General features: G+C 38.4%; 2 protein-coding genes and 1 long non-coding RNA gene across 8 annotated transcripts in view; 1 reads left to right on the top strand and 2 right to left on the bottom strand.

Annotated features, from left to right (window-relative positions):
• Window positions 1–7,448: 7,448 nt before the first annotated feature.
• On the top strand, window positions 7,449–81,822 carry JMY (junction mediating and regulatory protein, p53 cofactor). 2 transcript variants are annotated; one of them, XM_027100752.1, is made up of 11 exons: window positions 7,449–9,022; window positions 38,558–38,731; window positions 48,867–49,017; window positions 52,801–52,970; window positions 55,798–55,963; window positions 56,449–56,636; window positions 58,956–59,042; window positions 69,601–69,696; window positions 70,878–71,469; window positions 72,517–72,824; window positions 76,532–81,822. In XM_027100752.1, the coding sequence occupies exons 1-10, from the start codon at window positions 7,982–7,984 to the stop codon at window positions 72,819–72,821; spliced, it is 2,970 nt and encodes a 989-aa protein (XP_026956553.1). In that variant the 5' UTR covers window positions 7,449–7,981; the 3' UTR covers window positions 72,822–72,824; window positions 76,532–81,822. The 2 variants fall into 2 exon arrangements, with proteins under 2 accessions (XP_026956553.1, XP_026956552.1); XM_027100751.1 differs by having other exon boundaries at window positions 69,601–69,705.
• Window positions 72,824–92,327, bottom strand: LOC113617393 (uncharacterized). 3 transcript variants are annotated; one of them, XR_003431632.1, is made up of 8 exons: window positions 91,099–92,327; window positions 89,410–89,836; window positions 88,652–88,847; window positions 87,644–87,719; window positions 87,339–87,424; window positions 82,363–82,494; window positions 76,811–76,984; window positions 72,824–72,980 (listed from the first exon to the last, which is right to left on the bottom strand). It is a non-coding gene; the product is annotated as an uncharacterized LOC113617393 (long non-coding RNA). The 3 variants fall into 3 exon arrangements; XR_003431633.1 differs by having other exon boundaries at window positions 89,673–89,836; XR_003431634.1 differs by lacking the exon at window positions 72,824–72,980 and adding an exon at window positions 76,131–76,168.
• A 13,361-nt stretch (window positions 92,328–105,688) lies between these two features.
• HOMER1 (homer scaffold protein 1) overlaps window positions 105,689–127,885 on the bottom strand; it is a 125,730-nt gene continuing 103,533 nt past the window's right edge. For all 3 annotated transcript variants that reach the window (XM_027100749.1, XM_027100748.1, XM_027100750.1), the window contains 3 exons: window positions 127,781–127,885; window positions 127,083–127,163; window positions 105,689–108,768 (listed from right to left, as the gene is read on the bottom strand). The exon at window positions 127,781–127,885 is cut by the window's right edge and continues 6 nt beyond it. In XM_027100749.1, the coding sequence (XP_026956550.1) occupies window positions 108,580–108,768; window positions 127,083–127,163; window positions 127,781–127,885 (375 nt within the window). In that variant the 3' untranslated portion in view covers window positions 105,689–108,579. The remainder of the gene's footprint in view (window positions 108,769–127,082; window positions 127,164–127,780) is intronic.

Below are 127,885 nucleotides of genomic sequence, written 5' to 3'. Positions count from 1 at the left end.
TTTTTTTTTTTTTGCGGTACGCGGGCCTCTCACTGTTGTGGCCTCTCCCGTTGCGGAACACAGGCTCCAGACGCACAGGCTCAGCGGCCATGGCTCACGGGCCCAGCCCCTCCGCGGCATGTGGGATCTTCCCTGACTGGGGCACGAACCCGTGTCCCCTGCATCGGCAGGCGGACTCTCAATCACTGCGCCACCAGGGAAGCCCTACATATCTTTATTGATTATTGTATAATGAAGATTTAGGTTGTTTCCAGGGTTTTTTTTGTTTTGTTTTCTGGTTTTTTACTTTTATAAATACTACTAGGAACCTTGTGGAAGAGACATGGAGAGGCACAGCCCAGATCCTCTTCCAAGGAATGGCTCGTTGCCTCACCTGCTGAGAGAGTTGCCAGTGTACAGTCTTCATTCAGTCTTCACCTTTAGGGAATCACTTCAGCTTCATCCAGGGTTATATACCCTTCCAGGGACAACCCACACCCAACAACTGGGTGAACGCATAAACACCTGGCCCACTGTGGGGGCACCTCAGCTACAATGATCTCCATGGACTCAGGGGCATCAGGCCCCCACCACAGCTTGAGACCTCCTTCTCCTTACTCCTGCTTCCTCCTCTTTCCTTCGGCAGGTCTTGATCCCAAGGGCGTGTCCTAGTAAACAACCTGCATGTTAAACACTGCCAACGTTAACAGATTAAAGAAGAAAAATACGATTACCTCAATGCACGCCACAAGCTACTCTGTGGGAGAGAGTCCCCATGGAGGAGAACAGAAGCCCAGACACGTGAGGGAAGCAGCCATATTGGACAGCCAGCCTGCTTGAGCCTCAAGAGAGAACCATCCAGCTAAGACCAATCAACCTGCAGTAACATGAGCGATAATAATAAATTGTTTTAAATCGTTAAGTTTGGGTGTGGTTTATTACAGAGTAATATATAAGGAGATCATAGCAATAGAAGACAACTTCCAAAAGCTAGGAAAAATATCCTAAGAATGATAAATCTTTAGTTTCATTCCCATGAACATCCAAAAGATTAATAAACACCGGAACTGTTTCCAACAGATATTGTTTCAGAGGCCTTAGCTATAAGACATACGGTGGGCAGAATAATGCCCCGCCCCCCAAAGATAGCCACATGATAATCTTCAAAACTGTGACTATGTGAGTTTATCTGGCCAAGGGGAATTAAGGCTGCAGATGGAATTAAGGTTGCTAATCAGCAGACATAAAAATTATCCTGGATTATCCTTGTGGTCTGATATAATCACAAGGGTCCTTAAAAATGAAAGAGGGAGGTAGAAGTCAAGAGTCAAAGGAGATGTGACAAGAGAAGCAGGATCTGTCTCTGAGAAGAAATGTCATGTGCTGTGGGAAGAATGTGGCCCACTATTGCTGGCTTACAAGATGGAGGGAGAGGCTAGACACCTGTGAAGGTGGGCAGCCCCTAGAAGCTGGAAAGGGCTAGGAAATGGACTCTGCCCTGCCGCCTCTAGAAGAAACGCAGCCCCGCAGACAACTTGACTTTAGCCCAGTGAGACTCACTGCAGACTTCTGACCTCTAGAACCTTAAGATAATAAACTTGAGTTGTTTTAAGTCATTAAGTTGGTGGTAATGTGTTGAAGCAGCCATAGAAAACTAATACAAACCATATATATATAAAAGAAGGGATATAAGGATAGGAAAGTAAGTATGTATTTGGGATAGGTATGTTGTTCTCTCTCTCAAACATTTTTTGGAAATAGCAGTTATTGTTTCAGGTTCTAGACTTTAATTTATTATGTAAAACTCACCCAGGTTATCTGCATCAAGTGATATGAATACAGTACTGGGTCTACGCAACGAGGAAGAACTCAAACCCCATTTAGTATTTAGCTTTGAATTTACCTTAGATCTTGAAAAATCATTTCAAACAAGATAATGAAGCCATACCTTGAAGATCTTCCTCAAGAGAATCTGGAAATCTATTTCTGTTTCTAATTTCTAAAAAATTATTTGTGATGATCCACTCAAACTGAAGCCAATTACTAGAATGTGAGCACCACATTGTACTCTATTTGTGCACTCGATGTGTCATGAATCAATGAATGAATAGTACCAAGTTTTTGTAAAGTACAGATGGTGTTTGTGGCAGCCATGAGAACGTTCATCTCAGATCTCCAAGCGTAATCCTGACAGCCCGGGTTGCTGCATTATGAATCCACCACATTTCCTCCAGGCTGCTCCCAGCCACTGACTGAGGAGATGGGGAGAATGGCAGGCCTGTTGCTGTGAGACACGAAACTCCTCTGACAGGTAACTTTGGCTTGAGGATTCCCCATTGACTTACAGAAAACACTCTAAACTGCACTGCACTCCAAGATGCTTTCTATTGAAACTTCCTTTCTTCCCCATTCCTTCACCACCACCAGTTCTCCCCTTTGCTCTGGCTCCCTCCCCATTTTTCCCTTAGAGGTGTTTCCCTCCAAATTCTCTTAAACATCTAATCCCATCATTCTGTCTGCTTATTGGAGGATCTTAATACTGTGGTTAAGGGTATGGGTTTGAAAGGATTCCCTAGATGGGACATTGAGAACAAAAGAGAAACAATTCAGTAGGTCCTCAAAGATTTAGGATATAAAGATATAAGATTAGGATTTAGCTCAAGGATGTGAGTGATGACAACTTAAATCTGGTTCTGAAGGGATTGATAACATACATTATTATGTAAATATACACAATGGAATTCTTTTTTTTTCTGGTTTTCACTTTTTATTGTACTTACATTTAAATTACCATTAAATACTAAGCATAAGTATATGCTCATCTTATGTCCAGATTTTTGAAATTACAGATAAATGGATGGATGTCTTAAAGGATATTAGACATTGTAGAGTATGTTAAACAATTGCAGAATAAGGGTGTCTCTCTCCTCTGACACATTTGGTGGTGCAACTCCATAGGGGCAGGAAGATGAATATGAGACTTCAGGCTGCAATTGGAGGAAAAATCTGTTCAGGACTGAGTGAGGAGCTTCTTGCACAATGGAATTCTTTTAAAAACAGTATCAAAGATGTATACTTATTAAAAATTTCAGGAGACATTATTACATGAAAAAGATAGTTTACAAAGTAGTATTTGTAGTGGGATCTTGCTTTTGTAAATAAGTATAGAAAAAAAGTATAAAAATATCCATACCAAGGTTTTAAAAGTGGTATCTCAGGTAGTATTTAAAGTTTCTTGTTCTGGTCTACCTGCAGTTTTAAATTTGACTACAATGAACATGGGTTGCTTTTGTAATAATACCTAAGAAAGTTTTTTAAGCTCAGAAGAAATTTTGAAGTCCTTAATGAAGCATGCTACTCTTAGGTACTGTCAAACATTGAAAGCAGATTTGTATCAGATGTAAATTTTGTTCACCTTCTCAGCTCCCCTCAGTTGCTTTTCTTTCTTTTTGCCACTGAGAAACCCTGGCAAAAGGTGAGAGTCCTCTTTCTAAAATTTTCACTGGGGGTGAGTTGGGACAACATACCAGTGGACATGTACCAGTGGCTGGTGCGAAGATTTAGGCGTTTGAAATGTAAGGGTAACAATAATATATAAGGATAATGGAAGTGGAGGGTTGTTATGAGATTGGGCTCTCATCCTAAGACTGATAATGCAAAAGCTGTGGGTAACTACCATTGTTTATAGACTTGAAGGTCACTCTCTCAGGACAAGAGAATTTAACATCCAAGCTAAGACCCTAGTGGATGTTGAAAACTTGCCATGAGGGTGACTCCTAGAAACCTGGAAAAAGCAATGAGCCTCCCAGAGCCTGAATTGAAATGCTTGAATTGCCATGGTATACAAAAGAGGAAGGGGATAAAAGACTCAGGGAAGTGGGAATGCTGGAATGGGTATGTTACGTGAGGCCAGAACAAATATGTTTCCCAGGAAGGTCCGAAGAATATGCCATTCACCAAGGGTGTTTGATAGAAATGTGTTGGTGAGAGGGGCCCCAGCGTCCCCATGAAGTTCATTGTGGCTCTCCTTTGTAGGCCAGGGTTAAAGGCAGGAGAAGTGGTCACAGAATTTGGCTCATTGATAGCAATGGGGATGAGAAGGCCCTGGAGCACTAGAGGCCATCGATAGCATTTCACCAGCAGAAGTCAGAGGGTCACAATGTCCACAGTTATGGGGTGGTTAATAAACCACAGCGTCCCGAGGGGCAAAATAGCCGAGCAGCAAGAGACACTGCTTAATATACGTAGTCAAAATAGAGCCAGAATGGACGAGCGGGAGGTTGAGGGAAGTACTCAAAGTAGTCTCTTGCCCAGTTTTCAGTTTTCAGACCTGGTACCATTGACTGAAGAGATGACTGAGTTCCACTGTAAAGAACTCTGCAATACATGATGATTTCCCCAGTGCTTCCCCAAAGGGATCTAGGCTGTGTACTTGAGTGACTGTTCACTGGCGAAAGGGAAATTCTCAGACATTTCAAGGACTACTGAGGACAGGGTCTAAGTTGACAACCAGAGACTTCATCATGGGCTCTGTGGACCAGGTAATAAGTGGAGTCTTGACCAAAGTCTGGGTCCACCAGGTCTGTGAAGTCACCTGGTACTCATTTCCCTGGTCCCCAAATATATATTGGGATTGACATATGTGGCAGTTGGAGGAACCCATACATTAAGTCTGTTGATGAGAGCTATCATAGCAGGGAAGTTCAAGTGGAAGCATCTGAAACTGCCTACCTTCCGCCAAGAGAGTGAATCAAAAGCACTATAACCCTGGAGAGGGATAGCAGAGATTAATGCCACTCTTAAAGATGTAGGCATGGTTGTCCCTAGAATAGCTCTGTTTAATATGCTGGTCTGGTCTTTGCAGAATCCAGATGGATTCTAAAGACTTGCCCAACCAAGAAATAGTCCTGATCACAGCTGCCCAGCCAGATGTAGTTTCTTTGCTACAGCAGATAATATGGTCTCTGGTACTCAATATGCAGCCATTGATTTGGCAAATGTGTACTTTTCTATCCCAATCAGGAAAGAAGATCAGAAACACTTTGCTCCAGGGCCATGTTAACTCTCCCACCATCTGCCATAATTTAGCCTGAAGACATCCGGACCACCTGGACATATCACAGAATATCATATTGATACATTACACTGATGACATCATGTTGATCTGGCAGGATGAGTAAGAGGGTGCTGGCATGCTGGAGACATATGCACTCCAGAGGGAGGGAGACAAACTCTACAAAAATTCAGGCACTTGCCAACTCTGTAAAGTTTCTGCACATCCTACGGTCAGGTGTGCGTCAGGACATTCCCTTCAAAGTAAAGGACAGATTGGTGCATGATGCAGCCACTACCAGAATGAAGGAAGCACAATGACTGTTAAGCCTCCTTGGGCTTTGGATGCAACACATTCCACACCTAGGAAAACTGCTCCAGCTCATATATCAGGCAATGTGGAAGGTGCCAGCTTTGAGTATGGCTCTAAGGAGAGAATGGCTCTGCAGTAGGTCCTCACTGCAGAACAAGCAACCCTGCCGCTTAGAACAAAAATCCCAGCACACCCTATGGTATTCGAGATGGCAGTAGTAGTAAAAGATATGGTGTGAAGTTTTTAGCAAGTCCCAGTGGGAGAATCACAACCCAGGCTCCTGGGGTTATGGAACAAGGTCAAAATGTAGATTTCTGTAGCTTTACTTATTCCCAGGGAGTATTTATACACTCAGAGATCTTGCTTGACAATCAGATATAGCCCTAAATAAAGAATTGTAAAGTACTACAGTCACCTGCCATGGGAATTTCAGTTTTGTTTTTTTTTTTATTTCTAGGATAACAGTTACTAAGATAGAGGAGAATAGAGGAGACCAGAAACATTGAAACAACTTTTTTGACAAAACACAGTTGCCAGAGTACTGGGCGAAAATACTTAACACCTGTGTGACCACGAACAATTTTTCTCTAGCACTATTGTGATAAGACATAATGTTGTGGATAAATATTGCAATTTTAATATACATGTAAATAAAAATACTTCCCATAAACATATTCTTTTGGCATTCATTCTTAGCATTTATACTTATCTATAATGTATTATAAGAAGAGAGCTATAATTATCTCATTACTTTTTAACAGAAAAACTGTTAGTAGTAACTTTTCCACAGAAAAGAGGAAATTTTTCTATGATGTGCTATTGTTTGCTTAGCTGGTGATAAAGATTTGCAATGGCTTTTCTCTCTTTCCTCCTGCCTTTCAAAAGGTGTTATTTCTGATTTGCATTTGAGAGTTGCCACAAGTTCAGTTACAAGCTTTGAAAATTTATAGTTCACATAAAGAACTGTAAAAAGGTTTAAAAACCAGTCCTTTTCCCTTTTTGCTCATCCTGCCCTACCCAAAGTGCCCCCATTTTGTTGTTTTTTTTTTTTGGTCAGAGCAGATCTACAGGTCTAAAATGTCCAGCTGAGTGACAGAAATAAAGCTTTTGGCTGTTTATTCAGATGTCAGGACAATACTGAAGTAAGTATGGCTAACAATGCCAGGTTAATCCAAATGGTCTTGCATATATTTTAGAAATATGGATAAAAGTAGCAATTCCCATTGTACTTTACTGTGAATGCAGAATACCTGCAATATGAATTGGGTACTAGCAGGAAAAAAAGAATGCCAATAATATAAACTAGATTATAAGATCCACTAGGCAATTTTAAGAATGTGTTTCATCATAGTTCAGTATGAACAGAATTCTTCAGATCTACATGATTTTTTTTTTTTGGTATGTGCTTTCTGGTAACTTATAATTGAATACTATTTCAAAAGGCTCAAGTCAGTGATCTCACAACGAGGTTCACAGAACAGCACACAATGATGAATCCTGAAGCAATAAAACACTGATGAACTGAGATGTAAACATTCATACTATTGGGACATGACTGAATTTTCATTTAATTTAATTTTATTTTGGAGTTCTACTGGGTTGTCTTCAGACACCTTCCTTTCATATCTTAAACTGTATCGCAAGGGTGCTAGGAGAGAACCCAATAGTCTAGGGGATCCCAATAAAGTTTAGCACATAGTTCACATAACGTTACGGACTACTTTCTGAATATAGGAGTTACCCCTCTGGGTGAATGGAGGAAAATTTACACCTGAGAGTCCCTTTGAATGACTGGAGTTCAAAAATTCTCAGCTCCTCCACATTCGTTCCTCTTTTCCTGGGTTCGGAGGCCACCTGTCCCGCATGGTACACCTGCCTCTCTCTCTGCATGCGGATCACCAGCTCCAGAGCGCCGGAGTAGGAGGCTCAGTCGGAGGAAGAGAAGACTCAGGCGCGCGGCCGCGAGCGGGCGGGGGCGGGAGACGCAGAGAGGCGGGGCCGACGCGCGCGAGCGGGGTGTGCGCGCCTCCGCCGCCGCGTCACCAGCGTGCGGCACGTGCCCGTGTTTACGTCCCTCGTGGAGCCGCGACGTCAGCAGCCGAATGGCAACATTGTGGCGATACTGAGGCGCAGAGTTTAGGAGACGCGTCCCTCCGTCACGCCGGCTCCAGTGGGTCGGGAAGAAGAGGAGGGGCGGGGAGATCGGCCCGGGCGAGCGGCGGAGGCTCACAAGCCGCCGGTCCCGACCACCTACCCGCCTGCGCGGCGCTAGGCAACCCGCGCCTCACCTCCGGAGCGCCGCAGACGCAGCACCGCGGCCTCGCTCGGGGGGGCGGCCCGGGCGGGCGCGAGGCGCTGCCGCAGCGCAGGGCTTGTAAACAGATCCGGCCGCACGTGACCATGTGAACTACCTGCTCCTGCGACGCGTATTGTCTTTCCCGCGAGCCGCACCACAAAGGAGCACGGTGGGTGCGAGTGCGAAGAGACTGGCGAGCGAGCGGGGAGAGCCGGCCGGCGCGCTAAGATGGCTGAAGGCTCCCGGCGAGGGTGAGCTGGGGGCGCGGTGCAGTCAGCCGGTGAGTCCTCGGGCGGGCAGGGCCGGCGGCGCCTTCCCCGCGGCCTGGCGCCGGAGCCACCATGTCGTTTGCGCTCGAGGAGACGCTCGAGTCGGACTGGGTGGCCGTGCGGCCCCATGTGTTCGACGAGCGCGAGAAGCACAAGTTCGTCTTCATCGTAGCCTGGAACGAGATTGAGGGCAAGTTTGCCATAACCTGCCACAACCGGACGGCCCAGAGGCAGAGAAGCGGCACCCGGGAGCAGGCAGGGGCGCGAGGGGGCGCTGAGCCTGGTGCACCCGCGTCCGACGGGACCCGGGGGCCGGGCAGCCCGGCGGGCAAGGGTCGCCCCGAGGCCACTGCCTCCGCGACTCTGGGCAGGAGCCCCGGGTCCCGGAGGCGCCCGGCCTGGGCGGAGGGAGGCTCTCCGCGGAGCGCGTGCAGCCTTCGGGGGGACCCACTACTGCGGAGTTCGGCCGGCAAAGGGGCGGAGAGCCCTCTCCGGAGCCTAGTGCGGGCCAACTCCAGCCCGGTCCAGAGGACATCTGGAGGCAGGGATGTGGCGGGGGCTGCGGCAGCGGCAGCCCCGCCGGCGCCCAAGGAGGCGCCGGTGTCGTCGGTGCGGGTAGTGAGCGCCTGCGGGACGGTCACCGAGGAGATCGAGGTGCTGGAAATGGTGAGGGAGGACGAGGCGGACCCGGCGGCGCTGGCGCTCTCGGACGCTGAGCAGCCGCAGCCCGCCGCCGAGCTGGAGTCCCCGGCCGAGGAGTGCAGCTGGGCCGGACTCTTCTCCTTCCAGGATCTGCGCGCGGTGCACCAGCAGCTGTGCTCCGTGAACTCGCAGCTGGAGCCGTGCCTGCCTGTGTTCCCCGAGGAGCCCTCGGGCATGTGGACGGTGCTGTTCGGGGGCGCCCCGGAGATGACCGAGCAGGAGATAGACACGCTGTGTTACCAGCTACAGGTTTACCTGGGTCACGGCCTGGACACCTGTGGCTGGAAGATCCTCTCCCAGGTACTCTTCACCGAGACCGATGACCCGGAGGAGTATTACGAAAGCCTTAGCGAGCTGCGGCAGAAGGGCTACGAAGAAGTGCTTCAGCGGGCCAGGAAGCGCATCCAGGAGGTAAGAACGTAGTCTGGGCTCCACTCATTGCTTTTGGTTCCTCCTCACTGCCGGAGGCTGGAGCCTCGGTCTAGGTTGCGCGCATTTGGGGCGCTTGTGTTTCTAGCTAGACAACGGAAAAGGAATGGCTCCTGACCTATCTCCCCCTTTATTCCTTTCAATAGTGGGGAAAACCGTGGCTTTCCTTAGTTTGCTCTGTGAAGGAACTTTGATAAGTCTTTAGAGTTCTGCCTCCCACTTATCACATAGCTTCTATAAAGTGCTCTGTTTGCTACTAAGTACTGGTAATAAGATTAAAGCCATTTAGCAGAAAGCTGTCCCATAAGTATAAGCTAAATGAGTGTTTCTTTGTCCCTGAAGTTGTTTCCAGCAATAATTGCCCAGATTATTAACCTTACTTTCCTGGCGTCATGTTCATTTATTCAAAATGGTTTGTCTTATGGAGCAAAAACGGTCAGTTTTTTGTCTCCATGTGTGATTTGGCAACTTAGGCAAATTTACAAATCATTTTCCTCCAGATGAGTGGCCTGTCCAAATGAAAAAGCCCCTACTGACAATTGGATGCAAATGGACTTTGAAAGGTTTTATACACACTCTAGGAATATAGCAAGTCTTTAAAGAGAGCTCATGTTTCACTCTTGTTTTAGGGAGAAAAAAGGCCTTGGGCAGGAATGTTTATTATGCTTTTGGACTTGAGAAGTAAAAGTAGTGCAAACACTTTTTCAAACGAATCTTTAAAATAACAGGAAACAATGGGAAAAGGTCTGAATGGTTATACACAGGGAGCTCTACGATGAGGAAAAGATACGTATAATTTGAGGTCATGTGTACTTATCAGCTTCTGCTGAAAAAACTACTAAAGAAGTACTTTCGTTCTCAAAGCAATTTATTATTTTTAGTATTAGTATCAATTGAGGTTGGAGTTGGGGTGGGGAAATGCCCCCTTTTATCGTGTTTATATTGCTGACATTGTGTTGTCATCTGTCAGCCTTGCCTATGTTTCTGTACTACTTGAATCCTATTAGTGCTAGGAAGCTGGAGCCTTCTGGTTTCTTCATAGAATATTATGAAGTCTTTGCTAGACTTAAGGATTTAGGAAATAATACTTTATTGCTTATCCCACGGTGCTCTCTTAAAACTTAGAGTGAATCCAGGTTTTGACTTCTGTTAGTTTACTTTATGCTAAACATCACCCGTCATAGTATGATCCTGTAGTTCCAGGAATCTGTTTTTATTTCCCTTTTTATCATCTCATTTCTGGAGTCTGTGTTCTACCTTAAATCCTTTCTGGAAGGAAGTGACAAATCTTAAAATGGTCACATTGTCTTTAGAGTTTTCATAGTGACCGGTATTTCTTTTAAACTGCAAGAACAAAGTTAGTGCTTCTTTCGCTTATTCATTTTACAGGTATATATTATCCTTTTTTTAAAAAACTTTCTATGTTTTAAACCCTGAATGATGTAGGTATGTCTGCTTTTAACTTTACTGATACTCAGAAAAAATAATTATTTCTGGTTATTTCATTCAAACTGGGTCAAAAATGAAGGCTGCTGAAAAATATAGTTTATTACAGTTTTCTAGAACTCATGTACTTTTTTGAAAAAGAGTATTTTTCCTAATTAAGGTTATATTGACCATAATGTTTTATTCTCTTCAACAGAGAAAATTTAAACTTTTAAAGAGTATTTTGTTTTGGGAAAAACTCTAAATGAAGTCTGTTCATTGAACATGAAATGCATAAATTTTTGATTCTTCGCTTAGTTGAACAGTATTTAAAAAATAGCTATCAAGGACAACAAATAGGTTCAGTTATAATGCCCACCCTGATTTCTACTGGAAGGTTATTTTGGAAGAAATTAAGCTCAGTAGGGGGAAAGGATTGCATGATTAATTAGTGATGTCTGCCATGGGTGTGACAGTGGGAGTGTATGGCATAACTGCCATATATTGTTTTCTTCCCCATCTGCTTAAATTTTTTGCTGTCTTAATAGTTCGCAGTACCATTTTTTTTGGTAAAATCGTTGTATAAGTTGTGTCATTTTATCATTCTATTGTGTTAGTAATTATGTCTAAATCTTTTTTTTTTTTTTAATTCCCAGTTCCACAATTCTTGTGGAATTGGTTATAGGTTTTTAAAAACTAGGTATATGTGGTAAATCAAACATATTCTTAGGTATGTGTTGCTGGAAAATTTGATCCTTTGGTCATGTTTTTCCTTTAATTTCTCTGAATCTGTTTTCCGGTTCTTTTTTCTACAGTCTTCCTTTTCCTATCCATTTAAAGGTTTCAGTTTAGAGACCACACCTATTTGTGCAAAATAGTCAGTAAATTGTGGAAGGAGGGTTTTTTTTTTTAATAGAACAGACTGTACAACGAGACTGTAAACTTCTCAAGGTCACCAGCCTTGACAGTATCATGGAATTCTCTTCTTTGCCACCCCTAGTTCAGGGCCACACATCTTGTGAGCACTCTTAATAATAGTGGACAAAGGACACCAGTTTTTGTTGTTGTTGTTTTTTAGTGTTGCAGGAATTTAAAAGATTTAGAAGTGTCATTTTAATGTAAAGTTGTGAGTAAATAAAAATTTTGAGCTGATAAATGTAAATTCCTCAAGGACCATACTGTTTAAAAACAAGGAGAAAAATCTCTTAAAACTGTAAATACTGTACATAACTTCCTAAATAAGGAGTTGTTATCTGGGGTTGGTGAATTTCCTATAAATTGAGGGGAGCTATAGATGGACTTTAATGGAGTACCTTAAGTAGAATGCATAGGTGTCTGTATATGCATAGGCATAGTCACAGTTTTGGAGGGAAAGGCTTAAAGGTGTTCTTCAAAAAGAGCCTTAAAACCACAATTATAAATTATCTGCTTTGTAAGCTTAGGACATAACCTCTATTGGAATTTAATTTTTGGAATATATTTATGATTTAATATGGGGTTATAAGAAGTAGTCCTATATCTGTCTTGTGGAGTATTGAAGAATTAAACCTTAAGTTTTCTGCCAGAAGTTTTTATTAATGGTTTACAAATTTGGTCAGTTGACTAGTTTGTGAGGTGGTACAATTTATACAATATTAATGAAATTATTTTTATATGACATAAGAATTGTAGATTGTGTACTGCTTAGGGCTTTAATCTTGAGTGCAAATGAAATGTGAAATTTATTACATGGTAGGCTTGTCTTGGACTTTTACAAGGATTTACTGTAAGTAGTGCTATTTATATAGCAAGCACTAAATCCCTGAATGAATCGAGTGCCACCAAGGCCTCTTGGAATGGTTTCAGCAGTAGCCTTGGTTGTTGGTTAAAGCTGAGTATCATATCACAAGCCATACCATGGTTTGCCTTTGATGACGTGGATTTTGTAAATAATGGTTTCAGTATAAGGACCACTATTGAAATGATTGTGGTCCTTTAGATAGTAAACCTTAACCATGACGGTAGGCTTGATTAAAATCTAAAAATCATTGTTCACTTTGGAATTTATGATGTTTACAAAACTGCTCAATTCTAACTTTTCCAGTTGAAACCACTGAGAGAAGCATGTGTTTTCAAAAGCAGCCATGTAAGGCACACAGTAGACAGAGCGTACTCTGTTTGGAGTCAGGAAAACCTGGGCTTGAATTAGTACTCATCACTTCTGTGACCTGTTTAGTTATTTAACCTCTTTAAAACAGAGAAATGGGGAAAATGCTTAAAGCATTTCCGAAGACTTAAGACATGAAAAAGTACCTAAAATGTGTTTGGCACTTATAAAGGAGGCTTCCAGAAAGTGTTGCTTCAAGGCAGTGTAAATATTGGCACTACTTAGGTATTGGGGCGCTTCACATTACCTATCCCCTTTCATCCTCCACTCTATCTTCTGAGACAAGTGGCGTTTTATACATATTTTACTGAAGCAGAAGTTGAGATTTGGCCAATTTTAAACTGCTGAGCAGTGACTAAACTCAGAGATTCAAACTTGATTTGTCCTAATCCAGACATAGGCCTTTTCTACACATGCCTTGTTTCCCTGATGACATTAGAAAGGATGTCAGTCTCCGCACCTGAGAATGGGACGGTGGCATCAGTAATTTAAAATCTAGTCAGGGAAATAATGAACTTTTAAATTAAGGTAACTTGTTCGTTTTACTTCCAATTAATCATGATAGGCATAGTGTAGGGCATAGTCCACACGTTGTGTTTTAGAAGTAGGTTGCCTAGGGTGCAAGGATGGGTTTATGTTAGACAAGAGTGCCCGATCACTGTTTTCCTTTGTATTTTAAAATGACTATAAACAACTCCTGACTTGAGTTGTTTAAGAGAAGGAGCAAGGAGCTCTATGAAGATTGTTTACTTATCACCCCTCTTCCCAATTATGACTTTACTAATTTTCCTGGAAAACTAAGATTAGCTATAAAACTCCAGAGCACTGCTGAAGCCCCATCTACAGACAGTCCCCGACTTAAGGTGGTTCAGTTTTAAGATGATATGAAAGTGATACGCATTCAGTAGGAACCGTATTTCAAATTTTGATCTTTTCCTGGGTACCTTAACTCTTGTAACACTGGGCAGCACGCTGCAGCTCCCAGTCAGCCACAGGGTCAGTAGGGTAATGAACCGTTCTGTGCCCATACACCTTTCTGTTTTCACTTTCAGTACAGTATTCAATCAATTACATGAGATATTTAACACTTTATTATAAAATAAGCTTTTGTTAGATGATTTTTACCCAAGTGTAGGCTAATGTGAGTGTTCTGAGCATATTTAAGGAAGGCTAGCCTCAGCTATAATGTTCAGTGGGTTAGGTGTATTAAATGCAGTTCTGATTTACAATACTTTAAACTTATGATGGGTTTATCGGGCAGTAACCCCAGTGTAAGTCAAGGAAGATCTGTGTATACATTAGAGAAATGACAGTCGTTTAGGAGTCCTAGGATGCTGGTCTTTGGGCCAGTGAGCCACAACCCATGATTAGGTATAAATAGTAGAAGCAGTCTCAGGAAGGACATAATGTACTTAGTTGCAGAGGACAGAGCTGTTCTGCCTGGATATTTCCATAATCATGGTGCAAACTGCTCTTTTACTGTAAAACAGTTAAGGAATAATGAAGCTAAATGAATTTTGTGGGATTCTTGAAAGTTGTGATGAAAGACAACAGTTGTGATGAAAGACAACAACGTTGTTTTAACAGCTGGAAACTGTTAAAATAATGACTTAGATATTTATCTCTTTCTTCAATCCTATGTCCCAATAAACTTTTGGCCATTTGTCATATTACTGAAAAAAAAAAAAGGTAGGTGTAGAAAAAAAGTTGAATATATGTTTCTCAGTTAGTGTTTCTGTAAAACAGAAACATGGAGGCTGGTGGCAGGATGGCAGCTTTCCTGATAAATAATTTATGTGGTGGTTTCTCTGCTTGCCATTTAACATCACATGATTCCTGGCCCACCAGATATTTCACAGACATGTTTCCTCCTTGCTAAAACAAGACCAACTTGGACAAATACTTTCGTAATGTGAGTACTATCTTGTGTGTGTGTGTGTGTGTGTGTGTGTGTGTGTGTGTGTGTGTGTGTTGAAGGGAGAAGGTGAGTGGGAGGTTTGGTTTGTCAGACATAACAGTTGTTGTGGTTGAATTAGCAATCTTCATTCCCAAAATCTTAACATGTAACTTTAGTCTCACTGTTCTCCATTGCTGCTTTATTTGGCCTTTTATTGATTGTAGAATATTGTTGGAAGTGGTACTTGAAAGCACAGGGTGGCTTTCCATTGATGGTTAGATGTATGTGTGCTTATATTTTTGTAATGGGAAATTTCCCTGTGGCTCTTTTTACTACTCATTAATAGGCCAGGATCTGCTCCCTCTGAATCTACCCAGTTTACTTAGTTGTCATAGGAGAAAAATTAAGTTGTATGAGTAAGAGACATAGGCAGTGAAGACTGAACAATAGTTCTTGGTGCTGTTTGTTTTTTGATAGAGGTGGTGAAGTTCATTTGGCTTTTCAAGCTTCTTGTAGGAGACTGTTAATACCAAGTAGCCTTAACACAGAGTTAAGTTACTAAAACTGCATAGGAGCAGAGAAGGATTCATTCAGCAAAAAGCTAGAAATTTTTGAGTTGTTTTCTTAAGTGTGGGGAATTGCCCTTATGCTGGTCCTTGAATTTTAAACTTTATCTAGTTATAATTGCATATAATAGACTTTTCAGATTATAGTGAAGGTTTTGTATAATAGGCTATGAAATAAAAATAGGCCTTGTGAGCTAGACATTTTATAGAGAGTGGTCTTAAGGATAAATGAAGTTCATTTAATGATTTGGGGCTTTATTGTAACTTCTAAGGTTACAGTGAGGGTGATGGCTTGGGGCTTAGTTTATTCAACAAATGTTATTAGTGCAATGAAGTAATATAGGCACAGGGAGAATACAGTGATAAACAAGAATGATCATTTTCTTCAGGAAAAAAATTTTAATTAAAATTGGTTACCAAGTCATCCTGCTGCTAACAATTAGTTGAGGTAGGGTACTTTTTAAGAAATGTCTCACTACACTATCTTAATTAATGCTTAGTGGAAAGAAAATTTATTGAACATGGCTCAGGAAAATCTGTGTTTTTGTCCTAGTTGTGATACTAGTTGCTTGACCTTATGCTGTCACTTACCCTCTGTGGGCGTTAATTTCATGTTTGCAGAATGAAATTACAGTCTTCTTTTCCATAAGGATCCAGGGCAGTTTACAAACACAGTGTGGCAACTGTTGGGACCTGAGCCACTTGTTCTATGTGCTTGTATCCAGGTTTGGGTCCCTCTGCAGTAAGGTGACTGTCTAAGACATAGCACTTCTAATGTTGCTAGAGTTTCTTCAGGCTTTGAAAAAGCTCTGATTCATTTTTGAGTACACGAGGGCACTGAAGCAGGCAGGAGTGGTGTTTCTGCCTGTTTTTTTTACTCGTTTTCTAGTCCTCACTTTGTTCATTATCATTACTTGAGGGTTTTTTGTGTGTGTGTGCTTTTCCCTATGGACTTTATTGTTAAAACTGCTTTCCCATTATTTTTTTGATAACTTGCTAAAGTTACACTTACAAAACCGTTTAATTACTAAAATTATTTCTGAAAGCCATTCTTCCTCTTCACCTTGCTATCTGAGTCTGTCCCGTCTTTACTGACTCTTAACAGGGTAATAACTGGGGCAACCAATATGTAGAGACGTATGTGAGGCTCTGGTTTTTTTTTTTTTTTTTTTTTTTTTTGCGGTACGCAGCCTCTCACTGTTGTGGCCTCTCCCGTTGCGGAGCACAGGCTCCGGATGCGCAGGCTCAGCGGCCATGGCTCACAGGCCCAGCTGCTCTGGGGCATGTGGGATCTTCCTGGACCGGGGCACGAACCTGTGTCCCCTGCATTGGCAGGCGGACTCTCAACCACTGCGCCACCAGGGAAGCCCTGTTGTTGTTTTTTTTTTAAATTGATTCATTAGTTAATGTATTTGTTTGGCTGCGTTGGGTTTTCGTTGCTGTGCATGGGCTTTCTCTTGTTGCGGCGAGCAGGGGCTACTCTTCGTTGCCCTCTATGGGCTTCTCATTCTGGTGGCTTCTCGTTGTGGAGCACGGGCTCTAGGCGGATGGGCTTCAGTAGTTGCAGCACATGTGCTCAGTAGTTGAGCACGCAGGGTCAGTAGTTGTGGCACACGGTCTTGGTTGCTCTGCGGCATGTGGGATCTTCCCGGACCAGGGCTCGAACCTGTGTCCCCTGCGTTGGCAGGCAGATTCTCAACTACTGTGTGACCAGGAAAGTCCTGAGGCTCTAGTTTTTAATGATCACAATAACTAATTTTTATTGAATGCTTCCTGTGGGTCAAGCACTGTGCAGACGTATTTAAATATTGATACATTAAGTTAGCATGTTGATAGGAGTTAAGAGGTAGGGTTCAAGTGAGTTTGAGCCCTGCTCCTCCACTTAATAGCTTTATGTATTTGGGCCCACCTAATTCTCTCAGTGCCTTAGCTTCCTCATCTGTAAAGTGAGGAGAATAATACTGCTGCCTCATAGAGTGATTTAAAAGTAGCTTTTATGTAAGGTACTTAGAACAGTGCCATTTACTCAATAAACACTTGATAAATGTTAACTCTTATTAATATTAATCTTCATATCAACCTAACAGGTAGGGATTTTACAATAGAGGAAACAGGTTCAAAGAGATTAGATAAACTTGCCTAAGATAACAGATCTGTGTAAGAGAACCAGATTCAAATCCATGCCTGATTCCAGCTGGTTTTCTTAACCACTAGACTATCTTCACCCCTGTAGAAAGGGAATAAGGCTAACCGATAAACTTAGCCTTTGTCAAATTGAAATACATGGTTAATGTCTCATCATTGGACAGAAACATTAACAGTGTCTGGCTGATGACTTTTTTTGGGCCTTTGTCAAATTGAAGTACATGGTTAATGTCTCATCATTGGACAGAAACATTAACAGTGTTTGGCTGATGACTGTTTTTGGAAAACCTTGATTATGTACATATACTGTAACCAACCATGTTGTCTGTCATTGGAGAACATTGTAATCCCAGAGGAGGTGAATTTAAATTTGTGCATGTATGATACATAAAACTCTAATGTGAGACAGAATGCATATGTCTTTCTTATACAGACTCATAAAAATAATTTTCCTGTAACCACAGGAAGAATAAATGTTACACTGATGTTTAAATATCTGTTGTAATTTCTGTTCTATATTAAGCTAGCTAAGGGTGAGTTGGTTTAGATGGTGTGATAGTAGCTTACTTTCAAGAAAATTTATTTTCTCCTCTAAACATTTCCTGATACTTTTTCCCCCCACAGCAGAAATAGGGAATTTGGTGTATTTTAAGGTAAGACCTGAAATCTACCTCGTTTCTCATGCTATTTATTCCCATTTCAAACAATTGGTACATAACTTTAAATAGTTAATATTATACTCCCCTTCCCCTCATAACTATACTAAATAATTATCTTACTTTTCTGGCTAGGCAGAGGAGGAAGGCAGTTAAGGATGTTAACTCTCTTGATATATTTTCAGTTGGAAATCCTGCCTCCTTTTTTTTCCCTTTTATGTTAGGTGATGTGAGTTTGGGTATTGGGGTTGCCAAACGAAAATGAAAGGTTATGCCAAGTAGGGTTAGAGAAAGGGAGTTTGGGATTGACATGTATACACTGCTGTATTTAATATAGATAACCAACAAAGATCTACTGTATAGCACGGGGAACTCTGCTCAATACTCTGTAATAACCTAAATGGAAAAAGAATTTGAAGAATAGATACATGTACTATATGTATAACTGAATCACTTTGCTGTACACCCGAAACTAACACAACATTGTTAATCAACCATACTCCAATATAAAATTAAAAAAAAAAAAGAAATGGAGGATTAAGAGAGAAAGGGACAAGAATTAACTTTAGCAATAGCTGAACATGCATTATTTTGGTAAAAGGAAATTATGTGCCAGCTCACAGTGAAGCCTGTCGAGGTGCTTGATTTTTGTAAACAGTGTGTTAAAAGGTCTCTGGCTCCCTGGAGGGCCTTGGAGTTGGCTCTTGAGCAGGTTTTACTCTATATGTGAAGTGCTATGAGACCTAAAACTTGAAAGAAAAAAAACTTATTTATTTTTATTGAGTTATAATTGATTTTCAATATTATATTAGTTTCAGGTGTACAACATAGTGATTCAAAATTTTTGTAGATTTTACTCCATCTAAAGTTGCTGTAGGACTTTCCTGGTGGCACAGTGGTTAAGAGTCTGCCTGCCAGTGCAGGGGACATAGGTTCGATCCCTGGTCTGAGAAGATCCCACAGACCATGGAGCAACTAAGCCCGTGTGCCACAACTACTGAGCCTGTGCTCTAGAGCCTGCAAGCCACAACTACTGAGCCCGTGTGCCACAACTGTTGAAGCCCGCACTCCTAGAGCCTGTGCTCTGCAACGAGAGAAGCCCCCGCTCACTACAACTAGAGAAAGCCCGCGCACAGCAACGAAGACCCAATGCAGCCAAAAATAAATAAATAAATTTATATATAAAACAAAAATTTACTGTAAAATATTAGCTATATTCCCTTTGCTGTACAGCATGTCCTTGTAGCTTATTTACTTTATACATAATACTTTGTCCCTTTTAATCCCCTTACCTCTATTTCCCATCCCCCTTGCCCTCTCCCCACTGGTAACCACTAGTTTGTTCTCTATATCTCTGAGTCTGTTTCTTTTTTTTTGTTATGTTCATTCCTTTGTTTTATTTTTTAGACTCCATATATATGTGATATCATACCGTATTTGTCTTTTCTGAGTTGTTTTACTAAGCATAATACCCTCCAGGTCCATCCATGTTGTTCAGATGGCAAAATTTCATTTTTTTAAAATGGCTGAGTATTATTCCATTGTATATATATTTCATCGTATTTTCAGTCTTCCTAGACCCAGAAGATTGGTATCATTCACGTAAGGGAAAGATGATAGACCGGTTATGAGTGGGGACAAATAAGGTAGTGGTTAAGAGCTTGAGTTAAGCTGTGGAGGATTCACTTCTGTCTTTCACCAGCTACCTAACTTTAGGCAAGTTCTGGTTCTTTGCCTCTGGTTCTTTGTAAAATGGCATAATAGTTATACCTACATCACTGTGTTATATGTACATACTGATTAGTAAATGCATACTGATTCAGAAATGTTAAATATGAATTTTAGAACTGAAGAACTATGGAGTCATTCATGCATTGGTTACTGCTTTCTCATGTTGCTCCTACACCCACTTTAGTTTAATCTCACTGTTTCATCCTTGGACTATTTCAAGGATGAAAATATTGAAACTATTCAATAGTTTGAATAGTTTGGATGTATGGACTATTTCATCTCACTATTTCATCCTTAGCTCCCCTTCAGTGTCTTCCTTGCATTGTAGCCTTTGTATACCTTGCTCCCAAACTATTTTATGATGTGGACCATTTTTAAAGTCTTTATTGAATTTGTTACAATGTTGCTTCTGTTTTATGTTTTGGTTTTTTGGCCCTGCGGCATGTGGGATCCTAGCTCCCCGACCAGGGATCGAACCTGCACCCCCTGCATTGGATGGCAAAGTCTTAACCACTGGACCACCACGGAAGTCCCCCAAACTATTTTTTTTTTTTTTTAAATATTTATTTATTTATTTATCCATTTATTTTTGGCTGTGTTGGGTCTTCGTTTCTGTGCGAGGGCTTTCTCCAGTTGCGGCGAGCGGGGGTCACTCTTCATCGCGGTGCGCGGGCCTCTCACTGTTGTGGCCTCTCTTGCTGCGGAGCACAGGCTCCCGACGCGCAGGCTCAGCAGTTGTGGCTCACGGGCCTAGCTGCTCGGCGGCATGTGGGATCCTCCCAGACCAGGGCTCGAACCCGCGTCCCCTGAATTGGCAGGCAGACTCTCAACCGCTGCGCCACCAGGGAAGCCCCCCCAAACTATTTTAAAGCATTACTTTGCACATCTTCATACCCAACTCTTTAGCTGTAACATACACACACCAAACCAAACTCCTCCATTGCTTACCATTGTCCTGTGAACAGATTCCAAATTCCTGACATTCAGAGTCATGCATATTTTGGTTAGCTTGCCAGTCTCTTATCTCTTTCTCTGCTCTACGTGAACCTTTCATTATTCTAGTCAAGCTCTTTTACCCATTATTCACTGAGCTCACTGTACACCATGCTCCATTGTATAGGACACCCACCCCACCCATGTTGTCATTCTTTTGTCTAAGTTCCACCCTTCTTTCCAGGGCCAGGTCAGGTGCCCTTCCTGAAGAAAGTCATTTCTGACCACTGTCAGAAACCAGAGGACTTGCTGTCAGAAATTCGGAGATCAGAGAGGCCTTATGTTACATACGGTTCATATCATGCATAACTGCTGCCCTGGTTTTTCTCCTTATGGACCCCTTCTACCCTTTAAAATGCATTTAACCAGGAGACAGAGATGGGTTTTGTTGTTATTTTTTTCTAATGCCTGAATTCCCCAGTGTTTCTGTACACAGCAGGTGCTCGGTAGATGTTTTTTGGTATGTTATAAAGGTGGTTTCTGTGTATGACATGTATACATGTACCTAACATTTTTTTTTTTTTTTGCGGTAAGCGGGCCTCTCACTGTTGTGGCCTCTCCTGTTGTGGAGCACAGGCTCCGGACGCGCAGGCTCAGCGGCCATGGCTCACGGGCCCAGCCACTCCGCGGCATGTGGGATCTTCCCGGACCAGGGCACGAACCCGTGTCCCCTGCATCGGCAGGCGGACTCTCAACCACTGTGCCACCAGGGAAGCCCTGAAAACCAATTTTTAAAGTATCAGAATGGGTCATTACTGTCAGTAGCCCTTACACTTTGTAAAATTGGATTTCAGCATTAACAGTTGTTGACAATCAGTGATTAACATAGAAATAACAAAAATGATTCAAACAAGAACAGAGTTGAGCAGTGCTTTGTGAATGTGGAAAATGTGTGTGGCATTGGTCCTTACTTGACAGTTGGGGAAACAAGTCACCTAGACCTAAGGGCAGTTCCTAGGGCCACAGATCCAATTTCATTGCTGGTATAGGCCTCTCCCATCTGAGCACCTCATTGCCAATCTTGAGTCACCCTTTTCCACAAACAGATGATTGTTTGCATGTCTTAATAATTAATGATGATATTATTTGTAGATTTTTATGTTGCTTCTTAAACATTTTTTTTTTGGCTGTGTTGGGTCTTTGTTGCTGGGCGCGGGCTTTCTCTAGTTACTGCGAGCAGGGGCTACTCTTCGTTGTGGTGCGCGGGCTTCTCATTGCGTTGGCTTCTCTTGCTGCGGAGCACGGGTTCTAGGTGCGAGGCCTTCAGTAGTTGTGGCTCGCAGGCCCCTAGAGCTCATGGGTGGTGTCAGTAGTTGCAGAGCGTGGGCTCAGTAGTTGTGGTGCACAGGCTTACTTGCTCCGTGGCATGTGGGATCTTCCTGGACCAGGGATCAAACCCATGTCTGCTGCATTGGCAGGCGAATTCTTAACCACTGCACCACCAGGGAAGTCCTAAACATCTTTTTTTTTTTTTTCTTTTTTCCTGGCTGTACCTCGAGGCATGTGGGATCTTAGTTCCCAGACCAGGGATCGAACCCGCACCCTGTGCAGTGGAAGCACAGTCTTTAATCACTGGACCACCAGGGAAGTCCCTAAACATCTTATTAATTAAGGGGAAAAAAATGAGGCACTCTTTGGGGTTTGACACATTAAAGTAGGAAGAAAGTTGTGAAACTCTGCTCAGGAGAGAGTTTAGCTTCTAAATTTTATACCTAGGACTTCAGAAATTATTCTAGGATCTTCAAGGATAGTGGCAGTCCTATAATCCTGAAGTCAGAAAGAGGACTCTAGAACTAACTCTGATTGGCACGGTACAGGATGGGGACTCCACAGTTAAGCACAGGAGGTGCTCTTTTTCTCTCCTGTATTTGTAACTTTTCACTGGGTTAGAAGCCAAGTTGAATAGGATTAGGGAAGGGAGTAAATGGCACAAGGTAGTTTTGTTCTTTCTCTGTTGCAGTGGTTAGGGTTAGGGGAGTCTTGAAAGAAATTATTTAAAAGCTGTTGTCACTATCTCCTTTAACAACCTGATGAAAGTTGTGGGTCCTTGCCCTAGAGAAATTTTGCAATAAGCAGAGCTTTGTTTCAAAAATCAGTGTAGGTTAAAAGCTTAGTTTTTATCAGGTTAGATCAGGGGAGGTAAAAAAGTTGTCCATTAGGAAAGCTGGAAAGAAGGGTAAGGGAGAAGTGTTCTACTTATTAGGCTAATATATTTAATTAACGCTTTATATAATTCTGCTTCATTTCTTTTAAGTGAATCGGTAGAGCAAAATAACTTTCTAAAATTGCATTAGAGATGTGTCAGATTTGGAAACAAATAATTCAGCTCTTTACTTTCAGCCCCTGTTCTCGCCTGTCCTCCTTTCCTCTGCATCTTGTAGTGAGCATATCTATATTGTATTGGGTGCAGTTGAGCCCTTCTGAAATCATCCTTTGCAGGCATGTTGTATTCTCAGATACATCTGCGTTCTGACTCCGTTTGTGTCCATCAATGAATCTTCTCAAATTAGCAAACAGCATTTTCTCCATTTTAAATTCAGGCCTTCACTGTACATCCCAAACATCCTTAATCCTAAGCAAGCTGACTCTCTTTCCAATTTCTTTGTACGCTTTTTTGTGTGTATTATTTATAGCACCTTTTACATTTCACAGTTCATAACCTGCAAATAGCCACAGTTCAGTTTATTTAGTCCCTGGATTTAGTCAGCTTTGGTTAGCAAAATAGAAAATTAAATACATTACTATAACAGGTTGTGATTATATTTTACAGTTGAATTCTTTTATCTGAGTTTATAGGAAATGGTTTAGACTAAACAGTCTAATGCTTAGTAAATTGCATCTTTTGACATATTAAAATACATTTCCTTTAAGATTATTTTCGGATCCTTAGATTAAAATAGATTGCGAGTTGAAGCTATAATTGGTTTTTAGGTAATCGAATGTTAGAAAAACATGAAACTTTATAGCAAAGAAGACAAATTAATAAATTAGCAGTGTTAGGTGAGATGCCTTGAGCTTCTCTGCAGGAGTATTAAGTTTAGTTGGTTCATAATAGCTTTGCAGAAGTACTGCTCTGTTGATCAAAGGCATTTGGGAAATAAATAAATGTTGATATTTGAATAGAATAACTGATTTTCTTTCTTGTGGTTGCATGTCTGTGTAGAGTCCTATTATGATTTAATTAACAAGCATATAGTGACTTGATGTTTTTGTGTTGGTACAAAATAGTATCTAAACTGTTTGGTGCGTTATATTTACTTTAGTGTCTCTGTAAGAAGAGCTCAAAGAAGCTTAGTATTTGAGGATTGTCTTACTGATGAATCCTGTCATTTGAGTGCTTGTAAATGGCTCGGGGAAATTTATTATTGAGGGACGTTGCTACCATGTTGGGTTTTTTCTTATTCTTTTAACAGTTTTGCTATTCCTAGGACTCGGTAGAAAATCAACGTAAATGTTCCATTTTCAAGTGGAATAAAAAATAAAGGACTTCTGTGAATGCACATTTTCTTGCAAGGAGAGAATTATTGCCTTTATTAAAACTACAAAAAGATAGTTTAGGGAATTCCCTGGAGGTCCAGTGGCTAGGACTCCATGCTTTCACTGCTGAGGGTTCGGGTTCGATCTCTGGGGGACTAAGATCCCACAAGCTGCAAGGCGTGGCCAAAAAAAAAAAAATTCATGATTCATTGTAAAGATTACCATTGTTTTGGTGCTATTATACACTCACCTCACCCCCACCCCCCCCCATTTTCTTGTCCTGTTCTTCCTTAATCTGGTTATTTTATTTCTGACGTGCTGCAGCCTTGGTGTTAAGCCATGGTGGAGGTGAGCACCTTTGCCACGAGTTAGAACTGATTTCTGGGACTTGAGAAGAGTGTCGTGATTAGAAATTGATTATTCACACAGCTGCTATTACTTTCATAATCCTCCTTTTCAATTGTAGCTTAAAATAGATGACTTAACACATGACTTAGCTACTTATGAATAACTAGGTGAGCAAAGGAAGAGAAGTGTGTATCATTTTCATATTTCTCATACTTTAGTAAAAGTTATATGTGTAGTTTTGGATATTGTGGCAAAGGGGATAATTTAATTTTCCTTTTTTGATGTGTAAGCCAGGATACTTTTGGGGTGGGAAAGTGAAGAAGAAATAGAGTATAAGACTTTCCTTTTAAAAAAAGAGTGTATTTACTTGATAGATCATGATTGAAAAGTGGAATGTAAACCCAGCTCCTTCCCCCGTCTCCTCATCTCTTCAGAGGCACCTCAGAGGCAGTCACCCATAAGTTTCTTGTGTGTCTTGCAGATTCAGTTACATGTACAAAGACATAGAGTATATATATGTCCTATTTTCCGCCTTTAAGCAACTCAAATGGTAGCATGTTATATATATCTTGGTTTTTTTTTCCTCAATAAACAGTATTTCTTCCAGTTGCTAGATAATGCTCCATTGAATCGATTTGGTTTGGTATGTAGGTTTTTCCTGATCTTTTGCTGTTGAAATAGCATATCTTTTCCCACATGTGCATGTATATCTACAGGATAAAATTCTGTAAGAGGAATTGCTGGGTCAAAGAGAAATATGCATTTTGTTGAAATTGCTTTCTGTAGAGGATGTATCAATTTACACTTTTTCAAACAAAAGGAGGAGGTTGCTATTTGTTTCTGTATCCTTTTAAACACAAGACTGTATTTTGAAAACCTTTTGATCTTATCCATGAAAAGTTTCAGTTTGTGATTTATTTTGAGGTATGAATGAGTCTTCATTTGTTCAGGAGTAATTTCTGTGAACTCATTCATTCCATTTTTTACCTATTTGTTGTTTGGTTTGTTTTGATCTTGGAAATTGTCTATATTGCAAATATTTTTCCCATTGTTATTTGTTTCTTGATTTCGTTTTTTTGTCTGTAGCCAGATGATTTTGTTCTTTGCATTTAAATTGTTGACACTGCTGTAATTTATTTTGGTGTAAGGAATAAGGTGGGAATCCAACTTTTTTTTATTCCTGACTAAATGACAGTTATCACAAACATTTCTTGAATGATTCATGCTTATTGTGCAGTAAACTTTCATATATCTGAACTCTTTACTACTTCATTGTACTTGGTGCTTATATTAAATATTTATGCTACCTGGTAGGCCATTGCCTTTCTCCACAATTACTCTTTATAAAAAAATTGCGGGGCGGGGGGAACTTCCCTGGTGGTACAGTGGTTAAGACTCCATGCTTCCAGTGCAGGGGGCACAGGTTCGATCCCTGGTTGGAGAACTGAGATCCTACGTGCCTAACAGCACAGCCAAAAAAAAAAATGATTTTTTTGCTATTTTATTCTCTTATTTTTCCATGTAAACTTTATTTATTTTTTTAACATCTTTATTGGAGAATAATTGCTTTACAATGGTGTGTTAGTTTCTGCTATTCACTGCTATAACAAAGTGAATCAGCTATACATATACGTACATCCCCATGTATCCTCCCTCTTACATCTCGCTCCCACCCTCCCTATCCCACACCTCCAGGTGGACACAAAGCACCGAGCTGATCGCCCTGTAGTATGCGGCTGCTTCCCACTAGCTGTCTGTTTTACATTTGGCAGTGTATATATGTCCATGCCACCCTCTCACTTTGTCCCGGCTTACCCTCTCCCCACCCGTGTCCTCATGTCCATTCTCTATGTCTGTGTCTTTATTCCTGTCCTGCCCCTAGGTTCTTCAGAACCTTTATTTTTTTTAGATTCCATATATATGTGTTAGCATATGGTATTTGTTTTTCTCTTTCTGACTTACTTCACTCTGTATGACAGTCTCCAGGCTCATCCACCTTGCTACAAATGACCCAATTTCGTTTGTTTTTATGGCTGAGTAATATTCCATTGTATATATGTGCCACATCTTCTTTATCCATTCATCCAATGATGGACACTTAGGTTGCTTCCATGTCCTGGCTATTGTAAATAGAGCTGCAATGAACACTTTGGTACATGACTCTTTTTGAATTATGGTTTTCTCAGGGTATATGCCCAGTAGGGGGATTGCTAGGTTGTATGGTAGTTCTACTTATAGTTTTTTGAGGAACCTCCATGCTGTTCTTCATAGTGGCTGTATCAATTTACATTCCCAGCAACAGTGCAAGAGGGTTCCCTTTTCTCCACACCCTCTCCAGCATTTCTTGTTTGTAGATTTTTTGATGATGACCATTCTGACTTGGTGTGAGGTGATACCTCATTGTAGTTTTGATTTGCATTTCTCTAATGATTAATGATGTTGAGCATCCTTTCATGTGTTTGTTAGCAATCTGTATATCTTCTTTGGAGAAATGTCTATTTAGGTCTTCTGCCCATTTGGATTGGGTTGTTTGTCTTTTTGATATTGAGCTGCATGAGTTGCTTGTATATTTTGGAGATTAATCCTTTGTCAGTTGCTTCATTTGCAAATATTTTCTCCCATTCTGAGGGTTGTCTTTTCGTCTTGTTTATGGTTAACTGTGCAAAAGCTTTGAAGTTTCATTAGGTCCCATTTGTTTATTTTTGTTTTTATTTCCATTTCTCTAGGAGGTGGGTCAAAAAGGGTCTTGCTGTGATTTATGTCATAGAGTGTTCTGCTTATGTTTTCCTCTAAGAGTTTTATAGTATCTGGCCTTACATTTAGGTCTTTAATCAATTTTGAGTTTATTTTTGTGTATGGTGTTAGAAAGTGTTCTAATTTCATTCTTTTACATGTAACTGTCCAGTTTTCCCACACCACCTATTGGAAGACGCTGTCTTTTCTCCATTGTATATTCTTGCCTCCTTTATCAAAGATAAGGTGACCATATGTGTGTGAGTTTATCTCTGGGCTTTCTGTCCTGTTCCACTGATCTATATTTCTGGTTTTGTTCCGGTACCATACTGTCATGATTACTGTCACTTTGTAGTATAGTCTGAAGTCAGGGAGCCTGATTCCTCCAGCTCCATTTTTCTTACCCAAGATTGCTTTGGCTATTCGGGGTCTATTGTGTTTCCATACAAATTGTGAATTTTTTTGTTCTAGTTCTGTGAAAAATGCCATTGGTCATTTGATAGGCACTGCATTGAATCTGTAGATTGCTTTGGGTAATACAGTCATTTTCACAATGTTGATTTTTCCAACCCAGGAACACGGTATATCTCTCCATCTGTTTGTATCATCTTTAATTTCTTTCATCAGTGTCTTATAGTTTTCTGCATACAGGTCATTTGTCTCCTTAGGTAGGTTTATTCCTAGATTTTTACAATTCTTTTTGTTGCAATGGTAAATGGGAGTGTTTCCTTAATTTCTCTTTCAGATTTTTCATCATTAGTGTATAAGAATGCAAGAGATTTCTGTGCATTAATTTTGTATCCTGCTACTTTACCAAATGCATTAGCTCTAGTAGTTTTCTGGTAGCATCTTTAGGATTCTCTACGTATGGTATCATGTCATCCGCGAACAGTGACAGTTTTACTTCTTTCTGATTTGGATTCCTTTTATTTCTTTTTCTTCTCTGATTGCTGTGGCTAAAATTTCCAGAACTATGTTGAATAATAGTGGTGAGAATGGGCAACCTTGTCTTGTTCCTGATGGTTTCAGTTTTTCACCACTGAGAACGATGTTGGCTCTAGGCTTGTCATATATGGCCTTTTTTATGTTGAGGTAAGCTCCCTCTATGTCTACTTTCTGGAGGGTTTTTATCATAAATGGGTGTTGAATTTCGTCGAAAGCATTTTCTGCATCTATTGAGATGATCGTATGGTTTTTCTCCTTCAATTTGTTAATGTGGTGTATCACATTGATTGATTTGCATATATTGAAGAATCATTGCATTCCTGGAATAAACCCCACTTGATCATGATGTATGATCCTTTTAATGTGATGTTGGATTCTGTTTGCTAGTATTTTGTTGAGGATTTTTGCATCTATGTTCATCAATGATATTGGCCTGTAGTTTTCTTTCTTTGTGACATCTTTGTCTGGTTTTGGTATCAGGGTGATGGTGGCCTTGTAGAATGAGTTTGGGAGTGTTCTTCCCTCTGCTATACTTTGGAAGAGTTTTGAGAAGGATAGCTGTTAGCTCTTCTCTAAATGCTGGAATTCACCTGTGAAGCCATCTGGTCCTGGGCTTTTGTTTGTTGGAAGATTTTTAATGACAGTTTCAATTTCAGTGCTTGTGATTGGTCTGTTTATATTTTCTATTTCTTCCTGGTTCAGTCTCGGAAGGTTGTGCATTTCTAAGAATTTGTCCATTTCTTCCAGGTTGTCCTTTTTATTGGCATAGAGTTACTTGTAGTAATCTCTGATGATCCTTTGTATTTCTGCAGTGTCAGTTGTTATTTCTCCTTTTTCATTTCTATTGATTTGAGTCTTCTCCCTTTTTGTCTTGATGAGTCTGGCTAATGGTTTATCAATTTTGTTTATCTTCTCAAAGAACCAGCTTTTAGTTTTATTGATCTTTGCTATCGTTTCCTTCATTTCTTTTTCATTTATTTCTTATCTGATCTTTATGATTTCTTTCCTTCTACTAACTTTGGGTTTTTTTTTTTTTTGGTTCTTCTTTCTCTAATTGCTTTAGGTGTAAGGTTAGGTTGTTTATTTGAGATGTTTCTTGTTTGTTGAGGTAGGATTGTATTGCTATAAACTTCCCTCTTAGAACTGCTTTTGCTGCGTCCCATAGGTTTTGGGTCCTCGTGTTTTCATTGTCATTTCTTTCTAGGAATATTTTGATTTTCTCAGTGATCTCTTGGTTATTAAGTAGTGTATTGTTTAGCCTCCATGTGTTTGTATTTTTTACAGATTTTTTTCCTGTAATTGATACCTAGTCTCATAGCATTTTGGTCAGAAAAGATACTTGACACGATTTCACGTTTCTTAAATTTACCAAGGCTTGATTTGTGACCCAAGATATGATCTATCCTTGAGAATGTTCCATGAGCAGTTGAGAGGAAAGTGTAATATGCTGTTTTTGAACAGAATGACCTATAAATATCAATTAAGTCCATCTTGTTTAATGTATCATTTAAAGCTTTTGTTGCCTTATTTATTTTCATTTTGGATGATCTGTCCATTGGTGAAAGTGGGGTGTTGAAGTCCCCTACTATTATTGTGTTACTGTCGATTTCCCCTTCTATGGCTGTTAGCGTTTGTCTTATGTATCGAGGTGCTCGTATGTTGGGTGCATAAATATTTACAATTCTTATTTCTTGGATCGATCCTTTGATCATTATGTAGTGTCCTCCTTTGTCTCTTGTAATAGTCTTTAAAGTCTATTTTGTCTGATAAGAGAATTGCTACTCCAGCTTTCTTTTGATTTTCATTTGCATGGAATATCTTTTTCCGTCCCCTCACTTTCAGTCTGTATGGGTCCTTAGGTCTGAAGTGGGTCTGTTGTAGACAGCATACGTATGGGTCTTGTTTTTGTTTCCAGTCAGCCAGTCTGTGTCTTTTGGTTGGGGCATTTAAACCATTTACATTTAATTATAGGTATGCATGTTTCTATTACCATTTTCTTAATTGTTTTGGGGTTGTTATTGTAAGTCTTTTCCTTCTCTTGTGTTTCCTGCCTAGAGAAGTTCCTTTAGCATTTGTTGTGGAGCTGGGTTGGTGGTGCTGAATTCTCTTAGCTTTTGCTTATCTGTAAAGGTTTTAATTTCTCCATCGAATCTCAATGAGATCCTTGCTGGGTAGAGTAATCTTGGTTGTAGGTTTTTCCTTTCATCACTTTAAACATGTCCTGCCACTCCCTTCTGGCTTGCAGAGTTTCTGCTGAAAGATCAGCTGTTAACCTTTTGGGGATTCCCTTGTGTGTTAATTATTGCTTTTCCCTTGCTGCTTTTAATATTTTTCTTTGTATTTAATTTTTGATAGTTTGATTAATATATGTCTTGGCGTGTTTCTCCTTGGGTTTATCCTGTATGGGACTCTCTGCGCTTCTTGGACTTGATTATTTCCTTACCCATATTAGGGAAGTTTTTAACTGTAATCTCTTCAGATATTTTCTCAGTCCCTTTCTTCTTCTCTTCTTCTTTTTGGGACCCCAATAACTCGAATGTTGGTGCATTTAATGTTTTCCCAGAAGTCTCTGAGATTGGCCTCAATTCTTTTCATTCTTTTCTCTTTATTTTGTTCTGCGGTAGTTATTTTCACTATTTTATCTTACAGATCACTTATCGGTTCTCCTGCCTCAGTTTTTCTGCTATTGATTCCTTTTAGAGAAAATTCTTAATTTCATTTATTGTGTTGTTCATCATTGTTTGCTCTTTAGTTCTTCTAGGCCCTTGTTAAACATTTCTTCTGTTTTCTCCATTCTGTTTCCAAGATTTTGGGTCATTACTGTCATTACTCTGAATTGTTTTTCAGGTAGACTGTCTATTTCCTCTTCATTTGTTTGGTCTGGTGGGTTTTTACCTTGCTCCTTCATCTGCTGCGTATTTTTCTGTGTTCTCATTTTGCTTAACTTACTCTGCTAGGGTCTGCATTTCCCAGGTTGCAGGTTTGTAGTTCCTGTTGATTTTGGTGTCTGCTCCCAGAGGGTAAAAGGTTGGTTCAGTGGGTTCTGTAGACTTCTGGTGTAGGGGACTGGTGCCTGTGTTCTGGTAGATGAGTCTGGATGTTGTCTTTTTGGTGGGCAAGAGCATGTCCGGTCGTGTGTTTTGGGGTATCTGTGAACTTGTTATGATTTTAGGCAGCCTCTGTGCTAATGGGTGGGGTTGTGTTCCTGTCTTGCTAGTTGTTTGGCATAGGGTGTCCAGCACTGTAGCTTGCTGGTCGTTGAGTGGAGCTGGGTCTTAGCGTTGAGATGGAGATCTCTGGGAGAGCTTTCGCTGTTTGATACTATGTGCGGCCGGGAGGTCTCTGGTGGACCATAGTCTTAAACTTGGCTCTCCCACCTCAGAGGCTCAGGCCTGCTACCCGGCCAGAGCACCAAGACCCTGTCAGCCACACGGCTCAGAAGAAAAGGGAGACAAAAAAAGAAAGAATGAAATTTAAATAATTAATTAAATAAAGTCATTAAAATAGAAAAAATTATTTTAAAAAAAGTAATAGAAAGAAGAAAAGAAAGGAAGAGAGCAGCTAAACCAAAAAACAATCCGATGATAACAAGCCCTAAAAACTATACTAAAAAGAAACAATGGACAGTCAGAACCCTAGGACAAATGGCAAAAGCAAAGCTATACAGAGAAAATCACACGAAGAAGCATACACATACACACTCACAAAAAGAAAAAAGAGGGGCTTCCCTGGTGGCGCAGTGGTTGGGGGTCCGCCTGCCGATGCAGGGGACGCGGGTTCGTTCCCCGGTCCGGGAGGATCCCGCGTGCCGCGGAGCGGCTGGGCCCGTGGGCCATGGCCGCTGGGCCTGCGCGTCCGGAGCCTGTGCTCCGCAACGGGAGAGGCCACAGCAGTGAGAGGCCCGCGTACCACAAAAAAAAAAAAAAAAAAGAAAGAAAAAAGAAAGTTTTATATATATATATATATATAAATATATATATATAAATTAAAAAAGGAAGAGAGCAACCAAATCAGTAAACAAATCTACCAATGATAATAAGCTGTAACTACTAAACTAAGATAAACATATAACTGGAAACAAATTAGATGCAGAAAGCAAACCCCAAGTCTACAGTTGCTCCCAAAGTCCACCACCTAAATTTTGGGATGATTTGTTGTCTATTCAGGTATTCCACAGGTGCAGGGTACATCAAGGTGATTGTGGAGATTTAATCCGCTGCTCCTGAGGCTGCTGGGAGAAATTTGCCTTTCTCTTCTTTGTTCACTTAGCTCCTGCGGTTCAGCTTTGGATTTGGTCCCGCCTCTGTGGGTAGGTCACCTGAGGGTGTCTTTTGGGAAGTCTGAGGTCTTCTGGCAGCATTCAGTCGGTGTTCTGTAGGAGTTGTTCCACATGTAGATGTAGTTTTGATGTGTTTGTGGGGAGGATGGTGATCTCCACGTCTTACTCCTCTGCCATCTTGAAGGCACCCCCTCCATGTGAACTTTAAAATTGGCCTTTTCTTATGCCATGAAAGTGTGAAGAGGTTGTTTTATTACCATGTGAAATTTATAGATTAGTGAGAATTGATATTTTTATTTTTACTCTTCCATTTATTTACTTTTTTTGTACCTTAACATTTTATTTACATGGCTCTTAAAAGATTTAAGTTTATTCCTAGGTATTTTTCTGTTTTGTTGCAGATGGAATCCTGGCTGGTTGTTTTGTATTTAATATGAAAGGGGCTGTTGGTTTGTGCATGTAAATTATAACACCTTACTGAATTCTATTTCTCTTGCGATTTTTCAGTTTATTCTAAATTGGGATTCTCAATTGCTAGTTTTTAAATTAATGGATAGAATTCTATCAAAAGAACTGGAATATCTTCATGATCATTTCACTGTTTCTTTGTAGTAGTAAAAGGCTAAATTATAATTTTAAAAAAAACAAGTAAACACATCAGAATGAAGGGAGTTATTTAATTTGATGATTTTAATGGCCATTGCTTTTATTTTTTAATTTTTTTTTATTCTTTTTTTTTTTTTTTTTTGCGGTACGCGGGCCTCTCACTGTTGTGGCCTCTCCCGTTGCGGAGTACAGGCTCCAGACGCGCAGGCTCAGCGGCCATGGCTCACGGGCCCAGCCGCTCCGTGGCATGTCGGATCTTCCCGGACTAGGGTACGAACCCGCATCCCCTGCATCGGCAGGCGGACTCTCAGCCACTGCGCCACCAGGGAAGCCCTGTTTATTCTTATTTATTTATTTATTTAATGTATTTGCCAGGGGTGGGGGGTGAATTATTGCTTTTAAACATCCAGTTTCATTGAATGGCCCATGTATTAGAGGTAAGATCCTGGCCAGGCCTGGAGGTAAGGCCAGGCTGACTTTGTCTCTTTGTACCTGTCTTTTTTTTTTAAACAGGATTTTCTTTTTGTTTTTTTGTTTTTTGTTTTTTTTGGCCACTTTGGGTCTTTGTTGCTGCACGCGGGCTTTCTCTCTAGTTGCGGTGAGCAGAGGCTACTCTTGGTTGCAGTGCACGGGCTTCTCATTGTGGTGGCTTGTTGCGGAGCATGGGCTCTAGGTGCTCAGGCTTCAGTAGTTGCAGCACACGGGCTTCAGTAGTTGCAGCACGCAGGCTTCAGTAGTTGTGGCTCACGGGCTCTAGAGCGTAGGCTCAGTAGTTGTAGCGTACGGGCTTAGTTGCTGTGCGGCATGTGGGATCTTCCTGGACCGGGGATTGAACCCGTGTCCCCTGCATTGGCAGGCGGAATCTTAACCACTGCACCACCAGGGCAAGTCCCTGTACCTGTCTTCTAAAGATGAAGATCGTTCTGGGGTTGGCTTCAGTAGTAACTTTTTTTTGTTCTGGGGTTGGCTTCAGTAGTAACTTTTTTTTTAGATTAGCTAAAAATGCTTTAATAGGGAACTGAACCATGAGAAATGGGAGTTTTGGCTTAATTTTAGTCTGAATGGTGGTAATTGAGCTAAAATAAAATAATACTTAAATAGTAAGAGAAAGAGTGAGAGGGGAAAATGATTTTAGATCCAGGAAAAAAAATGTTACATAACGTAATTCTACAGTTTTCAGTTTGAAAATGGACTATATAATTTGTATAATTTACAGAGACTTTTGCCTCATGTTGTAGTTAATGTGGCCATATAAGGTGTTTACTGAAGCAGTGCTTCTGAAACTTTGCTGTGCATACTCATCACTCATTCTGATTCTGGGGTCTGGAGTGGGCTCTGAGGTTCTATACTAACAACTAATCAGATGTTGCTGATCCCAGACCATGCTTCAAGTAACCAGGTACTAAATGACCATGACTTTAATATGGTTATTTAGATAAGTTTAACTTTGTGAACTAAAAATCAAACAGGTCCCATTGATCAGATGCATCATTCTTTTTTTCTACTTCATCATTGGTTTCACTGCTTATTAGAATGTGCTGCTTTTACAGTCTGTGTGATGTCCTGTTCACTAGTGTGTACCCTCTACCCCAGGGAGCACGGCACTCTGCCACCCCGTCCTCCCATCCAGGATTCAATTGTGTGACGCTTTTTATTCATGTGATTTCTCGAGACTGGGTTGCTCTTCTTCACCTGTCTAGCACTTCCCATCCTTCGAGACCCAGTTCAAATCCTAGCTTTAGAACATCTTTTTCAGCCGCTTTAGCCCACTATGAACTGTGATTGTCTTCTACAGTCAGTATTTTACTTACATGTCTGTCTGTTTGTTTCCCTAGTTAGATTGTAGACTTTTTAAAGATAAGGTTTATCTTGGACATTTTGCATTCCCTTCATGACCTCTCCTCATGGATATCTAAAAAACACTTTGGACACAGTGTCTCTGAATCCATAATTTTTGCCTCTAAAAACCTGTTTCTATTCCTGTGTTCTCTGTATCAATGAATACCAAAGACCTTAGGGTAAAGAGAAAGTCCAGTCTTTCATCAAGTCCTGTTAATTTTATCTCCAAAGCATTTCTTAAATCTTTGCTTTTCTCTTCCTCCAATCTAGGCTTACATGGACTGACCCAGGAGATTATGAACTGATCTATCTGCATCCACTCCGGTGCCCCTTCTCACCACTGTAGTATAACTCAGGTCTATCATGTATGTTAGTGCCTCCAGAATTGTCTTTCATTATGTTCCCTTTCTCTGTTTACTCCGTTTTGTAAACCTTATTTTATGGTATCCAGGGATATGCCCTTCTGTCTTTCTAACCCAGTCTTCCCTTTACACTTTTATCCCTTTTTATCCTTCAGAATAAAAGTCAAGATTCCCTTACTTGGGAAAGTATTTATTCCCTAATGCTTCCCTGGAACCAGAGAGGTTTTTGAAGGAAAAACAAAACAACAGTCCTTTTATGGCATCTCTTTGCTTTCGGCATAAAGCAAGATCCCACTTGGTCTGGCCTCTGTCTGCATCTGTAAATTATTTATGTGTTATCTGTTGTTAAAATCCCTGATGTTTGAATTGATTTCTGTCTTCTAGTGGACCTCTATTAAAATCAAACAACAAATAAAACCAACCTACCGAAAACTACTTGTTAACAAAGCAGAAAGATATTGTTTGATTAGTCTGATCACCTTAAAACAGTAGGGCTTAACAGGGATGAAAATCAGTGTTAATTGGATATTACAGATTTGTTTTTAATGATTCTCGGTTTTATTTAAAAAATAAAAAGCATGCACACAGTGAAATATAAAACTATGTCTTTAAATAGGTTTGCTATCATTTAAAAGTTAATAGACTAAAAAAAAGTTAATAGACTGTTTTATCACTTTCAGGTTTATAGAAAAATTGAGTAGAAAAGCATTGTGCTTTTGTGTTATATCTAAAAAGTCATCAAACCCAAGCTTACCTAGATTTTCCCGTGTTATTTTCTAAGAGTTTTATAACTTTGCATCTTACATTTAGGTTTGTAATCCATTTTGAGTTAATTTTTGAGTTAAGGTCTGTAGATTTCTTTTTTCTTTCGTACGCGGATGTCCATTTGTTGAAAAGGCTGATCTCTTCATTGAATTCCCTTTGCTCTTTTGTCAAAAGATTACTTGACTGTGTGTGGGGGGGGTTTACTTTTGGAATCTCTTCCATTGATCTATTCTTTTACCAATACCACACTGTCTTGATTACTGTAGATTTATAGTAACTAGTGAAGTTGAATGGAGAGCGTCAGTCTTTTAACTTTGTTCGTCAATATTGTGTTGGTTATTCTGGATCTTTTGCCTTTCCATATGAACTTGAGAATTCATTTGTTGATATCCACAAAATAACTTGCTGAGACTTTAAATGGCATTGCATTGATCCTATAGATCAAGTTTGGAAGAACTGACACCTTGACAGTACTGAGTTTTCCAATCCATATGTGGAATACTTCCATTTAATTTGGGTCTTTGAGTTCTTTCATCAGAGTTGTGTAATTTTCCTCATAGATTCTGTACATAATTAGATTTATACCTCTGTATTTCATTTTTTGAATACTTGTATGCAGAACTGTGGATTGGGAGGGAGGGTTGTCTGTAAAGTTATATGCTGATTTTTAACTAGGCAGGGGTTGGCGCCCCAACCCCATATTACAGTTGTTCAAGGGTCAACTGTAATATGTACAACACAGTATGATAACCAAAGCAAGAAGCTGGGAAAGAGGATAGTAGTGGAAACTTTAGGTATGAGAAAGAATAGCAGAATTTTGTGCTTTTGAGGAGATGAGACTGTCACCAAGTAAATGGACACCAAGAATAAGTATATAAAATAGTGTCCTGGGAGTCCCTGGCGGTCCAGTGGTAAGGACTCAGTGCTTTCACTGCTGTGGGCCTGGGTTCAATCCCTGGGGACTAAGATCCCACAAGCCATGCAGCATGGCCAAAAATGAATAAATAAAAATAAAATAGTGTCTTGCCACATGGTTCATTCAAAGGTTCTTTAAATTTCAGCTTAAGCTTCCGTGGATAGCCTTTTCTCTCTAACCTGCTCTGAACTAGGTCATAGTTTTTCACCATCTCCCCACCTCTTATTCTTTCTCTTGGCACCCATTGTTTAATTGTGTTACTTTTTTTTTTTTTTTTTTGCGGTACGCGGGCCTCTCAGTGCTGTGGCCTCTCCCGCTGCGGAGCACAGGCTCCGGACGCGCAGGCTCAGCGGCCATGGCTCACGGGCCCAGCCGCTCCGCGGCATGCGGGATCCTCCCGGACCGGGGCACGAACGCACGCTCCCTGCATCGGCAGGCAGAATCTCAACCACTGCACCACCAGGGAAGCCCCCATTGTGTTACTTTTATTCTTTACTTTTTATTTAAATTTTTTTTTTTTTTTTTTGTGGTACGCGGGCCTCTCACTGCCGTGGCGTCTCCCGTTGTAGACCACAGGCTCCAGACGCGCAGGCTCAGCGGCCATGGCTCACGGGCCCAGCCGCTCCGCGGCATGTGGGATCCTCCCGGACCGGGGCACGAACCCGTGTCCCCTGCATCGGCAGACGGACTCTCAACCACTGCGCCACCAGGGAAGCCCTGTTCTTTACTTTTTAAAAAGTAATAATTTTCATAGCATTTATCACAGTTTGTAATTTTTTAAAACTTTATTTAGTTTGCTTATTTACTACACAGTAAACATCATGAAGAAAGGAACCATGTTTTTTTAAAAAATTTAATTTATTTTTTATACAACAGGTTCTTATTAGTTACCTATTTTATACATACTAGCATATATATGTCAGTCCCAGTCTCCCAGTTCATCCCACCCCCCACCCCCACTTTCCTCCCTTGGTGTCCATACGTTTGTTCTCTGCATCTGTCTCTCTATTTCTGCTTTGCAAACCGAAGAAAGGAACCATGTTTTTGTATGCCCAGTGCCTAACATGTATTAAGATGCTCAGTCCTTACTTGTTGAGAAATGAATGAATATCTTTATAAACATACATATACACATGAGTATCAAAGAATGCAAAGTAAGAAAGTTATAAAAATCTATTATAGTCAGTTTTAAACTCTTCAGTAGAGTTGAGGGGTGTTTTCACCTAGAGTTTGAAGGAAGTGATAGGCATGAGTTGAAGTTTTTGAAGGAATGTTCCAAATTTGGAGGAGGAAAAGAGTGGCAAGATTATTTGGGGAAATTAGTAAAATAATGTTGGCAAGAGTTGATAACTACTTTGTAGATTAGCAATGATTATATAAGTATGGAGAAAGCTACTAGATGCTGGGAAGAAAATTTTAAGAGTTAAGGGTAGGCAGATAGTATGGAATTCCAGAAAATGCAGAGAACAGGAATAATATGGTAACAGTAGTTAGAAAAGGATGTTTAGGCAGTGGTCTTGTAGTAAGACACCTAAGGCATGGAGATAAGTGATGAAAGCAATTAGTGCTCCTCGTTCTCTTTAGTTCTGCATTTCAGAGTTCCAAGGTCCTGAGATGATAGGGGATTTGCAAGTTTTATAGGTTATTACAGTTGGATTTCTTTGTAGTGAAATTTTCTTGTTCCACAGCTCTTGGATAAGCACAAGAATACAGAGAGCATGGTAGAGCTTCTGGACTTGTATCAGATGGAGGATGAAGCCTACAGCAGCCTTGCAGAAGCCACAACTGAACTCTATCAGTATTTACTACAGCCATTCCGAGACATGCGAGAACTTGCCATGCTACGAAGACAGCAGATCAAGGTATTTTTTTTTAAATCTAAATGGTAACCTGCCTGTTTCATAGTTCTCAGCGTGGCTGGCTATACATTTTAATTATTAGAGGAGCTTTTATAAATGTAGATATCTGATCCATTGTCCCCAGAGATTCTAGTTTGGTAGTTTTGTGATACATAGAGCCTGAACACCTCATTTTAAAAGCATCTGAAAAGGCGACTTTGCTGAGTAGCCAGGGCTGAGAAAAGCCTAGAAAATTTGTAAATACATTGAGATTCTCATCTTTCCCCCTTTCCTGTGCTTTTTTTCCCCTCTCCATCTACTCCTGTCTCCCTTTTAATGTTTTGGGTATTATCTAGTCTTAGACTTATTTAGTAGGAGTTTTGAGAACATTTGTTTTGGGAAGACCTTGTTTTGAAAGTTACAAGGCATTAATGGTACAGCTTTAAAATTCATGACATTTACTTTTGTGTGTAAAATATATATTACTTTTTTTGAGGCAAGTGTTAAGTGTTTGGTTTTATAGCTGACCTCAAATCAATGTTGCTGTGTTTAATTCACATGGAAATATTGCTGAACTAGGATATTAAAAAACTTTTTGTGTATTAATGCGTGAATTTGGAACATTATTTACGAAATTTATATCTGGGAAATTGCCACTTATTCTGAAAACTTTGTGCTTGGGGGCAAGAATGAGTAGTATAATATTTGAAAAATTATTACAAGGTAAAGCATGTCTGTCTTTTTCCCTTTACTAATGAGTCAAGATATGGAGCAATACAGACTGTCACATAATTGACACACTCTCCTTTATTAATACTTTCGAAAAATATTGGGTTGTTAAGTCAGTTTTATCATAAACTTGGCATTTTGCGTAAAATGGTAACTAGTAACTAAGAATTTTTAGACACTACAGTTTCCTCCAATTTAAAATAATGAACTATAGATATTTGTCCATTGAAAACTTGACTGGAAGGCTAGGGATGAACTGGATGATATACATGGAGGCCCCATCTACTTCTACACTAAGTTGCAGTGTTTAGCTGAGATAATCTATATACAGCTTAACATTGATTATCAGAATCTATGTGAATTTTTGCTTTCATATTATATCATGGTTTGTATTGAGTATTAATATTAGCAAATGGATTGAACCTTCTTGTCAGGCTGTATTGTCCACTAGCGTCAGTTACTACTCCATTTTTTTCCCCTGGGAAGCAGAGTATAGGTGAGGAGGAACAGACAACATATTTCTTAAACTGTTAACATTTTCAAAGGTAAAAATCGTATTTTACTGCATTGCCCCTCAAATGCCCCATCAACTATGATGATGAGCTAGTAAGAGAACGTGAACAAATTTGTGCCAAAAAATTCTACAACTTAGATGAAATGGATACACTTCTTAGAGAAATACAGATTGTCAAAATAGAGTCAAGAAAAAATAGCAAAAATTTGGTAGCTCTGTATTAACAAAGTTGAATTCATAATTTAAAACCTTCTCACAAAGAAAACTCCAGGGCCAGGTAAAGGATCATTGGAGGATTTAAAAGAGGGAACACTTCCCAACTCATTTTTGAGGGCAGCATTATCCAAATCAAACGACATTATAGAAAAAAAGAAAACTACAGATAAACGTCCCTCATGAATGTAGATGCAGTAATTCTTAACATAATATTGAAAAATAGGATTCAATAATATACTGTGATTAGGGTTTATCTTAGAAAGGCAAGATTGGTTTAACATTACAAAAACTAATCAATGTAACTCACCATATTATTAATAAAGGAAAAAAATCAACATGTCTGGGTGCAGAAATGCACTTGATAAAAAGCTCATTGCCCATCCGTGGTAAAATCTCAGCAACCTAGGAAGAGAAGGGAACTTCTTTGAGCTGATAAAGGGTATGTGTGGAAAGCCTGTCTAACATCATACATGATGGTGAATGACTGAATTCTTCCCCCACTAAGATTAGTAACTAGGTAAGATTGTCTGCTCCCACAACTTTTATTCAGTATTTCTCTGGAGTTTGTCGCCAGTTCAATAAAGCAAAAAAAAATAAAAGGCATATATAAATTAGAAAAAAAGTAGATTATTTGTTTGTAGATCATGTGATCACACATGTAAAAAAAATTAAGAATCTAAAAAAGCTACTGGAAATAATCTGTAAGTTTAGTTACAAGGTCAGTATTAAAGATTCAATTGCATTTTCTATCTTCCAGAAATGAAGTTGAAATCAAAAATTTTTAAATGCCTTTTACATTAGCATCTCTGAACATGAAATGTTTAGGGATAAATTTTATAAAATATATGAAAGGACTATATACTGAAAAATTATAAGATTTTGATGAGAAAAATTAAAGCATACCTAAATAAATGGGAGATAGACCATGTTAATAGATTGGAAGATAATCTATTAACAATAATCAATAATGTTTAGATGTCAGTTCTCAACTGATCTGTAGATTCAAATTAATATTCCAGTAGGGTGTTTTTTTTTTTAAACTAACCAGCCAATTATAAAATAGCTAGAGAAATCCAGACATTGTGGTGATAGTATAGGATAGATGTGTAAATGAATGGAACTAAACAGAATCCAGAAATAAACCTGTGGTTATATAGTCAGTTAGTTTTCTACAAAGGTGACAAGGCAATTCAGTGGGGAGAAAGAATAGTCTTATCGACAGATGGTGCTAGAAGTGGATACCCATATAGAAATAATGAGGTCCAGGCTTCCTTATCTTATACCATACACAAAAATTAATTTGAAATACATGTTAGACCCAAACATAAAGCTCATAGTATAAAACTTTTATAACAAAACTAGGAAGTTTTTACAGTCTTTCAGAAGGAAAGACAAAGGTTTTTTAGATAGGATGCAGAAAACTTCAGCTAAAAAAAAAAAGATAAAATTGGACTTCACTAAAATTAAAATTAAATACTTTTGCTATTTTAAAGATTAAGAAAATGAGGAGGCCACACACTGAGAGAAAATAACTTGTAATACATCTGAAAGAGGAACTGTACAACTCAGTGAGACAAAACCCCAAAATTTTCAATATTAGCTAAATATTTAAAAAGACACAAAGAAATGGCTAATAATCACATGTGAAGATGCTCAACATACTCATCTAGGAAATCCAAATTGGTACCACAGTGAGATACTATTACACACCCATTGAAGTGAGTATAATGAAAAAATTCTGGCCCTCCCAAGGGCTAGTGAGGATGTAGAGTAAGTGGAATTTTCATACATTGCTAACAGAATTTTAAAGTCGTACAACCACTTTGGAAAACAGTTTGGCGCTTTCTTCAAAAGTTAAACATATATGGTTGATCTTTGAACAACCCTTGGGTGTGGTTCCAGGACCCGCCAATGGTACCAAAATTTTCAGATGCTTAAGTCCCAAAGTGGCTTTCCAGATCATCGTTCCCCATCCGTGGATTCAACCAACAGCAGATCTTGTAGCACTGTAATATTTATGGGGAAAAAAATCTGCATGTAAGTGGACTCATGCAGTTCAAATCCATGTTGTTCAAGGGTCAACTGTACAATACCTTACAACTCAGCTGTTTGTCTCTTAGTTACTTACACAAGAGAAACGAAAACATCTGTTCACAAAAAAGACTTACATACCAGTGTTCATGCCAACTGTATTCCCGGTAGCCCCAAACTGGGACAACCCGAATAACCATCGACAGGTGAATGGATAAACAAAATGTGGATAAAATGGATAAACAAAACCGTCCTGTATATGTGTGAAGGTATGGATGGCAAAGCAGTACGAGAAGGTATGGATGGCAAAGTAGTACGAACATGTTTTGGAGGTGATGGAAATGTTTTGTATCATGATTGTAGTGGTTGTTTCTTGGGTGCATACAGCAATCAAAACTCATCAAATTGAGCACTTTAGATGGATTTACTTGAACACAGTGTATGTAAATTAAATCCTGATTAAATAGCTTATAAAAAATTGTGCTGAGCAAGGATGCCAGACAAAGAGTATGTGCTGAGCAAAAGATGCCAGACAAACTGTGCCTCCATTTACATGGAATTCTAGAAGATTGTCCTAAACAGCTGTTGCCTGGGCTGGGGCCAGGGAGATCCACAGAGAGGAAGCGGGTGTAACAGAATCCTTTGGGGAGATTGATGTGCTTCAAATCTTGATTATGGTGCCTGTTATCACGGGTATATATATTTGTCAAAATTTACACTTAAAACAGGTACATTTTGTTGTATGTAAATTATAACTCATGATTTTTTAAAAGAAAAATGAGCAGTATGTACAAGTTTATGTAGAGACACAAAATGAGGTGATCACCATTGCCTGAAGATATATGGAAAAAGGCGGATGATCATGCTTCACCACTGAAGAATAAGAATTCAGTAGGAAGTGAGTACATATGTCTGTATTGGAGATTGAGAATATTCCAGATAGATATATAAAAACAGGAATGGTATAGTGAACAGGCATAATACTAGGGCTTTTAGTCACAATAAGTTATTCAAACATACTGAATCACCAACCCAGCACCATGAGTGGAGGCCAATAAGTGGCATGGCTGGGATTGAAACACATGTTTGACTGCAAAGCCTGCTCATTTAGTTATACCACAGGGTGTGAATTGTTTGATATGCCTCAGTCTAAGGATTTGTAGGAGAGGAATGATGGTCAGGGGCTAGAATGCTATCTCATCCTATGGAATTTGACCTTTAGCCTCTTTAAAATACACACCTCTTTCGGAAGCTCCCAGACTCTAATACGCTGGTTCTTAAAATGTGACCCCCAGACGAGGAGCATCAGTATCACCTAGAACCTTGTTAAAAATACAGATTCTTAGGCCTCACCTCAGATCTCCTTTGCTGAAACTCTAGGGAGAAGCTCAGCAATCTTTGTTTTAACAAGTCTTCCCGGTAATTCCGATATGAAGTTTGAGAACCACGTGTCGAATAAAATTTGAAACAGCTAAGGGATGGAGCACACTAAATTCAAAGTTACATTCTCTCTGGGCCCCAGTTTTTTCATCCATAAAATGAGATTTAAACTACATGATGCTTGGGAGATTCCCTGGTGGTCCGGTGGATAGGACTTTCACTACCGGGGCCCAGGTTCAATCCCTAGTCGGGGAACTAAGATCCTGCAAGCTGCGTGGCGTGACCAAAGAAAAAAGCTTAAATAAATAAATAAAAATAAATAAACTAGATGATCCTCTCTAGATTTTTAGGCCCAGTGTCTTAACGAGTCAGGGTTAGCACGGTGACCTACTGATAGTCTTCCTGGATTAACTATAAGCACTTCAGACACATTGTCCAACTTATTTCTAATGATTTGCTGAAAGTACATAAGCTAGAAACTAGAAGACACCCTCAGCTTTTCCCTCCCCTTTGTAGCCAGTCATGTCATTTTGCAATTCAGCTGTCTTCTAGTTGAAACTTGAATGTACTCTTCTTCCTCCACCCTTCCCCAGGACCAGGCAAATCTATAGGTGTCTTTTTGTGAAATAGAAAAAGTCACCTTATTCCAGCAGACAGATGGGCATATGCAGCAGTACGCATGGCTTGGCAAACCCCCTGGTTTTGTGCAGTGTGCAATTTTTACACCACTGGACCACTATATACTCTGCCACGTACACTATGAAATATATAGTGCTACCACTATACATTAAGGTACTTATCTCTTACCTCAACTATTTTTTCCTTTGGTTTCCTTGTCTTTAGATGTCTCTTACCTTCAAAAAATGCCTCATTTCACACTCTTACCTGGGAATAGTACACTTAATATTTGCTTTGAATGTAAAAATGCATGAAATAGATGATGCCAAGTCTAGTCATGTCATTCTCTTAATCAAGAGTCACCTTCAGATGACTCCTGGGCCTGGAAAATTCACATTAAGGTTTCTACTACATCAGTATATTCACAAGTTTATCTTGGCATTTGACCTAAGAATTGGAATTCACCTAAGAATTGGAATTTTTTTTAACTTACAATCTCAGCAATAGACAGAAGTAACACTTCAGCTTCTCATATAAAACCCAGTATCCAAGCTAGTGATGTACTTTATAATAAGCAATTCCTTGCCAAGAAATTTGTGTTTATAAACTAGTCTCACTATCCTAGCTACCTAAACTAACTCATTTTTTTCCATCTTAAAAACAGACACTGTTTTCTTTCTAGCCCTAAAATTGAAAACAGAGATGTCATTGTTATTAGCACATGATCCAGCTGACCAATGCTGTACATCTTCAAATTTGCCAAGTTAGGAAGAGAACTCAGTATCCTAGCTTAATGTCTTAGGTACAGTAAACTGTAATTATGTTTTTAAACAGTTGGCTGCAGCATTAGCTACTGAGTTTCAGAAGTCAGTTAAAAAACCAGCATTTAAAAAGCATAGCATGTTTATTTTCTGTATTTTTGAATATACATGTACAATGAAGGTAAAAATAACAACAAAGAACAGGTTATCGCCAAATAATTACCACCAGATTTTTAATATTATTTTTTCTCTTCAAAAAGATAATGCAAGATTTCTCATTTCTGTACAGTGTTTATGCAAGTGAAAAGGGTTTCTATCTTCATGATCTGAGTTAAGATTTTTGAATTTTGAGCACTGCCTGTTTTGGTTATTACATTTCTGTTCCACAGTTGTGTCTGTTGGTCTGACCAGAAGATCAAATCAGTTATTTCAACAGAGGGAATTTTAAGAACCAGGTATAAAGTTGTTAACAAGGTAGATAAGAAGGCAACTCTTAAGATATCAGAGTTAATTGCAAAAGCAGCCACCACTCCTAGGATCGGGGGTTACAAAGGGAAGAGGTGGTAATTATTAAAGGATAGGTCCTGTGGAGCTGACTTCTGAGAAAGAAGACATTGCTCTTCTAGTGCTGGTGTGTCTGATCTCAGTGGAGAGGACCAGATCTCTGGGGATAGGGCACTGGTGGACAGGTGCTGGTTTGTCTTGGGCACACAAATGAGGTCAGTTCTGTGAAGGTTAAAAAACTGCAAACTCGATTCTGTTAACTCCTTCAAGAAGGTACTGCAAATGCTGGGATGAAGAAGCGAGTCTGGGATGATGATCACAGGAACAGCAAACAGGAAAGTCAAGTGATACAGATAGGAAGAAGCAAATCTTCTCTTTCCTTCAACTCTGAAATCTCCTCCAGCCCTTTCTGTTGGCAAAGGCTAAATGTGGTTTTCAGAGCCTGAACCCCAGCATCACAAGGCAGAAGGTTGAACTTCGGAGTTGATAGAATCTAAATACATTTTGACTTTCAAAGTCAGGGAAAAAACTTAGCTAACCTAGCTTATGGTCTTAGGTATAATAAACATACGAAGTTTAACCATGTCATTGAAAAGGACTTCCATCATAACGTGCCGAGTAAGAATTTAAATTTTTGCTACAATTTATTAAATTTATCATAATATCAAGTTATTAAATTTCCTTTTCATACTTGTGAACACTAATCTTTTGCTTTTTAACTTGTTTTAAAAATCAAAGGTAATCACAACAAATGAAAGCACAAAACCTTGATGGTTTTATTACAGAAAACAAGTTTTCTAAAACCTTAAATGTAAACTGAAGTCTAAATATGCCCCTTACTATTGCTGAGAAGCCCTCAGTGGTTTCCAGTTGCCTGTCATATGCAATACAAACTCCTCAGCCTCCTCATTGATCTAACCTACTTCTCTAGTGTTATCTCCCACTACCTTCATCTGTTTTACCTAAACTCCAGCTAGGCTGGACTGCTCTCTGTCCTTTACCATGCATTGAACTTACTTACTTACCTCAAGGCTTTTGTTCAGGTTAATTCTTACCTACAGCATCCCTTTTGGGTGGTTCTCTTTTCCCATATGCTCCCCATGTAACTGTCAAAATCCTACCCCTCCTTCAAAGCCCTCTGCAATTTATGGGCCTCAGTAAAGTTTGTCCTGATCTAAACAGCTAAATGTGTTCAAAGACTATGGTATCATAAAATACTTTCCAGAAAAGGTTTTAATCAATTTATAGTTCCACCAGCAGTATATTATGTGTGCCTGTTTCACCATGACTTCACTAACCCTCTTCCTACAATAAATGGTTTGTCACCCTACCATCTAAAAACAGCTATCTTGTGTCTTCTCCCGTCTCCTCTACCAATTTATTTTTAACTGGATTCTTTCTTTTTTTAATTTTTATATTATTTTGGAGTATAGTTGATTTACAATGTTCTGTTACTTTCAGTTGTACAGCAAAGTGATTCAGTTATACATATGCATAATTCTTGTTCATATTCTTTTCATAACTGGGTTCTTTCTTCACAGGGGAAGACAGGTTCTCCCTCTCAACCTGCTCTGTGATCTCCCATTAAAATAAAGCAAGAGTGCCTACCCTTAAGCCTTATCCTCTTCTCCACCCTTTTCCCCTCTATTCATTCACACAAATTTCTCAAGAGTATTATACATGTGTCTGCATTTCTCTCCTCATTAAAAACATGTATGGAAGTGAATTTTTATTCACTCATTCAGGAAATATTGTAGATTACCTAGTTCATGCCCAGCAGTGTGCTAGTGAAAAGCAAGCAAGCAGAGATAAAAACCACTTGTGCATTCTCTGCCCTCATGGAACATTCAGAGCAGAAAGGAGGTGATATAAAATAATATAAAGTATGATTGTGATAAGACTTAAGAATGAAGGCTATTATTTAGATTGAAGAGCTTATACTGCCTATAATGATGAGTCAGGGATGACATCCATGAACCAGTAATTGAACTGAGGTCTGAAGATATGGTGGGAATTAATAGGCAAAAGGAATTTGCCTGTACTGCAGAACTGTTGTCGCCAAGTTCATGCTGTTAGGTCCATGGGTACTGGTTGTGTATCTACTGGATCCCTAAGCAGTGTTTGATAGTGTTGATTTCTCCTCCATTGAATCTTGCTACTTATATGATTACAATTCCTTACATGAACTCATTCACTCTCGTTGCTTTAAATGTCTTCTAGTGTGTCAAGGGTACCCAAGCTTATATCTCTGGACATGACTTGCAAAGTTAAACTTAGTATGCAAAATGAAATCCTTGGCAATTCCATGTACATACTTTTTCCCAGTAACCCTAGGATCATTCTTGACCTCGTCCTCTACCTTGCCACTGTCGCCTTAACATTGCTAATTAATTGTTCTGTGTGTGCTGAGCACTACAGTGAGTGCTCATACGTTTTTCCCTCTTTCTGGAAGACTTCATTTGCTTAAGTAGCAGTATAGTGTTGCTTCAAGACTCAATCACTGTTTTAGACTGTTCCTTTGATTTCTGTTTATTGTACTGTTTAGAGACTATGACCTGCATTATTTCTACTTTTGAAATTCATTATAATTTTTTAGTGGTGTATGATAACTTACTTGATCAATTTTTTTTTAAGTGTGCCAGGGGTGGCACATTTTTCTCTATAATATTTTTTCCCCATCATCCTAATATGGTGTTATTGTTTAAGTTTTAAGTTTCTTTCTCAGTATGTGGTAAAGCAGTACAGAGGGTCTATTGCTCTTCTTCCTGGACTGTAACTTTCTTCCATATTAACATACTGGTTTAGCACTTTTCTATATTTTAATATTGATATTGTTACTTCTGTGACATTCACTTGGCATACCTCTGTCCATCATTTGATTTTCAACTTTCCTTTGTCCTTTTGTTTTAGTTGTGACTCTTATAAATAATACATAGCCAGTTTTTCTGTTACTTATATCCAGAGTCCTTCAGTAGGCAGATAGGCTGATTTTTATGTATTGTCAATCTTATTTTATTTATTTATGTCAATGATTAAATAAGCATTTTATTGGCACAGATAATTCTTAAACTGAAAATACAATTATCGTAAAGGAGGAAATAAATTTCTCATCCCAGCACTTGAAAATCATCAGTCTTAAACATTTTGTTATATGTCCTTTATATATAGAAGAGGGAAGGATGAAGAAGAAGATAGAGGAGGAAGGGGGAACAATTTCTGCATCAACTGTCTTCAACATTATTGTTAATTTAATTGTTTTGTAAATTGATAGCTTCTACTGCAGAGCAGGGAAAAACAAGTATTCTTTCTTTTAGTACCAAGCACAATGCCTGACATATAAACGTTCAGTAAATGTTAAAAGAGAGAAAGAAATGATCTTTTCCATTTTTCTTTTTTCTCTCTACAGATTTCTATAGAGAATGATTACCTGGGTCCCCGAAGAATTGAAAGTCTACAAAAAGAAGATGCTGACTGGCAGCGGAAAGCTCATATGGCTGTGCTGTCCATTCAAGATCTTACTGTCAAATATTTTGAAATAACAGCTAAAGCTCAAAAAGGTGAGTTTCCCAGTAGAATTATTTTTGCTAGGTATTTTCAAAATGGATGGAGGTATTTTCAAAAATGAGTGGTTTAAGTATTTTATGTTCAAAATAGTTATATGGAAAAGAATTAAAGACCACTCATAATCCTAGCAGTTAAAGAAGACCACTATTAACAAGTTAAGGTATATCCTTTCAGTCTTTTCTAGGCATATGTGTTTACATATAGCCCACCTTTAAAAAAATTAAAAGTGATGGGTATTAGTATAGCATAATTCAATTCTGACAATAATCGTTCACAGTTACAGATGTCATAGCTTAAAGTCCCAGTCACCAGCAAGACTCCCTGCCCTTCAGACACTACTTGCAAATTTGGGGTGTCCTTAGGCCATCTGTACGTCTAACCAACTGGCCACAAATTTGGGGTTCCTACAGCCCTTTTAGGTTCAAAAATTCACTCGCAGAACTCAGGAAAACACATACTTACCATTACAATTTATAAAGGATACAAATCAAGCCAAATGAAGAGATACATCTGGCAAGGTCTGTCTGGCAAGGTCCATTCCTTCCAACTCCCTTCCATAGGAGGCCACAGAAATCGTTCCACCACTCCCTGAGAAGCAGTTTAAATTATTCATTATTTTAATAATCTCTCTATTTGTATACCTGGCATTAAAGTCGTTATTCAGGTTATTCTTTCAGCAAATCCACGTTTCCTTAAAAGTTTCACTCGAAGCCATTGTGCTGAATGAGAATACTTTCCTTGATTCCTCAGCATCATCTGGCATTGTCACTTAAAAAAAAACAGTTTAATGGATGAAAAGTAGTACCATGTTTTTAAAATTTGCATTTCTTTGCTTACTACTGAGTATTCATCTTTTTTGTTTTCATGTAATAATTGGTATTTGCATATCCTTCCTTTTTTCCCAGTTACTGTCTTCTGCCTATTTTTCTATTGGGCTGTTTTCCCCCTATTGATCTATATAAGATCTCCTTGTATTCTCTATATATTAGAAGAGGAGTAAAATAGGCCTTTATTTCCTTCCTTATGCAAAGCCAGGTGTAGCCCAATTTTACTGCTTAGCTTTTAAAAACGTCTTAAATGGGCCCTTTTCTGACAGGTATATGTATGTTAGAACATTAAGGTTTTTTAAACAAATTTAACATGATTCCTTGTAAACACCAGGACTGTTGCCTTCAGAGCTTTTTTACATATAATGATCACCATAGGGTGCTATTACATGGTGTTATCCTGTTAATGTTATCAGTCATCTTAGCAAGAATCTTTATTCTTGCCAGCAGAGGGAGAGAAGAATCTGGGGTTTTTTTGTTTTTTTTTTTTTTTTTGTGGTACGCGGGGCTCTCACTGTTGTGGCCTCTCCCGTTGCGGAGCACGGGCTCCGGACGCGCAGGCTCAGTGGCCGTGGCTCATGGGCCCAGCCACTCCGCGGCATGTGGGATCTTCCCAGACTGGGGCACGAACCCGTGTCCCCTGCATCGGCAGGCGGGCTCTCAACCACTGGGCCACTAGGGAAGCCCAAGAATCTATTTTAGAGGTGTTCCAATATTGTTCTAGGGGTATTCCAAGCATTCTGTATTCATACTTTTCTACATTATCTTCATATTCCTGAGCTGTTGGAAAATAACTCCAGGTGAAGTGAGCAGCAATTAGGCAGAAGAATACATTCTATCTAAGGATGTTGGAAGACAAAGTATTGACTAGCTCTTGTGGTAGGTAACAACCTGAGACTGAATTAGGACAGGGAACTGCTCCACAGACACAGTCCTTAAGTGGGAAGCAAGAGATAAGGCTCCAGACTATTTTTGTTTATGCAGAATGTTTGACTATATGCTGTGATTACAAGTTCAGGTAAAAATGATAGAAGCAGCAGACTAGGTATTTAAGCAACTTGGGTACTCATATAACTCTCCTTTTATAGGTGTGTAACCTTGGTCTTAAGTCACCAAGTTTCACATATCTATGGTGAAGGTGTTGATAATGCATACCATGCCTATTCTATAGGATTGCTGGGCAGATAAATAGAACACTTGGAAAAAGCACTTTGAAATTAACACAACGTCGTATAAATATGAGTGATTGTGGTCACGTGTGCATGGGGGAGAGAAGAAACAAAACAGACCATGTATTTGATTAATATTGCCATGTGAAGTGAGAGAAACATTTAAATATCTGTTATTCTCTCATTTAATTTCCACAAGTCTTCCGAGGAGGTACTGTATTTCCTTATGTTTATTATTCAAGGGAATTTAGCCCAAGAACAGTTAAGTTTCTTCTGAAAGTTACATGTTGATGGGTAGAAGTGAGAATTTAACTCCAAACTGTCTAACTCCAAACCCCCTGCTGTTATTTTTTCCCCTACAGTGCACTACTGTATTGATCTTATGGTTGCATAAATATTATCATACATTTTTAAAAGATAGAGATTTAAGATGGCAGAATCATTTTGCTATGTAAGCAACAGAAGTAGTTATTATTTGTTAGAAACCCTAAAATAAAGGATCAGATCAATATTCAAATATGTTAGCATTTAAAGGCCAAAGAAAAACCAGAGAAACCAAAAGAACTATATTGAGAGGAGATTCTGAGTAAATAGATTGCTCATTTGTCATAAAAACTCAACAGATTTTTAAGACTAAATCAAGAAATGGTAACATTCTTGAATGGAGGTAACTACCCAGGAGCAGGTTCCAAGTTGGTTGCATTTAGTCATTGGGATTAAGGGTCGGGGGAGAGCTGAGCATGAGAAACTGCTCTTTTCCACTATCAGCCTCTCTGTACAGTTTTAATTTTCAAGTATGTACTCGTATTATTGTCAAAAAATTGAGGCAAATGTTACTGAGATACTTCTTGCAAAGAGGGTTATGATATAGTAGCATTACAAAAGTATTAATCACCTCTGAACGTATTAAAGAAACTACTAGAGAATGTACACTAATCTAAAGACTACATTAGGTACTGTGTAATCACATTGCCTGACTCTTTTATGATAGTTAAAGCATGTCTGACCTATTAGGCATAAGGATCATAGGATGGTTGGGTTCATTTGTATAAGGACCCAAGATGAGCCAGCACCATGCTATTATCAGTGATAAACTTCTTTAACTGGAAGATACTAGGTGTTTGATTGTCAAGAAATGTTTCTTGAATGAGGCCTCTATTGTGGCAAACTAAAAAGTTCTTCCTTTTTCTGTGTGGTGGCAAGGAGAAGTTGGGTGTCTTCTTTGGGGCTTAGTTAGTTAAGCCCAGCGCTAACTGATTTTGCTCCAGCACTAACCTTAGCAGAATCAGCTCCATGCTAATGTCTAGGATTTATTTCATCCTACCATTATCATTAAAATACGTTCGGAGAACTCAAAAGTACATGAATTTAAATAATTTTTAAATACCCTTTAATAGTTATGGTTCTGATTTCAACTAACATACCTAGGAAAAACCGTGACAGAATAAAGTTTTATAGAAACTTAGAAATTTAATAACACTGGACGATGTGAAAAGAGTATTTTTTAAAGTAAGTTTTAAAATTAACCTGAAAACTCAGTTTCATCTTCAGAAAGTTATTTCTGAGAATGACTATTTAAAATTCTTATTGGAGACATTAGAGAGAATCTAACATACTGTTGAATTATATTTTAGAGCTGTTATAGGTAGTTTATTATGAGGGTAGCATTTGTGTGTTTATCTTTGAGTGTGTGATCAGTGGAATCTAAGACTTTCAATTCTTTAGTATCAAGTTGTTTCATGTCTTAATGTCTCAATGTCTTTTTAAAAATTATCAATAGCTGTATATGATCGAATGCGAGCAGATCAGAAGAAATTTGGTAAAGCATCATGGGCAGCAGCTGCTGAACGTATGGAAAAACTCCAGTATGCAGTTTCTAAGGAGACTCTGCAGATGATGAGAGCTAAAGAGATCTGTTTGGAACAGAGGAAACATGCACTAAAAGAAGAGGTAACAGGGCTTCCTTGGTGGCGCAGTGGTTGGGAGTCCGCCTGCCGATGCAGGGGACACGGGTTCGTGCCCCGGTCCGGGAGGATCCCACATGCCGCGGAGCGGCTGGGCCCGTGAGCCATGGCCGCTGAGCCTGCGCGTCCGGAGCCTGTGCTCCGCAGCGGGAGAGGCCACACAGTGAGAGGCCCGTGTACCGGGAAAATTAAAATAAAGAAGAGGTAACAAAAGCCGTGAGAAAAATATATTTAAAAAATTTTTTTAATAAGATGTGCTATTTGACTTTTTTTTGGTATAAGACTTAAATTTTTCTGACTCTACAGAAAGTTGTTAATTTTGCAGTACCTCCATGAGATGATGATAACTTTCACAATGGGGCCTCTGATAGAAGAGTTAGAGTTATGGCATTTTCACAGCATGCCAGCATGACTGTAGGCAGCAACTGTTAAAAGAAAAAGGAGCACTCATTTCCTATCTCCCCTTCGGTCCTCCCCACACCTAGGCAACTATTTTCTGTCTCTATAGATTTGCTGTTCTCGACATTTCATATAAATGGAATCATAAAAGATGTAACTTTTTTAATGCTTTTTCCCCCACAGAGTGTAATGTTTTCAAGGTGCATCCATATTGTAGCATGCATCATTACTTAATTTACTTTTTTTGGCCGAATGATACACCACATTTTTGCATTCATCAGTTGATGAACTTTGGGGTTCTTTCTACTTTTGGAGCTTTACGAATAAAGCTGCTGTGAACATCCATGCGCAAGGTTTTCATTTATCTTGGCATGAAATGCTATTTAACCTGTTGAGGAACTATCAGACTGTTTTCCAAAGCAGCTGTACCATTTACATTCCCACCAGCAGTGTACAAAGGATAGAATTTCTCCACATCTTTCTTTACGTTACACTAAACAGTCTTTTATATATATTATTTATATATATATATAATAATAGCCATCCTGGTGGGTGTGAAGTGGTATCTCGTGGCTTTGATTTGCCTTTCTCTGATGGCATTTATGTCCATTATCTTTCCATGTGCTTATTGGCCACTTATATATTTTCTTTGGAGAAGTGTCTGTTCAGGTCATTTGCCCATTAAAAATTTTTTTGTGTGTGTTGGAGCTGTGCTGCTAGGCTTGCGGGATCCACTGGACTGCCGGGAAACTCCCTAAAATTGGGTTTTTTAAATCACTGAATTGAAAGTGTTCTTTACATATTCCAGATACAAGTCTTATCAAATATATGATTTGCAAATATTTGTTCCCATTCTGTGGCTTGACCACATTGGCTTCTAAATACATTGAGTATGTATGTGTGAAAGTTGTATATTCTCTAGAGAAGAACAAAATGTCATCACTGCTTTTATTCATACAGCTTTATGTAAAATATATTCTATGAATGTGCATATGCATGTCTAACTCTTGTTTAAAAGATAGTGTATGAGGTGATCTGTAATATTTTAAGGGTACGATCTAGAAAAATCTTTTTGTTAATGGATTTTAAATTATGGATTTAGATTTGTTAATGGATTTATTTTTCCCTTACATTTTCTGATTTGCTACTGTTGTTAAAGGAAAAATTAGAACTTGTTCTGAACTTTTCCACACTATTCAGAATCTCTTCACAGATTTCAGCTCCATCTCTCCTTCACCTGAGGCATTTCCACTCTAATCTTCTTTTCTAGTTAGCTTTCTCCTTTATGTTACTAGGTATCTGGAATTTTCTTAAGGTCTTGAACTTTAAAACTTGATATGCTAGCATTGTATTGACTGAAATAGAGTGCCACTGTCTTCATCAGATTGACTAGCTTTATTCTAACCAGGATGAATTGTAATGACAATATAGGGTGCCCAAAAGAGCTGCTGAGGTAAGATTTATAACTATGTGCTATTGCAAGAACATTTCTTACTGGAATTGGTCTCCTATGGTAGAGGAAGGGTGAGGCTGAAATGGGCCAGGGAGTCTGGCATGTTTATCTGTGGGGTCATTTTCCCTGGGGTTATCCTTAATAGTACCTTAATAGTCTGTTTTTGAATGTTCTCGATTGTGTTTGAATTCTTCAGAGGATTTGGTAAAGCTGTCAGTTAGTCATTCCTGCCAGGTTTATGCCTGTTGAATGATACAATATATGCATTGTGCTTTTTATACATATCTGTGATGGTGGCTGCACTAGTTTTATTAGCATTAATTTAACATGACCACATGACTCAGGAGAAACAGACCAAATGTGATTTATTAAGCCCATCCCAAACAAATCCCTTGCTTTAGAGTACAGTACAACTCTGTGGTTTAAATTATGGGGAGACTTTTGTTCTTTAAAAAAAATGTTGATATGTCACATCTCCTTAGGTTATTTTAAAAACAAAAACGTCTTCCTGATGTGACAGTGGTATTTGCCATGGTATAATGCTAAACATCAAACAGTTTCTAAAGTAACACTGAAACATTAAATATCACCCAGGCAAGCAAAATTACATTTGACTTAAGAATTTTTTAACCACACTTAGGAGTAAGTACTATTCCTTTTTAACCGAGTCTTGATTATCGTCATTCTCACCTCTTTTAAGTCACAGACTCTTGTCCCTTTATGAATTTGAAAGCTAGGAACACTGTACTCAGAGAAAAATATACACGTTCACACAGCTTTATACACAAATTTAGTAGGTTCTTAAATTATCTGTACACGAGCCTCTGATCCCACATTGTCTGCTGATGTTCAGTTGCTTCATGGATTTATCCTGTCTGATTAGTTAGTATTCATTTCTAATCATAGCTTAATTTCTTGTTCCCTCAAACTAGATATGTCCTTATTTTTATTTTCAATGCAGATGCAGAGTTTGCAGGGCGGTACAGAAGCCATCGCTCAGTTGGATCAATTAGAAGCTGATTATTATGATCTGCAACTTCAGTTGTATGAAGTGCAGTTTGAAATCTTAAAGTGTGAAGAGTTACTGTTGACAGCACAACTGGAAAGCATCAAAAGACTTATATCGGGTATGATGTGTGTCTAATACATAAGTCCACAAAAAGACATTTGAATGAATGATGGAATTTCCCCATGTGTTTGTTTGCATACATAGGGAAAATGTACATGGACACCAGTTTTATTTCTTCTGTTGAGGTTAAGAAAACTTAATGTAAAGTCAAACAAGTGATTTAGTAGATGTAGCAGTGCAACTATGTTATTCCTTCCTACTTACTTTGTAAGTAACTTGCTTTGTTGCTTCAGCCAGAATCTGTATTCTCAGATTTTTTATTTGGGAAACAAGGTTCTTGGCATTTTATATTGAGCACTTAACTATGTGCCAGACACTGGCACACACATTCCCCCAAAGAGGTATATTTCCTAATCCGTATTTTACAAAGGGGTAATGGCTTTGCCTGAGGTTATAGAATCAGTGAGTGGATCAGAGCCCTGTTCTGTCTGGCTCCATAGCCCATGCTCTTAACCACTACCCCTTGTTGCTGTTTTGTAACAGAAAAGAGAGATGAAGTGGTATACTATGACACTTATGAAAGCATGGAGGCCATGCTGGAGAAGGAAGAGATGGCAGTGTCTGTGCATTTACAGAGAGAAGAGCTACAGAAACTTCAGCAGAAAGCACGCCAGCTGGAGGCAAGACGTGGACGGGTTTCAGCCAAGAAAGCATACCTCAGAAATAAAAAGGTATAATAGGTTACATATTAATTGAATATAACCTTAATTTTACATCTTGCTTTTATTCCATTAAGTAATCTTTTATTTATTTATTTTTCCATTACTTAATCTTTGACCCATAGCCAATAATTCTAACGCAATTTGTCACTAATACACATACCTTTTAAAACTGAGTAAGAGTTATATCTTCTCAGTACTTGGGCCATTGTATTGACATTATATGGTTGTCTGAGCATTATCCTCTTAAACACATTAGAACAGCCAGTGGTGATATGCTGTTTGCCTCAGCCACCCAGAGGTGACTCTGATCATGACTACAGGATTCCATGTAATGCAATTCCCGGCTCCTTTTTATTTTAAGGAGGCCAGGGATGCTCTACAATTAAGTTGACTGGTTCTGACCTCAGTCTTCAAGGAAATTTTCATTTATATATAAAAGTGTGTACCAATTTAATCTATATTCTTCACTCTTCATTCTTATATTAAACTAAATCTGAGGTAGGGAAACTCAGGCCAGTAGATTCTGCCCATTTACGCCGCAGCCTCTGATCTGCTGTGACCTATCACAGCACACAGCCAAGGGTCTCTGAATGGTCTTACCCCCTGTCCTCCCCTTTCCCTGCCCCCAGACCCCCAAATCCAACGGCTTAGGTGACAGAACTGCAGAGGGAAGGAGGAATGACAAAAGAAGGCTGGAAAGAGAGGAACTTAGAAACACTGTTCTGAGAAGAATGATCAGTCATACTTTACCAAAGATCAGAATGACTCTCTTTGTAACAGCACCCTACGTTCCTTGTGGTCTGCATGTCGGCATCCCCAGGGTCACAGGCTCCGTGGTTAACCTGGCACCCACAATAGAATTTCATACCCAGGGGTAGTTCTCTGGCTCTAAGTAAATCATGCCCTGCTTCTCCTCTTGAAAGAACAAAGACGGTCTCTGGCTGCGCCATGAGGACTTGAGGTCTATGCTTTGTGATTAAACTTTTCAAGAAGAATAATAGAAGTAACATTGTTCTTTATGTATGTTATCTTCTTTTATTCTCCCAGTAGCCAAAAAGCATTCTGATACCTGATTTGGTGGCAAACCCAGACCTGAACATTTCTTTGTCCTACTTACTTTGACTGTTCATCTGTTTTCACTGCAAAAACATCAGTAATACTTATTATGGGGTGTTGTGTCAGATCCTGCTGGAGTTACTAGGCAATAGATGGGATATGCAACATATCACCTTTCTAAAATTAAAAAAAAAATTAATTTTGAAATACATCTGAGTTCTGTTCTTGATAAGGAATTGTAGACTTGTATCCTCATTTTATAACCAAAGGAACTAAGGCTTCCAGTCGTTAAATAAATTACCTAAGGCAAAGCAGCTAGTATGGGTCAAAGCAGGATACTATCCTAGGTCTGTGTGACTTGGAAGCCTGAGCCATTATATCACTATATCATGCCACTTCTCCCCCTTGGAGACTGCCTTGGACAGGTTCGATCTGTGATCAGTACTTGTTAGGCAGTAGAGTCAACGCAGTGTGGGTAAAGATAGGAAGGAGATAAAAGAGCTGCTTTAAAATACAGCTTCCTGGCCTGAAAGGTTATTCATGTATGACTTAACGAGGTTATAAGAGTAATCTTTTGGTATAGCTTTGAGAGTGTTAGAAACTGTTTATCTGGAGGACTTCTCCAGAAGGACCCAGAGAAAATGAAGACTTAGCATGGTGCCACTAGGAAGTTGCCAGATGATAGGGTATGTGTAAAGAGCACATGTCTCTTAATATTATTTTCATGTAAATCTGTAGCATACGATTATTGTACTTTCTAGTCTTTAAGGTCTCTTTTTAGCTCTGAAGTCTATGATCAGAAGATTCAGATTTCATGATATTGTTTAAACCAATCCGGGCAAAATCATGTTCTTTAATTCATCAGAAAGCACTTAAGAAACAGAGTTTAAGTCAAGAGTTATGTGTCCTTTTTTTGCTCAGACTAGTTTAAAGAGTACAATAATACTTAGAATCTTCTGGCCACAGTCTTCAGATTTGAAAGAGACTTTTGAGACTATCTAGGTACACCCCCCTTCCGCTCTACCATGCCGCATTCCTTCCCTTCCAAAAGGAAAAATCAGGAATTCTACAGATGTAAAAGAACCTTTTAAGATCCTAATTATTTGGCTTATGCTGCTTCGATATTCCGGATGAAAAACCAGAGGTAGCTTACTTGATTGATATTTTGCTGTGTAGGTACATGTTAAGATTAAAATTTAATTTATCAAATTGAATTAGATTTTGAGTCTTTGAAGTTTCACTTATATTAAAACACATTTCATGTATTTATAGGAAATTTGTATTGCAAAACACAATGAAAAATTCCAACAGCGCCTTCGGAGTGAAGATGAATATAGAACCCACCACACAGTACAACTAGTAAGTTTGCACTCTGAAAGACTTAGAATAAAACTTCGAATTTTACATATCTCAAAGTGAATAAAATCTGTAGAGAATAAGAAAATGTTATAGCTAGATGTTAGCATTAAGTCACTGTTCAGCCATTCCTCAGTGTCCATGGGGAAATTGGTTCCAGGACACCTGACCTTCCAACTCCTCCAACCTCCCCACCAAAATCTGTGGATGCTCCAGTCCCTTATATAAAATAGCCTAGTACTTGCATGTAACTTGTGCACATCCTCCTGTATTCTTCATCTCTAGATTACACGTAATACCTTATATAATGTAAATGCTATGTAAGTAGTTGCCAGTAGGCAAATTCTTCGAGTTTTGCTTTTTGGAACCTTCTGTGGTTTTTTTGCCCCCTGAGTATTTTCAATCCGAGGTTGTTTGAACCCAAGGATGTGGAACCCACAGGTTCAGAGGCCCAGTTGTGTATATCCTTCCTTATAGCACAGCTTCCTCTACCAGTGCAGTACCACACAAGAGTGGTATATTTGTTACAGTCTGAACCAACATTGGCACATCATTACCACCCAAAGTCCACAGTTCATCCTTTGTTCTGTACATTCTATTGTTTTTGCTAAATATATAATGACATGAATCCACCATTATAGTATCATACAGAATATTTTCACTGCCCTAAAGATTCCCTGTGCTCCACCTTTTCATACCCCTCTCTCCACAAACTCATGGCAACCACTGATCTTTTGTTTTGCCTTTCCCCCTAACATTTAATTGGAACCCTATATGTAGCTGTTTCATATTGGTTTATGTAACTTGTAATTTGCACTTAAGGTTCCTCTTTGTATTTGCATGGCATGGTAGATTATTTCTTAGCACTGAACAATATTCCATTGTCTGGATATACCACAGTTTATTTGTCCATTCACCTGGTGAAGACATCTTGCTTCCAAGTTTTGACACTTAAGAATAAAGCTGATAATATGGGAAGGTTTTTGTGTGCACGTTAAGTTTTCAGCTCTTTTGGGTAAAATAGCAAAGAGCGTGATTGCTGGATCTTATGGGAAGAGTATGCTTACCTTGTAGGAAACTGCCAAACTGTCTTCCAAAGTGGCTGCACCATTTTATGTTCTCACTAGCAATGAATTTAGAGTTCCGTGTGCTCCACATCCTCCATTTAATGTTGTCAGTGTTTTGGAATTTAGCCATTCTAATAAGTGTGTAGTGGTACCTCATAGTTGTTTTAGTTTGCAGTTCCCTGATGGTGTAGGATGTTGGGCATGTTCTCACAAGGCTTATCTACCGGCTGTACCTCTCCTTTAGTAAGTGTTAGATATTTTGTTCATTTTTAATAAGGTTATTTATTTTCTTATTGTGGATAATAGCCCCTTTCAGATATATCTGTTGCAAATACTTGCTCCTAATCTGTGGCTTGCCTTTTCATTCTTTGACATTATCTCAAAGAGCAGTGGTTTTTTTTTTGTTTTAATATTATTTTTTTTATACAGCAGGTTCTTACAAGTCATCTGTTTTATACATATTAGTGTATATGTGTCAATCCCAATCTCCCAATTCATCCCCCCCACGTGCCGCTTTCCTCGCTTGGTGTCCATACGTTTGTTCTTTACACCTATGTCTCTGTTTTTGCCTTGCAAACTGGTTCATCTGTACCATTTTTCTAGATTCCACATATATGCGTTAATATACGATATTTGTTTTTCTCTTTCTGACTTACCACTCTGTATGACAGTCTCTAGGTACATCGGCATCTCTACAAATGACCCAATTTCGTTCTTTTTTATGGCTAATAGTTCCTTGTATATATATATATACCACAACTTCTTTTTTTTTTAACATCTTTATTGGAGTATAATTGCTTTACAATGGTGTGTTAGTTTCTGCTTTATAACAAAGTGAATCAGTTATACATATACATATGTTCCCATATCTCTTCCCTCTTGCATCTCCCTCCCTCCCACCCTCTCTATCCCACCCCTCTAGGTGGTCACAAACCACCTAGCTGACCTCCCTGTGCTATGCGGCTGCTTCCCACTAGCTATCTATTTTACGTTTGGTAGTGTATATATGTCCATGCCACTCTCTCACTTCGTCCCAGCTTACCCTTCCCCCTCCCCATGTCCTCAACTCCATGTTCTAGTAGGTCTGTGTCTTTATTGGTGTCTTACCCCTAGGTTCTTCATGCATTTTTTTCCCTTAGATTCCTTCTATATGTGTTAGCATATAGTATTTGTTTTTCTCTTTCTGACTTACTTCACTCTGTATGACAGACTCTAGGTCCATCCACCTCACCACAAATAACTCAATTGCGTTTCTTTTTAATGGCTGAGTAATATTCCATTGTATATATGTACCACAACTTCTTTATCCATTCATCTGTCGATGGGCATTTAGGTTGCTTCCATGACCTGGCTGTTGTAAATAGTGCTGCAATGAATATTGGGGTGCATGTGCTTTTTTGAATTATGGTTTTCTCTGGGTATATGCCCAGTATATGCTGGGTCATATGGTAATTCTATTTTTAGTTTCTTAAGGAACCTCCATACTGTTCTCCATAGTGGCTGTATCCATTTACATTCCCACGAGCAGTGCAAGAGGGTTTCCTTTTCTCCACACCCTCTCCAGCATTTGTTGTTTGTAGATTTTCTGATGATGCCCATTCTAACTGGTGTGAGGTGATACCTCATTGTAGTTTTGATTTGCATTTCTTTAATAATTAGTGATGTTGAGCAGCTTTTCATGTGCATCTTGGCCATCTGTATGTCTTCTTTGGAGAGATGTCTGTTTAGGTCTTCTGCTCCCCCCCCCTTTTTTTTTTTTTGCGGTACGCGGGCCTCTCACTGTTGTGGCCTCTCCTGTTGCAGAGCACAGGCTCTGGACACGCAGGCTCAGCGGCCATGGCTCACGGGCCCAGCCGCTCCGCGGCATGTGGGATCCTCGTGGACCGGGGCATGAACCCATGTCTCCTGCATCGGCAGGTGGACTCTCAACCACTGCGCCACCAGGGAAGCCCTGCCCATTTTTTGATTGGGTTTGTTTTTTTAATATTGAGCTGCATGAACTACTTGTATATTTTGAAGATTAATCCTTTGTCCGTTGATTTGTTTGCAAATATTTTCTCCCATTCTGAGGGTTGTCTTTTCATCTTGTTTGTAGTTTCCTTTGCTGTGCAAAAGCTTTGAAGTTTCATTAGGTCCCATTTGTTTATTTTTGTTTTTATTTCCATTACTCTAGGAGGTGGGTCAAAAAAGATCTTGCTGTGATTTTTGTCAAAGGGTGTTCTTCCTATGTTTTCCTCTAGTAGTTTTATAGTGTCTGGTCTTACATTTAGGTCTTTAATCCATTTTGAGTTTATTTTTGTGTATGGTGTCAGAGAGTGTTCTAATTTCATTCTTCTACATGTAGCTGTCCAGTTTTCCCAGGACCACTAAAGAGGCTGTCTTTTCTCCAATGTATATCCTTACCTCCTTTGTCATAGATTAGTTGACCATAGGTGCGTGGGTTTATCACTGGGCTTTCTGTCCTGTTCCATTGATATATATATCTGTTTTTGTGCCAGTACCATATTGTCTTGATTACTGTAGCTTTGTAGTATAGTCTGAAGTCAGGGAGTCTGATTCCTCCAGCTCCGTTTTCTCCCCTCAAGATTGCTTTGGCTATTTGGGGTCTTTTGTGTCTCCATACATTTTAAGATTTTTTTGTTCTATTTCTGTAAAAAGTGCCATTGGTAATTTGATAGGGATTGCACTGAATCTGTAGATTGCTTTGGGTAGTATAGTCATTTTCACAATATTGACTCTTCCAATCCACGAACATGATATATCTCTCCATCTGTTTGTGTCATCTTTGATTTCTTTCATCAGTGTCTTATAGTTTCCTGAGTACAGGTCTTTTACTTCTTAGGTAGGTTTATTCCTAGGTATTTTATTCTTTTTGTTGCAGTGGTGAATGGGATTGTTTCCTTAATTTCTCTTTCTGATCTTTTGTTGTTAGCATATAGGAATGCCAGAGATTTCTGTGCATTAATTTTGTATCCTGCAACTTTATACCATATTCATTGATTAGCTCTAGTAGTCTTCTGGTGGCATCTTTAGGATTCTTTATGTATAGTATCATGTCATCTGCAAACAGTGACAGTTTTACTTCTTCTTTTCCAGTTTGTATTCCTTTTATTTCTTTTTCTTCTCTGATTGCTGTGGCTAGGACTTCCAAAACTATGTTGAATAATAGTGGTGAGAGTGGACATCCTTGTCTCATTCCTGATGTTAGAGGAAATGCTTTCAGTTTTTCACCGTTGAGAATGATGTTTGTTGCGGGTTTGTCATATATGGCCTTTCTTATGTTGAGGTAGGTTCCCTCTATGCCCACTTTCTGGAGAATTTTTATCATAAAATGGTGTTGAGTTTTGTGAGAAGCTTTTTCTGCATCTGTTGAGATGATCATATACTTTTTATTCTTCCATTTGTTAATATGGTGTATCACATTGATTGACTTGTGTATATTGGAGAATCCTTGCATCCTGGGGATAAATCCCACTTGATCATGGTGTATGATCCTTTTAATTTGTTGTTGGATTCTGTTTGCTAGTATTTTGTTGAGGACTTTTGCATCTATATTCATCAGTGATATTGGTCTGTAATTTTCTTTTTTTGTAGTATCTTCGTCTGGTTTTGGTATCAGGGTGGTGGTGGCCTTGTAGAATGAGTTTGGGAGTGTTCCTTCCTCTGCAATTTTTTGGAAGAGTTTGAGAAGGATGGGTGTTAGCTCTTCTCTAAATATTTGATAGAATTCACCTGTGAAGCCGTCTGGTCCTGGACTTTTGTTTGTTGGAAGATTTTTAATCACAGTTTCAATTTCATTGGTTGTGATTGGTCTGTTCATATTTTCTATTTCTTCCTTGTTCAGTCTTGGAAGGTTATACCTTTCTAAGAATTTGTCCATTTCTTCCAGGTTGTCTGTTTTGTTGGCATAGAGTTCCTTGTAGTAGTCTCCTAGGATGCTTTGTATTTCTGTGGTGTCTGTTGTAACTTCTCCTTTTTCATTTCTAATTTTATTGATTTGAGTCCTCTCTTTTTCTTGATGAGTCTGGCTAAAGGCTTATCAATTTTGTTTATCTTCTCAAAGAACCAGCTTTTAGTTTTATTGATCTTTGCTATTGTTTTCTTTGTTTCTGTTTCATTTATTTCTGATCTGATCTTTATGATTTCTTTCCTTCTACTAACTTTGGGTTGGTTTGTTCTTCCTTCTCTAGGTGTAAGGTTAGATTGTTTGACATTTTTCTTGTTTCTTAAGTTAGGATTGTATTGCTATAAACTTCCCTCTTAGAACTGCTTTTACTGCATCCCATAGGTTTTGGATCATTGCGTTTTCATTGTCATTTGTCCCTAGGTATTTTTTGATTTCCTGTTGATTTCTTCAGTGATCTCTTGGTTATTTAGTAACGTATTGTTTAGCCTCCATGTGTTTGTGTTTTTTACGGTTTTTTCCCTGTAATTTATTTCTAATCTCATAGCATTGTGGTCGGAAACGATGCTTGATATGATTTCAGTTTTCTTATATTTACCAAGGCTTGATTTGTGACCCAAGATGTGATCTGTCCTGGAGAGTGTTCTGTATACACTTGAGAAGAAAGTGTAATCTGTTATCAGATGGAATGTCCTATAAATATCAATTAAATCTATCTGGTCTGTTGTGTCATTTAAAGCTTGTGTTTCCTTATTAAGTTTCTGTCTGGATGCTCTGTCCATTGGTGTAAGTGAGGTGTTAAAGTCCCCCACTGTTGTTGTGTTACTGTTGATTTCCTCTTTTATAGCTGTTAGCATTTTCCTTATGTATTGAGGTGTTCCTATGTTGGGTGCATATATATTTATAATTGTTATATCTTCTTTTTGGATTGATCCCTTGATCATTATGTAGTGTCCTTCCTTGTCTCTTGTAATAGTCTTTATTTTAAAGTCTATTTTATCTGATATGAGTATTGCTGCTCCAGCTTTCTTTTGATTTCCATTTGCATGGTATATCTTTTTCCATCCCCTCACTTTCAGTCTGTATGTGTCCCTAGGTCTGAAGTGGGTCTCTTGTAGACAGCATATATATGGGTCTTGTCTTTGTATCCATTCAGCCAGCCTATGTCTTTTGGTTGGAGCATTTAATCCATTCACATTTAAGGTAATTATCGATACGTATGTTCATATTACCATTTTCTTAATTGTTTTGGGTTCGTTTTATAGGTCCTTTTCTTGTTTTTCCCACTTAGAGAAGTTCCTTTAGCATTTTTTGCAGAGCTGGTTTGGTGGTGCTAGATTCTCTTAGCTTTTGTTTGTCTGTAAAGCTTTTGATTTCTCCATCACATCTGAATGAGATCTTTTCTGGGTAGAGTAATCTTGGGTTGTAGGTTCTTCCCTTTCATTACTTTAAATATATCATGCCACTCCCTCTGGCCTGTAGGGTTTCTGCTGAGAAATCAGCTGTTAAGCTTATGGGATTCCCTTGTATGTTATTTGTCGTTTTTCCCTTGTATCTTTTAATAATTTTTCTTTGTCTTTAATTTTTGTCAATTTGATTACTATGTGTCTCGGCGTGTTTTTCCTTGGATTTATCCTGCCTGGGACTCGTTGTGCTTCCTGGACTTGGGTGGCTGTTTCCTTTCCCATGTTAGGGAAGTTTTCGACTATGATCTCTTCAAATATTTCGTCGGGTTCTTTCTCTCTCTCTCCTCCTTCTGGGACCCCTATAATGAGAATGTTGGTGCATTTAACGTTGTCCCAGAGGTCTCTTAGGCTGTCTTCATTTCTTTTCATTCTTTTTTCTTTATTCTGTTCTGTGGCAGTGAATTCTACCATTCTGTCTCCCAAGTCACTTATCCATTCTTCTCCCTCAGTTACTCTGCTATTGATTCCTTCTAGTGTATTTTTCATTTCAGTTTTTGTATTCTCTGTTTGTTCTTTGATTCTTCTAGGTCTTCATTAAATATTTGTTGCATCTTCTCGATCTTTGCCTCCATTCTTTTTCCGAGGTCCTGGATCATCTTCACTATCATTATTCTGAATTCTTTTTCTGGGAGGTTGCCTATCTCCACTTCATTTAGTTGATTTTCCAGGGTTTTATCTTGTTCCTTCATCTGGTACATAGCCCTCTGCCTTTTCATTTTGTGTATCTTCTGTGAATGTGGTTTTCGTTCCACAGGCTGCAGGATTATAGTTCTTCTTGCTTCTGCTGTCTGCCCTCTCGATAATTGATATGTTAATAGTATTGAGTCTTCCTATACATGAACAAGGAATATGTCTTTATTTAGTTCTTCTTTGGTTTCTTTTCTAAGAGTTATAGCTTGCTTCATTGATCTTGTTCACATTTTATTAGATTTATACCTAAATTTATCTATCTGCTTTTTGGGGTGTGGTAATGTAAATAGTTTTGTAGGGGTAATATAAAAGGTTCATAATTCCAGTGTTTCATTGCTGTTACATTAGAAAGCAGTTGGCTTTTATATGTCATCCCTGTACCTTGCAGTCTTGTTATAATTGTGTATTAGTTCTAGTAGCTTTTTTGGTGGTTCTTTGAGATTTTCTACATAGACAATCAGGTCTTATGCAAATAAAGGCAGTTTAGTTATTTTGTAGCAGTCTGTATACCTTTTATTTGCTCTTCTTATTGTGTCAGCTAGGATTTCCGGTAGGGTGTTGAAAAAGAGTGGTGAGGGCTTCCCTGGTGGCGCAGTGGTTGAGAGTCCGCCTGCCGATGCAGGGGATACGGGTTCGTGCCCCGGTCCAGGAAGATCCCACATGCTGCGGAGCAACTGGGCCCGTGAGCCATGGCCGCTGAGCCTGCACGTCTGGAGCCTGTTATTCTGCAACTGGAGAGGCCACGGCAGTGAGAGGCCCGCGTACCGCCAAAAAAAAAAAAAGAAAAAGAGTGATAAGAGGAGACTTCTTTGTCTTTTCCTGGTCTTAAGAAGGCTTCTAATTTGTTGTGATTAAGAATGACGTTAGCTGCTGTAGGGGTTTTGGTGTTATCCTTCAAGCTCATTTCGGCACATATTAGCTAAAACTCTTGAATTTAAACACGTAAGAGTAGCCAAACTACCCGTAAACTGTAAGATTCATCTGAAACCAACAGCAAATTTATTGTATTTTTATTGTTCAGTACCGTTTTCATGGGCCAGGAACTGCTCTGTAAGGAAAGTCAGACTGTGGGCCAGCTTAAGAGTTAAATGAATAAGAATGCCTCCTACTCTCACCATCGGCACCTGCGCTGTCAGCTTGTGATTAAACTCCACACTTAGAATGCGTTCCTTATTGTGTGAAGATTTTGGATTCTGATAAAATGCCAATATTTTTATGGATGGAGGAACTAATTAGCCTTTTAGAATGAATGAGTATCAAATCCTTTCTCAGAGTTTTACGTGGCAAAGTTGAGTAAAAAGAGGAAATTGATATTTGGGGGAATCTGAAAGATGAATGTCATTTGCCTTATAATTTTGCCTACTACCGACTTTGGGTGGAATACCTCACTGTAGGAGAATGAATCCATTAATCATCAATTCTTAACATGCAAAGCTAGAGGAAAATGAAAGTTGGCTTAGATCAAATCTGGTTTAAACCACCTTTATCACACACACAAGTGTACAGCTCATAAGTTTTAATTTTCACTAGATGAACATATGCATACAGCTAGCACCAGCTTGTTAAACAATGTTAACAGAAACTCAAAGCCCCTTGTGTCACCATCTAGCATCATCTAGTAAGTATTCCCTACCCACCCTCCACCACCCCCTGCCCCCGCCCGTCACAAAAGGGTAAATTATCTTCATTAAATAACTTTCCCCTAGCTAGCCAGAGGGGGCCTGTTACTCACTAGGCTCTTAAATACAATACTGTGCTCTATGAAAAGTCCATACAAACCCATCAGTTCATGCCTGAACATGTCTGAAACTTTCTCTTTCCATTTGGGATCTTTTAGATAATAGTATGATCTGACTCTCGTTATACCAGCTGACAGACCAGCAAAATGATTGATCAGTTTTATTTCTGAACTGCACATTCAGCTATTTGTATATTATGTTTAGAGATGCAGATTCACAGTTTGAAAATGCTGAATATCTCTTAGACAACTAATTTCTTCCTCAAGTACTAAGCACTATATTCATTCGATAATACACTCTAAGTATAGAAAAATCTCGTCGTCTCTGAGCCAGTGCCACTCGATAGGCCTTAGAAGACCCTTTGTCCCTGAGTATCCCATGGCATGTATCCCAGCGTGGGAAAGTACAAGCTCACTCCCAATTCCAGGTGGTTACCAGTTGTAAATATGAGATTTTTTCAGTTCCTTCCTTTTGTTGGCTCAGCTGTGTGAATGGAACTGAGTATGCAGTAGGGGTGAGGAGTTGGGATAAATTCGTGCCTCACTGTGTCCTTGAGCCATTCTGGGCTTTCCTCTATAAAGGACAGAATCCACATGGGACCTTTATTTCTTTTAATGAAGAGCTCAGGTCATATCTTCTTTAATTTCCCATCTGGAAACCTTTAGGATTATATATAGCAATCTGGGATTGTTACTGAGAGATGCATGACTTTTTATCTACTAATAAGTGGCCTTTGCGACTCTCTTAAGACTCCCCAAGTGAGAGCTCTCTAAAGGGAAAAGGTCTTCTTGACCTGCCATAAGAAGAGATGGAAGAATGTTCATGTTTACTCACCCTTGGCACCCCCCTGCACCCTGACCATAAGTTCCATGGGCTGATTTATATACAAAGGATTCAACCCACCTCACCAAGAGAAAGTGGAACCAATCTGTATTGTGTGTGATAGTTACATCTCTCTGGGGACGTGGTTGGCCATCGTGGCACTCTTCAGTGCATTCCCTAATTGGTAACTACCTGTCACCTGACCCTCAGCAGTGAGGTTGTCAGAAGCACTACTCCCACTCTTTATCCTCCTGCCAAGAATTCCGCTTTCTTTCCTTTAGAAAGAGCAATTCGTATTTAACTTGGCCAACATTGGGTGGGTGGTGATACTGTTAATCCAGTTTGGGAATACAAAATCAAAGAGGTTTGGGATTGGGGAATGGGAAGGAAAAAAATTGAATGAGGTATTAAAACACACACTTAGATTTGTGGCAAGAGGAACAGGTTCAGTAATAGTAGACATTATCTACAGAACATCAGGCTTAACCCATATATAATACCTAAATTACCGACCAAGTGGTTATTTTTTGTTTTTAAGGTCAACTATTTGAGTTAGCAGAATATAGCAGTTACAAGTATTGCATAATAAAATTGATCAAGCCAGAACCCCAAAGATGAAACATTTTTCAGTTCAGAGAAAATATTTACAGAGTAAACGTCTTTTAATTGGTAGGTCATGCAGAAAGTGAAACAACAATATAATTTCAATTAAAACTGATAGTGTTTCATGCCACAGAACATTGCTTAATACATCATTCTTTGGAGTAATCCAGCTTACATATTGGGAGAACTCTCTCTTTTTCTGTTAATGATAAAATATAATGGGACACATCGTAATGGAATTACTTTTTTTTTTTTTTTTTTTTACACCAGAAAAGAGAAAAATTACATGATGAAGAAGAAAGAAAAAGTGCCTGGGTTAGCCAAGAAAGACAGAGAACACTGGATAGACTTCGAACCTTTAAACAGGTAGTAAAACTATGGTCAATTTATTATTTTTCATTGCTTTTTAAACAGAGGTACATATATACTCCTATTGTAAGATTTCTTTTATGAGAAAAACTTGATTTTCCCTTTATTATCTAGAAAACAATTTTAGTTATGGCAGTCCTTGGCTTACCACTTCAGTGATAGAAGAGGAATGGTCAGGGCCTCTGGGAAGCCTGGATTCATTAGTTCACAACTGACTATCCATTTTAAGCATCAACTTGTTATTAATTCTGTGTACATCAACACTGTGGTGTAATAATATGACCAGTGGCAGAATTAGAGGGTGGATCAACACATGTGAGAAATGCTTCAGCAGTTCTCTTGCCAGGCTTATCCATGACTCTGGACACTGATATCACAGCAGCTAAGCATTTCCTTGGAATGTGCTTAAACTAGGTAGTTCTGGTTCTCAGCAGCACTCAAGAGCCTTACTTCTACTCTTTATTCTGAGGGGTCTCCTTACAGGTGAAGGGAGCTTTTGATCAAGTGAAAGAGTGGGGGTGGGTGGGAATGGGGTCCTTAACACAAGGATAAGCTTTGTGTTAAGAAAATGTCGTCTGCCAAATGCATTAATGCTAGGTTTTACCATAGTAAAAGAATGAGAGTTCTGTGTATCAGTACTCCAAAAATTTTTATTCATTCTCCTTCTATTCTATCATAAAATGCATATATTGTTTTCAGAGCTTTAAAAAAATGCCATGTTACCCTTTGAAGAACATTAATGTTTTAATTTTTTATCTGTAAGCATTTGAAAATACATGTAGGAATCTACGAATCTAAGAATAGTTTTTTAGCTTTCTGCCTACCAATAGCATATATATATTTGACATCATTTGTTTTTTATTTACACTGCTACTATTTTCCCATTTAAATTAGTACTTTTTATTCACTAAGGATCTTTCTTTAATCATGTGGTAATTCTGAACAGTTGACCTCTTAAGTGGATAAGAGGGGAGAAGGATTTGATGATAAGCAAATAATAAAGAATTTGGTGATAATTATTTATAAGGTATTACATTTTGGTATTTTGGTTTTCAGTATATTTTCCCTGAAAAATCATAAAAGCTCTAAAATAAAATCTTGCATTGGAGGGAGAAAATAAACAGCCATTTGTTCATAAATTGTAATCTAACCAGTTATAATAACTTCTGATTTCTTAGAGATACCCAGGCCAGGTCATACTTAAATCAACCAGATTGCGACTGGCTCACGCAAGAAGAAGAAGTGCAGCCAGTCCCGTGTCCTGTGAAGACCAGTGTGACCCTCTGCCAGGAGCGCTACAGGTAGAAGAGAAAAGTGAGGGAGTGGAGGAAGGAAGGGGCAAGCTCGGGTCATCACAGACAACAGAAGCCCAAAGCCTCACACAGCTTGAAGACAATTCATCAGCACAACTTGAAGCTACTTCGTTACCTCCCGGTGGTGTTACCTCTGAACCGCCTCCCGCCGCATCTCCTCCACTTCTGAGTAAGATTGACCCTAAACCAGGTTCTGCCACAGCAGATCCACTCCCCCCACCTCTTCCTCCGGCACCTCCCCCGCCACCTCCTCCTCCCCCACCACCACCGCCTCTGCCTGTCGGTAAGGACGGCGCCCCAGAGACACTGGAGGAAGGTCTGCCTAGAGTGGAGGGGAACGAGAAGAGGATCCCAGAGTCAGCTAGTGCCCCCTCAGCACACCTCTTCGACAGCAGCCAGCTCGTCAGTGCCAGGAAGAAGCTCAAAAAGACTGCTGAAGGTTTGCAGAGGAAGAGAGGTGAGTTAAAAAAAGATTTTTGAGTTCATCTGTTGACTGAGGCATGTAGTTAAAGGACTGTTTATTTCCTAGGATATTACAAAGCTTTAAACATTTTATTTTTGGACATTATTTGATAGCAAACAGGTTTTCAGGGTCTCAGCATGGCAGAATTCTTACCAACCCATGTTTGCACATGTGTACAGACACAAATATGGACCTGCTTGAGCTCTTAGCGATGCTTTTTAAATTATATCTTTTACTTGATCTATTTGGTAACATGTATTATGTGGCTCCTTTTGTGTTACAATATGATTTGAAATCTCAGAAATACAAGAAAAGGGAAGCTGTCTGGTCAGGAGAACATTGGCAACACCATGTAACATTTGGCTACATATTTATTGAGGACCCTGGCATATCTTTTATAAAGAAGCAAAGAAGAATAGGGAGTAATATGTATAATTTATTGCATGTCAGATATGCCTTAATAAAGATCTTATTGAAACAGCAAATAATTTTGTCCTTTAGGAGCTTTAGCATTCACGGAGAGAACATTTTATTTGTATATTACATTTTAATCTGAGAGACCATCCTATAAAATATTTCTTACCATAGCCCAAGTAGAATTTCATATGTAAAGCAGTTATTAAAAAAAAAAAAAACACACACACACAGTCACCATAATGAACCAGAATTTAATTTTTTAAAATTAAATGTGCAGTCCAGTCACTGTCTGGATTTGATTGGACTTTTGCATTATGGAAACTCTTTAGGAGTCTCACCCATAATAATACTAAAGATCATCCCCCAGCCCCCAGTCTGCTCACTTCTCTCACATGAGAAATGATAGGAATACCAGTAATGCCTGACATGGAATTTGGGTCTTGGGATCTTTTTAAACAAGCATAATTAGTATCCCCTGTATTCTGGCAATGTTGTGTCCATGCTTCATGGTCCCTTCTCTAGATACGTTTTTAGCATCCTGGGCTATCACAGTCCTAAAGTCTGGAGGTTATACAGTTCCTGACTCTAAGTGCAATCATAATTGTTCTCTTTCATTTTCTAAAGTGAGCTCACCCATGGATGAGGTGCTAGCTTCCTTGAAGCGTGGTAGTTTTCATCTGAGAAAGGTTGAACAGCGAACTCTGCCTCCTTTTCCTGATGAAGATGATAATAATATCTTGGCACAAATAAGGAAGGGGGTAAAATTGAAGAAGGTACAGAAGGAAGTCTTGAGAGAATCCTTCACGCTTCTGCCCGACACGGACCCTCTAACACGGAGCATCCATGAAGCTCTTAGAAGAATCAAAGAAGCATCCCCTGAGTCAGAGGATGATGAGGAGGCTTTGCCTTGCACAGACTGGGAAAACTAACAAGTAAATGGTCTTACTTTTCTTCAGTAGTGTTCCAGTAATACAGCTTTTGTATTGGATGATGAGGTCTGTTATACGTCATTGAATCTGAGGTTCATTATTTATTATACAGCTCAGTTATAGCCTGGATCATAACTTCAGGTTTTACTTCTGTAGTTTCTGGAAACATAACAAAAAAAGTACAGAGATGTTCCTGTGTAAATGCTGTGTTTTTCTATATCCTGCTCATTAACAATTTCTTTAGTACAAGCTATATCCCAAGTAAAAAGGATAGTCTTATTCTAGTAAAGTGACAGTCTTATTCTAGCTTTAAAAAAACAGAAAAGGTTTTTTCTAACTTAGGTATTTCAGTTGCAAACTGTTATGCGTATTGAATTTTGATGTTTTGTTAGCTGCCCACAAGGGAATCTAGAAAAGTCATTGCATTGTCGGATTATTTAGCTTTCTAAGCCTTTTTATCATTTAGGGCTTATTGTAATTACTGCATTGTCTAGATAAAATGGCAGCTGACATAATATACATATCTTATTGAGTACCCTGTGGGAATTGGTACACATTTGGCATTCTCCCAAGGTAATACAGAGCTGTCCCCCACTACGCTTTAATAAGCTAATTTATATAGTTATGTGGCACAAATTATGCTAAATACATAGAATTGGTAAAGATAACACATGCTATAAATCAAATAGTATATCAAATTGCTGAGGACCATAACTGAAATATTATTTGTGCAAAATATAAAGTATGCAAATATATTCTATTAATCATTATGCTCTCTTGATGGAATATGTTTCTATGGGCTTTACAAAAGGGGGAAGTAGGTGGGAGTAGGTAAAGGAAGAATCACTGTGCCTGATCTTAAGAACTACCAGGGGGAGCTTACTAAAAATGCATATTCATGGCCTTCACTCCCAGAGATTCTGAAAGAGTAGAACTGATATATATGTAGGCAGAAAGACTTATTACAAAAAGGTAAAACAAAACCCAGAAACTGTGTCATTAGTTTTTAAAATATTGATTAAATGTTGGAAGATACTATTTTGGATATATCAAAATATTACTAAAAGCAGTTTTTACCCTTTTGGGCATGGGTCCATCAGGAAAATGTGCCAATTCCACACTCCCCAACTCCACCCCTCCCCACCAGCATCTGCACTGTAGCTTAACAAAAAGCATGAAAAATCTTGATAAGTGGTTGGGTGTTAACTTTAATGTGCTCTAACCAACATTTGATAGTAACACTGTCTGCCATGGCCATGGGTCTTGGGACTGTTGGCACCCTTTTTTCCTGTTAGTTGTAGAGGCCTTAATTATCGGTCACTTACTGTTTTTGGATCCCCAAATAATTTCAAACTATTTGTGCTTGTACATATGTACGCCATGCTTTGTAGAGGAATGTAAATGTGTCCACTCAAGTGTGTGAGTGTGTCTAGAGACTCGGGTGTGCCTGACTGGGAATCTTTCCCACACTGGATGACTGTAGATTGTGTCCCACTTCACAGTGCTTGCTACCTCTTGCCTTGTCCCCTTCAGCATGTAGCTTCTCAGTAAACCCCTAAACCTATGCCAGAAGCTACCATGTTGGCACTGATTAGGTAATCCCAGTGCTAGACCTTCACATAAGCATGCATTTCGTATATTCAAGTAGCTGGGATGTTACTTATAGCTTTTGGCTGCTAATTTAACCTTATGTCAGGTGTTTAAGAATATGTCCATAATGAATACCACTCTGAAAATCACCTAAAACCTTCCCTTTTTTTGGCTGATTGTTCATGGCTGGTGTATGTAGTATAATGTTGAGAGGAACAATGAAATACTGCCAGAAAATGCATGAACTGGGATAGTAGCAAAGTCACTAAAGACTAAATGTGTCCCACACCAGAAGCAAACAACAGACTAGCTGTGATCCCTACCAGTTGAGCAGCCATTGATAAAGAGCTATATATCACTGCCTGTGTGTGGTCTTAGGGAGTCTTTTTTTTTTTTTTTAATATTTTAATTTATTTATTTATTTGGCTGTGCTGGGTCTTAGTTGCAGCATGTGGGATCTTTTTAGCTGCGGCATGCAGGCTCTTAGTTGTGGTGTGTGGGATCTAGTTCCCTGACCAGGGGTTGAGCCCGGGCCCCCTGCACTGGGAGCGTGGAGTCTTAACCACTGAACCACCAGGGAAGTCCCTAGGAAGTCATTTTTAAAGGCTCTGAACTTTTAGACACTTTTCTACAGATGGCTAAAAAGGCTGTAATTTGTATTTCCTATTAATTGGTTTCTTTCTTATAGATTCAAAATAATTAATTACATACTTGTTTTTGAAGAACTAATTTCTTAAAACTTCATGAAATAAAAACTGAAGGTCCTGGACATGTTCAGCTTCATCCTCCTCTAAAAACTCATCTCAGACCTAGCCATAGGTAATAGTATCTTTGAAGGGGTTTTCTAAACATAAGGGAATATATATAATTGTATAGACTTTTTATTATTTGTAACTTGTTTCCTGTGGGGTCCTTCTTAAACTCATGAGTAACCATAATGATGGTGTCCAATAGAAATACAATGTGAGCCACATTAAAAAAGTTAAAAGTGATGGGTGAAATTGATTCTAGTAATATTTTACTAAATGATATATCCAAGAGTATCTTGTCAATATCTTCACCTTTTTTTTGGGCACTGAGTCTTCAAAATCCAGTGAGTATTTTACACTTACTAGTAGCACCACCTCAGTTTGGATGCCAAGTATTCATTGGTTACATTGAATAGTCATACCAAAACAACCAAGTTGTGCTTAATGGAAAAGTATTTTTTACAGAGTTTTAGATTTTAATTTAAGTCAAATTCAAATCACTTTCTCAGTCACGCTAGACGTATTTCAAGTCCTCAAAAGCCACATGTCAGCTCTTACCTGACAAGTAGGCCATATATATGTTTCTCCTGTGCTGTGGGTCAGCGCATGGATCTCAAACACAACTATTTTGAATTTTACAAAGTCCTGGTAAAGTCATCCATTTAAAGACAGTACTAGCTCTGTCCTCTAAATCTCAATTATAATGACAACTCTCTGGTGTATTTTAAACTTGCCATTTGATAGTTCTTATTATACTGACAGTTTTTGAGGCAAAGGTTTTAGATTGTATTTATCTTTTTAGTGTATAGTTTTGACATAAAATGTTAAGAGTAAAAGGAAGAAAAGGGAAAGTGAATCTAACATACAACCTTTTTAAAAAACTCTTTTTCCCAGCTTTATTGAGAATAATTGGCATACATCACTGTATAAGGTTAAGGCGTACAGCATGATGGTTTGATTTACATATATTGTGAAATGATTACCACAGTAGGTTCAGCCAACATCCATCTTAAAGAAAGAAAAAGGAGAGAAAATAAAAAATATTCTCCTGTGACGAGAACTCTTTAGGATTTACTCTTAGCTACTTTCCTATATATCACATAGTAGTGTTAACTATAGTCATCTTGACATACGATCTTTTAACAGTGATCAAAATCCATGTTCAAATTTTGTTTTACTTTTTTTTTAAGAATACAAACATATCCTTTTGTAAGATGTTTTTTATACATCATCTATATAAAAAGGTCATTTGAAAGAAAAAACCATCAGTGTTCATACTGGATCTTGTGAAAGGTGTGAGGGAATATATATACATACTGTCTTTAATAGGCTGTTCTTTTTAACATACAGTATTACTTTGTTTGTAAACAGGTGACTCAACAGAATGAAAAAAATACCTACAGTTGAACATCGGCTCTTACAAAATTGTAAACATGTGGTCCCACAATTGGATTCCATTAGATCCAAAGTGTATTGGCTCAGTGGTGTGAAAAAGGAAGCACAATTGGCAAGTTATCACTTTTCCAGTCATTCCAACAGATGGTGGTTAACATGAGTTTTAGATGTGCAATGTTCCTGACTGCAACGGAGAAAAGGCCTTGTGAAGATTCCTGTTTTTTAAGCACCTTCCCCACCTGTCTACCCATTTACATCCTTGTAGTGGCCAGTAAAGCTAGGAGTCGCTATGAGTTGGAAGAACACTGGGTTGACAGATCTACTGTGAGCTGCGTTGAGATTGCTTTGAAATCCATCGTTCAGTGCACTGAATAGTCATCTGCCCAAAATACAGAGCTTCTTCCATATCAGCTTAAATAGTGTGACATTCTGAAAAAGAAGTTAATCATGATAGCTATAGGGCAGGAATTGGAAGAAATCAGATGGAAATGCACTGATAATTCCCACATTACTCGTCTACAAAGGAATTTTCATAAAGATGTTCCACAACATCTGAAAAGATACATAACCATGGAGATACACCTATAAATGTGTTTACCACAACGTGATACATTTAACATGACCTATTTTTAGAAGCCCACACACTTACAATTTGTAAGGTTTCAGAGTAAAAATTTCCATGCTTTTAAATAGCCCTTCATAACTGTGAATTTATAATAGTTTGAATTTTATGTGCAGCATTGTTTATGAGAAGCAATACTTTGTAATTTGATATTTCAAATCATTTTTAGTCTTTTTGGTTGAACTATTGCTTGATTACTATAACTCAACATGACTTTCCTATTGAGAATCAAAAATCAGGATTCAATAGTAGGGATGCAGATCTTAAGTCTTTTTTAACATGCACCATTTGTTTTTATTTTTATGCTCCACAATGGGGAAAAAAAAACGTGTTCTACAAATGTACAGAAAGTAGACGTGCAGAAAAGCCTCTTTGGCTGGCATTTCACTATCTTCACATGCTTGGAGTTGAATTTTGGGAGGGAGGCTTTGTTATCGTCACTAAATTCGTAAACACATGTATGTAGCTCTAGGTGCTGATTTTGCTGTAATGGAGTCCTGAAGAATGCGTGGAGCCGATACGAATTCTCAGCAGGACTGTTGTGGGCTTGAATGAAGGTAGATATGTTGGACCCAGTTTACAGTACTCTGTAGAGTGTAATTCTGTGTAAGACAGGTCTTGGCCATTATATGAATGGCTGACATACCAAAATGAACTTTCTTTCTTATGAGGCAATTCTCTGGCCTAGACCCAGAAAGCAGTCCTGAAGTAAAAGCCCTCAGATGTATCTGAATTAGTGATCCTGAAGGACAAAAATGCTCACACCTTTGTTACTTGAAAATGTTATTTCCTTTAAAATAATTATGGAGAAAATTTTCTGGCAACAGGTTATATAAAACAAAATCTGCTTAAATATTGACTATGTTTATCGATGAGAATATGAGCATTTTCACAATATATTGGCTTTATTCTAGCATCATTCTTACACCTTGTCTAAGAATATTAGAAATACAGATCTAATATAAAATTAATCTCAATCCCCTGATTACAGTGGGGATGGGTTGTAGATTTTTGTAACACACCTTCAGCAACGCATTGAAACATGCCTTTTAACCTAAAGACTGATTGATTTGATGTATTTGAAAAAAATTTTTAAAGCAAATTTGCAAATCTTAAATCATGTATCTATTTTATGCCTTTGGATGCTTGTTCATAACAGTTTTTTCAGTTTTGTTTCATTTATTGACATTTAGAAAAATACAGGAGGATCTTATGTCATTATTGACAGCAGAAGCACTGGAACCTTAATATGTCTAGAGGAAATTGCTACCCACTTAGTGTTATAGCTGGGATTCCATTAAGAGACAATGCTCACTTTTAAAAGGGTCCTATAATCTGTTTTCCTGAGCCATGTTGTAATAAGTCTCTAGCAAAGAAAGCAGGGTGTTCAGATCTGCATGAGCCCTTCAGGAGTGTATCCACAGCTAGAAGCATACCCCACCACAGCACTCCTTGAAGGTTGTCCTCACACTTGTAGAGCCTCATTAGCAACCCCTGTGCTCATTCTCTGGTAGCAACTTTCTCTCCAACACATCCACTTCCCTTCCTCCGGATTCAGGTTCCTCCTTCCACAAAATTACATGTTACTATAGGTCATCAACCTTTGGAGTTCTCACAAACATTAGAATTTCAGATAACTACAGTCCATGTGTCCAGTTGAATCCACATGTCAATTAAAAAGCAGTTTTAGAGCCCAACAAAAATTATACAAGCATGGTTTCCTTCTTATCCTTGGCCCTAATAAAATGAGCATCTTTGTCCTTAGTATAAAATTTGTATATATTGTTATGATGGTACTTATATATGATCATGTTTCCAGTTCCAAATTGCCTGTACTACTTATATGGTTTAAAATACTTGACAGTTATATTTCTGTTAATGTATCATTTCTGTATCAAGAATCTACAAACAGCTGCTTGCTTATGCTGAATCAATTTAGCAGTTAATTTACCAATCTAGTCTCAACTGCAGTATACTTAAAATAGGGAAACAAGTAGATGATGACTTGGATGTTTGGTGGTTAATGTTACTGCTCACTTGAATGTCAATTTTGAATATTTCTTCTACTAATACAACTAAAATTATGTATATATAATCAATGTGGCCTGTATAGAAAAGGTATTCCTAATGATTTAAAATCCTGGTGGTACTGTAGGGTAGCAGTATGAGGAAGAAATACCTGGCTAAAGAGGAATTTTAAAAGATGAGAATTGCTCACTTCGTGTATATTTTATAGGTTTATTGAGTTTGTGAGCAGTATAAAAACAATCATTCTTTAGTTCTTCATTGTGGAACTGAAACATTTCTATAAAATGCACAGCTGTAACAGTTCATCAGGTGTAGTATTTCCACAGTGAGGATATGGGGGCTTTTCTCATTATGCGAACCCACAGAATATTTTCTACTCTATATCATGGGGGTGGGGGAGCCTTGTTTCTACAAAGCTGAACTATGTAGCAATATTTGTTAACATGTGGCATGACGTCTCTATGTCATAAAATGTGATGTGTTAGATACTTTGGCCATAGCAGACACTAAGAATTAAAACTCTTGTATCAGTGGGACAAAAATCAATGGGCAGTACCCTCTCTGTTTGGAATGGGACCAGTATACAATTAATACAATTTAAATTTATACATTCCCTAAGACTCCATTTTTAAATTGCATTCATTGTGTGTGTGCATAAGGAAAGCTTTTCTTTCACTAAATACAAGCTTGTTTTTTTAACCTTTATAATTTAATTATTATGTACGTAACATCAGATACCAACCTGTAAATTGCTAATGGGTCCCTAAAGGCCTTATCAGGGAGTTGAAATTTCATATACTTATACCAGGTTATTTGTAAAAAGTCTTTTTGAACAGCTGTAAAACATTTAAAAACTGTGGCAGATGCATTGTTAACATGCATCCATTTGATAGTGAAAGCAGAAACCTGAACAAGTTTTACCTAATTCTTGCACTGAATTTAAATAATATAAAATGTGCATTTTAAATAGATTTTATTTCCCATTTATTGCTTAGCATAGAAGAACAACTATGCTTAGAGGATTGACCACAAGATTGATTTTTAGATGGAAGAGAGGTAAGAAAGTAGAAGCACCTTACTATTGGAGCATGTTGTATTCATTTAGTGCTACTGAACAATTCAGTAGTTAGTTCTGAACTTTGCTGCAAAGTGCTCTTTATTTAAAGCACATTAAAGTCTCTGCTTAATTGCTTTGTAAAATGAAGCAGTGGTATTTTTTATCCTATAAATATAGTCTAATTTAAAAGTTTTTCCTACAAAATTAGTTTATATTGCTGCCTAAACTATCATCTATGTAAAGGATTTTTAAAGGCAAGAGGGAGTCTGGATTCCGTGTGTGTGTGTGTGTGTGTGTGTGTGTCTGTCTGTCTGTCTGTTGTAAATGTTTGCCCATTGAAATATTTCAAAGATATGTTCATTCTAAAATTTTCTGTTTTACCCACAGTAAATGTACCGCTTGGTATTTGAGGGACTTAATTGATGGAAATCCAAATTCATGTGTCTCTCCCCTTCTCCAAACACATTTATTATGCCACTGTAAGGTGCATGTACAGAAAATACTTCTGAGGCTGATATAGTAAATATTTTATCAATGTTATCTTATACTGAATCTCAAAGCAGTCATTTGTTTTGAGGATTAAGAGAAAGTTTTGGGTTTTTTGGTCAGGTATGACTAAGAGAGGCTCCAATTGGTGAGTTAAGGGAAGTCTGTGGTAAGTGATTTGAGATGTATACTAAAGGTGTGGGTGTTGGTTAAAGAGTTCAATTTTAACAAGGGAATTTTTTTTTTTAATTTGCATGTTCTGTGGTTAACTATCAAAGAGTGCAACAGGTTATTCCAGCTTTTCCCAGTACTAATTATATTGGTTTTAAGAATTCTTCATAATCACAAGATGACATTTTCCCTTCATTTGTGACCAAAGAAGGGTGCACAGTACAACCCATGCAAGTGACTTCTGACTTTTTCGACTTGGACAGAATCCCCACTGTTCCATTGAATTTCTTATTGTACTATATGTCTTGCAAAGTGTGAAACCATAATGTATAATTTATGAAAAATCGAAGGCTACAGATCCTTTTGCATGAATAAAAGCCCATTAGGGCGAATGAAACTGGTATGTTCTTTTAGCCTTTCTGGTTAAATGAAAATTTTAATGGCAAACCAACTCACCACTTACTAGCTTTGTGCAATATTAAGCAAAACACTAGCACACTGTGCTTGGCTTTTCAGGATGGCTTTAACACCGTTACACTAAATGGACAGTGTGCAGAATGTAAGTGACAACTCCTGCAAATTTTACAGTACTTAAATATGCTCAGTTAACATTCTAAAGTATTAAAAGTACAAAGAAAAAAAACTAAGCAAGCATTTAGAGCAATACTATGAACTTTCCAATAATGGTTTTGACTGTTGCCTTTTGCTCTTTAGTGCAACTTTCTGCATTGTAATTATTGTATCGCTTTGTATTTCATGTTTTTTACACTCACGACTTCAAAGTACTTGTACACTAAGTATTGCAATCACCTTTCTCTTCTTGTACATGCAATATAACAACATACAGTTTTGGTGCTTAACAATATTCCTTTTTTCTTTAATAAAAGATATTTATTGAGTTAAGCTCATTTTGTTTGTTTAAAATAGCAATGGTGGTATATAATGTCACTTCATTTCTAATAAGAAGGAGCATAGCAAGTTGTGCATTTGTTACCACATGATGAACAGGATTCAGACTCTCCACCCCTGTACTTCTGCCTCTTCCCGACCACTGTTTGTAACAAAATATGGTTTAGAAATGTTGACCTCCAAAGTTGGAAGGTCCTTAAATGCCTTTCATTTTAGCAGTCAATTTGTGATCCTCTAAATTGGGGGAGATTAAGGGAGACATTTCTCCCAAGGAAGGGCCTTACTTCCATGTATTCCCTCCATAAATATATCTGAAACTAAACAGAGGGTTTTGATTACTAGATAGTTTTTCTGTGAGAGTTTAGAGAATGGACTTAATAGAAGTGCTTTAGCCAAACTAATAGAATCACCTTCTGCCTCAAAACGAATTAGTTAGTTAACACATTAATTCATCTCTCAACACAGTACATCCTAGTCCACCCTTGTGAAAATCATGCTGTGGCTGGTTTGGAATGGGCTTACTGGGTGACTTACCAAGACAGGCGACAGCCTCCCCTGGAAATCTAGGCCCTGTGGAATTCCTTAGTCCTTTGTGATTCTGTCGTTCATCCTGACCTTGCTGAGTTCTGTAAACTGGTTGAAACTTCATTTCTTTGCTACAGGAAGCTGTGTGGGAGAGGTTTAAAATTCTTTGGTGCAAACCCACCAACATACCGTCTATTTCTGACAGTTACTGAAGTTTAAGCACATTTCCCAAGCGCTCTGTCCCAGTGCCAAGTGGATACCTTTCCCACAGCGACCCACAGCTTTGTTGCTCACCAGAGACTTAGTTCTTCCTCACTGCTAACATTTTCTCCAGAGCTCTCTACTAATAATCTCGCTTGTTCACAGGAGCTCACCAGTTTTGTGCTCTCGCCATTCTCTGAACTCAACTATTTGTCAGCTTAACCTCTAACAGACCGCTGACCTGTTAATTCTTCTGCAGAGTTCAAGCGGGTCCATCCTCTAATCACAGTCACTTCCTACTTCCCCTCATTCCTGCCTCTTCCACCTGCTCTTCCTGTTGCTGTGGAGGACTTCATATACTCAGGCCATTAAGCATCTTTCTTCCCTGTCACCAATTCCAATGGCCAGGCCTTGCTGTAGAGTCCTGGGCTTCCTGGCTCCATTGCTGGTTAAGGAAATCATGCACCTATGCCACAAGGCTTTCTGTGGGCCAACTTTGGTCTCCTAAGTCTACCTCTAGTATCTACATTTTCATGCTCAGCTCATGCCTTTCCACCTGCACATGTTTCTAAAATGCTGTTCTTATCATAATCTAAATTCCATCAGGTATGTTCATTTGGAAAGCACATAGGCAGTAGGTGTCTGGCCCTCCTTGTGTGTCAACATTCTTAATCAGAACATTGAAAGGAAAACAAGACATGAAAGGAAGAATCACAGAATCCGATTTAATCTTCACAATTCATATGAGGCACAAGAAAAGGGTTAGATATTAAACGTGTCTGGGGTGACTACTGGTTTGGCAGGCTTTGCTTTAAACACTACCCTGCCCAATTATCTCCCACAGCATCTTCAACTTCCTCTTAACCCTAACCCTGTAAGATGCAAGTGGCGCTCAGCGTTCACTTCAGATGGTCTGGAGAAGAGCACTTCATTCTAGGCTAAAACTAGGCCTGAGTCTCCTGTGTTGAGATGTGCTAGAGAAACACTTGATCACTAAACATTTTCAAGAAGAATAAAAACAGAGTTTCAAAGACATCAAGATGTGACTTCAAATAATATTCAAATAAAGTCAGTCCAAAAAAGGCTATTAAGTTCAAATCTCTTCAGAGGCAACTTATTTTAAGACATGAATGAGTTATATAGCAGATTCCTTTGAAGTGCTTTAGGTGTAACATAGTGCTATTATGCTCTGTGGCTTTAGGAACTTTGTTCCCCAGAACATAGTTCCTGCAAGGAGAGTCATGGGGACATATATATCCCCACATAAAAACTCCTAGACCATTATTTGTCTCACTTCTAGTGACGTCTGAGAGTTGCAGATGCTGGGATGTTCTCTTGGCCTCAGCAACTTATCTGTATTCATGTGCTTCTAGAGCTAGAAAATTCCCGGTGACTGCAGCCAGTTTGAATTGTTTCAGCCCTGAATAAATGTCTTAGTCTATCTCTGTGGTTATCTGGAGGCCTTTTATATTGAAATATTTAAAAGTCCTTTTATCAAGTTATAGCAGGCCTATGAGTATGATGATATTGGTTTTTGAGGAAAAGCCTTAAGCAACTAAAACCACTGGCCAATTTCTGTCAGAATAGTTTACCACCAAGAACAATTAAAAAGTTACTCATCCTCAAGGGCACTGAACTTCCTCCACCAACAGATGTTTTGTGTAATTGAAGATGATAGATTGGCAAACTTCAAAGAAACCTTAGCTTGTTTGTAACCATTTTCCAATGGAAAGAAAAGGAAGTCTTGCAGGAATCAGTCACAGTTATTCCTAAAACTTCTTAATGAAAGATTTAGAATAAGAAGCACTACTCTGAATTATTTTGCAGATATTCTTCAGTGTGTAAATATCTATTTATGCTAGAACAGTAAATTCACATTATTGACTTGGGAGAGGAGTGAGATGAGGGAAAGTAGCCAACGTGGGCATTTTGCAATATAATCTTATTCAAAATTACATTATGCAAAAGCCACACTATGGCTCTATGGTGGAAGTAGTCCAGTTGGCAAAAACATCCTATAAATGTTTTAGGCCAAAATGATCTTTTTCATGCTTAAAGACCCTAAACCTCTGGAATCTTCTTTAAGTAAAAGTTCAAGTGTTCCAGTGGCTCAAATCTCAATTTAAAAATTCTCTGGTCTTACCTACAGGCCACTTTGTGACCCACCTCTTGTCAGAAATAGGATGGCCTACCCCGGCAAGTGTGTGGGTCAGGGCCAAGTTTTTGAAACAGAAGGTTAACTCTTCCAACAACCATCAGAAGATTCAACAATAAACTCACTGTGACCCAGAACTTGCTGAAAGGTTTTTACATTTCAGTTATGAGTTTCTCTAATGTTATCTAAGCTTTGGTATTGCATTAAGGTGAATCATCAGAAGGTAACACGTAGAATATTATCTCCCTAACTCCAGCAATTCTTTCACTGCACTATATGTAAGCAATATTTCTAGACTTTCTTCATAACCCTTTTCTCAATCTTCTTAGTCTCACCTTTCCCCATGGTTCTAAATGACATTTGTGTCGTAATGATTCCCAATTTTATCTGGCCTGTACCTCTTCTCAGAACACTGGATCTGTATGTATGCAACTGCCCCGTGATCTCTTCATTAGGATGCTTCCTGCAATTTCAAGTATAACATGTCCAAAATGGTTCCCTTCCTATTCTATTAAAACCTGGACCCAATCCTTCTCAGTTTTATCTTTTCTTTCTTCTTTTTTTTTTTTTTTAATTAATCCAGTTCTGGAATTCAGAACCTGGAAGTTATCCTTGCTGCCCTTCTCACCCTCATCCTCCGTATCCAACGAGTCCTATCAACCCTAACTTTTACATCTGGCATACATCCACTGCTTTCTCTGTCTCTAAGCCCTACACTGGTCCAGACCACATTCATCTCTCAAGTAGGGTACTGCAGTAGCCTCCTAACTGATCTTTCACTGCCACTCTTTGTCTCCTTCCAACTAAACCTCCACTCAAAAGTGGTGAGATCATGTCTCTCCACTGCATAAGACCCTCCGGTTACTTTCCATTGCACTTAGAATAAAATCCCAAATCTTCTTCCTATGGACTATAAGGCTGAATGTGGTTTGGCCCTTCCTATCAGCCTCATGGCTTACTGAGCTCTAGCATTGTGTATAATCTCTCTCTTACCTTAGGGCCTATGCACAAACTGTCCTCTTTCTAGAATTGTTCCTTGTTTTAGTATGACCAACTTTGTTGTGTACCTCAAAAAGTTCATATGTTGAAGTCCTGACCCTCAGTATGTGTCCTTTTTTGGAGATAGGGTCTTTACAGAGGTAATCAAGTTAAAATAAGGTCATTAGGGTGGGCCGTATTCCACTATGACTGGTATGTTTATGAAGTGGGGGAATTTGGATATAGACATGTATAGATGGAACATGATGGGAAGAGACATAAAGAAAATATGGTCACCCAATGACCCAGTTGAAATGTGTGTATCCTTGAATCAGAAGACATATACAAGAATGCTTAAGGCAGCATTCTTCCTAATAGCCAAAAACTAAACAACCCAAGGGTGTATCAACTGATGAACAGACAATTGTGGTATATCCCTAAAATGTGGTATAGTGAGACAATGGAGTACTATAGAATAAAAATGAATACAGCTACACAAAATAATCTGGATGAATTTCACTGACATAAAGTCGAGCAAAAAGCAAAAATATCTAATACATGATTCCAGTCAAAGTTTTTAAAAAATACGCAAAACTAAACTATAGTGTTTAGGATATTATTTAGGTGGTAAAACTAACAGAAAGAAAAAAAAAGATGATTGGCACTTAAGTCATGATAATGGTACGTTTGGGGAGACCAGAGCTTCATGACCAGAAAGGAGCATACAGAGGGCTTCTGTGGGGCTAAGCTTTTCTTTCCTGACCAGGGTAGTGGTGAGATGGGGGTTCGCTTTATAATAATTCACTAATCTGTGTGTTTATGTTTTTGTATTTTTCTGATTATGTATTACATTTCCAATAAAAAGCTTTTTAAAAACCCTAGAGTTCTTTCATTAGCATTGTAGAAATTGCTTCTAGAATTCAGTTGCCAAAAACTTTTTTCTCTGAAAAATAATGTGCATGCTTGCTCTACAAAACAATGAGAACCGTATAATCTAACATTTCACTTTTTAAAATTAGTCGACAGTAAATCAGAGCCAAATTTAGTGCTCCAGTGGAAAAACCAGCTCATCTCAGACTTCCGGTCTACACAGCTTCTTTTAATTGGCTGTGTGTGTGCATGTGTGTGTGTTTTAAACTCTCTCTCTAGGTGTTTTCATATTGTAAGTTTCCTCTGGGGAAGTAGGTGGGAAAATCTTTAGAAGTTTCATCAGATAGAAGAAAAAGATTTTGCAACAGAGCATGGCATAGTGGTGAAGAGCAAGGACTCTTGAGACACTAGCCATGTGAATTTGGACATATTACTCTCTGTGCTTCAGTTTTGTGTTCCAAAGAGAGAGACAAATAATGATACCAACTTCATATGGTTGTTGTACGGGTTAAATGAGGGCACAGAAGAGTGCCTGGCACATATATGAATGTTAGCTATTATTACTCGGAAGATCTGATACCAAAATCCTTCACAAAGAACTGCAAAGATCTGAGTAACTTAGAAGCAAGGACATCTGAGAGTAGGATAGATGCTCCTGGATAATTTGAAAAACGAGCAATAACCATATACATTTCTTTCTTCAATAGAACATAATTTCACTTACATGACACAAAATATTATGTAACAGGCAACATTTTAAATTAACAACAAAAATCCTTACCTTCATGTTTACTCTTTGTAGAAAGAACTGGGTGTAGCTGAAAAAGTCAGAATTTCTATTTTCTGACCTTCTGTGGAAAGGCAGACCTAAAGAATCAAAATATAATCCGAAGTTATAAAGAATGCCAACATACTTCCAGTTAAATATGGTGGCTTGAAACATGCTTAATTGATACTCCCTCCTAAAGCCCTAACATGACAGTAAAGGAATAAAGAACAAAAGAGGAGAAAATTATGGACAAAAAATGTGCAGGCTTTGAAAGATGTATGGGAGGTAAACGGCTCAAGCGAGTGGAGGGAGCCGACCTGAGAGCTTGCAGTGAGACACTTGAGGAGCCGGCCGAGTCCTGTGGGGTCTGGCACCGCTGGGGGGCACTGTGTTCTGTGAAAGGTGGGGAGAGGTATCAGGTGAAAAGAGGGAGAATGGTGGGAGTCTCAAACAGGAGCAAGAGACCTTCCCTCCCCCCACCTTCCAGACCCTCCTTTCCCACAGCAAGAGTCTAGAAGTTCATTCCCTGGAAAAAGTGAGCCAGAGAAGATCTAGACTCAAATAGCAGTCCAAGAGGAGGGCAGAGGTAATGCTGAACACTGTAGGATCGAGTTACAATCTACCTTCAGAATCACAAGGCCCCTGGCCGCCTCCTGCTTGGTTCTGACATGGCTCTCAGCGAGGCATCTGTCCCCACCCCCCCTCCCAGGAGTCTGGAAGATCCCTTTCCGGAGAAACTAAATCACCCCAGACAAAAGACCAGCACATGGTAATATTTGGGTGTGAGGAGAGATGAAGATTTACCACATGACAAAGCTGGCCTCCCACCCAATCAACCTACCCCCAAAGCCACCAGTCTACCAGCTCCACCCTCTTGGTCCCCTAGAGCTCCCAGGGTCTCCCTGTAGAATATGAACAGACTACTTTGAGTCACAGACATTTTCGGAAAGTCCCCACACAATAGAGACCAAAACAAACAAGGTAACTCAGAAAACAGACAATTCAGGAAGTAGTAGAAAAAATTAAAATTAATTTTGCCAGAAAAGTAAGGCAAAATACTACATCCACGAAACAAGAATGTGTTGCAATAAAAAGGAATCATCTGAGAACAAGGGAGGACACTGAGAAACAAAAACTGACAGCTGACATTACACATGCAATACAAGGTTTAAAAGATAGGCAAGGAACTCTTAGAGCTGAATAAACAGCTAAGGAGATAGAAAAGATAGAGGATCAATTCAACTAATCTAATATCTGATTAATGCCAGAAAGAAGGGAGAAATAGAGCGGAGAAAATTATTAAAGAAACCATACGATAAACTTACTGCTTTGTTTGCCACAATGTGAGTTGGATTTTCTTCCGTGTGCAGTAGAAGGATTCTCAGATGGTCCTCCAAGGAGCATTCCAGGAAGATGAGGACTCAGAAATGCTCCCCGGAATGGACGACATAGAGGTTACTGGTTACCTTGGAGAGAGCACTTTTGGCAGAGCAGTGTGGGCAGAAGCCAGAGTGGAGAAGTCTGAAGAACAAATGGAAAGATAAGAAATGGAGATAATTCATGAGCCCACAATTCTTTCAGAAGTTTTTCAGTGAAGAGGGGAGAAATCAACTGATAGCTCTAAGGATTAAGGGCGGATTATTTTTTTAAAGGTAAGAGACACTAGAACATGCTTGTGTGCTGATTAAAAAAAAAATAGTAAATAGAAAGTAAAAGTGACTGGAAATAGCAATTGTATTCCTGTCTCTTAGGTAAACAAAAGACTACATTTATAATTAATAAATCAATAGAAAATGGAGAAGAAAATTAATTCTGTACTTCAGGTGGCCCAAACACCTTTGACCTCAATGATGGGAATGATTTAAATTCAAAGGATTAGAGGAGGTGGGGAGAATATGTTTTTTTGGTTGTTTCTTTTTTTTCAACTACCCATCTCAATTCTCCATGATTGTACGTAGATTATATAATCTATTCTGGTCATTAACGAACTTTCTAGAGAAAGTTTCAGCTCTTCGCCCACAGTTTTTCAATGATTTCTTGTGTCACTACTACACTGGTTTGATTAGACCATTAAGGTCAGTACCTTTATTATCCACTTGCTCAACAAGGAATTCAGCGCTGACAAATGGCCTTGTGGATGCACAGGTGTCAGCAGTGTTAGGGAGTCTGTCCCTCACAGTGCTCAGTGGAGGGACGCACTGGATACAGGGTTAGACCCGCCCATCCACGGTGCCCACACACGAAAGGTGTGTCCCGCAGCCACGGCACAGCATGGCCCTCAGGACAAGACAGAGTGACCCAGAAAACACCACCATGGGGAAGGGTGGGCCCCAGCACTGCCGACACCTCCAGGACGTGCCGTTGCTTGGTGATCCAGGAGCCCCCTCACAGAAGCAGGGGCCGCCGGTGTTGCTTCTTCAGCTTGGGGTGATTCCAACAATCGAAGTCTTCTTCCAGAAGTTACTGTCCTAGTCATTCTACCAAACGCTACAACAGACCTTCTGGGGAGTCTGCGGGAAGAGCAAAACATGTTACCAGCACACCGGCCAACCGAAGGGCCAAGGGCACTGCTAAATTACACAGCTAACATCTTTGTCTCCCCTGCACCAGCACCAGCTGGCAGGTGCCATCCAGATACCCCTGGGAAGCAACAGCACGACCCCCAAGGGGACGTCTCGGCCCCGTGAAACCCAGGCGCCGAGGGGTCAGATGCAAGAGGAGGAGGTTGGGGACAGTGCTGAGACCTGGCCCTGCCAAACTGCAGTTTGGAAATTAAAGCCACGTTAGACTGGGTGGTGGTGGAGCTTCCAGGAGGCCTCATTTACTCCCTAGTAGTGGCTGCTTCACAGCAGAATCTGACTCAACTTCAATCAAGAATCTGCTGTGATGAATGTTCTCTCTGTATGAAATATCTGCTATTTCAACAGCCATCAAGGGGAAGTATATGAAGAGTAAAAGGGGCAGCAACGAACAAGAAGCACTTCCCAGTCACAGAGGATGCTTCTACCCAAGAAATAATTTTATTCTATTTTTGCAAATGCAAATAAGAATGGAAATTTAACATGGTCATTTCCACCATGGAGCAGGCTTTTGTAATTGTTGCCAAGTTCTACAAGAATCATAAATGCCTCACATTCATGCCCGTGCTGAGGTTGGATCCTTACGTTTCCTCCCAGTAGGGCCGGAACTGGGAATCTGCTGCTTTTCTCTCAGCTAGAATCCAACCATTTTACAGCTTTCATTAAAAAAAAATAAAACATTTTTAAAAATTTTAAAAAATAAAGGTGCAGCAGGCTAATTAAGCCTGGATTTAGGATCTGGCTAGAGATTTGGGGTTGTACTTTTTCAATAAGTGATGAGCCAGTGTATTAAAGTGGAGAGACTCCCGGAGAGCAGTGATTTTTAGTCCTGCTGGTGCTTTGTGTTCTTAGGCCACTCACTTACCCTCTCTGGGCCTCAGCTTCCTCCTTTGGGAAGTTGGACAGGAGAATCTCTGAGGATCCTTCCAAATCTCACATCCTGTGATTCTACAAGTTGGTGCAACTAAAATCGGTCGCCCCTTGTGGCCTATAAAGGAATAACATGCCCTACAGCTTTCTAGTTTTTCTGAATAGACATTCATAAAGTAGAATGGAATCCACCCCTGAGTAGACCCGTAAGTACCACCTCAGGCAGAGTGAAGGAAGAAATCGGTATGCAGGAGCCTGACTTGCTGCAAAGACAGGAAGCTGCCCACCACCATGTACCTGCCTTTGTTTGTGGAGCAACATACCTTGCTTAGCTTCCAAGGCAGTTCTTTGTTCTGGGCTTTACCTGAAATCAGAAGATAAGTTATTTTCCTACAAATTCATACATGCTGCCCAGAAACTAAAGGGCTTTCCAGAATGTTTAAGAATATTTTGGGTTTGTCATTCCTTTTTTGATATCATGGCCCCTCAAAACTTTATCCGCTGCCCATTATGTATTTTCTTCAAGCCCGAGATTGAACAGTCAAGAACTTACAAAAAAATTTCCCCTGATAACTTTGAGAAACAATTTACATAAGTTGTATTCATTTAAAGTGCACATTTTGATGAGCTTTGACAGTTGCATCCACCTGTGAAACTACCGTCACAATCAAAATACAGAACATTTCCCTCCACAAAAAGGTCCCTTGTACCTTTTGCAGACCACAGGCAAGCACTGACCTGCCTTGTGTAACTGTAATAGATTAGTCTGCATTGTCCAGAATTTTACATAACCAGAATGTACAGTATGTCGTCTTGTGTCTGGCTTCCTTCATTCAGCATAATGAGATTCATTTATGTTATTGCATGTATCATTTTGTTCCTTTTGATTGCTCAATAGTAATCCATTGTATGGATGTACAACATTTTGTTTATTCTTTCATCTATTAATGGGCATTTGGGTTGTTTCCAGTTTGTGGTTTGGGGGAATAAAGCTTCCTGTACAAGTCTTTGTGCAGACATGTTTTTATTTCTCTTGAGTAAGTAGCTAGGAGTAGAATGGCTGGATCATATGGTAGGTCCATGTTTAAAGAAAGGTCTTAATTTTTTGAGACAATAAATGACTTGCAGGCCCACCTTTGCCCTCAGATGATAGAAATCTTAGAGTTTCTTTCGAAGCAATGATTCTTAACCCTGTCCTCTTAATGTATTGAATATTCTAGAGATGGAAGAAGAGGTTGGAAGGAGTTATAGGCCATTTCCCTCATTTGCAGAGGAGGAAACGGGGGCCTGGGGAGATGAGGAGCCTGTCAAAAGCAGAGTTGCAGGTCACACGTGTGTGAAGAACACTGAATGGCAAACACAGGTGTGTGGAATTGTGTGCAATTGTTCATGGAAGGAAATGTCAGGAAGAACTGCATAGTCCCAAGATGTGGCTCATATTGTCAGAGTCTGAAAAGATCCAGTCATCATTTATAGTGGATGACATACCTTTTGGTTTTTTTTAACATCTTTATTGGAGTATAATTGCTTTACAATGTGTGTTAGTTTCTGCTGTATAACAAAGTGAATCAGTTATACATATACATATGTTCCCATATCTCTTCCCTCTTGCCTCTCCCTCCCACCCTCCCTATCCCACCCCTCTAGGTGGTCACAAAGCACCGAGGTGATCTCCCTGTGCTATGCGGCTGCTTCCCACTAGCTATCTATTTTACGTTTGGTAGTGTATATATGTCCATGCCACTCTCTCACTTCGTCCCAGCTTACCCTTCCCCCTCCCCGTATCCTCAAGTCCATTCTCTAGTAGGTCTGCGTCTTTATTCCCGAGGTTCCTTAAAAAACTAAAAATAGAACTACCATACGACCTAGCAATCCCACTACTGGGCATATACCCTGAGAAACCATAATTCAAAAAGAGTCATGTACCAAAATGTTCACTGCAGCTCTATTTACAATAGCCAGGACATGGAAGCAACCTAAGTGTCCATCAACAGATGAATGGATGACATACCTTTTCTACCTAGAATCTGGTGGGGAAAAAGATCGTTTTTAGCATGAGCTTCTGACCAAACCCTAGAAGCCCCTGGGACTTAACAGATGTGCAGAGAAGGCCACTTCTCCCACGCCAGCACTGCCCACCAAAGGGCTGGGCCCTGCTGAATTGGAGCAAATCAACACCTCTATGGGCACAATTTTACACCTTTGCCAGATGCAAAACCACTAGTAATGAACTTTGCTTGAATTCATTCAAGGGGAATCCAGTGTGGAAATATTTTTTCTCTTTTTCATTCTTGTTTGCAATAAAAATGGAATAAAACCATTAACTGACCACATCTCTTTCTTAATCCAAAACATAAGGCTAACAAAATTCTAATTTAAAAAATCAGTTCATGTCTGCTTTCTGTTGTCACTTGGAGGGATATTTGTAAAATCATCTTTAGCAGTAACAACAAATCATTTTAGATGAGATGCCACTGGATGTATAACATTTTAAGTATTGTAATCAGGTAGATCAGAAAGTGCCTATTTCATGGAAAAAAACAGGTCATTTGCAAGTACTTGACCATAACCCAACAACAAATAAAATTACTTTCATTCCTCCCAGAAAAAAACTTTGAGAAGAGAATTTGTGATATGAAAAGAATATATTGGTCAAGTCTTTCTTGCTATGACTGTTTTTCTTGATACACAAAGTGAAAAGAATTGGAATGAAATTCAAAAAATTCTTTGACCCAAATAATAAAGAGGGAGAAATAACAGCTTATTGAAAAGTGTTATCTTTACCACATTTACAAATTTGTGAGTTTTCTCAAAGGGAGCCTAGGCTCTGCAAAGAAAACAAAAGCCCCCATCATCACATAGCTGGTTTCAGAGCTGGAAGATTAAGTTGATTCTCAAAAGCATTTCTAAGGTTTTCATGCTGCTCCATGCTGCGTGTTTTTAAGGAATTCTACATATCCTGGCTCTGGAGAGCTGCTGCCAGCTCCCAGTCTGCAACAAAAACTGTCTCAGTGTTTAGACAAGGCAGAATCAAAATCTTCATTTTGAAATCTGTGGATCCCAGCAAGGCTGAAGTGGAAGGAGTTCTTTACTAGAGAACATGTCTGGGGAAAGGCTAAGAAGGTTCTCTAGGTGGAGGAATGAGGGGGTGTCATCACCTTTGTTACTACTGACCTCTCATTTGACCCCGACTCCAGCAAACCCAACCCCGGGACTCTTTCCAGGGGGATGAGACAGGAACAGGAGTGCTCTGTAGTAAGAGTACTAAGCTTCCAGAAGCCCAAGGCCTGATTTTCCAAAAACCTGTCCCCGAGGCTCCTCTAAGTCCACATGAATGAGTCTATCCGGCACAAGTGGGAAGCTGTATTTGGAGTGTTGTTCAGTCACTGCATGTAACTTCCTTGTATGCATTTCCCCCGTTATGTATAAAGTAGGCATCTCAGGAATCACAGCATTAGATGGGAGCTGAGAATACTGTATGGATTCTTAGCTTTGTTTTTTCACTCCAAAGTTACAGCACAGTCTTGTGATCAGATGATAAAATCAGGCAACAGAAAGGACTGAATGAGTCACGGTCAGCAATTTAGGAATCTTCCTGAGGACCCTGCCCTGGAGACCCTAGCAATAGCCACCAAGCTCCAACCTTGTTACAGCCTCTTAAGTGAGCAGTCACTCCATTTTTTAGATTATCTTTCTGCCTCTTTTTCTCTCGTTGTTGAGGTTGGCAAAGAAAAACATGTCTCTTAGAGAAAAAAAGGAGTCAAGCCCATCTGAGTTCAAACTAGATTCCACTCTTTGCTAGTTATATGGCGTTGGGTGACCACTGGTTTCCTGGGGTCCCTGGGTGCTACTCTGTGAAGCAGAGCCACTACTGCCCTTCCCAGGGCTGTTTTAAGGACCAAATGACCTGACATGTCCAGGGCCCAATACACACTCTGTGGTTAATAAAAGTTCTTACTCTCCTCCCCTGAAGCTATTGCTCTTTCAAACAGAATGCAGTCAATTAAAACTAGAATTATAGGTTTGAGACATCTTGGTTTGACAATCAAATCATTAGCCAAAAGGAGAGTTTGGACCTTGTTTCTCTTTGTTGGGGTCCAAGCTGGTATTTAGCAGGCATTGGCTGAGGAAGCAGGCTACATTAAGTCCTGTGATGAGCCTTATTCAAAGGAGAGTTTCATCCAACTTTCAGTTCAGGTGGCTAAGCGCCATCTAAGTTGGGAGAATTAAAGCAATGGTGATTGGTGACTGCATTCTAACCTGGCATACGTGGCTTAAAGGTTAACTTAGTAGCCAGTGGAGGAAAAGGAGAATTACATGGTGCATCCTCCCCAGGGGCCAATCTTTGGCAGGACTCTTGGGGAAAAATTTTGTCTTGACAAAGTCTCTTTCAATCATTCAGTCTTCACCTTGGAGGAAAGCCTTGTATCTTCCTCACTGGTGATGGTAAAAGTAGATCCTGACACCTAAAACAGATGTGATCGTCCAAAAGATGTGACAAATGAAAGCATGCCCACAGTTATGAACCTAGCACAGTACATATGCTATTATTTACTTTTGTTGAGTTCTTCCTCATGATAGTTCAACAGTCAGAGCAAGAAGCTTGTTATCAGCTCTGACATGAGATATGGAGAGAAAAAATCTATGTCAATGACATAAGATTACTGGCCACTATTCTAACCAATGTGCCATGACAGATAAGCAGAGCTAACAGACAAAAGAGGAAAGCTAATTTTATCACTTCACTGGGGTTACCTTGTTTTCTTAAATGCTCTATAATATCAAGCAATCACATGTTTAAGTTTTGCTATTGTTAATATATGGGTTGACTATAGAGAAAAAAAGATTCTCTGAATTATTCAACAGAATGAACTTTGCAACTAATAAATGAAGACAGTTACTAACATAGACCAATGGCTAGCCTTAGACGTACAGGTTAAAAAAAACCTGCAAAATTATGATGACATATCCTTTATTTTTCTGTAGCTATTCTAATTCTTGCCAAACTCAAAAAAAGATTTGAAGTAGCTTACTATAAAAATATTACCGGGACTTCCCTGGTGGTGCAGTGGTTAAGAATCAGCCTGCCGATGCAGGGGACACAGGTTCCACCCCTGGCCCGGGAAGACCCCACATACCGTGGAGCAACTAACCCCATGCACCACAACTACTGAGCCTGCAATCTAGAGCCCACGAGCCACAACTACTGAGTCCACACGCTGCAACTACTGAAGCCTGCATGCCTAGAGTCCATGCTCTGCAACAACAGAAGCCACCGCAATGAGAAGGCTGCGCACCACAACAAAGAGTAGCCCCTGTTCGCCACAACTAGAGAAAAGCCTGTGCAGCAATGAAGACCCAACGCAGCCTCCCCCCTCCAAAAAAAAATATATATATATACCTATATATATATATGAGTACCATCAGGCCAGTATAACAAAATCAAACTACTGAGCAAAAAAACAGGAACAGGAACAAATAAATAAGGGCCAAAAGGAAGAAAAAAACCTAGAATTCTAAGAACATCTATCTGAGGAACCCTACAGCAATTAAGCCCAAAATCTGGTCTTGAGCTTCCTAGCAGCCAGGGTGATAAGGGAATAATGGATGTATTTAGTTGTCAATGCCTAGAAATAAGCAGCACAGGTCAAAAGAACAAATTTTTTTAGTCTTAATCTCTGAAAATAATTTGTGAGCGCTCTTTTCTTAAAAGGGGAATTGGGTAAGATAGTGAAAAAAAAAAGTCCTGACAGCTCCTTGGCATAACATGCAAAAATGCTCTCCGTGTACATGAACTACGATCTACCTTGCAGGAACACTATGGAAATAAGTAAGGCTTCACCATTTTAACACAAATTAGGCCCTCGTAGTCGGAATCCCGGCATCCTCAGGCAACCAGAATGTGGCCTTGAGTTTGGACATGAGGAAGATCATTTCCTGGATAATAAGGAGAAGAGATGTCACAAAGAATTTTAGTTTGTATCCATGAACTCTCCTGGAGCTGGATCCTACTGATTTAGTATAAAATTAAATGAGAGCTATCAATTGGATTGTCTGGTGTCACCTGCTAGTTCTTCTCTAGTTTACTTTGGACCTTTCCTCATGGGCTCTTTTCTAATTCCGTTTTCTCTGCACACCCTTTTACATGTCAGGGCTTTCCAGGGCTCCGGTCCTGTAATCCTCACCCTCTGTTTGATTTCATCTACTCATGGCTTCACCAATAGCCTGTTTTCTGGTAACTTTCAAATTCATTTCTTCAGCCTACACTTCTCTCCCAAGCTTCAGATCCATGAGGCTTCTGGAAGAGTACCTCAAACTCACCAGATCCAAACGGAATTTATCTTTCTTCAAACCCAATCTGGAAACCTAGAAGTCCTCGACAGTTACCAAGTCCTGCAATGTCTACTGCTAGTAGATACATTTTCCCAGGCCACAACTAGAGTGTGCAAAGAATATAATTTTGTTCTAAAATACATTCTGCAGAGCAGCAGAAATTGTTTTTGTCAATTCAACATAAACTCAGCCAATCAGAGTTTCCCTTCTACCACCTCCTCCCTGCAGTTACAATTAAGTTTCACCTCGTATCAAGCGCCTGGGGGGACTTGGAGAGTATGGGTCTTTGCTCTTTATCCACTTCTGTTGATGCTGCATTTGCTTACATGGCTGGTTCCCTCTGGCTCTCGTCACTGGCATGTTTCTGTACCAGCATCCACTGAGATGTCCATCTGGTCATTGGTGCCAGATCCACCAGGTGACCCTCTGTCCCGATTCACTGGCTCCTTTGCCAGTGGCTTCTGTGCCTGCTAGAGAGGGTGAGGCAGGGGAACTTCTCAGCTGCTTCCCTATGCCACCCTGGACGCCCAGGAAACTTCCAGGCAAAACTTGGAAACTGAGGCAGAGCTGTGTTCTGCACTTTGATCCTCCATCCTCTCTGGGGACTCACTTATTTGTCCCCCAAACTCTCATCTCAGGCAGTGTTGGCAGGAGGGGCAGTGCTCGGGGCTCCTTCTTGGTGATACTTGCTGCCCTCTCATTGTCTTGTTTCCCTTCCATTCCTCTTCCTTGACATGAGGAGGGAGGGTCTTTTTAAAAAAAACCTCATTTGAGGGGAGAAATTCAAAAGTAGGGACTTGCCTCTCTCATTACTACAGTAACAACCCAATCCTGAGGGCCAGGGAAGAGGATGTTTTTGCTGTTGCCTGAATTGCTGAGAGTGCAGGGGAGGGAAAGGAACAATAAATGTCAGGAAAGAAAGAGAAACTAAAAATTTCAAAAGAGCACCCCAACACATATCTCTTGAACATCTCATATTTAGTTCAGCTGTTTTTGCATCACTTCCTTTTTTTTTTTTTTTTTTTTTTTTGTCTCTTACCTGGATTGCTACAATTGGAAACAAACAAAAAACCACCCTGACCCTGAATCTGGTCTTGCAGAACCTTTCTTTAACCCATTCTTTTCCCCAGCTTTACTGAGATATAATTGACATGTAACATTGCGTGAGTTTAAGGTGTACAACGTGATGATTGGATACATGTATATGTTGTGAAATGATCACCAGGATAGGTTAGTTAACACCTCCATCACCTCCCATAGTCTTGAACTCATTCTTGATACTGTGGCCAGAGTAACTTACTTTTTCTAAAATGTAAATCCAGTCCTACTACTTCCCTCCCCTGAGGTTTCAGTGGCTTTCCGCTCCCTTTAGGAAGAGTCAGAACTGCCGAGAACACAAGACAAGGTCCCATCTGGAATCTGTCCACCGTTGTCCGCTCTGATGCTCCAAGCTAAGCCACTGGGCATTAAACTGAATTTGAGCACGTCTCTGTTCTTGTGATGAGCCTTTCTCCTCGGCTCTCCATCCGTTCACCTGATCTTCAAAGCGGACTGCTATTCATCTTTTACATTCAAATGCCACCTCCTCAATGACACTGACTATCTCCCCTCTCTGTATATTCCCCAGAAGGTATGACTCCTTTCATGATAAGGTTAATGTCTTATGGTACTTATTGGCTAACATACATGCTTCTTCCTTCACTACAGTATAAGCCTCTTGAGGGTAGGGACTCTGTCTTATCATCTTTGTATTTCCAGGGCCCAGCACAGTCCCTTGTGAACATTGCAGGTGCTCAAAAAATCTTTCACTGAATGAACAGCCAAATATGGCAGGGGATGGACCAGAAGCAAAGCCACCCCACCATTAAGGTGACAAAAGGCTCCTGGCATAAGAGGGAGACAGTAGCTGGATACACCACAGTTTAAGCATCTTCTTTCCTTTTTAAACTTACGTCCTTCTTCCCCACTTTGAAGGCTATAAAGCACAGCATTTTGGGTTTTAAACTGTCCTACACACCCTTGGGGGTCCTCCAGGCATCCCCAGATGGTGGCCCTGTACAGTGGTTGGTGGACCAAGTCACTAAGCAAAGGTAAACATTTACACTAAGCATCTTCTCTTTTCTAAGACAGTAAGCGTGTTCAGTCATGCAGCACATTTACTGAGTGATGACTACATCCAAAGCATGTTGCTGGTTGCTGCGTGTAGTGTAATTTAGAAAGATTTTCATCAAGATCAGTTAAAAATTTTTTGGAGTTTTAGTTTTTAGGAAAAGTTATTTATCCAGAGTTCATTCTGACTCCCCGGGGACACAAGAGGGACTATGGAACATTTGACTTGATTAACTGAGTATTAATCAATCTTGAATATCCCTAATACTTGAAAAAGTAGCATCAAGGTCAGAAAGAAGGGGATAGAACAAAAAGTAAGAAAAAAATATGGAAATGCTTAAATAAACTATCATCCATCCACAAAATGTAATAGTCTGAAGAAGCTAAAAAGCATGAGGTAGGTCTATGTGTACCAACTTGCACAGATCTTCCCAAGAGATTAGGTAAAAAATAGCAAATTTATAACAAGACATACCATTTGATGAAATTTATGTACTCCCTCCCCTCCAAACAACTAGTTATTTCTATAAGCACATATATGTTGTATATAAATGCATATAAAAATGCTGGAGGGACATACATGGAACAGATTACACTAGTAATTTCTAGGGCTAGAACTGAAAGATTAAGGGTGACATTTGTTTATCTGTATTTTTAAAGACATTTGAAAAAGGAAAGCGTATATGAACCACTTGCATAATTAAAATGAAAATAAAGGGGTTTTTTTTCTAAAAAAGGAGAGAAGCAGGGAGATAAGCATTCAAAGACATAATACCTTTGTGAAATGGAAAACGAACGATTTTTCTCATTAAGTGATAGATTGTTAAATATCGTGAGTTGATAAATTTTTGTACCTGCCTTCTTACAAAAGGTCTGCCGTTCATAGTTCAGACACGATGGAGTGGGAAGGGAACACGATTAGCGGGCAGAGCACCTGTGTTCTACTCTTCCTTCTGCCTCTTACTTGGCCCATCACTTAATCTTGCTGAATCTCAGACTCTACAAAATCTATAAAATGGGGATAACAATAACACTTAGGTCATGACATTGCCGTGAAAATTTGTTGTGAGCTGTTGTGAGATGGCCATGTGCCATAGACATTCTGTTTTATACTATTATATAGAACATGGGATTTTAATGCACAGAATATATTCTAAAATAAAGGCTCTGCCAAAGGAGACCAAGATTAATTACTACATAAGAAAAATATGAACAAAGGTGGTTGAAAAGTTAGAGTTTATTTGACAATTCACAAGTGATTTGCAAGTTTTATGGATTAGTTGGAGCCAAATTTGAAAACCAGTAGCTCCTCTTTTCTTCCTGGAAGTCTAACATGCTCTAATTTGTTGCCCAAGTAGTGCAAGCCGTGTCTACTCAAGGAATTCAAGCTAATTTTAACTTAAACTAGAAATAAAAATCAAATATACCATACAGCATTCTAAAACCAAATACAGAGAGTATTTTGTGGTTGTTGTCCTTGTTTGAGATAATTTCTACCAGAGATAATTTGTATACAGTTATCTGTTTATGAATCAGTATGAAAAAAAGAGTAAGGATCATTTAAGATAACAGAAATGTTAACTCTCAAAACTTTCTATAGCAATGCAAACACAAACGCCATCTGCTCCTAGTGGTGAATTTAGTATCAAAATAACACATTTAAAAAGGTACATGTAATACACTTAAGCCTCTAGAACTTGACTTTGAGGGGAGGCAGCTGAGCCACAGAAAGATAATAAGCCAAGTTCTACTAGGAAACAGTGACCCTCACCCCTGTAACCTTTTAGAAATGACAGCCACCTGGAAAACCAATATATTAACAGAAAGAATGGTATGTAACATTTAATTTAATAAGTCAATAAGAAAAGTGAAGTTATTTTCATAAACAGCATTTGAGACTGGGTTTACAGAAGACAGACATTATCTTACGTAGACCCTACTTCTGTTATTTTGTTTCAGTTGCAGAGTATTGAGAAAGTCCTGATTCACATTAAGAAATGGGAGCAGTTCTTTAACAGCTCACCTTGAAACACCAAGGCGCTCTTCATGAAGTTTATCAGAGATGGCTTTAGTCTGGCATCTGCACAAAAAGAGTTAACCTGGTACTGATGTTTGCTGGATTGCAGTATGTTAAAATGTTATAAACTGCATATCTGAGTTTGTTGGCTTTTAATTTTTTATGTTCAAATATATTTATCAAATATTAATGAAGAGTCTCAACAGAACACAGCTGGAATATCATGGCCTCAAGACATGAGTTGATTTGTTGATTTATTTATTCGCGTGTGAAATCTGGCTACTCTGCGCTTCCACGAGTCCCTCACTCTGTCTACTCACTGCTCTCGGTCATTCCTTCTGTCTCTTTCACAAGCTCTTGTCTTGTACCTGGCTCAAAGTGACATTTTCATCTTGTAATCTCCCCATTTCTCATGCTCTCAATTACAATTATCAATACATATGCTGACAATTCCCAAATATCTATCTCCAGCTCATGTTTTTCTCCTAAGCTCCAACTAGAACTACATTTCTACTTGGATATTCCATAGGCATCTTAAACTCAAAACAGATCTAACCCATCATTCATCTTGCTTTGTCTTGCCGCCACCAGAACTAACCCTTTCCCCATGTTGAATTCACTGTCTGAGTAAATGGGATGGTAACACCTGGCTGTCCAACTCAAGAGATCTAGGAATCATCCTACATTCTTCTCTTTTCTTTGCCATCTACTGATTCCACCAAGAAGCCCCACTCATTCTACCTCCCCAATACTCTCTGAATCCATTTCACCTTTTCCATCCCAGTACAACCACCATAAAGCAGCCTCTCAACAGGGACTACTATGATTTGCAGAACTAACTAGACTTTTAAACCATATATTTTAACACTATATCACTTCTTTACAAAAAAAAAAAAATCCTTCAATATCTCTAGATTTTCTTCAGAATAAAACCCAAATCTTTTATATGACTTACAAAGTCTTTCCTGATCTACCCTTCGCCTACTCCTCCATCACCATCTTTTGCCATATACTTTTCCCTAACACCCTGTGTGTCAGTGTACTAACCCATTCTAACCTTCTAAATGTCTCAATGCTTTCATCCCTCTAAGCCTTTACACATGACACATTCTCTGCAATTCTCTCACACCCCTTCAACTAGCTAGCTCTTACTCCCTCACCCAAACTCAGCTAGGTATCATCTCTTCTGGAAAAGATTTCTTGACTCTTCTTCCCTCTGGGCTCCCTCATGCTAGTCCTCTTGATCAGAGTACTTATGCACTGTAAACTGTCTGTGTCCTGCACTGAAGTATGAGCTTCTCTCTTGTGTCTCTATTCTTGGGATATACCAGGTACTCAACAAATATTTTAGGTAAGAGAATAGAAGGCATGACTTAAGAGACCAATGGATCACTTACAGACCTATTAACAAAATACTAACCCCACAACTGTGATTTCCCAATGAGAAGGCAACTTGCTCTATGAGTCTTTTTAATTAATTCAATTCAAACCCAACCCTTCCTTAAAAAGTTAAACATAGAATTACCATATGATCCAGCAATTCCACTCCTAGGTATATATTCAAAGAAATGAAAGTAGGACTCAAATCTTTGTATATGAATGTTCACTGCAGAATTATTCACAATAGCCAAAAGGTGGAAATGACCCAAATGTCCATCAATAGATAAATGGATAAACAAAATGTGGTATATCCATACAATGGAATATTCAACATCGAAAGAGAATGAAATTCTGACATAAGCCACAACATGGATAAACCTTGAAAACATTATGCTAAGTGAAATATGCCAAATACAAAAAGACAAATATTATATGATTCCATTTAATTGAGGGCTACCACCCATCTAAAGAACCTAGGGCCATGAGTCACTTCTGTAAATGATCTAATGGCCTGATCAGTCACAGAGGCCTTAACTTCTGTGGAAACAGAATTGACCACAAAGTTACCTAGTACTGACTGCAAAACCCACATCCTGCTGAACTATTATTTAGTGTTGGAGGATGAGTTTTACAGGTTTACAACTTATTTCATCAGGGAACTTAAGAGATAAATTGTCTTCCCAAGGCCTTTATAAACAGTTTGCTACTTAAATTTTATAGACTGAAATTCTGCATATGAAACGTACTTTCCTTGGATTATCTGAAGCCTGTAAGTTTAAAAAAACTGGGGAGTAAAACATATTGCATAAACATAACACCTGCAAACAAAGTATGACTTGCAACTGAATGATGACAAGCATTGTAAACACTAAAGGAGCCTGAAGGAAGAAGTTCAAGAAGAGCAAATATAAAATATATAGTTAAGAAGTGTCCTAACAGAGATATTCTAGACAGGCAAGCTCAAGGGAAAAACGGTACCAGCAACATGAGTAAGATGTCCACCTTCTGACAGTGGACTGGATGACCAGACTGACTGCTGTGGGAACATAGCAGGTGCAATCATTTGAGCCTTTTTCCCTCATCCCCCCTCCAAAGGAAAACCCCTGGCAGGGACCCTATACGTAGAAATGAAATGTCAAACAGTTAGTACAGTGCCTGTCACATAGCAGATATTCAACAAACACCCATTTCTATTCCATTTTATACTGAAGTTGTTGAGAAAGCATTTGCTTCAAGTACGTCTGCTTTCTAGCCCTGTTTTCTGAAACAGTCATTCCACTTAAGGTATAACAATCAAATAAGTCATATACACAAGTCATATAGATATGACTTACTATATATATATATGCATATATAGTAACATAGTTATAAAACACAGATAACAAGATAAAATCATGAATGTAGTTAGAAAAAATACCCACGAATTTTTCTATATTACAGAAATGGGCTTAATTTTGGCGGGCACCCATTGTCATCTTAATTTGGTTTTATTAGGAGAAAACAGAGCAACATTTCTGTCCCTGGGCAGATCTGACGTGAAAATAATTGACAAAAGTAGGTCAGAATCCCATGGAATGGTGAGGTCTGAATGCTAGGTGTCTTATATTAGGTTATAAATCCTGACAGACAATAATGACAGGATCTTCTGAAAGCCTTTGAAATTCACTAGGGCAGTCCCAACTTGTTTAGTTAAAAGCAGCAGCAAGGTAGGAAATAGAACTTCCTGTGACTCTGGCTACCCTGATGTGTCTTAGATAAAAACTGAAGTCATCACGCTCCTACTCTTTTTGCTGGCTTTGTTTTCACAAAAAAATATCCTCTCCTTACCCACATACACTTCTGGTAGCCTTTGGAATGTGTCCTTTAATCTAAAAGATAAAAAGCGTACTTAAAGAGATCAACGAATTGACTAGAAATCTGTTGGGAGCTTATGGTCTTTCCCCTATTCTAGATGCAATTTCTCTCCCTGGGTCACCTGTTTTTGGTAAAAATAACTCAATTCTTTTTTATCTAATATACTAAGCAGAAATCACTTGGCAGTGTAGTGCTGACTGAGTTTTTCCTTGGATAAAATTGTTAGCAACTTGTAGCTACTTTACTAGGTAATATCAATATATAAACAAAAAGAGAAAAACATTCATTTCTTTTAATTCATTAACTCTGCTTATTTGTGTGACACCTATATATTGGTTTCCCATAGAGAAAAACTGCCATAAAAATTTAAGGTCCAATTTAACATGAATATTAGTTAAAAATACACTTTCACAATTTAGAATAAGGTGAATGATACATCTGTTTCCATTCTAAAATGATCCTTTTCTAGTAATTTTTACAATATTTTCTCACATGAAAATTATCTTCTCAACAAATACTTACTATAGCATAGTATCCTACTTGAGAAATTTTTAAAAAATGTGTCTTTCTCAACTACTTCTTACCTGAAAGTTTTCCTCTTTAAGATTTATATAAATTAATTGACTTCATGAATGATAAAGGAACAATGTTAAATACCCAGAAGAAAAAAGTTCAATGAAGACTATTTCATGGCTTCAAGCACTGAATATCAGGATGTTAAAATCATTTGATATCAAATAAACAAAAGGATTTCTTTAGAAAACAAGAAACCACTGCCACCAAACACATTTTCCCAAATGGCCTGCCTCGCATTCCAGAGCTGACAGAAAATCAGGTCTGCGAGGAGACAGCAGCTGAGCTGCCTACTCCAGAGTTAAGTAAAAACATGGGAGGCCGGAGCACACATGTGAAAGAATACATTTAATTTTAACAAGGCAAAGAAATGAGTTTTAAAAGGTGGTGGTGGTTTAACTGAGTGTCTCTTTTAGTTCCACTTGAAAAAAAGGTGTAAGTTTTTCCTCTAACTGCTTCCCAACAGTTCAATGACAGCAAAACTTTAAATCTATGGTGGTGCTGGAGTTCTTCTATTAGGGACAGGAGGGATGCAACTTCATGAACTTTTTTTAATCTGCAGAAAGAAAGGGGGAGGAAAAAAAAGACAGAAAGAAAGAAAGAGAGAGAGAGAGGAGAAACAAAAACTAATTTTCCAGGCAGGGAAATACTTATAAAACCTTTTATGTCAAAGTTAGGATTTCACAACATAACACACTAATGCAAAATCCAGTAGCACCTGTAAGATTTAAGTAAATGCTGCCATCACTTAAATGCTTTTTAAAAAGTATCTGTAAAAGACTGAAGGAAAAAAAGATACATTCTCCAGAGAACAACAAATGTATTTCAAAATAAAAACTGTATTTTTGTTTTTCTTTTTTTCAATTGTTTTTTTGTACAAGAATTCATAGTTATAATAACTTACACACAATGGGATCAATCTCTGCTCTCCTTTTCTGTGTCACTTCAAGTCCACATGTTCAGGCTATAGTCCCCAACATTATTTTCTGATAAATATATTACCACAGTTTGATCTAAATATACATTATATAATACTTGTCTCTGGGAAAAATCAAATTTTAATATGCAAACTTTTATTTATATAATACAGAAATGAAGAAAACTACAGTAGGCACACAAACTAATTATGACTTGTAGATGATGATTTCTAGATACTCTCCTACTGTAAATGAATGTTTAAAATAGTCTTAATAAGAAAATTTTATTTATATGTGCACTTGTGTCCACCTTATCCCATATACTGTACACGTCTAATGACAAGCTGGGAATTTAAAGGTGCAGCCCTCAAGAAATTGTTGAATCACTAAAAAAAGAAAAAATTAGACTCTATTGGAAAGGAAAAAACTCACAAAATTTCCAATTTTAGATTTCATGTCCATAGGAAAATATTAAAAATAATTTTCTGTATATACATATGAGTATATGTATATATTGAATTACAGATGTCTCATATATCAATACAATTCAAGTGGAGACATTTTGGTGAGTTATTTTCCCATTAAATGACAACTATGTCAAAATTTAAAAATATCTTATTACATCATTAAAATAATTCACTTACCATTTCAACAGCTTGTCCTATTTTTTTTTGAATTTTTAACTCTTCATAACCAAATTTCCTGATCCCTAGTGCTAAATCCCCTATTTTAATTAAAATCTGGTGCTCTGTTACTCAGAAACTGATGGATAAAATCACATCTACTTCAAAATTCCATCAATCAAATAAATTTTATTACCTGATTTATCAGAGAAATAGCTCTGAGCTTGTGTACCTAAATTATCCTCCCTATTATAAACAGGTGAGGCAAATACCCTAAAATAGATGGAGGTAACTTACATGATATCATAGCACATATAATACAAGATGATTAAGTGTCTGATATAAACTTTTCAGAGACACCTGAAAACTCACTTTAGAAACTAGCTTTAGAAACAAACCATTTATTTTTCACTCTAATATAAATTAATATGTATGTATTTACATACATACACATACATATATATAAAACAAAATTGTCTAGTGTTGATTAGCTGTTTGTGAGTGAAAAAATGGTTACAAATTGATTAACCAGCTTAATTCTGTACTTAACAATTCAACTGTTTTGGGGTACAAACAAAAAGTCAGTGCATTTGTAAACTCCATGGAGTCAGATACTCAAGCATACACTTTAAATAAGAACCCTCCTCAACGTCACAAGCATTGGACAGCAAGAATATATGGACTCTGATGCAGTTCCTACTCCATAAGCAGACTAGACAGCACTTGACTTACTTTTAAAACAGTTTCTTAAAAGAAATATATAAAGAAATGCATGTTTGCTGAAAGTCCTTTAAAATTACCTCAAAACAACATTAAATCCTGTTCACTGAGAAGAGCCCGCTGAATTGAATTCCTGTTTTGAAATGCCTAGTTAACAGTTTAGAATATTGCCTTGTGAGGATTGACTAGAGACGTGGTTGATGTGAAGACCCAGACAGAGTACACGGCTCCAATCCCAATAGTCCTCTGATTGGCTGCTCGATGGAAATGGATCGCCTTTAAAATAGCTATACACCTTAAAATGATCTATAATAAACAGTTTCCCAACAACCATTATTATTTGTAAATTGAAATGCATTAATCATTCAGAAAAGATTTCTTGCAAAATATATAAATAAATGTAACTGCATATTCTGTAAATATACTTAACATTGCTAGACCAGACCGCCAGTGACGGGCTGCTGTATTTCAGTACTGTGTGTCAAATTTATTAGAAATTTAAAAAGAAAAATTTTGGAGGGACTCAGCTGCCTTCATTAGTTGGCTTTAAAATGTGTAATAAAATGGGAGACAGTATCTTCTCATAAATACATGGAATCAATATGGAAAAGTAAACTATACAGCAGACAAGATTAGAGAACACCAGAGTGTACCAGAGTGGTCACCAGAGTGAAATATCTTCCAGTATAAAAAAAGGGAAGAACTCTATACACCCAGTTATAGTAAGTATGTTTCAATTAAAGATGCAGCTCACTCTCACTCCTGGCAAGAATTAATTGGTAATGGCACTGCTGCCAGCAGTGCAAAAATATCCTGAGAAATTATTCCGATTACAACAAAAGACAGGGCTTTCATCACTAAGTTTTTGCACAAAACACAGCTTTAGATATCATAAATAAATTAATTTAAAAAGCAGATAACCTTCACTGTGTTGAACACAAAAAGGGGATGTGACCCAGACATTTGTTAATTCTCCCATTGGCTAATATCAGAAAAAAAGATTGCATTAAGTGTCTGTTTATAACTTTCTAGTTAACTATGGCCAATAATATACATGGAGGTAATCTGTAGTTCAAGTTTTTCATCTCTTTTTCCCCAACTAGCTACAAGCTGAACTCTAAAATTTACACTGAAATATACAATTCCAATTTTCAAAAGATCCTCCTCCTGGACAAGGGATATTCAAATTTTTTGTGCAATCTTGATGCAGAGCCCAAACAGTCCTATGAAGAGAGACAGTATATTTTTTAATCAATTGGCACTGAAATTTAACTTTCCTTAGCTGCGTTCTAGTAGCTTGGCCAAGTTATCTCGTAATTCTGTTAGTTCAAAGATTTTTCCATCAAGAATTTCTAACAGTGTCTTCAGGTTATTGCGAAAAGCTTCTTGTTCATTCTGACTTTTCTCCAGACGTTGCTCCAAGTCAGACAGTTGTCCCTCCAGGTCTTTGTTCCGAATTTCTACTTCCTTTAGAAACAAAAGTGTGATATATATATGTGTGTCAGTTTAAGACTTAAACAATATAACTTTTGTTATGACTAATATTGTGGTAGTTAATGCAGTTTGATAATTAGGATGACCTTCTGAGTCTCAATACAATTTAAGGAGGTTTTTAGATTTTGCCATCTGAGAAATACATGTGGTTTTATTGATTGGCTTGTTCATGAATACATCTGTCCCCCCAACACAAATTTCCTGACTGCTTGCTTTGTGCCAGGCAACACTAGTCTAGGCACTTCAAATACTGAGATCAGATGAAGACCCATTTTGTGGATTATCTGCGTCTCTTTTCTATTTCTGCCCATGTTCTTTTCCTCTGGCACAACTGTTAGCAATCTCAGATGAAAGAAGGCAGAGAAAAAGAGACAAATTAATTTTTTCTCCTTATTGGAAATTTTGGAGAAAGATGTAGAGAAGAAAAATGACTCAAATAAGGTTTTAGGATCCTCTGAATATGTTAATTATTCTTCGTTTCGCCTCAATATCAAATGAATGCATACGGTAGAGAATATAGCTCACCTGCTAAAAACTGTAGTGAAGATATATAATAACTGTACATATAAGAGAATTATACAACTAACAATTCCAATATACTACAGATTAAGGAAAGAAAAAATAACAAAAGGGAAGTAAAAGTTCATGACAACAAAAAAATTTTTAACTTTTTAAACAGAATAAAATCTGGCATACTTAAAAATTATTTAGAAGTTACTATATATCTGAAGGACAGTAGATTGTTTTTAAAAAATTATTGAAAGGCAATCTGGTAAACGTTAAATGAAAATAACAGAACATGAAGCAGCACACTGCAACGAGGCAAAAATTAGTATGCATGAGGACAAACAATAGGAATTAAAGTACACACAGAAAATGGGAAACAGTTCTGGTTGTTGGGATTATGAGCACTTCTTTCCAAAATGTATTTGTCCTATAATACCAGCAAAATTAAACTTTTGAGAAAAATAATTGGAAAACTGACTTGAATACATATAAGAAAGTAACCATTGATTTAGCATTCTCAACACAAAGAAATATTCACATGTTTAACTAAGAGCAAAGCTCAAGCAAAAAAACACCACAGATGAGTCGGAAGAGCCTGGGAAAATACAAAAAAAGGAAGAAAGCAGTTATAATGATTTATAAAGAAAGAATTTAGGGAATTCCAATCTAATCTTAAAGTATTTACGGTTAGATGTTAAGCAGGTATGTTTCTAATCTTTTTCCTTTGAATAATCTACAAGGTGAAGATAAGTAAACTGAGAGCAGATTCTGAAACCAATAAAATATTTATAAATTCAGAAGCCAAGTTCATGGAGGCTCTAAACTATGGGGGAGAAAACAGACCCTGGGATCAAATGTAAAAATTCCACTCATGATTGCACAGCATGCTCTCTTGCCTGCTTAAACAATAAGCTTAAGAGTACTGTAGAATGTTTCCAACTGTAAAAATAGACCAAATGTCATTCACTAGAAAACACCCACTTCACCAGGCACCACCCAGTTTGCCCTCTAAAGCCGTCCTTAAAAATGAAAGGCTTCCTTGTTCTCCTTGCCAATCAATGAAACATCCAACCATTTTCAGTGGAAGCAAGCAAAACACCAAATTCCCTCAGCTATTAAAATTGAGCTGTTCTCTCCAGGAGTCTTGTGCTCTAAGCCATTTCTCTGATGGAGGAATTTCACTAGGCCCGTAACAAAAGGGATCCAATACAATGATGTTGGTGCTGGTCTATTCTGAGGCAGAGAATAAGATCCCAGAGGAAGAACAGACAACCCAGGATCAGTATGAAGCAAACTGATTGGTGGCATGTCCCAGTTTTCTACCTTCTGTCTATATTTTCCATCCCTTCTTCTTGACTTTTATTCTCCCTCCCAACTCATTCTTCTGCTTACTATCATTTTTGTGCTACTATTTCCCCTTCCCCTTTACCCATATGTGAGCATATGCCAGGGGCACCAAGATAAAGCACTAAGGCCAGAATTTGCTAAATCCCTTTTGAGTGCTTTAAAAGGCAGTAACTGAAAGTATATAAATACAAATGCTCTGTATTTGTTAGATATGGAGTCTACAACACTACAGTGATTAAAAAAATGTAGACAATTATTACCACCATCAATGGGACCAGGTCAGGTTATAAATTTAAATCTTGCATCATTTAATCTAAATAAAAGCTACAAAAAATTGTCTTTATTGATATCTGATTCACACCTTAAACTCTTAAAAGATAAATTATTGTTCTATTAGATTATTAACCTTCATATATAACACGACATAAATCATCAAAACAAGTATTAATAATTCAACAGAAAAATGGGTTAAAGAAGAAGTTATTCAACAATTATTTACTGAGTGTCTTCTACATACTAAGCACTGAAGATAAAGTAGAAAATAAAGACGAGCCCTGTTTTGATGGAGCATGCATTCTAGAAGGAAGATACTGGTAACAAAGAAGTCAACAGAACAGACGTCTGTGTAACTGAGGAAATCACTGTGTGCACTGAAATCTTTCAACCATCTTTCCAAACTGTGTAAACCAATAATAAGAACAAAAAAAATGACACGAATTCCACAACTTCAACTAGAAGAAAGAGAACAATACAAACTTCAAGTTACCTATAATTAGGAGATATAAGCACCAGTTTCTAGCAAAGATATTTCTCAAGTTCTTATTCTCTTCGCAGAGGGCAAGGCAGGGTTGTGGGGAAATGCACAGAAGAAGGAAGAGGAGAATGAAAGGCCTAAGACTGAACTCTAATAATCCAAAGAAAGAGAAAGACCACTGAAAGTGCCAAAATACTGGTGGAAAACAAAAACTCCTGGTAGACCAGAGCAGCCTACAAGAAGCGAATTCACAGTATATAGGACACTCGAGAAGGCAACCTTGGAAAGGCATACTTCTGAGAGTAAAAAGAAGAGAAAGGGACTTTGGGGATAGCTAATCATAAAATAAATGGTCCTTCCACTGGGAAATTCATTTAGAAAGACCAAAAATTATGATATGGGCAAAGGTATACCAGGCAGGGGTTGTAATAGTGGTAGAAAAAGTGGCAAAGAAAGACACCTTTAATGCTAAAAGTGACAACACACAATGAAGATATAACAATTATGTTTATGTACCAAGAAACACAGTAGCCACCTTTATAAAGTAGAAACTACAGGAGGTCTAAGGAGACATAGAAAAAAGTACACTGATAAGAGCTTTTAATATTCCACTCTCAATATAGGACAGATCAAGAGGAACAACAACAAAAAAGGTAAGGATATAGAAGTCTTAAACTACAAAATCAATAAAGAGCATTCATAAAATTGATCATATGCTAGATTACACAAAAAATCGGTAAATTAGGCAAAGCAGACATTACATAAACAAACCCTTGTGATCACAATGCAGTAAAACTAGAAATAAGTAACTAAATCATAAAACTAAAAGGCCCTTCCACAAGCAAATTAAAACACGTTCTTTTAAACACTTCTAGCGTGAAAGGGAAATAAAACCAAAACTACAGAATTTCAAGAAATAATGATAATGGAAACACTGTCAGAATCTATGGGACACATGAAAGCAATGACCAGAGAAAAATCTATAGCCTTAAACACAAATAAATAAAAATGAAAATAAAGGAATTAAATTCCCTTCTCAAAATGCTAGAAAAACAATAAAAAAGTAAACCAAAACAAAAGGCAGAAATAAAGATAAAAGTAAAAATTCATTAGGTAGAGGACAGAAAGAGTAACACTAATTAATAAGTCAAAATCTCCTTTCGCAAAAAGCTTAAAATAGACATATCATTACTTAAGAAAGAAAAAACCTATATAAAATAAGAAATTATAAGAGTTCCCACTGAATATTTGAAAACCCAGATGTAAAGCTTAAACAGTCCAATACCTGCAGAAGAAATAGAGAGTAATCATGGAATTACTCCATAAAAAGCACCAGGCCCAGATGGTTTCAAGGGGAAGTTCTATTAAACTTTCAAAGACCAGACAGTTCCAATATGACATAAGTTATTCCAGAGCATAGAAAATAAACAAAATCGTCCAAATTATCTTATGAAGCTAGTATAGCCTTGATACCTAAATCTTATAAATTCAGCCCCCACCTGAAAATGGAAGAAAGTTACAGACCAATATTACAAATGAATATCATGTAAAAACTGTCAATAATAGGGAACAAAAATCTGGTACCACATTAATAAAATGATACACCACAGCTAAGTGGTATTTATTCTAGGAATGCAAATGTGGTTCAGTTTTAGAAAATCCATTAATAAACCATATCAATGGATCTGTGGATAAAAACTATGATTATCTAGATAGATACTAAAAAAGCTATTAACAAAGTTCACTCATTTGTGGTAAAAACACTCAAGAAAATAGGAATTAGCCACTCTCATAATATGGTAAGATACCTATATTTTAGTGGTAAAGCCAGCATTTCAATTAATGGAAAAATATTAGAGGCATTTCCACAAAGATCAGGAACAAGAGAAGTCTGTCACCTCCACTATTGTTTAACACTGTACCTGTATTTTTGGTTTGTTTACTCCTCAGTGCATGAGATCTTTTTTTTTTTTTTTTAACATCTTTATTGGAGTATAATTGCTTCACAGTGTAGTGTTAGTTTCTGCTGTAAAACAAAGTGAATCAGCTATATGCATACGTATATCCCCATATCCCCTCCCACTTGAGTCTCCCTCCCTCCCACCCTCCCTATCCCACCCCTCTAGGTGGTCACAAAGCACAGAGCTGATTTCCCTGTGCTATGCAGCTGCTTGCCACTAGCTATCTATTTTATATTTGGTAGTGTATATATGTCCATGCCACTCTCTCAGTTCGTCCCAGCTTAACCTTCCCCCTCCCGGTGTCAAGTCCATTCTCTATGTCTGTGTCTTTATTCCTGTCCTGCCCCTAGGTTCATCAGAACCATTTCTTTTCAGATTCCATATATATATGTTAGCACACAGTATTTGTTTTTCTCTTTCTGACGTACTTCACTCTGTATGACAGACTCTAGGTCCAACCACCTCACTACAAATAACTCAATTTCGATTTCTTTTTATGGCTTAGTAATATTCCATTGTATATATGTGCCACATCTTCTTTATCCATTCATCTGTCGGTGGATACTTAGGCTGTTTCCATGTACTGGCTATTGTAAATAGTGCTACACTGAACATTGTGGTACATGACTCTTTTTGAATTATGGTTTCCTCAGGGTACCTGCCCAGTAGTGGGATTGCTGGATTGTACTGTAGTTCTATTTTTAGTTTTTTAAGGAACCTCCATACTGTTCTCCATAGTGGCTGTATCAATTTACATTCCCACCAACAGTGCAAGAGGGTTCCCTTTTCTCCACACCCTCTTCAGCATTTATTGTTTGTAGATTTTTTGATGATGGCCGTTCTAACTGGTGTGAGATGATACCTCATTGTAGTTTTGATTTTCTCTAATGATTACTGATGTTGAGCATCTTTTCACCTGTTTGTTGGCAATCTGTGTATCTTCTTTGGAGAAATGTCTGTTTAGGTCTTCTGCCCATTTTTGGATTGGGTTGTTTGTTTTTCTGATATTGAGGTCATGAGCTGCTTATATATTTTGGAGATTAATCCTTTATCATTGCTTCGCTTGCAAATATTTTCTCCCATTCTGAGAGTTGTCTTTTTCTCTTGTTTATGGTTTCTGTTGCTGTGTAAAAGCTTTTCTTTCATTAGGTCCCATTTTTTATTTTTGTTTTTATTTCCATTTGTCTAGGAGGTGGGTCAAAAAGGATCTTGATGTAATTTATGTCATACAGTGTTCTGCCTATGCTTTCCTCTAATAGTTTTAAAGTGCCTAGCCTTACATTTAGGTTTTTTTCTTTTTTTAACATCTTTATTGGAGTATAACTGCTTCACAATGGTGTGTTAGTTTCTGCTTTATAACTAAGTAAGTCAGTTATACATATACATATGTCCCCATATCTCTTCCCTCTTGCATCTACCTCCCTCCCACCCTCCCTATCCCACCCCTCTAGGTGGTCACAAAGCACCTAGCTGATCTCCCTGTGCTATGCGGCTGCTTCCCACTAGCTATCTATTTTACGTTTGGTAGTGTATATATGTCCATGCCACTCTCTCACTTTGTCCCAGCTTACCCTTCCCCCTCCCCATATCCTCAAGTCCATTCTCTGGCAGGTCTGCATCTTTATTCCCATCTTGCCCCTAGGTTCTTCATGACCAGTTTTTAAATTTTAGATTCCATATATATGTGTTAGCATACGGTATTTGTTTTTCTCTGACTTACTTCACTCTCTATGACAGGCTCTAGGTCCATCCACCTCACTACAAATAACTCAGTTTTGTTCCTTTTTATGGCTGAGTAATATTCCATTGTAGATATGTGCCACATCTTCTTTATCCATTCATCTGTTGATGGACACTTCGGTTGCTTCCATGTCCTGGCTATTGTAAATAGAGCTGCAATGAACCTTTTGGTACATGACTCTTTCTGAATTATGGTTTTCTCAGGGTATATGCCCAGTAGTGGAACTGCTGGGTTGTATGGTAGTTCTATTTTTAGTATTTTAAGGAACATCCATACTGTTCTCCATAGTGGCTGTATCAATTTACATTCCCACCAACAGTGCAAGAGGGTTCCCTTTTCTCCACACCCTCACCAGCATTTATTGTTTCTAGATATTTTGATGATGGCCATTCTGACCAGTGTGAGATGATATCTCATTGTAGTTTGGATTTGCATTTCTCTAATGATTAATGATCTTTAGCATTCTTTCACATGTCTGTTGGCAATCTGTATATCTTTTTTGAAGAAATGTCTATTTAGATGTTCTGCCCATTTTTGGATTGGGTTGTTTGTTTTTTTAATATTGAGCTGCATGAGCTGCTTGTAAATTTTGGAGATTAATCCTTTGTCAGTTGCTTCATTTGCAAATATTTTCTCCCATTCTGAGGGTTGTTTTTTCACCTTTATGGTTTGTGGTTTATGGTTATCGTTTATGGTTTCCTTTGCTGTGCAAAAGCTTTTAAGTTTCATTAGGTCCCATTTGTTTATTTTTGCTTTTATTTCCATTTCTCTAGGAGGTGGGTCAAAAAGGATCTTGCTGTGATTTATCTCATAGAATGCTCTGCCTATGTTTTCCTCTAAGAGTTTGATATTGTCTGGCCTTACATTTAGGTCTTCAATCCATTTTGAGTTTATTTTTGTGTATGGTGTTAGTGGGTGTTCTAATTTCATTCTTTTACATGTAGCTGTCCAGTTTTCCCAGCACCACTTATTGAAGAGGCTGCCTTTTCTCCACTGTACACTGTTGCCTCCTTTATCAAAGATAAGGTGACCATATGTGTGTGGGTTTATCTCTGGGCTTTCTATCCTGTTGCATTGATCTATATTTCTGTTTCTGTGTCAGTACCACACTGTCTTGGTTACTATAGCTTTGTAGTATAGTCTGAAGTCAGGGAGCCTGATTCCTCCAGCTCCATTTTTCGTTCTCAAGATTGCTTTGGCTATTTGGGGTTTTTTTGTGTTTCCATACAAATTGTGAAATTTTTTGTTCTAGTTCTGGGAAAAGTGCCAGTGGTAGCTTGACAGGGATTGCATTGAATCTGTAGGTTGCTTTGGGTAGTATAGTCATTTTCACAATGTTGATTCTTCCAATCCAAGAACATACTATATCTCTCCACCTGTTTGTATCATCTTTAATTTCTTTCATCAGTGTCTTATAATAAGTTTTCTGCATACAGGTCTTTTGTCTCCTTAGGTAGCTTTATTCCTAGGTATTTTATTCTCTTTGTTGCAAAGGTAAATGGGAGTGTTTCCTTAATTTCTCTTTCAGATTTTTCATCATTAGTGTATAGGAATGCAAGAGATTTCTGTGCATTAATTTTGTATCCTGCTACTTTACCAAATTCATTGATTAGCTCTAGTAGTTTTCTGGTAGCATCTTAGGATTCTCTATGTATAGTATCATGTCATCTGCAAACACTGACAGCTTTACTTCTTCTTTTCTGATTTGGATTCCTTTTATTTCTTTTTCTTCGCTGATTGCTGTGGCTAAAACTTCCAAAACTGTGTTGAATAATAGTGGTGAGTGTGGACAACCTTGTCCTGTTCCTAAACTTAGTGGAAATGGTTTCAGTTTTTCACCACTGAGAATGATGCTGGCTATGGGTTTGTCATATATAGCCTTTATTATATTGAGGTAGGTTCCCTCTATGCCTACTTTCTGGAGAGTTTTTATCATAAATGGGTGTTGAATTTTGTCAAAAGCTTTTTCTGCATCTATTGAGATGATCATATGGTTTTTATCCTTCAATTTGTTAATATGGTGTATCACATTGATTGATTAGCGTATATTGAAGAATCCTTGTGTTCCTGGGATAAACCCCACTTGATCGTGGTGTATGATCCTTTTAATGTACTGTTGGATTCTGTTTGCTAGTATTTTGTTGAGGATTTCTGCATCTATGTTCGTCAGTGATATAGGCCTGTAGTTTTCTTTCTTTGTGACATCTTTGTCTGGTTTTGGTATCAGGGTGACAGTGGCCTCGTAGAGAATGAGTTTGGGAGTGTTCCTTCCTCTGATATATTTTGGAAGAGTTTGAGAAGGATAAGTGTTAGCTCTTCTCTAAATGTTTGATAGAATTCGCCTGTGAAGCCATCTGGTCCTGTGCTTTTGTTGGAAGATTTTTAATGACAGTTTCAATTTCAGTGCTTGTGATTGGTCTGTTTATATTTTCTATTTCTTCCTGGTTTAGTCTCTGAAGGTTGTGCGTTTCTAAGAATTTCTTGCATTTCTTCCAGGTTGTCCATTTTATTGGCATACAGTTGCTGTAATAATCTCTCACGATCCTTTCTTTTTCTGCAATGTCAGTTGTTACTTCTCCTTTTTCATTTCTAATTCTATTGATGAGTCTTCTCCCTTTCTTTCTTGATGAGTCTGGCTAATGGTTTATCTATTTTGTTTATCTTCTCAAAGAACCAGCTTTTAGTTTTATTGATCTTTGCTATCGTTTCCTTCATTTCTTTTTCATTTATTTCTGATCTCATCTTTATGATTTCTTTCCTTCTCCTAACTTTGGGATTTTTTTGTTCTTTCTCTAATTGCTTTAGGTGTAAGGTTAGGTTGTTTATTTGAGATGTTTCTTGTTTAGTGAGGTAGGATTGTATTGCTATAAACTTCCCTCTTAGAACTGCTTTTGCTGCATCCCATAGGTTTTGGGTCCTCGTGTTTTCATTGTCATTTCTTTCTAGGAATTTTTTGATTTCCTCAGTCATCGCTTGGTTATTAAGCAGTGTATTGTTTAGCCTCTATGTGTTTGTATTTTTTACAGATTTTTTTCCTGTAATTGATATCTAGTCTCATAGCGTTTTGGTCAGAAAAGATACTTGACACGATTTCAATTTTCTTAAATTTACCAAGGCTTGATTTGTGACCCAAGATATGATCTATCCTGGAGAATGTTCCATAAGCCCTTGAGAAGAAAGTGTATTCTGTTGTTTTGGGATGGAATGTCCTACCTCGTTTCATGTGTCATTCAAAGCTTGTGTTTCATTATTTATTTTCATTTTGGATGATTTGTCCATTGGTGAAACTGGGGTGTTAAAGTCCCCTACTATGATTGTGTTACTGTCGATTTCCCCTTTTATGGCTGTTAGCATTTGCCTTATGTATTGAGGTGCTCCTATATTGGGTGCATAAATATTTACAGTTGTTATATCTTCTTCTTGGATTGATCCCTTGATCATTATGTAGTGTCCTTCTTTGTCTCCTGTAATAGTCTTTATTTTAAAGTCTATTTTCTCTGATATGAGAATTGCTACTCCAGCTTTCTTCTGATTTCCATATGCATGGAATACCTTTTTCCATGCCCTCACTTTCAGTCTGTATGTATCCCTAGGTCTGAAGTGGGTCTCTTGTAGACAGCATAAGTATGGGTCCTGTTTTTGTATCCATTCAGCCAGTCTATGTCTTTTGGTTGGAGCATTTAATCCATTTACATTTAATGCAGTTATCGATATGTATGTTCCTATTACCATTTTCTTAATTTTGGGGGTTTGTTATTGTTGGTCTTTTCCTTCTCTTGTGTTTCCTGCCTAGAGAAGTTCCTTTAGCATTCGTTGTAAGGCTGGTTTGGTGGTGCTGAATTCTCTTAGCTTTTGCTTGTCTGTAAAGGTTTTAATTTCTCCATTGAATCTGAATGAGATCCTTGCTGGGTAGAGTAATCTTGGCTGTAAGTTTTTCCCCTTCATCACTTTAAATATGTCCTGCCACTCCCTTCTGGCTTGCAGAGTTTCTGCTGAAAGATCAGCTGTTAACCTTATGGGGATTCCCTTGTATGTTATTTGTTGTTTTTCCCTTGCTGCTTTTAATATTTTTTCTTTGTATTTAATTTTTGATAGTTTGATTAATATGTGTCTTGGTGTGTTTCTCTTTGCATTTATCCTGCATGGTACTCTCTGTGTTTCCTCGATTTGATTGACTATTTCCTTTCCCACGTTAGGAAAGTTTTCTACTATAATCTCTTCAAATATTTTCCCAGACCCTTTCTTTTTCTCTTCTTCTTCTGGGACCCCTATAATTCGAATGTTGGCGTGTTTAATGTTGTCCCAGAGGTCTCTGAGACTGTCCTCAATTCTTTTCATTCTTTTTTCTTTATTCTGCTCCCTGGCAGTTATTTCCACCATTTTATCTTCTAGCTCACTTATCTGTTCTTCTGCCTAGTTATTCTGTTATTGATTCTTTCCAGAGTATTTTTAATTTCCCTATTGTGTTGTTCATCACTGTCTGTTTGCTCTTTAGTTCTTCTAGATCCTTGTTAAGTGTTTCTTGTCTTTTCTCCATTCTATTTCCAAGATTTTGGATCATCTTTACTATCATTACTCTGAATTCTTTTTCAGGGAGGTCACCTATTTTGTCTTCATTTATTTGGTCTTGTAGTTTTTTACCTTGCTCCTTCATCTGTAACATTTTTTTTTGTCGTTTCATTTTTGTTTTTTTTTTTTTGATGGGTGGTGCTGTATTCCTGTCTTACTGGTTGTTTGGTCTGAGATGTCCAGCATTGGAGTTTGCAGTCAGTTGGAAAGAGCCGGAACTTGGTGCTGAGATGCGGACCTGCGCGAGGCCTCACTCCAACTGATATTCCCTGGGGTCTGAGGTTCTCTGTTAGTCCAGCAGTTTGGACTTGGAGCTCCCACCACAGGAGTTTGGGCCCGACCTACGGCCTGGGAACCGAGATCCTGCAAGCCGGTCGCTGGGGGTTCCTCCCGTCCCCTTAGGTGTCCGTGGTCCCCCACTGGTGCCTGGTAGGTGACCTAGTTGTGAGGAGACGCAAATTCTGCGTCCTTCTAGTAGGCCATCTTGACTCCACCTCTGTACCTGTATTTTTAACAGGTGTAATTCAACAGGAAAAATCAATAGAGGCATAAGAACTAGAAGAAAAGAAGTAAAATTATTTCTATTTGCAGAATATATGTTAGTATACCTAGGAAATCTTAGAGAATAAATGACAAAACTAGTTCAAACAATGAAATAATTTAGTAAGGTAGAGGGATATAAAATTAGCAAACAGAATTCAACAGCTTTCATATATTGGGATGGCCAAAAAGCTCATTCCGGTTTTCCGTAACATCTTACGGAAAAACCCGAATGAACTTTTTGGCCGACCCAATATATAAACAATAATCAATTAAAAGATACGATGGTAGAGAAAACTCCATTGTCAATAGAAGAAAAGAAGATTAAATATTTACAAATAAACAAGAAACATGACAAATTCACAGCATGAAAACCCTAAAATGCTCCTGAAAAACACAGAAGTAGATGTCGACAAATAAGAAGACATCCCTTGTTCTTGGATAGGATGGAAACCACACTTCTGCTAAACTAGCATTATAAATTTTAAGCAATCCCAATGAAATTTTTTATAGAGCTAAAGTTTTCATTGACACTAAAATTGGTACTAACGTTAATACTAAAATTTGTATGGAAAAATAAACATGTAAGAATATATTAAAAAACAATGAAAAAGGAAGGCTATGAGGACTGATTGGCCTTATCAGATATTAAAACATACTGTAAAGCCTCTACAATTAAAGAAGTGTGGTACTAGGAATACATAAGAGTGACTAGTAGAATAGCATAGGAAGTCCAGATATACACCAGAACACACATGGAAATTGAATATTTAAAATCTCTGGAAAAAAAGGATAAAGTTTTAAATAAATGGTACTGATAAGTAGATAGACATTTGGAAAAAGATAAAGTTAGATCCATATCTCACACCACACACAGAAGGACAAACCCCAAATGACTCAGAGATCTAAATGTAAAAAATGAAACCACAGAAGTACTAAAGGTAAATATGGATGGATTCCCATATGATTTGAGTTTGGAAAAGAGCTATCTAACTATGATTGACAGCTAGAGCAATGAAAGAAAAGAATGGTGTATATTTGACTACTACATAAAACAACACCACCGTCTTACGCAAAGTCAAAAACTTTTACAAACTGGGAGAAAATACGTGTAACATATAATTGCAGATATATAAAGAACTCTTCAAATTTTGTGGAAGAAGGATCAAAAAAGGGCAAAGACAAGAATACACAATCTATATAGGTACAAAAATATACCTAAATGGCCTTTAAGCTTATGAAAGATGTTTAATCTCACTCATAATATGGGATACACAAATTAAAACTATCATTTCCCACCTATCATACATTGCCACAAGTTAAAAAAGTACTAGAACACATTTTGTTGGTGAGGCTGTGGAGAAACAGGCATTCTCTCACACTGATGATACAAGGGAAAACTGGCACAACCCATCATGGAGAGGAATTTGACTACATGATGTTCTCACTTAGAAATCTCACTCCAAAGAGTTCACCCTGTAGATACACCTCCAACAATAACAAAACACCTATGCATAAGGTTACTCATTGTAGTACTGCTGCAAAATACTGGAAACAACCTAAATACCCACATAAAGGAGTGTGGTTTTAAAAACTATCACACATGCAAATGAAGTACTATACAGCTAAAAAAAAAAAGAATGAACAAGGTCTCTCTCTATGAACTGACAGGACATAGAGTGATTTCCAGGACATACCTTAGATTAAAAAAAAGCAAAGTGCGGAAGAGTAATCTAGAGTATGTTACCATTTGTATAGGAAAAAAAGGGGAGGAAATTAAGAAAGAGACATATCTGTTCATTTGTGTAAAAAGAAACACAGAAAGGATAACCCAGAAACTAATGAGATTGGTTACCACAGGGGGCAGCCGGGAATGGGGGGCAAGAATGGGGGTAGACTGGATTGGACAGGATGACGTGTCCCTGAAGATATCTTCCTGAATAGTTCTGACTTTTAGAACCATGTTAATTGTTTCATATGCTCTGTAAATGCATACAAATACAAAATAAAGAATGGGGAAGAAAAAACTAAAATGGAATATAATAAGATACAAATGAACATAAATGTGTTTCAAATGAATAACTAACCAATTGAAAAGGGGGAGTGGAAGAACTAACCTAACTTTTGAACACAGGCTAAGGACAAAAAGAATACTGATCTCTAGTTAGTAGGGTTTTGTTGTTGTTGTTGTTTTGGCAGTGGTATGAATTAGAAACTACTTTCTGTGCTTTCAAGGACTAAGCAAGCAAATAAACATATTGTGGTTTCTTTTTTGTGTGTTTTATTTATTTAACATCTTTATTGGAGTATAATTGCTTCACAATGGTGTGTTAGTTTCTGCTTTATAACAATATTGGGGAAAGGAGTTACTAACAGGAAAATGGGGAAGGCTAAAATGAACTCCATAGGACTGGACTGCAGCAGGAGGTATGAGTATGATTTCAGGTTTGTTTTTTTTCGATATAGCTATTGTAATGGACATAATGTGCTATGTGTGTACTTCTAGCTCTGATCATTAATAGGGCCTAGAAACAATGACATCTCAATAGCAAAAGGTATATCTTGTGCCCAGAACTTGGTTTCTAAACGCCAAACTTTGCTAAAAGAAATTTTTCTTTGAAGAAATAGCTAATTTCAAGGCTGAAGCTGATAAATACAACTAGGAATATCTAGTTGAGCTAAAACATGAAGTTCTTTAAATGATAGGGTCACATCCAAAGGACACAGAAGCAGGATTAAAAAGGTTCCCACTTGCCAAATCTGGGACAATTTAAACAACAAAATAAATAGACATGACAACTAAATACAACTTGTGATCCTGGAATGAAGCCTGGACCAGAAAAACAATTTTAAAAATTTTGTTATAAAGAGGATTATTAGGACAATTATGGGAATTTGAATAAAGTCTTTAGATAATTTCTTGATTTTGATGGTAATCTAAGAGACTGTCCTACTCTTAGAAAAAACATTGAAGAGATTGTCATACTGAGTGAAGTCAGACAGAGAAAGACAAATATCATATGATATCGCTTATATGTGGAATCTAAAAAAATGGTACAAATGAACTTATTTACAAAACAGAAATAGAGTCACAGATGTGGAAAACAAACTTATGGTTACCAAAGGGGAAAGGGGGGCAATAAATTGGGAGGCTGGGATTGACATATACACACTACTCTCTATAAAACAGATAATAAGAGCCTACTGTATAACACATGGAACTCTACTCAGTACTCTGTCATGACCTATATGGGAAAATAATCTAAAAAAGAGTGGATATGTATATTATAACTGACTCACTCTGCTGTACAGCAGAAACTAACACAACATTGTAAATCAACTATACTCCAATAAAATTAATTTAAAAATTAAATATGAAAAAAAAGAATATACATTAAAGTGTTTAGAGGCAAAGGGATGGCATATTTGGAAGTTATTCTCAAACATTTAGAAAAAAATATGAATATATACAGAGAGAGTTCCATAATGATAAAACGAAACAAATATGGCAAAGATGTTAACATCTGGGGGATGTGGGTGAAAGGTACATGAAAAATCTTTGTCTTATTCATGCAACTTTTCTGTAAGTGTGAAATTTCTTCAAAATAAAAAGTTTAAAAATAAATTAAAAAAACAAGATCATTGGGACTTCCCTGGTGGTTGAGAATCCTCCTTCCAATGCAGGGGATGCAGGTTCGATCCCTGGTTAGGAAACTAAGATCCCACATGCTGCAACTACTGAGCCTGTGCACCACAACTAGAGAGCCACGTGCCACAACTACAGAGCCCACGCACTCTGGAGTCCATACACTGCAACTACTGAGCCTGCGCACTCTGGAGCCCGCGCACCACAACTACATAGAAGCCCACATGCTGCAATGAAAGATCCTGCATGCCAAAAATACGACCCGAGGCAGCCATAAATAAATAAATATTTTAAAAATTAAAAAAACCCAAGATCATTTCATATGGTGATGACTGCTACAAGGAAAATAAGACATGGTAATATAAAGAGTACTGGGGGAGGGGGCGTGGCGGCCTGCAAAGTAGTGCTTAAATTGGGAAATCAGAGAAATTAACATGTGAGCCAAGATGTAAATTACATTAGAAACCAGCGCATTTGAAGATCTTGGGGCTCAGACCTCCAGGCAAGGATACGCCAGGTACTCTAAGGTGAAAATGTACTTGGTGCCTTCAAGATACAGAAAGATGACAATAAGCATATGGAAAATTCGTAATCAAAAAATGATAATACTAAAAAAATAGTAAACTACTCCTTTGTTCCTTATCAGACAGCAAAGATGGCAAGAGATCAATATCCAGAGGGTATCCTGCTGTTCCTGACATCAATTTCTCAGCATAAGTAATTTAAAAACGTTTACAACTAGTAATTCTTCTTTAAAAGCTCATCTTAAAGAAATAATGAGAAAGGATTATGTAAAAAGATTCATTATGACATTATTTACTATAGCTAACATTGAAAACAAATAACCATCCCTGTAAGAATGTTGGAAGAAAATTATGGTATATCTATATAGGAGAACACTATACAGCCATATAACATATTCAGCTTATGACAAAATGTTGTTAGGAAAGTAAGACAACAAATTGGTATCTATATGTCTCACATAAAGAAAAAGTTATCCAAAGAAACATTGGGGGAAGAAAATTCTAAACACTTTGCCTTAGGATGATGGGATTATGGGGTTTCTTTCCCTGCTAAATTACATTTTTCTAAATTTTTTACAATGAGCATATGTCACATTGACATTTGAGGAAAAAAACACTTGCAAATTAGAAAAATCATATCATACTATTTTTAATTTACCCATAACTACAAATTTTTTATCCATATCCATACCTACAATCCAAATCCATGCACTGCAATTTCAAAGTTCCTCTACCATTCCAAATATTTAATGATCCCAATTTTTTGGACTGAATTTATGAATGGAGGTTCAAGAGTGTTGGAACTTTTGACAAGCAGATCTTTAGGTAGGAGGGGCCAGGCTATAAAGGAGGAACTTTCTTCAAGTTGGAAAAAATACAGGTTATTTCTGTGGCTTGGCCTTTTAGAATTCACCCTTAGGTTTTCTGAAAGTTTCCCTGTCCTATTCCAGGTAGGCTGTTTTGATAAGTAATTTTGATATTCAGTGAAAGAGCAGGTAAGAATTGACAGTCACAATTCTAGGTGCCAGCTGTAAGATTCAATTACTGCTCAATCAATGATGAAATACATTTAGAAGTTTGATATGAATAAATCACTTCTTGGTTTCTCTGGGACAATGTAAATGTATACATAACTGAAAAAAAATTTCCCAAGAATTGTTAGGGATGGCTTGGATGCTTGGCTGCTGAAACAGTGTGGTAATGCAGAAAGAACAGAGATTTTAGAATCAAAACAAATCTAGGTTTCACTACTTTCTAAGTGCTTTAATTAAACTTGTTAACACCTCTAAACTGCTGCCTTCTCTTTGAAAATGGGGATACCACACCTGTTACTGTGAGAGTTAGAGCTAATATATGTAAGTGCTTAGCAACTGCCTGTATCAAAGCAAGTAATTAAACAATGGGAGCCAAACCAAAACAAAAGACAAAACTAGCCTGCATTTCCCCCATTTCTTCCAGCCCTGATTACATGCTTCATATTTTAATTCTACACCAAGATTTTCTCAACTTTGGCACTCTTGAAATTTTGGGCTGGATAATTCAACGTTCAGTAGCAACCTTGGCTTCAATTTACTAAATATCAATTCCACTACCCTAGCTGCGAAAATCAAAAATGTCTCCATACATTGCTGAACGTCCCCTGGGGCACAAAACTACCCCTAGCTGAGAACCACTAATCTACACAAATGGTTAAATATAGGAACACTGTTTAATAGGGCAGACCAAAACAAGCAACTTCATTTTTCCCAGACTGCTGAAAGTCAGTGATGGGAGAGAAAGAAGGAAATATCTCATTTCATATAAAGAAACTGTTTTATGAAGGGTCTCTGTTACAGAATTTGCGCTCATTTAAATGTAGGTTGGACAAGTTAACTTATCCAAGCCTTAGTTTCCTCATATGACTGTTCTATGGATTAAATGCATAATATAAGTAAAGCACAGTATCTGGTACATAATAAGCACTCAATAAATGTTGGTCATTCTTATAATAATCTAGGTACTCTTTCCAATCCTAGGCTTCCAGGTCCCATTTATCACCCTTTGTCCCAAATTCATCACTTCATACACACATTTATAACTATTCCAAACCCTGAAGTGGTCCTGACCCTTCTTGAGGTCATGGGGTATAAGAAAAGTGCCTGAGCTGGCAGCAGGAGATTTGGGTTGTAATTTTGAGAAATCTTCCCCAGCCAAGGCTGATTACCACTGAAAAGGATATGTATATGTGAATTAGAGTCAGGAAGCATAATATTTATGCAGAGAAAAGTGAGTAAAATTAGTTAGGGCAAGGAAAGAAAAAGAACACTACCTTGATTTCCATTAGGGCACAACTATTGCTGTAATTCATACATTAGTTCAGAGTGAAAAAAAAAAACGAGAATTCCAAAACTGAATATAATCCATTTGAGAAATTTTCTTTAAGTTCAGAGTACTTTTTATGTTAAAAAGTAGACATTTCTAAAATAATTTACTAATGACAATTTATAAAATGACCATCTATGATGATAAGCTATGTAGATGAAGTTATCAAGTAATTTTTGAAAAATCAATGATCAGGCATGAATCAGAAGTCCTGGAAAAGAAAAGTGACCAATAACCTATAAAACGGAGTTGCAGAAAAAAAGTCATTACTAAGTGAAAGAATGATTGATGACTCTCACTTATGCAGAAATGAATAAAAAATTTTATTATAGCTCACCTGTAGTTTCTGAGTCAAAGAGTCCCTCTGTTCTTGTAGTTCTCTGGCATTATCAATTTCTTGTTTTAATCTTTCTATTTCCTAGAAAAAGTAGAGCAATGTCTTTAACAATATTTTAACTATATCAAGGAGAGAGAAGGCCTTATTTTTCCCTGAAATTATTGTCCCAGTCCTTAGAAAAAAGATGACTTAAAAAACACTCCTTTATACTGATTTCAAGGGGTAAATTCATCTTTATGGGTATGTTGTCTAGTACAGCATAATCTTAAGCAACAAATCAGCTTGGTTGCTTTGGTACAGCACTGCTTAGAAACAGCAGTCTGAACATTTTAAGGTTGCTTCAAGCTTTGTGGATATAATTCTTTCCTGGGATATTAAATCTTTTGACTGGAAACTAGACAAAGAACAGCTTGTAAAATTCATTTAACTTCTAATGGTTTTCTGTTGATCGCATGAATGCAACTCTCATTACAGAAGTCAAGAGGCAGTATCTCAGTCTGACTGCCTCACTGTAGTTCATAACAGACACAGGGATGGGAAAAATATGAACAAGCTTAATATCACTCAAGAAAAATTTCATCCTAAAAACACCCCACAACCTGACCTAACTGCATAAAGTACCTTTAAATCTGACATAGACTGTAATGTTTGTACACATATTTTAGTGAGATTACAGACAAGTGAGAAGTAGCAAATACCTCTTCCTTCACTTTCAGCGTCTCTTCCAATTCTTGTATTGTCTGATTTAATTCTGTCTTATGGGTATGCACCGCATTTGCTTGACTACTAACACATTCAAGCTC

The sequence above is a fragment of the Aethalodelphis obliquidens genome, unplaced genomic scaffold (assembly GCF_003676395.1).
Source record: "Aethalodelphis obliquidens isolate GAN/ISIS:26980383/991018 unplaced genomic scaffold, ASM367639v1 scaffold4, whole genome shotgun sequence".
NCBI lineage: Eukaryota > Metazoa > Chordata > Mammalia > Artiodactyla > Delphinidae > Aethalodelphis > Aethalodelphis obliquidens.
This window is presented reverse-complemented; position numbering and strand designations above follow the sequence as displayed.

Excerpts from the sequence above, each read along its gene's own strand:
- JMY (XM_027100751.1), top strand. The coding sequence starts at position 7,982 with ATGTCGTTTGCGCTCGAGGAGACGCTCGAGTCGGACTGGGTGGCCGTG. Across the intron at positions 9,023-38,557 it reads CCAGGAAGCGCATCCAGGAG|CTCTTGGATAAGCACAAGAA; the intron begins GTAAGAACGTAG and ends CTTGTTCCACAG. Across the intron at positions 38,732-48,866 it reads TACGAAGACAGCAGATCAAG|ATTTCTATAGAGAATGATTA; the intron begins GTATTTTTTTTT and ends TTCTCTCTACAG.